Source organism: Prinia subflava, chromosome 4 (assembly GCF_021018805.1).
Source record: "Prinia subflava isolate CZ2003 ecotype Zambia chromosome 4, Cam_Psub_1.2, whole genome shotgun sequence".
NCBI classification, from domain to species: domain Eukaryota; kingdom Metazoa; phylum Chordata; class Aves; order Passeriformes; family Cisticolidae; genus Prinia; species Prinia subflava.
The window spans coordinates 37,922,253-38,030,920 of NC_086250.1; the positions used below are offsets into that span (position 1 = coordinate 37,922,253).

At 38.3% G+C, this 108,668-nt stretch overlaps 3 protein-coding genes and 1 long non-coding RNA gene across 7 annotated transcripts; 1 reads left to right on the forward strand and 3 right to left on the reverse strand.

Moving 5' to 3' along the window:
• Positions 1-9,018: 9,018 nt before the first annotated feature.
• Positions 9,019-44,292, reverse strand: TBC1D15 (TBC1 domain family member 15). Its single transcript, XM_063396449.1, has 17 exons — positions 44,182-44,292; positions 33,286-33,384; positions 32,970-33,044; positions 32,090-32,228; positions 30,067-30,277; positions 25,943-26,042; positions 24,730-24,927; positions 23,134-23,262; positions 21,713-21,816; positions 21,358-21,452; positions 19,969-20,085; positions 17,102-17,202; positions 16,323-16,422; positions 15,874-15,971; positions 11,799-11,915; positions 11,062-11,148; positions 9,019-10,388 (listed from the first exon to the last, which is right to left on the reverse strand). The coding sequence occupies exons 1-17, from the start codon at positions 44,203-44,205 to the stop codon at positions 10,182-10,184; spliced, it is 2,001 nt and encodes a 666-aa protein (XP_063252519.1). The 5' UTR covers positions 44,206-44,292; the 3' UTR covers positions 9,019-10,181.
• Positions 44,293-55,898: 11,606 nt separating this feature from the next.
• On the reverse strand, positions 55,899-68,797 carry RAB21 (RAB21, member RAS oncogene family). The gene is made up of 7 exons (XM_063396451.1): positions 68,403-68,797; positions 61,796-61,855; positions 61,500-61,607; positions 59,822-59,885; positions 58,984-59,038; positions 58,478-58,566; positions 55,899-57,571 (listed from the first exon to the last, which is right to left on the reverse strand). Exons 1-7 carry the CDS (start codon positions 68,547-68,549, stop codon positions 57,432-57,434), a joined length of 663 nt encoding a protein of 220 aa, XP_063252521.1. The 5' UTR covers positions 68,550-68,797; the 3' UTR covers positions 55,899-57,431.
• Positions 68,798-69,054: 257 nt separating this feature from the next.
• On the forward strand, positions 69,055-70,780 carry LOC134549360 (uncharacterized). The gene is made up of 3 exons (XR_010080077.1): positions 69,055-69,094; positions 69,554-69,711; positions 69,957-70,780. It is a non-coding gene; the product is annotated as an uncharacterized LOC134549360 (long non-coding RNA).
• Positions 70,781-80,126: 9,346 nt separating this feature from the next.
• Positions 80,127-101,648, reverse strand: TMEM19 (transmembrane protein 19). Of its 4 annotated transcripts, XM_063396453.1 has the most exons (9): positions 101,432-101,648; positions 95,510-95,799; positions 94,130-94,171; positions 90,874-91,024; positions 88,124-88,237; positions 86,565-86,702; positions 86,003-86,257; positions 84,744-84,953; positions 80,127-81,988 (listed from the first exon to the last, which is right to left on the reverse strand). In XM_063396453.1, exons 2-9 carry the CDS (start codon positions 95,531-95,533, stop codon positions 81,825-81,827), a joined length of 1,098 nt encoding a protein of 365 aa, XP_063252523.1. In that variant the 5' UTR covers positions 95,534-95,799; positions 101,432-101,648; the 3' UTR covers positions 80,127-81,824. The 4 variants fall into 4 exon arrangements, with proteins under 4 accessions (XP_063252523.1, XP_063252525.1, XP_063252522.1 ...); XM_063396455.1 differs by lacking the exon at positions 95,510-95,799 and having other exon boundaries at positions 101,432-101,647; XM_063396452.1 differs by lacking the exons at positions 94,130-94,171; positions 95,510-95,799; positions 101,432-101,648 and adding an exon at positions 91,275-91,898.
• Between the last annotated feature and the right edge of the window lie 7,020 nt (positions 101,649-108,668).

Here is a 108,668-nt window from a genome sequence, read left to right on the forward strand (position 1 = left end):
GACTTCCCCCCTTCACAGCCTCAAAGCCTTCACCCCTGAAAGACTCCTCACCTTGTAACTATCATTTACATATCAGCATCACCGGGAAAATCGTCTTGCTCTTCTACAAGAACAATACAGAAGCACAGCAGAAGATTTGAGGCTTTTTCTCGTGCTGAATATCATGGAATTATATTTTATCACATTGAAGAAAAATAAGCAAAAGCTTCCTGTCTAAACTGGCTGCTGTCAGTCAAATGCTCCTTTTCTTGAAATGTGTGGTCATGCATGATATTCAGGTTGAGGACAGGTTCACAGCTGCCTCAGAACACACGAGAGGCGAGAAGCAAACTCTTTTAGACTCACTTTTCCAGAGTTTCCCAGAAGTAACATGTAATAAAGATCCTTTCTTCTTGTTGGCAACAAGTTTGTAATATTTCATTTCTCTACCTGCTCATTTAATGCAAATCAATAATTTTTGTTATGCTAGCCCACAAAGTTTTACTTCATTTTCCCAGTCAGAGAAAAACATGTCTACACGTATTATTAGCTCAGTCTCATATCCTAAGCTATGAAGAGATGTCCTCTGCCCTGTTTTTCTCATTACTTTTGATGATAGGAAAGCAAACTGGCATCTTTGGACTTTGATATTCCTATCTATGGTGCATGAGATACATAGACATGGTTCCTGCAGTTGAACAATTAATGAGTGAGGTTGCTTAGCACTTTCTGAATGCTTCAGTGACAAAACTAAGCACCAACTGAGCTGCCTTTCCACCTACAGGCATGACAGAGCATCATTTTATCTGCTGTGAGCTCCTGGATCTGCAGCTGGACATCACACAAATCAATGACCCTACTGCTCCAGAGCCTTGTTGTTGTTGCACCTCTGTGCAGTGACCAGAGCACAGCAAAGGTTTTGTCTCTCGTAACCTCCTCAGCATGACTCCTGAATGCAATAACGAAGGTGCATTGTGTCAGGAGGTGTTAATAACAGGTAGGAGGACTCAAGTGCTTCAGCTGTTTTAACCATGCTGTCTGCCCATGTGTCCCACAGAGAGATTGCATCTCCCCAGAAAGAAAGTTCTTCTTTTGCAACTTGTATTTTTGTAGGTGGACTTTGCCATACAGCACCAGATCAAAATACATTCATGGATTGAAAATGTTTATTTCTTCTTCTAGCTGCTGTAAAACAGAGCAGGTATATGGCTCTGGAAATATTTCTGAACTACAAATTTTGTTGAGAGTTGAATTTATTTTTCTGTAGTTCACAGTGCTGTATATTTTGACCAAGTAAATTCTTAAAGTCACTGACCAAAAAATTAGAAGTTCATCAAAGCAGCTATTCAAAAGTATCTAATCTAGAGCATGTCAAGGTGTCACTCAGCAATGATATTTCATCTTGTGTAGTAGAGTTCATGTTGACAGTAAGAAACGGATAAACTTACTCTTGAGGTAACTAGAAGTTACCTCATGGCCTATAATCAGACTTCAGAAACTGCAAGGTCCTCTTTACACACACTTTTTTTCTCTCTCATGAGACAGCAGAGTCACTGTTGCCTGAAATCCTCAGCTGTGTCCTTTTAAAGCTTAAAAATTTGCAGAATTCGCAAGTGAAAATTTAAATCTAAAGCAAATCTGTGAGATGTTTTCAATATTTGAGTCATTTTACCCCCACTAGAGATATCAACTGCCAGTTTCAGCATATTTTCCTTAAAAATATTCGTAACACTCACTGTAGCTTGATTTAACTGGAGATTGAAATTTACAGGGCAGAGCAGATAATATAGACCAAGAGACTATCTGAATTTACCCCTGGCTCTCCCAGATCACCAAGTCTTTGTCTGGAGGCACACAACAGCAGGAAGGAGAACTCTGAAGTCATCATGTGACGGAACAGAGAAGCAAAATGAAGCTATGAAAAGGCATCACAACAGCATAAAGAAAGATGGCCTCCACAAGGATCTAAAATGTAAACACCACCATTATTCAAGTCAAGTCAAAAAGGCAGGGCAGAGAGCAGATGTGCTAATTATTCATGTAAGAGATGTTGACATGAGCAAAAAATAGAAGTTACCTTTTTAAACCACAATTTTGTTGGTAAAACAATGACTTTGTAAAACAATTGACAAGTGGACTAACCAAAGCAGCTTTTTCAACAAGGAAAGAAAGATGTACAATGTGTTCCTGTTTACCAGAGATACACACACAAACTCCTAAGTCCAATTCTCTGAACAATGTACATCTGCTGAAAAATCTATGATGACAGTGTACACTTAATTTTTAAGTCATGAAGATATGGAAAGCATGCCTTTTCAAGCAACCAGCAAAACCGTCCCAAGCGCTTGTAACACTAAGGAGATTTTAACCAACTAAAAACCACTGGGGAAGGATATCTACCAAAAGATAGACTGGCTAGGAAGATCTGGGAACACAGATGATATTATGAACATAAAGTGGATTCACAATCTTCAGCAAAAGAAAGGTTCTGAGAAAAAAGCAGAAACTGACAATTTCAGAAAACAAAACAAAACCAAAAATAAAACAAAAACAAAAACAAAAAAACAAAAAAAACCAAAACAAACAAAAAAAAAAGGGATTTCAATAATTCACTTACTACAAGAGCCAAGAAGAGGGAACCCAGAGCAGAAAGACAGTTCTTTCTCTGCTCCAGGGAAAACATAGTTTAATCAGGAGACTAGTTCTTTACAGAGGAAGTGTGGTCCCTTACCACACTTTTACTAGTAATAGCATAAGTCATTAGTTCCTCATGACCTTCAGTTAAAAAAAGGGGCTTGCAGGAGATGCAAACTAGGACCAAGCTACCAAATACAGGCTGAATAGCACATAGATGAAGACTGTGGTACATACAAGATTCGAAGTCATTAATATAGGACATCAAAAGCAACTTCTTAAAAAATTACTACAGCAGCAGCTAGAAGAAGTGAACACAAGGAAAGGACAAAACAAAACAAACCTTAAAATTAGCTAGGTATTTAATGCACATTTTTACATCAGTCTTTGTTAAAGAATCAGCTGTGACCAGATGTCTATCATAACTAATACCAAGGGCAGAGAGATAAGCTCTTTGCTTTTAACAAGATGAAACAATGTTGGAGAATACTCATGATAAGTCTGATCAAAGCAATTGAGAGCACAGAAACAACTCACAGAGGAGGCTCATTAAACCTCTGCCATTTTATAACTGTTTTAAGAACTATGCGGAAGGACAAGTGACAAAAGACTGGGAAAATGCCAAAATTATGTCAATCTCCAAGAAGATAATGGGGAGGAAGAAGGGCTGAAAAATTACAGACCAGTCTAATTTCATTTGTTTGAGAAAACAGAAGTACCAAAATTATTTGTCAAGATCCAAAAGATAACAGATGATTAAACAGTCAAGACAGATTTGCTGAGAACAAATTGAGTCAAGCAAATTTCATTTCCTCTTATGATAGTCCTGTGGACCAAGGCAAAACAATGCACGTCATTCATCTTGATGGTAGTGCAGCATTTAGCATAGTCTCTCATAACACTCTGACAAAAGAGATAAGGAAAACAGGTACAGATGAAAGTAACATCATACAAAGGGGTGGATTCAGTTAAATGGAGGGGTGCAGAGAACAGGAGAGCCTCGAGTACCTACCCTCACACTTGTACTATTTAGTAGAAGCCTTACACGAGCCCCTAGAGCCCAGCTGTAAATTCCCAGACTGTACCTACCTCAGAAATGCTGTAATGATTACAAAATTTAAACAGAGGCAGAGAGGACTGCTTACAGATAATGAGCTGCACAATCACCAGGGAAGGAAGACCTCATGTGAGAGAAGTCAGAAGTTACAGAAAATCTCTAGCTGCATGCGATCACTCCATCTGCCCTGGAAATCCACAAACACCCAAAACTTGTTTGCATAGTACAGTGCAGGATCTCCAAAGGTATCCTCCAAATGGATTAGACAGGCATCTAGCACAAGACATGCCTTCCAACAGGAGATACTGTAGCTAATCAATTATTGACAAGTTTTTAAAAGTGTCTTCCAATATTGCATATGTGGAATTTTAACAAACTTGTTTTATGCCTATATACAGGTATTCACCACATGATGAAAAAGCATGTGGTATGATTGATGTGGCTAAAATAATTTAGGTCTGAAATTTATCAGCTCCTTTATGTTGTTCACCATATGCTGCACAAGTTAATCATAAGCATAACTGGTGTAGCAGCCCAGGGCAGAGTACAGAGAACTGGGATTGCCAGTTTGGTCACAGTAGTTGAACTGTTTGTTGCTTGAGGAATTATCAAGTCCCTGGACCCAAAATTTTGTAATTCAAAGACTTGCTTGTCCTGCATCACTTAAACAAGCAGTAAAACCAGAAGAGTGTGTGGAAGCTCTCCAAGACCAGTGCCCAAAGGTGGCATGTACTGATGAAACCTAAAGGTCATCTGGACCAATTCATACACCAAGAGAACATTGGAAAATATCTGGTGTTGCATCTCATTGAGTTTTGGCAAGCAGAACAGAACATCTGCACACCGGTTGTATGTAATACAATCATTTTTTGCACCAGATTTAGATGGTTGCTTTAAAAGTGTCCTCTTCAATATAGCAAGGATTTTTTCCTAACATGATCTCATTCGTCATCAAGAATCATCACACCAAAGGGGTCAGGCTGGGATGGCGTTCACTTTGCTCATAGCAGCCTGTATGGTGATGTGTTTGGGTTTGTGCCTGGGTCCGTGGCAGTAACACAGCAGGGTTTCAGCTGCTGCTGAACACTGCACAGCCCTGAGGTTCTCTGGCTGCTTCCCAGGGGTGGGCACGAGCCTGAGAGCAGTCACAGCCAGGACAGCTCACCCAAACTGACCAAAGGCACACTCCCACCATGTGCCAGTGTGCTCTGTAGTAAAAGCTCAGGGAAAGGAGGAGGCAGCAGGTCATGGCGTTTCATTGATGATCATGGCATTTACCTTTCCAAGGAACCTGTTGTGAGATCTTGCTTTTGAGGAGGTGCAAGGACACCTGCCTGCTGATGGGCAGTAATGCATGAAATCCTATTTGTGCTTTCCTTGTGGGAGCAGCACTTGCTTTTCCTGTTAAACTGTCACTGCCCCAGTCCACGAGCCTTCCTGCCTTCTGTTTTCTCCCCATCCCATGGAAGAGGGGAGTAGGCAAGGGGCTGGGTGGGTGCGTGGCTGCTGTCACCCCAAGAGGATACGAGTGACCACCTTTTGCTGAGCTGCTGTAGCCTGGGCAGCAGTTTCAGCTCTGCACACCGGGCTCTGCAGTGGTTGGTTAATAACAAGATACCCCTGTAGAAACAGTCTAAGAGCTAATGTTAAGGTAGGGTGTGAGACCTGTATAATCAAAATATGTACTACCATTGAATTCTTTCAAAAGAAAACACATCTAGAAGAAAGGAATAGAAGAATGAAATGAATAGAATTCATCTAGTTGAGTTACATAGAAAGTTTGAAATATATATTTGATTCAACTGTGAAATTCATTTTGGATGAGGTAAAAATTGACATCCTGAAATGTATCTTTTGTTTGTAATTCATCAGAAAAATTCAATTTGTGCCAAAGATATTGTGATTTAGTGTGAAAAAATAGCACATAATCTCTAAAAAATGTTTAAGAACAAAATCCTCACTTGAATGAAAAATTAGATTCAAGCTTAGTTTATACAAGGCCTGCACGGCAATAATATCACTTAATCAAACAGCATATTTTGAAGTACCACTAAATGTAAATCACAACTTATCTTTTAACACCATAAAAAACCCTCCCAAAACCATTTGAAAGCCTCTTCAAATGAAATATAGTATCGCATATATATGAAATCTGTCTGTTAAATGTTCAATTAAGTATCTGTGTCTCATCACCTTATCAATACTCCTACACAAAACTCACGGTCACACCAACTACCGAGCTAGACATAATTGCATGGACAGAACCAAGGGTTAGGATTTCTGGCTTTAAATTCAGCCACCATGGAGCAGCTCATGGAATTTTTCTTCTAAGAACATGCACTGACTTCTCTCGCCATGGTTCCTTCACACAGAGATGGCACCAGCCACAGACCAAATACTCAGAAAAAACACGCAACAGATTTGAAAAATGTATTTTAAGATATTTAGCCAACCACAGGCAAAACTTCTACCAGTCACTCTTCTGCAGCTCACAGACTAAAGTTCCGTTTTAAGTTATATCAATGCAATTACTAAAATCGAGTTGGAGGAACTGTTAACACGAGCAAATTATTAATCCTATACTCAGCCCACTTAATTGCTTTTCTCCAATCCTATTTGTAACATGAATCAATTCACAGATGCACTTTTAAAATGTTGCTAACCTCCTCAGCATTGTCATATCTGTTGTCCAACCAGGAACGGGTTGTCCAACAGTTTGAGGAAAACTTCCTCAGCTTCCACCTACAGAAATTCAACCCCATACTTGGTAAGGCTTCATTTGCATCACAGTAGTATGCACAGATCATGCTAGTGACACCAAATCTGGTTAATAATCCAAATTCTGAATGCTAAATTATTTACAATAAAATCTTTTTTTCAAGTCAGGCAACTGTCTTGTAACAGAGAATTATTTAGACAAATGAGGAACAACTGCCTCACATAGTTTGAACTATCTCAAAAAGTTGAAGCTAGAAGAACACTTTTACAGATCTCTGAAAAGTTTCATCAATGCAATTTTAATTTGGTGCTCAAAAATTTATTTGAAAGTAATAAGGAAACCAGTTTCTCGCTGTTTGGCTGACTGCGGCCAATGAATTTTATCAAGTACTGTGTAAGGAAAAACTAAAGAGAATAATTAATGAGGCACCATCAGCATTTTAAAACCATCCAGTAGAAAAACTTAAAGGTTTTATGAAAAATCTTGTTAGCAACAAAACTGGGCTCTATTGAACATTAACATCTTACTTTGAATTAAACTACAGATCAAAACAAAAACATTGCTAATACAATGTTTCTGAAAACAATCAGGATCCGTTGTAACATATATATAGCCTTAAATTCTTTACAAAGGTTACCTGCAACACCAAAACAAAACCTTCAAACCAAGACAGGTTTGAAGGCCACTGGCTATGACATTCACTGGGTGCAAACACAGTCACTGTAGCTGAACAGGACAGGCACTACTCAATATAACTGAAGCTTTAAGTGATGACTGTGGGTAACTTAGAATCATCTTTTTATAGTTTTTAACTTCCCAGTATCAAAACCATTTCATAAACATTCACATTAGTCCAAATTTCCAAGAAAATTCCACCACCATTTTGTAAGCTATTTCCATTTCTCTCTTTTGTAAGCTATCATCTTGCCCACAAACAAAAGAAAATAACTTCAAGAATGTAATTTCAAAACAAATAAAATTGTCCAAACAGGCAAAATGAGAAAAAAAAGTCATTGAAAGAACTACATCAATGTCATTTTTACCTTGGAACACATAATACTAGAAAACTGCTATGAGTGAAAAATACGATGTTTTAAACTTCATCTACAGAAGATAATTATCTTCAAGTGTCAAGCATTAAAACCAAAACAGGTTTGGAGGAATTAAAGTATTGCCTCTTCTATGGCCTGACAACTGTGAGCACCACTGTGTTCTTGTTTTGTTCACATTTATTAATTCTAAGCAATCTAAGTCATTCAAATACAAAAGAAATTTTAACATCCTGAACAGTTAACCCAAAGCATTTCATGGCATTTTAGCCATCGTGATCGTGAGTAAGGCTTCTCACAGTGTTTCTGTAGTGTCCACTGAGACTAAATCCATTGCTATTAGGAATAGTTTGGTGGAGGATGAGGTTCCTCCTGCAACTCTTTACAAGGCAGCCTGTCAGCAGGAAGGAAACTACCGATAATGAATGCTGCAAGGGGCCTTTTTCATCTTACTGTTAGGAAGCTGAGCAAGCTTACCTACCCCGAGCCCTCCACAGCAGCTGCTCACTGTTAGCTCACAAGCAACCTTCTCATCCTTGACATCCAAGTGCTGAATACAAAGGGAAAAGATGAACAATTACACCCAAAAAGGGAAGGCACACTTTACTTTAAGGACTGGTAGACTTTCTTAGCAGCCATAGCTGTAATTCTAAGAAATTACAGAACTCCACTTAAATATGCCTTTCCCAAACATTTGAATATTTATGTTCAGTCAGTTATGGAATTCTTCAAGATCCTAGTATCTTCAATAGTTTTTTGTGGCTGCACATCCTGACTAACTAAGAACCATGCACAGTTAACTGACAGCTTGGCTACTGCATTTCTGTTGTAGACATTTCCCTCCTCCTTCCATAGTTTCACTGAACGTAATTTTTGATGAAAAATACTTTGCAAGTACACTTCAAAGCGAACTAGGTGCTCAAAAAATACTGAAACTAACTTGCTTAACATCTTTGAAGCTAAGTGTTGAATATCTAAGTTCTAATGCCTTTCTGTATTCTGTCACATTAAATTAACTGCCAAGAAGTACAATGCTCACCAGGGAAAAAAGGCATGATGCTTCACAGTAATTTCCTGGGCAGGAAATGAAAGGCTACAGATAACGCTGAGCTGTGAATCCTTGACTTTCACGGTATAGGACTCAAGTTCTTATTAACTGATGAGAGATAGCACATTGACAATATTAAAACCAAAATCTGTACTGATTCAGCTGTCCAGTGTTTGCACATAACTGGTGACAGAAGTTGAATCGACTTCCAAATTATTGCAACAACTTGATTTATCTATGAAAGCCTTTTGTATTACTTGTATTTGCTTAAGATGGCACAAATAATATTTGTAAAAATAAACTGCTCCACAAGAAAAGAAAACTCTGCCATATCCCACACTTCAACTACCTAGAGAGGAAAGATGTGTTCCACTCTGTAGTAACAAGCAGAAACTCCCCCAACCCTTCATTATCCACAAAATATGTCATATCCATGGACTAACTACTAGCTCTCCCTTCTGTCTCATGTTCTTACATTAACAATCAGACAACTAGATTTTTCTCTAAATATTATTTAATTAAAAACACTAAATCAGCTTTGACTTTTATTTTATATATGTACAATAGTTACCAAATAATGAATACACTTAATCAGTTATGTTAAGTTTCACATAACATCAAAGGACATCAGCATGGCATGGAATAAACTCACTGCCTTTTGCAGATACAAAAAATGCATTAATGTTAATTGTGATCACTGTTTTGGTGTGTGGTTTGTTGGTTGGCTTTTTTATAACCTGCTTATTAATTCTCCAAATAACGTTGCCATAAAAACAGTGTATTTAATTGATCAGTTAATATTTTAGCAAATATGAACATTAGTAAAGTCTGCAAGATATCAACTGCAAAATTACATCAAGTGTAGGACTGAATGTATTCACATGAAAGCTACCTTCAGTTAGAAAAGTTTTGAAAAAGAGCCCAGGTTGGAGCTGTGCATTAATTTGGTCAAACTGATTCACATGAATGAACAGTCAAGTTTATTCAGATATTGAAAATACCACTATCCTTTTTAGTATTCACAAACATTTGTGTATATAGTGTGTGTACGTGTGTAAATATATATATATGTATATATAAAGTGAAGATATGTTAATGTAAAAATATACTGTTCATCCACTCCCAATTACACAAAAATCAGTATTTGGACATTAAACTGTGCAAGTATGAATGTCCATTTCAAATCTACATTCAACCAGCAACAAATACTTAGAAGTATTTTTTTGTAAACATTTGAGATAGGGAAAATCCATTTACAAAAGAATCCTCCTTTAGCACATCAGCATCACTTCAGCTTGAAAATTTTGTACAGCAGCTTTAGCTGACATATTGTGAATCTGCTCAAATCAAATCAAATCAAATCACACTGTCTTACATCAATATGTGTGAAAGCTCAGCAAATGCAGAAATTTCATTCATTCTTAATCACCATCCATTTCCAGTTTACCAGCAAAAAGAAAATGCACTTGGCTACAAAAATATTAAGGAATGTTATTGAAAACAAAAGGCTATTTTGGTAGAAGAAACTACAAAAATAGTTGAGTCATGTTGTAAAGCTTTAATGCAAAAGCATTACAGTACAGATTTTCTTTACAACCTTAAAGCTTAATCAACACCAAATTTAAATATCCATCTCTCAAGTGCTTGAACCAGACATGCTCAGCAGAAGTCTTTCTCCATGGTGACCAAGGGTAATTACGCAGGAGTCAGGCTCTGTGTCTCAGCCGCCTGTTGAGAGCCGTCCCTCGTCCCATTGGCAGCGACTACAGGAGTGGAGATACTCTGGTATAATGATGCTGGACAACTCAACTCGGCTGCACTTTCATCCTCTCCAGTGTCTGAATCCGGTGTTACTGAACTGTTCTCTAACCCCAGGATCTCACTGACTGTTTGAGGCAGTTCCTAGAAAGGAGGCGGCAGAGGAAATATTAAAAATCACTGTAATTAAATGCCAAAAGTTAACTAAGTCCCCTCTGTCCATCCTGCATTTCCAGTACTCATTCATCTGAGCAATCATTCATCTGAACTTAATTGTACTGAAAGTGTCTCTCTCAGCAATACGTACATTACATTTACCATTTTCTGTAGCTGCTTTTCAAAAAGACAGCAAAGGGAACACACACAGGAATCAATTCCTGATTAATAGTATAATCTTCATTACAAAAATAAAAGTCTAATCAATTATTACAATTACACTTCATGTTATTAAAATTATTTTTATTGATTGACCCACAAGTTTTTGCCTAATAAGTCCGGCATGCTTTCAATGCAATGCACCTTTCAACTAGTTCTTCTTGAGTACACCAAACATCAAATTTCTGGGAGTGAGGTTACCTAGAGAGAGTCAAGAAATCACAACCAAAAAGCACAATTCAGCTTTCCCCAGTGAACAGTATTACTCTATAAAATCACTCTTGCTTACAGATTTCTTGAACATAGGCACTACATAGCTACACAACACGCTTCACTGTACCCAGACATTCAGTTATTTCACAAGCCATACAAGAATACCTACAGCTAACTACATACTTTTACTATCTATAAACATTCACAGTAGATAGATAGGTATCTTTACCTTGCAATTCAGCATCTGCATAGAAATTGCTTCTGCTTTGCAGAGTATATATTCCACATCGATTTTCATAGACAGTTCATTGATGTGCTAAAAATAGATTCACAAGGCATAGTGAGATAAATGATAACTGTTTTACCCAAAATACACTAATATTGTACTGCACTGCTAATAATACACTAATACTGCACTGCACGCTAATACTGTACCTTACTAGACTGCCCCTTAAGCTATGAAATGCTAGTCTGTAAGCTTTGAGGCTACTCAAAGATACAGTACAGAACAGCTGCCTTTCACCAGCACCCAAGGTCTGCAACAGGAATCCATAGTACCCCTAAACGTCACAAACTGTCTACCTTCTACATACTTCCCCCAGCAGCTCACATTTTCAGAGGTGATAAATCAGATCATAGAAGATAAAGCAAAAGTTAGTATTAAATATAATAAGCATTCATCTGAGAGGAGGATCATTTTCAATCTATTAATGATCTTATCACTAAACACAGACATCCAAGACCATTTTGAAAGCCTGCAGGATAGACCTTCTGTTGACATTTAACCCTTCAGAAGATGGTATGCACCTTTCCCTTCCCCAACATAAACCACAATCATATTGCATTAACTCCAAAAAGTTAACTAATATTTTAATTTAATACCCAAAAGACAGCCCCATACTAGCCACTAGGAAGATGACTCTGTTGCAGCCAAAACCAGCACAATAATGCGTAAGAATTTGGTACCTTTAGTATTTCATTAAAGCCATAGTGCTTGTCCATTATTTGCTGTTTTTCAGATTCTAGGATAGCACAACAAAGGAGAAGATGAAAATTCTGACAAGGCAATTCCGTCCACATGACCTGTTAAAATATAAAAACCCCACATTTGAAATATTTATACTTTTCCTCTGAAAAGTAGTTCTTAGAAAATAAATCCTCCAGCCAAATCACTTAACTAACAATAAGCTGTTTTTGAAAGCAACTAAGTATTTGTAAAATTATTTGGAATTTTACTTTTGGCCCTTTAGAGACAACTGCAAGTCTGAGTCACCAAATGCTTATCTAGTTCTTAAGACAGTGTCCACTATAATGCTGCTTGAGCTTGTGGTCTTGTCAGTGTGGGCTCTGCCTCAGCTTATGTGAAACAGAAGTAACTGAAGCTAACAAAGCTGCTTGTGAAACTGAAAGCTACTTGTGTGGCTTAGAGTATCTGCATTAAGTGTGGATTGGCAGAAGTGTGTCATGCCCAGCAACAGCTAAAAAGGTTCTAGTGTTTATAAATAAAATGCTATAGTCGTTCCCAATCCCACCACTATGAGAACCCAAAGTCGTGTACATGCAGGTACTGGCAGTGGGTGGGTATTCCTTTCTGACTGAAGACACACTGGCTTTTGGTCCCATGGAGGACACAATTAATTATTCTTGAGCTCACAGGGACAGAAAAGTGCAACCTCACTACTAATACCCTATTTTAGTACATTCAGAAAAACCTTTTTAAAAAAAAGTATTTGAAAAGAACATGTGTGGTGGGCAGAAAGCTGGAGAACAATTCTGCCAACAAAACTGGAAAGAAGCTGAAGTCTGCTTGCATGAATTGCCCTGATAGATAAAGGGATTTAAGACAACGGATTTACTCTTTAAAAAGGCAGGTAAGAAATGAGACTGCTGAAAATTAGTTACTTCGTTAGCAAAAAACTTACAGCTGAGCAAGAGCTTATATTTGAACTTTCATCACTAATACATGTAACCTGTGAAAAGAATTGTATAAATCCCAAAGATATCTAAACCAAGCTCAACCAAAATAAGGTGCAATTAATCTTGAATGTTTCAATTAAGATCCAGTTCAGAAATTAAATTTTGCATCTTTTTCAGACAACCAATATTCTGTTAAAGTATTCTCTCACTCCAGGGGAAAGACTAGTATGCAAGTAGGCTGATAAAAACATAACAACTGACTGAAAATGCCTATAATCTACCAAACACCGTCTGTCTGCACACTACTGTGTTCTTCTACTCCTAATTCATAGGAGGACATATTGACAGTTGTGCATTGATTTGGTTCAACATCAAGTTGCTGAAAAAAAATCCATTGCTACCATTTTTGATAAACCTTTCGCAGTCTGGAGTAGAGCACGAACTTAAGGTTACGTATGTAGATGTGTAACAGCAGCATCACAACATGCTGGAAAGATGGAAGAAAGAACAGCCTTTAAATTATAAGTATGAAAGTAACAATATAAAAATAAGGAGCAATAACTTTTTTCCTTCCAGTATAGCTACACAATAAGGACTCATTTGTTCTAGCGCCACCTCAGCAGCCATGAATATTGTAACCAATATATGTAAAGCAACTGATTCCCAAGTCATTCTGGCTTTTTGTTATGCAAGTGATACTAGAATAACACTGGAGCTAGATGTGACTTAGTTGTAATTTTGTTACATAATTTGTCTTCTGGGTTTCTTCTAAGCGGTCCACTGTGCAAACAGAAGATTAAGAACTGGCTGGAATTACCAGGTGATATTTCCTGTCTCTCCAGTGTCAAGCAGGGACTGAACAACTCTCAATTTTGGGACAGCTAAGAAATGCATCAGTACGTTATCTGGACTGTGTTTGAGAGGCACTGCTAAAATGAGCTATAAGTAAACCCTTCTGCAGCCAGAGTAGTTTAACCCACACACAAAAGTTATTGCATGTAACATCCCAAATAACTACACTCACGTAACGTGTCTCAGTTTATCTACACAAGGTGGAATGTCACCTCTCTATCGCATGCAACTCTGTCACAGAGCAATGAAACAACCACTTACATTTTCTACCACAATATGATTATGGCTCTTGCTCAGCAAGTGCAAAGGCTGGGAGTTAGCCTTTACCCCAGATGATGAGAATTGGTATCTCCCAAGATGAATGGAGATGGGAGAAACCAGACTGGGGAAGAATCTTTCTCATTCCTTTTTTTGTGATAAAACGCTGGAAGTCATAAAGTCAGTGAGAACAGGGAAAAAGCATCTGATGTTAACTTAGTGGTTCATACAAGTCAGAGAACAGAAACAGAGAACCACAAGAATCTCAAAATTAACACATTAGACAGAAAATGCCCTAGAAGTCCTAGAACCTGGAACAGATATCTCAGATGGTACCTCTCCTTCATGCCATTCTAAACTCTGCAAGGGAGTATGTCACAGCGTAATATAGCCTTCAAATGGATTCCCTCAATTCATGTGCTACTGCAAACCTTGTCAGCCAAATGGCCATGCACAAGAGAAAAACAGCCCACTGTAAGTTGGACTGATCAAGGTGACACTGACCTTCGCATATAAACATCAACATAATACCTTAATTACTTGGTTTTGGAAGGGAAAAGATACTCCCTTTCCCATTCCATATCTCCTAGCAAAGAAATTGAATACTTGTAGTAAACATACATTATGATGTGCTATAAGAAACCTATAAGACTATCGTATATCAATAGGTTTCCATCGTCTCCCTAAGAGAGGAAAAAAAATACTTGAGAGAGAAATACAGTGTGTTTCTTTTCTGTACGTACACATACATATGCATTAAAGCAGAGGTGATAAAAACATGCTAGCCTGGGACTATAAACTATAAATAAAAATACTGTTGTCATCAACTTAAAAAGAAAAATTAGTCTTTAAAAAAATATTGAGAAGACAACATAATATGTGGGGGAAGAGATGAATGCATCTCCCCTCCCAAATCATTATCATTTATACCTCGGAATAAGAGAATTCTTCTGGTTTTGTACATATTGGTTTCCTTATTTATGACTGTTATCCATAAACGTTTTTGTCCTGTGGTTGAAATACCACCTCAATACTCTATGATAGTAAATTCCACCAACTGATGGAAAAAAAGCTAAAAAAGATTTACTTTACACAGTTTTAAATACTGGTCCTCCTTTTTATGTGACTCCTTTTTTATTAGTGGAAAAAGTAAATAAAAGTATCAACGTTATTTTTCATCACACCAGAAACAACATTATTTTTCATTATAGTACAAACTTTATGCATCTCAGCCCTGTTCTTTCATTACCCTTCTGTTCCCCAACACATATGATGTTATGTCCTAGAAAATACTCCCTCTGTTCATCTGAACACTTATTCTCTTCTTCTGAGTTTTCGGTGAATATTGTGCCCCTGTTAAATGCATCTTAGACAATAAGACTGTACTGTTGACACACTTTTCAATTTTATTGGACAAAAGATTAAAGACAAAAATATTAGTTCATCTTAATTATTCCATCTGATCCCAAGATCACCTAAATCAAAAGAAAGATCTCAACCCAGAATTATCAGAACTTCAACATTTTGATGTTTTACATCATGTTATTTGGCATCACAAGGCCTTAACATCAAGATTAACGATCTTCTGACATCATCCTCCTCATGGTTTTGGCTAACACAAATTACACTGGCAATGGTTCATTCAACTTAATCTATAAAGAATCACCAATACAAGGAATTAATCAAACAAATGCTCTTTTATCATGAGCTGTTTTCCATTAACAGTTAACTTACTATTTTCACTCAAGAGTCTCAGTTGAAGGCTACTGTCTGAATCTTTTTGCAAAAGCCAATTTATCCAAATCAGCTCTAGTAAGCATTTTTTCATTAATTCCACAAATTGTTCTTTAGGCTAAAAAGACATAGAAATGCTCACTTGTCCTCAGATCACTGCACTAAATCCTTTTTTTTTTTTTTAATATATCGGCATCTTAAACACTTTCCAAAATGATCCATGCTTTTTGTTCTAAAGTCCAAAACCTGCACAAGTTTGTGTGATGAAATATTTCCTTACCTCCCAGAGTCGAAGAATATCTTGAAAACTAAATTCCCTTTTAAATCTGATAAGAAGCCACCGGAAGCAAAAATAAAGGTAGCCTGAGTCTTGAGATTCTAGGAATAAGAGTATGACATTTCAGAAGCATCAAATTAGGTTCAGACAACAGGTGAAAAAAAACCAACCAAACAAAAATCCCACACTTTACAGGTACATGCTCACATCACTAATTTTTAAGATGGCAGGCTCTTTTTAGAATCAAAGATATTTGCCATAGTATAGCTATTTTTAAAATTAGTAACAGGATGACCCTATATTTCCAATAAGCATGGAGCAATTATTGAAATATTTTAGGCATTATACAGTTACAAGTCCTGTATTCATATAGTACTGGAATTATATTTTGAGTGGTAAGGAGCAGAATACAGGGAGCTGTTTCAGTTACTGTGTATGAATAATACACCTACCTAAATAACTGCAAAATCCACTGTCTAGTAAACGAAGCAAATGACTCAGCTGAATTAGTTGTGTCTTCATACCCTGCATCTGTTCTTCAAAATTCTGATGCTGTATGGAATAAAACATTAGCACTGTAATTTTTATTAACTCAATTTTGAGATTTGCGGCTATTTTAAAGTAAGTTTTGTTATTGCAACAGTGGTCCTCACCCTTTAGGTATTTAACATATGGATATTTAACTGTACTTCTATCTAATGAAATGTCTGCCTTTTACTGAGAAGTTTAGCTAAAGCACTGAACTGTATTTCTTTGTTAACATTTTTGCATGTAACAAATGATGGTTTAAATCTGCCTAAGCTCTGTACTTCCAAGCAGCATAACTGCACTCAAACAAAAACCCCAAATTTTCTTTTACTTTCGTATCAGTCACACACTCTTCTGCCACATGCACAAGTCAAAAAAGCTTCAGTTTGTGGAAAGTCTAAACTGCATTTAACAAAAGCCAAAAGGCAGGTTTACAATGAAACCATTATCCTGAAGAAAATCCTGCTTAAGGACTCCTGATAAACACACTAGTTTGGAATTCTTAAAGAGCCAAATATGCCTGTATTGCACAGCAATATTATTGCAAACCCACCACAACCTCAATCAACAAAAGCATATTGATTCCAAACATGACTGCTTTAAAAGAATTTTTTAAAAAACAGTGAAATTTATGAAGTAAAATTAACCCCAAATATTATCTGTAGCTTATCTGTTTATGTGAGCTGAAAAAGCCTCATTTTACCATTTGATCCATGTATGATACAAAGCACCAAAAGGCATCTACTTCGTTCTCCATAACATACAAGACAGGTGACAGCAAGTCGCTCATCCCCTGCACATAACCTTGATGGAGAAAAAGCAGAGGAGGGAAAAAAGCAAAAAGAAATTTAAACTCAGCAGTTAAACAGTAATTTTTCAAGTGTGATGACTGAGTGAAACAAATGTTAGCACATACAGATACTATAATTCTCCAATTCAACTACCAGTAAAGACAAATTTATATTAATATGCCCCAACATCCAGCAGATCTGATTAAGATTTATCAGCCATTTCTGCCAATCTAAAGAGAATATAAAGCAAATTCACTGCTCGAGTGGCTGTTAAAATATGTATAAATTGAGTTTGTACACAATAGATTTTTAGTAGAAATGTTTCTAAATAGAACTCAGGGGCATATATTGATATTTTTAAGATTAAGTCTATACCTTGCACCATCACAAATACAAACTTGTATATAGTCTCCTTTCTATTTGTACTTGGTTACTTTCTTCTAGACATTTAAAACTTTCGAATATCTTCCCACTCCCCCATCCATCCCCAATGAAGACTTTTTTCTCAAATTCATTTAAAGAGATGCTGAGTTGCAATTCCAGAAAATCACAGTGCAACAGTTCTTATGAAGAAAACTTTGCATTTAGCACTTGTATTCCCATCAATGAATATGCTTTAAAGATTCCTTTATTTAATGAAGTATGGGACTGTTCTGCTTGAACAGTACTTTTTTTAAAACCAAGCAGACAACAACAAAGAATTCAACCTATCAAAGTGAGAACGGGAATTAATAGTAAAGTATTGCTTGCAAGAAGCACAAAAGCAACATATATCTAGATCTGATTCAAAGAAGTTATTTTAGTTTGTGTGCCTAGAACTGGTGCATAAAGTTTGTACCACCTAAAAAGTACTCAGATACTTTCAAGAAAAGCTTCATTTAACTGGAGAAGGAAATGCCCACTAAAGCATATAACTTTTACTAACAGCTATAAAATTTTAGTATTATAGAAAGTTTTTCAGATTTTTAGTTTTTTAATGCTTCTTCCAGCTTTCTTGTTTTCAATTAACAGTTAAGTAGAGCATAATGATTTTTACAGCTATTTTTTTTCCCTTCTTCCCAACTCTTCCAATTACCACTGATGCTAGTGCTTATCTATTACGCATTTGTTGCTGACCTCTCTAAATAAGAGAACACAATAAATGTGTGTATCTATCATCAGTGATTGGTTCAACATAACATTTCTAAGTTGGCTGACTTTATTTCTTAATGATGTAATTGTAACTATGTAACTGAAAACAGGATTAGAGTCAGTAACTGAAAATATGGAGCAGCTGTGAGAATAATAAAATTAAGCAACAGTAAACAGCTAAATAATTAAAAGGTCAAAAGAAAAAAAAAGTTTTGTTCCCCACATATTTAATACTATAGCTAACTAAAATAAATGCAGAGAAAATTCTGTCCAAGACAGTTTAAAAGTCTAGTTAATAATAAACCAAATTTCCTTAATGCAGACTTAAGGAAATAATTCAGAAAAGTATTCTATTAACAGCTGTTCTGTCTCCTCCCCTATCCAGCAGTTTGTGGCATTTTTCAGACCCCTCTAAAGCTGCTGTCAAAAGATTAAGAGCAGCACTGCACCAATGTGTAGAAGCTTTGGGCAGTTACAATGTCAAATTTACTGTATTTCCATTATTCCTGCTTGTTTATAAAACAAAAGACTTTTCCACTGTGCACATTTAAACCATCCCAACAATGCTTGACATGGAGCAGGTGGTGAATCTGCTTTACTTTCACCTATAATGTCACTGTGCACTAATGAATGCTGAAATGTGGAAAGAGGTGAAACAGAGCTACATGTTTAAACCATCAGTTTTAATTTTCTCTTTTTTCAAGCCAAACATCAAGATTCTCTTTCACAGAGAACAAAAGCTGGCAAGAACTACAGCTCTGCAGCATGATAACTAACACTTAAAGATTTATTCTTACTTCTTGTTCTCAAAATCTGGCACGAAGTGGGCTTTTAGAATCCAAAAACTTTTCTGATACAGAATACCCAAAAAGCTCCTAAGTATACAACAACCAAATGTCATGCCAGGGGTGGAGGGGGAACTACAGCTACAAGTTCCTTTCCCTCCCTCTCAAGACAATCAACAAGAAGCCAAGGCTTAGCCATCACATTAACACTGAGATTAAAGAAAGATGTTACATGCTCTTGCCTTTGCAGCAGATGCATGCACTAAAATGTAATTTTTGACAGATTGCTAAGTGCACTTCTCAAGAATCAGCTTTTAAAGTATTCACAAGAACACCATGTTTACAAACAGCTGGTTCAGCATGCTGAGCTTTAATTACAGCAGTGGCAGCTGGCTTATCATTTTTATTGATATTATCAGTCTTAAAAATATATATAACACTCAAGTTCCAAAGGCCCAAGCTAATTTAAAACTCTGATAAGCAAGCCTGCTTCAATTCTATTTTAAAAATTAACACAAATAAACCTAAACCACAAAAACTTAACAAAAACCACACAAAACCCCCCAAAACAACAAAAGAACCCCACAATAGTAGATCTGTGGTGAAGACAATCTACCACCTAATTCCCAATCCCACCACAAATGATGAGCTCAGATGCCTAAGACAGGCATCAAATTGAAGCGAGGAAGAAAAACTGAACAAAGTTATCTACATCATTAAATACTACAGAATATTAAATCTTTTTAAAAACACAAAAAGCATTGTAATCATTGTAAGTTCAATTCTATTAATAGGGCTTAGAATAAGCAAAGCTGCGTATCAGAAGCCAAGAAGGCTTTTACATTCAGAGCAACACAACTTACCTAAGTCAAAATCATACATGCAATAGGTCATCAAAATGTCATGAAGTAAAATCAGTCCTGGATTATCTTCACCTTCATAGAACTTATTTGTTCGATCTGTCCTGTTAACATCCTTTTCTAGGAAAAAAGTCCAGAATTAAAAACACTTTCAAAACCAGGCCTACAAAGCCAGTATCAAATTAATTCAGAATGTCAAAGATGATGATTTATTCCTCAAACACTGTTGCAAAACTTTGAAGTGTTAGAGACAACTGCAAAACTGAATGTCATTTCAAAATAAAGAGTATTTTAAAATAAAGAAAATCCCTCCTATCTGCAATGAAGGGATTTGCGCACAAACATATTTTAAAGCTTTCTCCCTTTTCTTTGATAATGCATTTTACGGAAAAAATCCTAATTATAATTCAGCAAAAATGTTTTACACTTAAAGGATTAAAAGCAATTTTATGTGAGTTAACTCTACAATGCCATTTATGAATACCAGTGCAGTACAGCATAAGCCATAGCTGGAAAGTTCCCACACGATCAGGTCAAAGACACTGTCAAAGTTCCTAACAGCATTTTATAAATGCTGTGTAACAAGCTCCTGTAACTCACAGCAGATGAAACTGCCTCTTTCATCAGGCAGTTTTGATCCCTGAAACATACATTATATAACATACAAGCACACAGTATGCTCTTAATAAGGTGAAATTCAAGACCAATATATTTTGAAATTTTGCAAAATTTTGAATGCAGTTTGATAAAGGGAGTATTCTGTAGTTTTGGATCTATTTTACTACATAACCCTAATATTGTCACATACATTTCAAATGCTTAAAAATTAAAATAATTGTCTCTACAGAAACAAACACATGATCTTTTTTAAATTCAGAATAATACTTTTTTCTGTTATCATTCTCTAAAAATGTAGTTTATTCATCTACCAAGACTAGATAACTTTGACCCTTTCAGCTTCCTTGTTGAATAACTGCCTGAAATAAGTTTAGTCTTTCTCTCAGAATAACAAAGAAATCTTGGCCTGTCTCCTGAAAATATATTTAGTAATCCTAAACATTGGTGCCCAAATCTCACTACCAAAGAGAACTGACGATACAAATTGCTAATACTCAGCAAATTTGATGAAATTTTTAGAAGTAGGCGTAAAACCCCAGAAATCAGAATGCACATACACAAATCCCTATAAGAAATTATAAAATATGAACAGATACTCTAGTTGAGAAAGTGTTACTATTAAGTATAAAACCAAGTTTAGACATCTCTGAAAAGAGCAATGTTTTGTTTTTAGTGCCTCCTCTTGCAGGCTCTTCGAAAGGGTACTTTTTTCACTTTCATATTAACTTTTAAAAGTGTGTGTGCAATTCAGTATGTTTCTAAATGTGAATTTACCTATAAGACTGCGGTAATCTCTTAATCTTGAATTTCGCTTCTCCTGTTCCTCACTGACAGATTTCCACTGCAGTTTCATCCTGAAATATTCATCCCTGAAGAAGAAAGACAATTTTGACACCAAACATTCTTTTTTAAAATTTAAGCATTCATTCCATCTATTCTTTGCAATACATAAAATAACAACAACCTGTTTATGTAATGTCTTTGGTATAAAAAAATTTAAGAAAATGTCACATGTTCTTGCATTCACCAATTTTAGCAGCTATGTTTCAAAAGGCTTTCTACATCACTATGTCTTAAAAAATATGTAACTTTAAAATTTATTTTGTAAGAAAAAAGTCACCGTACTCACGTTTTCCTTTTTTGCAGATTTGCTCTCTCTTCTTTAGTGCTATTCCAAGGAAAATACCCCAAAAGAAATTTCCACACCTCTTTTCTTAAAGTATGGCAGAGACCCTAGGGAAAAATAGATATGAAGTATCAAAAACGTGTAGAAGCACTGGATTCACACTTAGGTAAAAAAAGGAACTTCAAAAATCATTTTCTTCCTGTATTTTTGCTTCACTGCTAAAAATAAAAACATTACAGGCATCACAGACTTTAGGAAGCAAAAAAAAGTACCTTTAAAATGTATGTATATAAATATAATGCTGCTTCTGGTTACAATTGCCAAACTTCTGGTCTTGCCACAAAGTGATCTTGAGGACTAGTCTTCTATTTATTTGGGTTTTTTTAAAAATATATTCATCTCACAAGACATGGCCCACCTTCAGTGAACCTTTCAGTCAAAAATACTAGTGTGTCTACTCAAGAAGCCTTCTTGTCAGAAGTCCTTCCAAGTAATGCTCAACATGACTAGGTAACAAAAATGTATGGAGCTGAATCATATCCTGCTCTCATCAAGAGAGCTTCTTGCAGCTCCTACAGTACAGTTGTAAGAATAAGGAACTTCTGCTATCCCCACTTTGGGGATCTTGAGTCATAAATAAAAGAGAGCACTCGCTCTCCTGGCAAGGGGCAGAGATGACAGGAAAGCGGGCTACAGGAAGAAAAGTTTTATAGTAATTCTTATGATTGTGGAAGGGTCCTTAATTGGGCACATCAGGCACATGAATATTGGGGAACATTCTCTGCTTGCAAATATGCATCAGTAGACACACGAGTGCCTTAAGGCAGCTGAATTGCCACCAAAATACAGAAATACTGAAGTAACATTAGGTAAAAAAGCTACAGGATGCAATTAAGTTTTCAAAATTTCCATCACTGAGACTAAATTCACATTCATATTGCAAAACCTCTCAGTTCATTTAAAAATATCAGCAAAAGTGTTTAGTACTGCTCTGAAGAGGGTCAAATTCCCCCCAAACTGCTGGGCAAAACCTGAAGTTTTTGCTGGAGAAGGGTAAGAAAAAACCTTTTAAGAGAAAAGAATAAACCGAATATCCTAATACTGAAACATTGGTCTTTTCCTGAAAGCCACTTTCATTCATTTTATCACTTAAGCTTCTGTATTTTCAACTTATTTCCTTTAGCCAGCCACAACAAGATCTCTCCCCTTGCAGAGCACTTTATATAGCTGTGAGACTGCTGAGGTATTTGACTGGCATGAAACCATGCTTTATGAAGTCTCCCAATAATGACTGTCTGAGTCATGCTCAAAGTTCTGCATGAAACATTACAAGTGTAATGAAAGCAGCATAGCCACGGTTTGGGAATGAAAGTAAAAGAGAAAATCAAGACATAGGTCTTGCTGGATTAAGAAAAACTGGTTACCCCTTTGAATATCAATCGCTTTATGTAGTCAACATCTAAAATTCTTCCTTCAGAGTCCATATTCTTAGCCCATTCTTCAGCTGACACTGGCTCTCTTCTACTAACTTCAGGCTGTTTCCCTAGGTCGATCTGAAACACACACAAAGGTTACATGACTCCCAGTGAAGCACTTCAGCAGCTGTAAACAACTGCACAAATGGTACAAAGCTTGCCAGTTTCTTGTATTCACTGCAATTACATTTCCACATGCACATACCTCAGTTAGCCACTCTAAGGATCTACGGCTACACCCACATGAGCAAGTCATGTTGGCCAACACAAACAGATCTTCAGAGTAAGACACTTGGTGCTGAGGACCTGGCTATACATGTTAATATCTTAAATTTTGGAGTATGTATGTGTGTTTTAAATAACCTTCCAACTCCACAAATGCCTCTGAGCTAGGTTCCTATAAACTAATGCAACACAGCAACTAAAGACAATCAGGAGCTTCACTTCAAAAACACATTCCTGATACATGAGCGCATCTTACGAGAGAACTGAAAACCACCTTGGGTTTGGAGATGCTACCCCTACACAGACTGCACAACGTGACTGGAAAGATCCGTTTTAGTACACAGCCTCTTAAAAAACCCAAGGATGTATGTACTTTCAGAATTTATAACACCCATCAAAAGTTTCAATTTATGCTTAGTCTCTCAGTTCCCAAATTGCATGTCTAAATACAGGAGAATTCAGCAGAAAGTAAAGTCTTACTTCCTAAAAATATTTTTATGATAGCAACCCACAAATCCGTGTTTTAACTCTTTAGAAATCCAAGGCATTTGTCAGATTAAGACATATAGGTCAATGTTATTTTCTATATATAGCATTTGATACACTTTTTCTCACTGATAAATTAACTAAGTGCTAGGCAGCAACTTCTTAGAATTACATAGTTCATGCAGCTACTGCTAAGATATTAACACTAGCTTGAACTCAAAAAAATCTCTCACATAAAACAGTTTAATGTTTTAAAAATATGTAAGCTGCTTAAATAATAATCACAAGCATTTAAAAATAAACCTTTTCCACATATCTGTAAAAGACTCCAACAGGCATCCACAGTGATTCATGATCCCATTATAAGTTCATTCTAGCTTTGGTTCAAATCATACATAAATCTGTAATTTATACACTCTAGACATTAATCATCCAGTTAAGTATTTTGTTTTAATCTTAAAGAAATTGAAATGTTAGAAGTGATTAGCCAATAAAGTTGGTTATTAGCCTGCATTCTCCAATTGTACTTAATGTAGCTCTAATTGACCTCAGAGGAAACACTGAACATAAATTCGGTCACCTTTTAAGGTAGCATCTCTACTGCAACCATAGTCACCATTTCATTTATTACAAACTTCCTTTCAAAGAAAACTCGCATTTGCATGCATAAAAATGACATATTCAAATGTAACTATGATCTTAACTCTTGAGAATAAATGGTAATATGTCACAATTGAATAAATAATATAACTCATCATGCTTCAAGTCCTACCATTCCTCTAAAGGAGTGCATAAAACAATCAATGCATCTGTAGCATTCATTTACAGACTCACTCGTGTAATGACTTCAAATCCTGGTTCTTCCTGCTGATTTATCTTCAGCCCTGGAATGGTATCGTTGAGAAAGTCTGCCATTTCTGATGGTGGTCGCCTCTGATTTGACGCATCACTTGAACGTAAACTACCAACAATATAGTTTGTGACTTTGGAAAATTTTCCCATTGTTACTATGTATGGATCTTTTTTCCATTTCTGTTATAACAAGGAAAACAAGCAAAACACAAACATTTGTACTCTTGCACTCAAAGCAAAGCATCAGGAAAAGTACTGTACATCTCAAAATTATTTCAGTTTCATGTATTGGCAGTAACACAGATCAATCATTACATGATTAAAAACATATCTTAAGTATGAAGATAATATTGCTAACTGATGTGAAAAGTTGGATAGCAGTGTTCTCAGTACGCCTGACCTACCCATGGAAGTGGATCAGTGCCATTGTTTGTACCAGGGATTCCTGGTGCAAAACATGTACCTTACACCCAGCTTCCCTACCCTCACAGAGAACACAGCCTGAACCATCATGTACTCTGCTAGGGATTTCACACTAATCTTGATTTGACAACTAAATCCAGAAACTAATGTAATTAATTAATGAAGATTTTCTTTAATTAAACACATCAGTAGCTCAACCCTCTGGCCTCATTTAAGTCACTCAAGTTTTGCTGCTGACTTTCACAAGTTCATAAGCCCCATCAAATGATAAGCAGCTGTAGTATTAAAAAAATCCATATTTTTTGCCAATACTGACCCTCTATGCTGCTGTATTTGCATTATCCTTTCAAAAGTCTCAGAAAATATCAACGAAAGGAATACCTAGTCAAGGAAAACTTAGAAAATTACAATTAACATGTTTTGGTAACTCTTAAAACTTTTCCTTTCCCCCTAAGACTTTCTGTACCCAAATGTATGAATCACAGAGAACGTGAGCTTGAACAGGTTTGAAGTAATACCACAGGAAAGTTAAGAAGTTATTACATCATAGAAAACAATTTACAATTAAGTGTACTTTCTATAGTAAGCATTTGGTTTAGGATACAGTCAATGTTTCTACAATGGCATTATTCTTGGCAATAATTAACGTCGTAAATGGCATTATTGCTTCTGCAATGTCATTAAATGATTACTTAGCAAATAGTCCTGTGTCATGGTAGGGTGCATTTTTAATACGTGCCTTCAGAATAAAAAACTCAAAGGTAATACATACTTGTAATAAGCCATATGATGATTCATCAAAGAGATTTTCAAAAGACTGAGACAGTGACTTCTGAGTTTTCACAAGAAGAACTCGTTCATCGTCTGGAGATCTGCAATAAAATTTAAAAAAGGTGTCTGGGTGTGACTGCTTTTTTTTCCTGTAAAGTTTTCAGAACATTTACTGGTTTTTTGAGGTCACATTTCAGGCTTTGTGCAAAAAATAAAAGATTTGATGCAAGATCATTCTTAGTCCTTGGCACAAGTTAACCAACTAATGCTACATAAAACAGGACCTTCATTTTTCAAAAGGTTGTAATTTCCATATTAATTCTGAATTTTACCATTTCATTCCCCGAAAAAAGAAGCTTCAGAAAATTTTTTGAGAAATTATTCTGTAAGACAACTCCATTTACATGTAGGTGACAAAATTATCCTCAAGTAGTTTTCTGTTTTTGACAATGGACAAAAAAATGTGGCACAGGAAATGCAGTGAGGCAGAGCCAGCCTCAACACAATATATGTTGAAGCTCCCTTAACATAATAGAGGAAGTGAAAAGACCCTATGTCACTCATGCAGTTAAGGAATCCTTTCTGCCCATTAGTAAATCTTACATTATGGCACCCTGTAAAACATTACATTAAGGAATACAAACTGCTTTTCAATACATAAAAGCACATCAACAAATTTCTAACCAATAGTACTACAACAGATCCTGTCAGAATAATTCTAAAATTCCTATTGATAGGAGCTTAAAAGACACAAGAGCCATTGTACTGTGAAACAGAATTATCTCAGTACAGCCCTGCCAATATATTTCTGTAGACTCCAAAAGCTTAACGAACACACACCCAATTTGGCTTAACTCACTGTTATTTTTACACTCCGGCTCAATACATTTGCTACTCATCAGGGTTCCATAGGCAGATGAAAATAGTGACAACAGAGGCAGTGAATCCATGCTGCTCCTAGTAATGAATCTGCTCTTTTGCTCTCACACCTACTCCCCCTGCAACATCCCATTTTGTCCCCTTCTTCAGCACAGGCACCCCATTACTTCCTTAAGCAGCTGCTGAATCACCAATTTAGTGCTTAGTAGGTGACAGAAGAGAGAACAGCTCGGAACAGCTCAGGCTGACATTCAAGCCTCGGAGTCTGCAAGGCAGGAGAAAGTCAAGCACTTTGCCATCTGACCCTAATCCACTGCACAGACTTACATTTATAAAATACCTCTCTATTGCTCTCACTAAGTTTAAATCCACTATTTCTAGCCTTTGAAGGAAAAATTACTTTTCTTTTTATTAGCACCTGCATCATCTACCATGTTATTGAAGTCAAAGATAAGAACTTTAATAAGCCTTATCTCTTTCCCATTCCAACAGGACAGGACACTGTAAACACTGACGGATATGAAATGCAACAAGAGATCTTCTTTTCAGACAGCCAGACATCACAGTCATAGTTCTGAGGCAGCAACAGTTAATGAAGCTCAGCTAGCTTTTTCTAAAGAGCAGCACAGGGGCAAAGGCTGAGTCATGTATTATGTTTTCCTGAACTAAAAGAATTCAAACTTTGTACCATATCTCCCTTTTAATTACACACACTTTCTGGACAGTCAGGCGGGCATCAGCACCTAAAGGTAATGTTCAAACATTTGTGAGCTATGCACTTCCTTAAACTTCCTCATAGTCCTGCAACTTAGAAACTGTCATCTGTGCACATGGTATTTTCTCAATATTAGACTGGTGCAATCAAACTAGAAGTCACATAACCCTTAGGGCAACAACATACAACTATTTTGTATGAGTTTAGCTGCTTCATGATGATTTCAGCAGTGACGTGATATTTTGTAAAGAGTGGTGTTGGAGAAGGATAGAATCTTTTGAGGTAATAGGAATATAAGAAAATACCTATAACATAAATATGATATATAGATAAGCTACAATTTCTGCCTTAATATCACTATCACATGTTTTATAAAATACAAGTTGGGATAATGAGTAATTACACTGACAAATATTTGCTTGTTGCATCCAAACTGCTGAGTAAACTCCTTTTCCTAAATGAGGTTGTGAGTTGAGATACGTTATGTACTAAAGAATGAATAACCATTAGGAAACAACAGAAACATACAGATTGACTCTGTCATTTCCATAACTTGGATGGTCTACTGGTTCTTTTCTCTTTCCTTAGAGAAAAATAATTGTCCTAATTCATGACTAAACAACAGAAGTGAATTTGGTGACAGAAGAGACCTTAACTGAATAAGAAAACTAAAACTGGAAGTTCCTGCTCAGCTCAATGTTTAAGGTCATCCAAACTGAATTTCTGTAGCTGTCCTTGCTTTTTGCTTTAAAGTTCCTGAAGCAGCTGCTCTTGCATTCATTAATGCTTACAACTGCTCAAGGTGGCAATACCAAGCAGCACAACACATCCTTCAAGCTTGAACATCACCTCGAGTTTTGCTGCCTTATCCTAGAAATTAGTTAGGAAATTTCAAATATGTTGCTGCAGTTCACAGGCAACAGATGACAGAGATCTGATACAAAGCTTTCTCTGACTCACCAATAACACAAATTTTTATCCAGTGTTTGCTACATCAGTTGCTCCCAAAACTTGCCCCACCTTTCCAGCATCTAGTCAGAAGGTATCCACAAATAAGTAAACACAGCAGCATGCTCAAAAATGGAACAGTTTCCTTGAAGAAAAAGGAAGAGAGGGAGAAAGGAGGACAGCAGGACAACAATGTTTCCCTATGCCTGCAGAGGCTGGGAAATTACTGCACTAAATGAAAAGGTGTTTAAGGAAGGGAACCTAGAGCAAAAAACCCTCCGGATTTAAGATGAAGTTGTCATTCAGGATTGTCTAATCTACAGTTGTACAGAGACTATTCCTATTTACAAGTTCATCTTGTCCCCCTATTAGCCTCTCCTTTGGTCTTCCCAACTTTTCCCCTTACAAAGCTCACATCCAATGCTACAGCCAGTATCATTCCACCAACTGGATACACTGACCATGCTGAAAACTTCTGATTATCACAAATCCCAACACTGTATCTTGAAACTGTCAAAGCCTTTCACAAATCAGTTCAATAAATATACACCACTCACATCCTACTGACTTGTTCTCCAGCCAGATTTTCCTCAGTATTATTCAGCATCAGCCTGCCCTACTTGTTGAAGACATCTCTGACCTCAGTGATCAACCAATATAAGAAGAGCCCTTTGTAAGGATTCCTGCAGCCATTTCACTATCCACCTTCAAATCTGTCATCAGACTACTATGTTCCAAGTGACAATAGCAAAACACTTTTGAAAACAGATTACATGTTACACTGGTATTACAGCTGTTACAGGCATACACATCACATTGCATTTATTTCTTCATATTCTATCTAACCTTATTTATCTGTTGGCTTCCTAAATTATACTTATGGCTACCTGGTGAGAGCAGAAAATTCGACGTTATTCTGCACTTATGCCATGCTGATAAAAAGGCTTTTATCCCAGTATAAAACTTGGAGGTAACACAACATAACTATCCCAAAGTATTTAACAGAATGATAGGGTCTTAACTGTATTTATACTCAGAAAATTGATTTGTGCAGTAAAGATCAAGAGTGAAACACTGACCAGGCAAGAAATTACAGGAGAACAGAACTGTGGGGGAAAACATTTATATATCAATTGATTTAGTTGACAGTACTGTAAGTTACCTTGCACTCATGTAAATACTCATTCATATTTTGCACAAAGGAGACAATCTCAAATTTTAACACAAATTATCCCATTTTATAGAAGTAGCTCATGAAGGATTTAACTTTCACACTGCATGTTCACAAGAAGCTTCTGCATCCACTAGAGGGGGCAACAGAGGCATTCAGAGCTAGTAACACTTCAGATTCTAAAATACTTTGTAAATCAATCCAACAATTTTTAAACTTCAGCTTAGATTCCCAATGCATGTGCGAAACCACAGTTCCACTCACCTTGAAAATTATTTCTACTAATAAAAAACGGAAGGGAATAACAATCAGGAAGTATTAATCTGAAATGCATGATGCAATTTAAGTAAACCAATACTCTGTATTTCCAGAACTAACCAATAATCTGTATTTTACTTTGTCTGATACTTACTCATTCAGTGCAACGTGCTTTTCAAGACATTTAATCAAAGGTTTGCTATCTCCACGATGAAAGTGAAGAGCTGGAAGCTTCACATCATCCTTCAGACAGAACACCAAATAAGACCATCCCATGCCTTCTTTGTTTTGTTTGATTGATTTCAGATCTGTTAAACTGAACAGGAACGACCACTTGCTTTCTCCGTTTGCATGAGTTGTAGCATCTTAAAAACAAAATTAGCACATGATTTCAGTTTGACTTTCAGTGTTAGTAATTACATTATAGCTGTCACTGTTCCTAAAAAACAACTTCAAAATATAAATACCAGCACTGGTTCTAATAATAAAATGTGCACTGTAACTGCTATTTTGGGATTTCTCTTTGAGCCTCCTTGTCTTCTACAGACTTATAAAACAATCAACAAGTCCATCAGGCTACTCCCCTAAACTGTACCTACAGTTTACAGGAAAAGGTTTTTCACCCAGAGGATGGCTGGGCACTGGAACAGGCTCCCAGGGAAGTGGTCATGGCATTAAGCTTAACAAGAGTTCAAGACGCATTTGGGCAACACTCTCAGGTATGTTGTGTGATTCTTGGGGTTGTCCTGTGCAGGGCCAAGAGCTGGACTTTGATGATCCCTGTGGGTCACTTGCAACCCAAGATACTCTATGATCCTACAACAGAAGGGATCTAGCAGTTAAATGTACATCTGATGTACCAAATTCCAGCAGCAGGCTAAATCTAACCTGCACTTCCACCAGGTAGTGGTACGTCCTCAAACTAAACATGATATGCACTACAATCCTGTAAACTATACACTGCCCACAGTTATTAGCCATATATTGTGTAAGGCTGCTACCAAAGTAAGGGCAAAGGAATTGGAAATGTCCTCCTCACCCCTTCCTCCTCTAATGGGCAAGCTTGTACACATGCTGTGCAAGACTGTACATATTCAAGGAGAAGGGATTAAAGTGTACTTCACCAGAGGACACAAAATTGCCAGCATGCCTAGAAGGAATTTGGGACACCCCATGGCCTGCTCCCATCAAATGACAGCAATTGGAAATAAGCAAGAAGTGGCAAAGAGCATAATCCAAGTCAGTAGTGCTCAGTGACACTCACTGAGGGTGAAGACATGCTTACATGTTCTTCTGACTGGAGATGAAAATTCAATACAAACTAGTGGTGTGATAAACCACATTTACCCAACAGAGATGCTGTATGTGTGTGTGTGTGTGTGTGTGTGTTTGTGTATAAAAGCCAAGGACTGTGCTTTACCCAAAAACATTCATAACCTGACATCCAAACCCTGTATTCATACATGATAGACATGACATTTAAAACTATTACAAAGATGGTAAAATAAGCACAATAGCCCCCAGTTACAGGCTGTGAAATAATATATGGAAAACAAGTATAATTAAAGGAAAAACACTATGTGAGAATCAGAGAAAAAAGATTACTTGAAAATCACTGTTCTTTTGCCACAACTTGTTTTTCAACATCTCTACTGAGACACTATAACAAAAATGGTGTAGCTACAGAATTAATTTGCCCAAGTAAAAAAGACCATATATAAGACTCATGTATGTCATAACTCTACAGTTCCATCGCCCCCTGCTCCTGCAGTATGGAAATGCATTTGAGTAGTTAACCCCTTATTTTTCCATTTTCATTTCTAACATGACACCTAGATTGAATTCCATTTGTTCTAAAGAATGCAAGCCCAGTGCAGATAAAGCTGCTACTACATCTAATGATGAAGCAAGAAGTTTTATTTAATGTTAATTTTCAATACAATTCTCTACCAATTTAAAGAAAAAAATAGAGGCAGATGACAGCTATCCCATTTGTGAGTTTTTTTCCACACTCAGAGATGCACCACTTGCCACAAATGAATCCCAACCTTTCAAGTCCTAATAAATTCCATTTAACTGTATCTAAAAGGCAATTCTTCAGTTACAAATTACCATCATGGAAGAAAACCAAAACACCCTACACACAAAAAAGCCCTCCACATTTTCTTTTTAAGTACCTCCATTTGAATGAGGTTTCTTCTTAAAAGAGACTGTAGTGACCATGTCCCATTCTGCTTCATAGCTACTTGGACGGTCTGCTCCTCGGGAACACTTTTCTTTTGGAGTTTGAGTCCACTCCACAACAGAACTGGAATCCTGAGAAAAAAACCAAAAGCAACTATCAAAAACCACAAGACATGAAAATTGACCTGGTTTCTCAGATTCAACACAAAGAATCAGCATCTTTGTTTTGTAGATTAAAAGAAAACGTATTGAAATCATTAGAAGCGTTAATACAGTTCAACACAGGAAATTTGGACTTATGACTAAGACTATGTGGTTTTACTTAGTAAATTCCAACATCCTAAAATATCCTTGCCTCTCTTGCAGACTCTACGAACACAACAAACTATTAATTTAAGCGTAAAACCTGGATCTTTTTTATTTAGTCACATCCTCTTAATACTGCTTAAATACCACATATCACTGTATCTTGGAACCCCCACAGATTTCTACTTTTATTTTGGATTAGAACAGCACCTCTCACTTTTGTGTCTAACTATGAAGAATGAATCACCAAACTACAGCACAGCAGATGCAGAGGGACTGGTGACTGTGATATATTTACCCTCATTTGGTCTTTATTATTCATAGTTAGACCCCTATTATTTTATTTGTGAACCAAGTAAAAACTAAATACAGTCAACCTACACATGTATTCTAATAACCTGAACTGGGCTGCAGTCTGCAAATAAGATTCCATAGATTATATATAGCTATTAATTACAATAATAAATAAGTTTTGCTTCCAGTTATGAGACCATCTACGCATTACTTAACACAAAATAAAATCTCTAGAGAAACATAATGAAGAACAATGATAAATAACAAACAAACCTTTCCAGCACAGAGGATATTAGAAGTATCCAAAGTCTCGTCCAGTGGTCTCCAGTCTACTACCACTTCATTTTCCTACAATATAAATCACAGAAGATTCAACACCACACAGCAAAGTACCTATTGCCATATACAGTCATGGTGCGATTATGTTAAGACTTACATATACATATAAATTATGACAATGTCAAACACAATGTGATGTTTGTTCATTTACAAAATCCTACACTTAAAAAAGGCATTTAAGATTTGCCAAACTCGTTATGTGCTTTGCCAACAAATACACAAAATTTCTGTAACTGTATTATGCAAATACCTTTTCTATGACACGCAGTATTCCTGCTATTAAGCTGTCCTGGTCATCATTTTTTCCACAGGAGGAGTGAATGAAAACTCCTTCTTGCTCATATACAACCTATAACAAAACGAGTAATGAAATTTAAAAAACCAAGGTTTTAAAATCATTAAAATTGTTTATCCCCCTATCATCATGATTTTGACTTGCCTACAGAAGTTGAAATAAACACCTCTGTCTTGTTAGCGCTTTTGTTACAAAGAGTGCAAGATCCAAGTCCTTCACTTAAAGCAAGAAACAATAAAAAATGGCATTTGTCAAACTGACCCGCTAAGCAACACACTGACTGCTCCTACTTTGTCAGAACAGCACACGAAGATGCATTCAATACCTAGTTCTTTTGAAATCAGCAGGCACGGGTTAAGGGAAAGTCCTTTACAGCTTTTAAAACATTAAAAGGCTTTCTTATATAGTCGTTTTCCCCCCTGCCATTAAGCATGTTGTAATTATAAAACTAATTTAAATTAAAAATGGACCAAATAGCGCAAAAATTTGAACTCCAGAGAAATAAAAAACTACACCCTGAAATTAAATGCCTAATCCCATATTCACGGCCAGTTGCAAAGATTCCATCTGAAAGGTAGAATATGTAACACTTGGATAAGAAAGGCTTGCAGGAGTGCGCAGGGCGCACATAACTTTTGCATTTAAGCATTTGCAAAACTCTTCACAGTATTCTGATCATGCTCTAAAAAAAATAAAAAGAAAATCAGAGAACCCTTGGCTGTCAAAATTTAGCAGGCTTTTCAAAGCTACATATACATACCTTTTAAAGCTCTATAAATACTGTAAATGGGTCCTATTTTACATAGCACTAAGAGTGAAAAGTAGATTTTGTGGAAGTTAGATAAATCAAATAGCAACAGTAATTGTTTCAAAGCCATTTCCATTTTCACACCAAGCTGCGAACACTGCCTTAAGAAACATTTTTTTCATATAAAGCCTAGAAATTTTTGAATAATCGGAGACAGGTATTTCTGTGGTTCTAAAATATCAGGAGCTGTTTTTCTCATTTGTCAGCTTTTAAAAATCATTACACTTGCAGCCAGACCACTAAACTAAAAGGTTAGATGTGTAAGCTTAACTAGCCAGATGAGAAAACATGGCTTAAGGAGAGCATAAAATTCACTTAACTCATCTATTCTGATTTAGTTTTACTTCAATTTCTCTACCTTTTACACAAGCAAGAAATTTCAGGAGTGTCCTGTTTAAACAGAAATATCACTTGGAAAAAAATCTCTAAAGGTCACTTAGCACATCTCCCTCATGAAGGATTATTAACATCATTGCCTTTCCAATACTGAAAGCCTTCTTTCCTGTTCTCTATTACAGTTTTTTTTCTCTTTTCTATCCAAAAAGATCTTCCTTCTATTTCTACCAATTATCTGTTTTCAAATTCAGTCTCTGTTTAAACAACGGAACCTAAACATTTATTTAAATTTTACCTTCTAGCTATTTGGACCTGATCTATCATGAAAACTAGCCAGAAATATGAACCACTTATCAACCACTGGGACAACTGCTTCAGAAAAAGAAAATCTATTTGTATCAGAGTTATACTGGTAGAAGGGCACTTCTGGCAAAAATATTAGTAAGTATCATAAGGTATACCTTCTCAGTTTAGAAGATAGGCCATCTAACATTTTTATTATTTTCTGTCCATCTCAGAAGGACAAACACTCCCTTTCATGGGAAAAAATGTGTTTCCAATGCACAGTTGTCCTGCAATGGAAAAATCCTACACTACTCTCTGTAACAGCTTCAGCTCCCTGTGCCATGCTCCACCAAAACAAGTGATAAAACCAAAGCATGTGCTCAGAACTTCAGAGGGTGTTTGTAAACAGAGGATTTGTCACAAAGCACCTTATTCCCCCCTCCCATACTGTTATTTAAGAGAAAATCTTCTCCAAGTTTGAAAGGCCAGAATGCCAAGCTGCTGAAATTTTTCTTTTCCAATCACAAGCATGATCTAGTTATTTACTTTTTCTAACTGTTAACTAAACTGTAACTAATTTGAAGAAAGAGATAACACTGATCATACAAAATAATATCTGGACGTTTTTCCACAGTTAATCCCTCTGCATAACATTTTGGAAGTTACCATCTTGAATTCTTCAAAATACTGAGCCACTCTATTCAGCAGTACTTTGTAAGATGACTCCATAAATGAATTTGAACAAATTGAGTTTGGAAATGTAATTCTATAGTGGTAGCACCTGAAAATTAGCTACACTGGATGGCTATTTCACAGTGTTCTTAGCAACCTGAAAATTCAAAAATGCTATTAGGTATTCTTATAGTACCTTACAGTAAAATGTAGCTTGTTACAGATTTTTGTTTTCTGGTACTGCAATACTGGCAAGCTATTCAAAGTCAATTCAAAGATGAAAAGTAATGTTAAATTACATGTACAAGTAATTATTACTAAGGAAAGTATCAAACTGAAAGACAGTATACCAATAGTTAGATTTGAATAATACCCCATCCATCAGTAAACAACTGCTACTACACTTAGCAGTAGCTCAATCTCACACACTGTGTGGCCTACAAGGGGTTTTGCTCAGTGCCTCTGCAGCCCAATGCTCAGGGAAATGCCTGATCAGTCAGCACACTTGGACCTCTCAGGGACTCAAGAAAACAGATTTCACAACTAAGGAACAGCATCACACACTGCCTCTTGCCTAAGCAGTAGGTTACTGCAGAACATGCAAAAAGGCAGCAGATGTTAGAGGATTTGGAGCATCAGTAAAATACCAAGGACCTGTGCCCTCTCATTATTAATGAGCCCCCTCATTAGCTGTTGAAGTAACTATAATCCCTCCAAACCCAACCTAAATCTGCTTCTGTACTACCTGCCAACACCTTCAGCATAGGAAAGCAATCTAAACTCCTTTAACTCTTGATAACCTTTAGCCTCCAGTGAACTAGAAAGGCCTCATTGCCCACTGTGTGAAAGAATTCAAGAATTTTAAAGAATATTATCTGTTCAGTTAGTCCATTATGCTTTTTGTATTACAAGACAGGAAAACACACTACTGGCTCACCTTGGTTTTGTACTGTTTATTATTTTACATATTCATTATGGGCTCCTTTACAAAGGTGAGAAGTAGATCTAATCAAGCTCAACCTTTCATTCTCTTTTCATATGATTAGAGCCATCATTCTTCCCCTAAATCTACACAAAATCAATAAGCCCGTCATGAAAAAAAGACAAGTTAATGTTAATAAGTGCACATCACAGGTCACTAGATAAGTTGACACATCCCTAGGATTTCAATAAAATCCCAAAAGTATCCCTCACTCCAGTCTTACAGCCCTTCCACCCACCCAGCTAATAGCAATTCTGTGTTCTGTGCAGTCTATCCACTGGTCCCTGAAACAGAACCTCAGGGAGGAAAAGCCTTTTGTGTTGTTCAGATGCTCGAGGCCAAAACAGCTGTCCAGCAATGACAGGCCTCACTTCAGATTTAAACAGCGACTGTTCTGTTTTCTTCTGTACCTGTTAGCAAACATCTACTGAAGTGCCCACAGAGATGCCTATGTCACAGGTTTAGATGTTATTATCTACAGGAAAGGCAGACGCTGCTGGTTCCACAACAAAACCACAAATGAAAAAAGAAGAGTGTTTATCAAAAGCACACACCAACGCAAACAAAGCAAATTAAGATGTAATGTGACAGGAGCTGAACATTTTTGAAAATTACTTGATTTCAAATAAATGATAATTATATCTTGTGGCTGTACACTGGAATTACTGAATGATTTTCAGACATTTTACTAGCTTAAAGCTAACTCCATGCAGAACAGATTTATCCATCTGTGGTATCCTTAAGTACCTGGAATACTTCGAATCATAAGCGTTACTTAAGGCAACTTAAAGACTGTAAAAGCATTCAGTTGGCAACTTTTTTCTCTAAGAAAATTTTGGAGACAGTAAGAAAAAAGTTTGTATGATTTAAGTATTACTTTTTAATAATCCTAAAGTTTCAAGTCTGAAATAAGATGTACCTGAGAAGCTAAGTCTTTCCTGCTTGTCAAGAAGTCCGTGCTGGCACCATGCTGCAAGCACAATTCACAATATATTTATTTTCCAGTTCTATTGAAAAAAAACTAGACTCATTGCCTATCTGTTCCAGAATCCCACCAAAAGCCAAAAAATGATGCAAGTTTCCAAATGCTAGTGAGCCACTTTAACCTGTTTCTTTTTTTCCATGGGTGTTAGGGAGGTCAGAGGCAAATTCACAATTCATTCTGATCAGTCATTGAAAGCACTGTACCACACAGAGCAACAGCTATGCCAACTTGTATCCTGACTGAGGGTCTGTAAAAACAGGGAACCACAGCACAAAATTCAGGAAAGCTGCACAAAGCAATAGCTGTCTACCCATCTACTATAAAAAAACAGATGGAAGCACCATGATGTAGGCTCAGTTTACATGTCATGGCATATGCTAGTTAAGGTTCTGGAAAACTCTTCAAGTATTTATAGTCTGTGGCCAGCAAAAAATAGGTTTCTGAAGTCCCACCATTGCCCCAGTAACATTTTCTGAGAAATAAATTGTATCATTCTTAACACTATAAGGACACAGCATGGTCAGTGCATATCTCCATACTCCTATTGTATTGCTTTCAGCGAGCAGCAAACAGGCAGTATTTGTAGTATTTTTATTGTCAAAGACACATACAAGCAGAAGGCCTTTGGGAGGCCACACTACCACCAATAATATATGCCAGAAAACAAGCAAAGCCTTGTGATTTGATGCTTGCCATTTGATGGCAATTTACAACCCTGTGCTACCAGCTAGTGAAAGATGAAAACATTGCACCCTGAGACAATGAAGTACAGACAACAAATAAAAGGAGAGCTAAGATCTGGGGCTACCACAGAACAGGATGGTCCTGCCATCCTCACCCATGTACTTTCCACCCTACCTGTGCTGAGCCCTAAGTACTGGCTGTCACCACGAGTACTGATTGCTCGTATCTTCTAAATCCTGTTCCTGGGTCTGTTCCATACCAACAACCTGCCAAGCACAGAACACTTGAGAGAAAGGAGAAGCACTGCAACAATCCCAGCTTGGCCCATGTTTCAGACACTTCCTACTCTCACCCTGTGTTCTGAGTGTGTTCCACTCTTCTGCCAGAGAGTACAGCTCGAGGCCAGCACTGCTCTGCCAAGACGCCATCCAGCATCTCACAACAGACACAGCCTGAAGCACTCACATAGTGAATCGGCCACTGCTCTGGAGTCAGCAGCTATGGCACTGTGTAAATACTGATATTAACAACTTTCCAACAGCAGTTACTTCATTTTTTGCCTCATGTTAGAGAATCAGGTAAAAGACCTCACCAAGGATTCAACAGCTGAAACAGCAAGCAGGCATGTTCATAAGAAAGTGACCGAGTAAAAAAAGTCTGAATGCTCTGCAAACTTCAAATTAAGGAAAATGCCTCTGTCCACAAACATCAACAACAGATATAGCAGCTGTGCAGCACCTTATTTTCAGATTCTGATGGAAGGGAAACAGAACAAACATACAACACTGTAAGGAAACAGTTACAGGCCAACAAAATTAATTCAATTTAGACAATGGCTGGACTAAGTGACCTTACACCCACAAAAGAAAGCATCTTAGTTTAGAACTAAGTAAGTTAATTAAGTAAAAAGAAATATGACTCAATATAAAAGTCTACATTATACTGCTTGAATTTCCATCTTCTTCTCTGGAATAGCTGATGTTTGCCCAAAGCTTACTCACACATCCACTGCTCAAGTGTCCCTGGGCATATTGAAGTATGACTGCATCAAGAGTCTGTTTCCAACGACTAGGTGCCAGTATATTTGAGTGCTTCACAAAGCATCAAGCTAACATTGGCCAACACGATCTTCTTCTCCACAGAAGATACGCTGCAATACCTGGCATCTGAATTGTAATAAAATACAAATCACAGAATGATTTTCGTCGGAAGGGACGTTAAAGATCATCTGGGTGCAAGTGCCCTGCCATGGGCAGAGAACATTCCACTAGACCAGGTTACTCACAGCACTATCCAGCCTGGTCTTGAACACCTCCAGGGACAGGGAGTGGACAACTTCTCTGGGCAATGTTTCAGTGTCTCACTACATTTAGAGCAAAGAATTTCTTCTTGATGTCCAGTCTAAACCTATGCTCCCCCTTCAGTTGAAGGCTATTGCCCTTCATCCTATCACTACATACCTTGGGAAAAATCCCTCTCCAGCTCTCTCGTAAGCCTCCTCCTCTTTAGGTACTGGAAGGTGCTCTAGAGTGTCTCTGGAGCCTTCTCTTCTCCAGACTGAAAAATCCCATCTCTCTCAGCCTTTCTTCATAGGAGAGGTGCTCCAGCTCTCTTTCCATGTTCATAGCTCTCTTTGCTCCATTAGATCTATGCCTATGGTGGGGACTGCAGATATGGACACCACTACTTCACGTGGTGTCCTATGAAGGCACAGGAGAGGGGGAAAATCACCTCCCTTGATCCGCTGACCACACTGCTTTTGTGGCCAAGACACAGCTGGCTTTCTGAGCTGCAGGTGGACACTAGAGTCACACTGAGCTTTTCACCCACAAACACCCTCAAGTTTTTCTCCCCTGAACTCATCTCAATGCATTCTCCACCCAGCCTGTACTTGTGCTTGGCATTGTCCCACAGACATTGCACTTGGCCTTGCTGAACTTTGTATGCCTTGTTTGCTGAGCCAATGGCTCAACTTTTTTCCCAAGAAAGTAAAATTTCACACCCTACTAGTCTTAAAAACACCCTATTTGTAAGTAGGGGTAGGGTAGAGAGGGGCAGGATCCCACAAATGTTGTTCATGTTGTGACAAATATGTGAAACTTAACTTTCAGAAACTACACATCATAAGAGAAGTTTCCTACTTGACAGCAGTACCTATTTCAAGCTCTGCCTCATGTGCTTTGAAGATTTCTTGAACCATGGGGTATTTTTGCTACTTATGCAACAATAGCAAGATACCAGTGAAAATACAAGTCTACTCAGGGTACTGAGAGCAAAAGCTTCAGGTAGTAATCCACTGGTCCTACTGTAAGCACTTCTGCAAAGAGAAATCCTTAATGAAGAGAAAACAGAAAGAAAATACTGAAATTTCAGAATTATCACTGAACTGCTTTACATTCAAGCATAATAAAACCTTAAGTAAATTCAAGAGAGTCTTCCATTCACAAAGAAAAACTACAAAGTACAATATAATAAAAAAGAATTGATTGTGTCCACAGTAAATTATAAAGGCTGAAAAAGTTATAATAAATATTTTAAATCAAATGCTTAATAAAATAGCACAACAATGCATAGTACAGAAGCTTCTGTGCACTCAAGTTTAAATAGTAGAAGGTGGAGCAAGACACTGCCTATCCCACAGAATAGATATACACCTAAAATAATTCACTGTATCTACGCCAACAAACTACCTGAACGATGCAAAGCTGATTTTAATATACAATATTTAATATCTCTTGGCTAATTCCTAGTTACAAGAACAAAAAATAAAATTAAAAAAACCCCACCCCCGCAAACGCAAATCTCCTCCTCAAACAATACAGCACTAACACCACTACTATTTAGTAATAGCTGCAGTGCTTCTTGAACACTTCTAGTTGCTGAACTGGCCAGACATCTGAGCTTAGAGAGATAAAGCTCAGATGTTTGGCCAGTTAACACTCTGAAACTTTAACTGCAAGAGCAAGCGCACAAGCAAGTGAAAAATAACTTATCTGACAGCCCATGTGTCAATTGGTAACTTGAGAAAGATCTAACAGCCCATGTGCTGAAGATACTCTGAACTCCAAGAACATTAAAAAGTATTACTGTCTTTAGATCAGCTGCAATAATCACCTATATACTGACAGACTGAAATGCTCCCCATACACAACCTTTTAGCTCATTTTCTAACACGATTTTTTGTTATAAGGGTGAATCCAGAGTAGGTTCTCTGGATACTGTAAACAAACTGCCATTTGCTAAGCAACAAAGCAAGAGAAAATGTACCTATGCTTTCATAAAGTATAATATATGTATAATATATAAATACATCTGTTTGCATAAAGTCAAAAGCTCTGAAAACAAAAGACCTTATTACCAAGTTACTTCCAGAAAAAACTGCCAACTCTAAGTAAGGGCAAAAAAATGATGCTCACGCTGTTCTAGGGCAGATGGTCATTAATAAAGAATGAATCACGACTCCAGAATTCAACTACATTAACTTTTTCTGAACCGAGTTAACCATCCACACAGAGAAAAACACTGATAAGAACCTCACGAGAAGTTCCAGCAAGAAAAAAAAATAAGAGGACAAAAGTTCACATAAAGTAGTACATGAGCTAACCAAATTTGTAATTTATGTCCCTTTAATGTATGGAACAGAAACCAGAGACTACATGAAATAGCTGGATTCTGAATCTACTGATCTTAATGATGTCTGGGATATAAAAAGAAAAACAAACAAAACAAAACAAAACCAAATAAACCCTCCCCAAACCCCAAAAACCTGCAATAGTGAAGAGAAGAGAAAGGCAAACAGGGTAAAAATGTAATAGAAACCACAATTTAAACAGTTTGCTTAAACAAGATTTTGTGAAAGCTGAAACAGTGCAGGTTATCCCAGCTGCTTAATACACTGCCACATGTTTTCCATGGGAACCACTTTGTGTCATATTTTGCAGAAAAGAGCATGTACATTAAAATACCTTACTTTCATGAGATAAGATCTGCCATGTGGGACTAAAGCACCCCACAAACTAATGCCTACTGTTCCTTCAGAAAGGAAGGAACCTGAAACACCCCATTACAACACCCAGAAGGAACACTGCAGTTAACTTAGGACATGCACTTCTTGTAAAGACACTCAAGTGCAAAAGGCCTGAAGTGAGAATGCTGAAGTGAGAGTACCAACTACACTGCATTCATTCCACCTGGAGTGAAACTTCATTAGTCTGTGAGCCCTTCCAAAATCCTGCTGCCACTCAAAGGGACAATTTGTGGTCCAATGCTCTCCCAACAGAAAACTAACCCCGACAAAAGTGAGTTGTATGTATTATTTCAGCTTGCTAGATCTAATCACTGACAGATCAAATGAGTACAGTATCCAAGAAAGCAACAAGTGCAACACACAGGTGGGAAAATACAGAGAAGGACGGAACAGCTCCTGAGAACCGTGAAATGTCAAACCAGCCCAGCCACTTGACAAGTTTGAGAAAACACAACTGTCGTTTTTCCTCTGTATTAAAAGAGACATGGCAAAGAATGTTACTGAATTAGAACTTGCTTTAACAAGTTGCACTAGTATTGTGGACGTGGCATAACTGAAACAGTTTTGCAACATCTTAGAGATTTAATCTCAGGCAAACAGGCTTCTCTGAAAGGAACAATGAATACACAGCAAATTTACAAACAACTAATCCACAATCTCATATAAACCATCATAATACAGCTGCTTTCACAAGAAACATCCTGAAGAAGATCCTGATAAAAGCCTAAGTGAAAAACAAAAAACAACCGAAAAATTTAAATATTAAATATTAAAATATTTATCTAAATATTAAAATATTTCCCTTCATCCAATAAATTTCTGGATTGATATTAAAGTGGATAAAATCAGAAGAGGAACTTCTCTGCATATATGAAGACTGGATGTGCACAGCTAGAAACAGCTGGGAGGACAGTATGGCTATCTTTATATTTACACATCCAACAGCAAAAAAGCACATTAAAATAAAATTGCAAAAACCGGAGCTGTACAAAACCTCCGCTCCAACAATTCGGGTTGAAACAGATACGGTAAGGTGGCACAAAGCAAGATCTCCACGTTATTTTCGTGCTCTAGCTAAGTGCACTCCTCAGCACCCTCGGAGAAGCGCGGACGTGGCTCATTACGTGTGTTCTCTTATGCCGAGATCAGCATGAGCTGGAAAAATCATCTTCTGCCCTGTGCTGGAAAAGTGAAACCGCAGACACACGCTCACCGTGGCTACTACCTACAATCGGACACGACACTGAGATTTGAAATACTAAATAAAGGATCCACGTGCTCGAGAACACCGCATTGCAAAGCAACGCTTTCTGAAGACAGTAATGAAATAAAACTATTTCCACAAAAAACCAATACGGACACAACCCGTATCAGTTGGCGGGGGCAGAGGGAAGCAGTGGGTGTCGCCTGTACCTCCCCCTCCTGCGAGCTCAGTCTCTGTCAAGCAATAATGTTGCCGGAAAGCTCGGCAAGAATCCGCGGCATACAAAAATGTTTAAATTACAGAACTACAGGACTGACAAGGCTTTATACCCATGCCAGGGGCAGGTTCCCGCACACTACCAGTGCGCAGGCCGGGGGAAAGGCCACTGCCGTCCCTGAGCAACTCCGGGACACTCGGCCACGTAGCCGAGACGAGCCGCGTTCCTCTGCCTCAGGCCGAGCGCCAGCGCGGCCGCGGCTGCTCGCCCCCGGCGGAGAGCGGCCTCCTGCCGCCCCAGAGCCGGAGCCGGAGCCGAGCTGTCGCGGCGGCACTGCCCGGGCAGCAGGTGCACAGGGTCCGCGGCCCGCCCGCCGCCTGCGGCCGCCTCCGGCGCACAGGGTCCGCGGCCGCTGCCAGCGCCCGGCCCGCCCGAGGCCAGGACGGCCCGAGCCCGGAGGGGCGGCCCCGTGAGGCGACACCCGCCCGGCGGGAAAAAAGCACCCACCCGCCCGGCCATCCAGCGGCCCGACCCCACCTCCCCGCGACTCCCGCCAGCCGGGGCGACCCAGCGCCGGAGACGGGGCGTCCCGCGGGAGGAGAGGCGGGAGAGGCGGGAGAGGCCGGCCCCGCCGCCGCCCACCCCCGTTACCTTGCCGCTCGGCGGCGCCGCCATGTTGCCCACGAGTGTTTATGGTGACGTAGCACTCCTCACGTGCTTCCCCGCCGCGCCACAACAACGGCGTCACAGCCGCGGGCCGCGCACGCGCACTGCCCGCGGGGGCGGAGGGGCCGCGCCCCGGGCCGGGCAGCGGGGGGGGCCGGGCTGCGGCCTTCCGTGGCAAGGGCTGCGCGCCGTGGCCCTGGTCCCGTCGCTCATGTTGAATCCTCGGGGAGGTTGCCGAGTGTCCAGCCGTGGGCCCCGCGGCGGCCGGGGCAGCGGTGACCGCTCCACGACAGCGTGCGAGTACGGCGGCGAGGAGGAGATTGCTCTTTTGTTTGTTTTTCTTTCTCTCTCACCCTTAAAGCTTTTTCAGAGCTCCCTGAGATTGCAATTATAATTTGAGCAGTATTGTATAGTTGATATAAAACACACATTATAGTCTCTCGAGTTATTTTCTTTCTTCTGCTGTTGTCCAGTCATAGAATCATAGAATCGTTTGGGTTGGAATGGACCTTAAAGATCACCTAATTCCAAGCCCCCTGCCATGGCCAGGGACACCTTCCACTCACTGGACCAGACTGCTCAAAGCCCCATCCAACCTGGCCTTGAACACTGCCAGGGGTGGACATCCAGCACTCGGCTGTGCAACCCATCCTGGTCCCTCACCACCCGCTCAGGAAAGAATTTCTCTCGAGTATCTGTTCTAAGCCTATCCCTGGCGTGTTTGAAGCCATTCCCCCATGTCTTATCATTCCATGCCCTTGTAAAAACTCTCTCTCCAGCCCTCTTGCAGACCCCTTTAGGTACTGCAAGGTGCTATAAGATCTCAGTGTTAATATAACAGTACTCACAGGCACTACTGAGCCTCCCCAATACTCATACACCAGATCTTTAATGCTAGTGAAAAATACACCACTTTCAAGATGGTAGTTTTTAACACATAATGCATCACACATAACGGGACAAAGGTAAATCTTCATTACAATCTTATCCATGTTAGCAAATATTCAGGTTTCAGATGTGTACCGATTCATAAAAAGTATGAAAGAATTCTGCAAAGTCAATGGATTTTGATTGGTCTTCTTTATCTGCAAAAGTATATCATGTGGGGTATTACTTTTAAAAAACTGGTTTCGCCTAGTATCGGAAACATAATAAAGACATTGGTTATATTCCAACAATATCATAAAATATTTTGAGCAGTATATCTCCAAATACTGTTTATTTAAAACAGATGAGATGCTTGCAGGGAAATGATTTGCTTCTCTGAAGGAGCAAAGGTAATTTGTTGGGTTTTGGGATGGGTTGGGGGTTTTGATTTCTGTCACAAAGTGGCATTATAATTGCCCTCTGACTTTTCAAATTAAAAACCCATTTAGTTACATTAATACCCATACCGTAACTTACCATGGAAAACCAGATTTGCAATTTTCAAGACAAATACTGATTGCTTCGAAGTTGGAAAAGCCTGATGTGACTCAAACATAGTCAGAACACAAGTTCTTGTAGTAATACCTAGGTCTGGAAAGCTGTATTAGTGTCGCAAAAAATGGGCACCTTAACTTTGGTGGTCCTTTTATTTAAATTCAATAACACAACTTAGTGTCATGGTGGATACAAGGACACATTAAAAATTCATCACCATAAATTAATTGCCTTAAAGGGTACAACTGTTTTAGCCATCTTCCACATCCGCATGTTTCATCTCATTTGGTCTCCCATGCATTCATTTTCATCCTTCCTTTTCCTACCCTTTTCCTTTGTTTCTTACTCCTTGCAATATAACCATGCATTAGCTTCACATCCATTTGTAATCCTGTTCCCTCTGCACCTCTTAATCATCTCTAACCTCCCTGAAATTTGCAATGAACACTGGAGACTTCCTTTGATTAGTTCCATTGCATCCCCTCATTCTGGCCCTTCAGTGGAACTGCTTTGTTAAGGTTTCTTTCCTAGGAGAAGCTCAAAATTGAGATTCACATCTCATCTTTGTTAGCCAAGCCACATTCTACAATGGACTCCTTGAGGTCTGCTCCCTGTACTAGCATGATTGCCAGCTTCTAGTACTCCTGTCTCTTGGACTTGATCATTAGCATACTGAATCAAAGCCTCTGTTTCTTTGTAGGAAATTGTGTCAACAAATACATATTTATCTCATGAGTCATTGCTATATTTCTACTATAGCCATTAATTCTGATCCAAATTAAAATCTCTTTTTGTCATTGCAGGCAGCTAACAGACAAAATGGTTTTACTTTCCTCCAGACTCGCTTGGCACTCCTCTCTCTCTCTTCAATACCAATGGCCATATGTCTCCAGGGCTCACAGCTTGATTGATGCCTTAGTCTTAGAAAACTCTCTGGACCCTGTCATTCATGTTTTACCTAACTCCCTTGCTGACATTTTCTAGTACAAAAGCACTAAATCATAGCTTTTCCTATCTATCCACACAGCTAAATATCTTTTCTTGTAACATTCTTTTTGTTGATAGTAACCAATACCATTTTGATATGTCCAACTTCTGCAGAACTTTTTTGTCATTCATCCAGCCCATATTATTTTAAACCTCTCATCTAACTCCTCTGTTCGTCTGTCCACTCTCGCCCTTCTACAAGGCCCAAGATAAAATGCCATTACTCATTTTGAGCACAATTACTGCTCACTCTCACTGCCAAAGGTCCTGCCTTGATCAAGTCAGCTCAGCGCTAGACTTTGCCTATTATTCATAAAATTTGCACACAAGTTGTGCAAAAGGCTTTTTATTCAAGCTGACCTTTGTAGAGCTGGCAACTAAGTAAAAAATTAAAAGATAAAGCATTCCATTTGTGCTGCTCTCAACGTGCCAGTCACCATTTACCTCAGTGTGAAGAAGGCCGGTATGTTTCAGAGAACTCTCAGTCCCACAGACCAATATACTCCATGAGATATACATGACCATCTTTTAGCTACTTACCCAATCTTCTAGAAATCCATCTTGAGCCTTCTCCCTTGTTCTTTAGCAAATTAGCATCGCATAACAATGTGTGTATTGGTACTCAAGATGAGCAAAATTACTCTTTGTTATCAGGTTGCTCTACCAAAGGACCGCTGAAAGGTCAACGTTGGCAGGAATCTTTAGAGATCGTCTAATCCAACCCTCCTGCCCAGAGCAGATCACAAATGATTGCTCAGGGCTTTATAAAGTTTGAAGTTTGAGAATCTTCAAGAATAACCACAACCTCCTCAGTCAAGCTGTTTCATCAGTGTTTGGTTGCTTTTGGAATGCCAAGGGGTTTTCTCATGCTTAAATGAAATTGCTTGTATTTCACTTTGGGTCATTTTGTCATGTTCTTTCATTGAATACCACTAAAGAGACCAGCTCTGTCTTCTTTACTCCCTCTCATAATCTGTTTTTAGACATTGAAAAGATCCTCTGAGCCTTCTGAACAGTCTCACATCTGTCAGCATCTCTTTGTATGACAGATGGTCCAGTCTCCTAATTGCCTTTGATTGCCCTTCACAGGTCTCACTCCAGGACGTCAGTATCTCCATCTTACCAGGGAATCCAGACTAGACCCAGCATTCCAAGACTCTCTCAGCAGAGCTGAGGAAGTATCATCACCCCTCAGCCTGCTGGCAGTGCTCTTCCTGATGGAGGCCAGGCTGGCTTTATTTTCCGGCTCACGACTGACTTGTTGTGCACTATTTTTGACACTCAGATACCTCTGCCTTCTCCATAAGCCCCTGAAGAAAACAATGGGACAGTCTGCAGCTCTATGCTAAAGTCCAACCTTTCACACACTACACAGATGGGAATCTAAGGAGGAGGGTATCTTTAGCCTGGGGGCTCATTCTTCGTTGGATTTTAATTAACCATCTGCTCTAATACTTCTGTCACATAAAAGGTAGTCACAGCACACCAGCCAGCACTGAGTGTGCAGCCAGAGTGTTCCTGGCTTTCCCGTGGCTTCTGTTGCTGTCACAGCTGCAAGCACAGCTATTACTGCCATGCCCAAAGCTGCAGCAGCTGCTATTGTTGTTCACACAGCTATTTCAGCAGAGTTCCAAGATACTTTCCTGTATTCAGAAGTGTCAGCTGCCCACAAGCTCAATCACATGAAAACCTGGCCCACACAAGACAAGTGCAGATTCTGTCAAGTCCTTCCATCACAGGCTTAATTTGTACAAACAACCCCACAGCAGAGGAACAAAGGAAAACAGTCCCAAAAATATCCTTCCCTTTGATCTTTATTTTTCCTCATAGGAAATGGATGTATTCCAAGTCTTGCATGGACAGATGCAAGCCACAATTTTTCTAGGCTACTCCAGTTTGTCACAGACCACAATGAGATATTAAAGGGGTGTTGTCCTGGATTCTGGGTGCAGCAAGACACTCAGGAGATAACTGCAGACTAGGCTTTTCAAGTTCTCCATATTTTAAGAGGTACCATTTCTCAGCATGAATTGTATTGTAGACAATAAAGGAAATATCTGAGGATTTAGCTGTGAAATGCTCTTATTTTCCCCATGCAAGAGGAAAAGGCTTTAAAAAAAACCTCCCATCCTATTCCACACTTAGGAGGGCAGGAGGGAGATCAGGCCCTGGCTACATCCATACAGGTCAACCAAGAAAGCCTTTGGGGTACAGTCAGCATTTGCATTTTATCACTAGTTTGCTCTTTTAGGTAATTATGGACCATACCATTTGAGGTTTCTCAGACTAATACAGAGACAAGGGTTGGGAACAGCACAGCCACTGCAAGCAGGCAGCATGTAAATATGATTTAAAGGGCAGAAGAGGACTAAAGCACCTGGATTAAAGCAGCACTGTGCCATCTGCTCTCAAGGCCAGAGCTCCTTATGCACGCTGGCCTAATGGATTTGCTAGTAAAAATGCAGCCTCTGGGACCAGTTAGGTTCTTCTCTACTTACCAATTGTTTCTACCTCAAAGTAGAAACTGAGAGATGAAGATATGATAGCCTTTCTAACCTGTTTCTCAAAGAAAACATAAAAAACCCACTAACCTGCACAAGTGGAGCATGCAGATAGAGTACTGTTCCATGCTTAGCTGCCTTCTGCCACAAGGTTAGACAAGAATTGGGACAAACAAAATAAGTATACATTGACCAAAATTAAAAAGAAGGAAATGCCATACCCCAAGAGCATTTATTTGCATTTAGATTGTGAAGGCGTGGAGATGTAACAAGACATGAAGGCATGTATGCTGGATGACGACATTTCTTGAAGCATTTGCACTGTCATTTTGTATATCCTTAAGCATAGCACTGAGTTCATGTTTGTGAACTTTCTTTATCTGTGAAATTTCTTTATCTGTGTATCAATACAGTTCCAGAATATGAATCAACTAAAACATACAGGAGTTGTCACATAAGAAAACATTATGGCCAGTGTAACTGACCATCACTTTACAATAGCTTTTTTCTCTCAGTGGGCCATAAAATTGTGGGGGTTTTAAATACAGAAGAAGCAGAGCAGATACTAACATGAATGCTCTGCATTTGTCATGCAAGGAGAAATTCATGATTGCATCAGCCTCCACAGATGGTAGCTGGAAGCTATCCCGAGTGTGATGACTAAACAGAAACTGATCTGTTGTTTGCCGATTGGCACAGAGTATTGCCAGAGCTAGGAATGCAGCAGGGAAGACAAATAGTTGTAACCTATCACTTCTACATATACATCATAATAGCAACAAACAACATTTCCTGGAAAGAGCATAAAACTAAGAGAACAATTGTTTTAGGGTAAGGGCAGTCAATGTTTACTTCCTGATCCTCATTTGCCACCATAATCGACTTCAGAGATCATTCCATTTCCCACACAAGCTGAAATCCCCAAGTCTCTGAAAAAGAATGGGTGTACATAGTGCTAAGCACTGCAGTATTCACATACTGAAAGGATTCCTTGCAGGCAATTGACTGGAGTAATTTTAAGCCTCAATCCAACTTCAGGATGGGCACATCTTACAGTTGAGGATTGTTTTGCAATTACTCTAAGTCACAAAACAGTGGGAGAGGAGATGGACTTCAGAGGTGTATCAGATACTCTGCTGCCTCTTGCTGTTTGAAATATGCACCCTAGGACTCTGATCACAGGATATTAACTACAAGCAGTACACTTGTTCTTGACCACTTACTATAACCCATTTAGTGAAATGCTGACAGATTTTGGAACGACTAAATCTGTGAAGGAACTACATTAACTCCAAAGAGCTCTGGGTTTTAGTTTCTTGAACAACAACAACAAAAAATTACACTAACAAGAAAATACACCTTTTTAAAGACAGGTTGTGGAGTCTCCCTTACTGGAAATACTAAAGAACTGCCTGGACAATCCCATGTAATGGGCTCTAGGACAAGCCTGCTTGAGCAGGGAGGCTGCACCAGATGATCCACTGTGGTCCCTTCCAACCTGAGATTTCAGTGATTCTGACAAGAATGTAGGATATAGTTGCTGACTTTTCAGAACTGCAAGTGAAAGGGCTAAGAAGAGTCAAAGCAGAAACACACAAATTGCTCTCAACCTGTGTCCTTTTCCTGTTGCTTGCTGTTTTCACTCACAATGTCCACCCAGTTCAAATCCACAGCATCAGCCCACCAGCAGTTTTCACTATGGAAGCATGAACAAGCACTCATGGTAGAGACAGGACAGCAGTAGGTTACAGACACAGTAGTAGTTGGTGGGAAATTCTCACCTTAGCCTTGGTTACATATTTGACTTTGTTTTGCTGCATACAGGCAGCATCCCTGAGGCTACTGTTAAACATAAATGCGCTTCAACAGCAACTTCTCCTTCCTCTGTTCTGAGATACCCAAGACCAGTGTTGAGAATCAAAGCTGTATTTTACTGGGGATTTGCTCACACTACAGTCCTTGGGGTATATGCTAGCATAATTTGCAGCAAGCTCAGTGAGGCTGGTTTGACATCTTAAAGCCATCTTTTGACACATCATGCTCAGGTGGGTTCAGAAATACTGTATGTGTAACATAAAAAAACCTGCAGTCTCAGACACTGCCCCCAGTTTCCACTAACTTTCAGGGCCACTTTATTATAGACTGTCATCAAGTTTCAAATTCTGTAACATTCTGTAAATATAAGAAGCGACAATGTTTTCTTTCTGTATTGATTTTCAGTACATTTTTTCGCCTATTGATCTATTTCCATGCATTTTCACTTTTAATATTAGGCATCGATTAATCAGCAGTCACAACAAAAGAACCCTTGTTCTTATAGTTGATTGACCATTTGGCATTAATTTATCACAGAAATATCTTCCTGTAAATGCACTAGTATATAAAATGTATCAAGATGTATTTAAGAACTACAGCTGCAGAAATGCAGGAAAGTTAACATTCGTGAAGCCTTTGCCAGATATTTCTTAGTATGTTTTTACAAAATTTCTTTTATCCACAAATGCCAGATAGAATATTCCTACATTTCACAGTGTTAAGTTACCTGACATTAAAAATATTGCATTCTTTTCAGCATTGGATTTGCCCTAATGTTTTTTTTTTTCTATTTGAGTGAGACTGATAAGCTTAATGAGCTTATCTGATGAGAAAAATCCAGTAAGACAATCATTAACAATGCCTGTATGATCAAATAGCACTGACAGCACTTAAAGGTTTAGGTATCACATGCTTTTTCTCATATTTTTTTACTAAAACAAGCCTGATTAGGCAGTTTTAAGTTTCCTGTTCTGAAACTACTTGTTCTCTTCCATTGTAAGTCCCAAATGTGTTGACTTATCAGAATGGAGTGATGGTTAACTTGAAGAAGGGCCTGCAATTTAAGTTTCAACAGTTCAAAAACATGAGTTTGGATCTGTCACAGGATATCAACTATTTGCATTCCATGAGGAAGTAGTCCTTGCTCTCAAATCCTCTCAACTGAGATTTCTTATAAGTCACTTTCAATATCCAAGAATCAGAAGTCAGATAAAGAGCTAGCAAGGACTCACCATTAAACTTTCAATATTCTCTCTTCACTGTTTTGGAGATGGGATATGGCCAGTTGTTAGGGTAGACTGCTTAAACCTGCTACTCATTATCCTTCCTTGTCATGCTTTCAAATTAAACATCTTTTGGGTAACCTACAATAAAGCATTAAAATCCCTTGAAGGGATCGGTGAGACCAGATACACTGAAAAAAGTTATTTGTCAGGATGTAAGAGAAGCTCCACTTGAGGAAAAAAATCTTATCAAACTGAGAGGAACTGGGTATTACTGCTGTAGTGCCTGTCACTGTCCAGAAGAGCTGGAAAAGCAAGGAGAGAATGTGCACTTCCTTTCTTGCACAGCATCCAGTTTCCTGTAGCAGTAATTTAGCAACAAGGATCAACGCAGCCAAGAAGCAAGAAAAGAAAGAGAAGCCCTCTTTTCAGTGACCCTGCAGCTGCATCACATCCATGTTACTTGCCTGAGTGCACAAAGCAGTGGAAATAGACTGAAAAAACAGTTGTTTTAATCTTTCAATATCCTGGTATTAAATAAACACAATCTAAGATCTAAACTGGCCAGTGGAATATGAACAAGTATGCTGTTCCTCCCAACAATCAAAGTTTAGTTTATGGCTGTATAACATGGCAATCAATTTAAGGCATTGGCCAAGTTAAGCAAACCTAAATCTTACCAAAAAAATTAAGACTAGAGAGATCAGCTTGAAACACGTTTTCATTTTAGAAGTAGAACAATGTATCATTTTAATCATATTCCAGTAAAAATTCCTCCAAGTCAAACTATTTTCTATTATCTTGGGCAGAATAATACTTTGTCATAATGTTGAATTTTTCATGGGACTCTCAGTTTTTCAAGTGATCTCAAGACAAGAAACATTCCATATTCTCCACCACTCTACTCTCAAAATCATCTCCATCTCATTCTACTCAATACAGTGGCCAATGACAACTCTAAAACACTCAGGAGTAAAGAGTATACACTTATTTGATAGAAAAAGCCTAAATTGATTAGATAGCTACATCACGGAGATGTATAGGCTTGCCTGTAAAGAAGGCAGATCCTGGTGTTGAGCAGAATCTTCCAAGGAGTAGCAGGAGCAAGTGCCCAGCACTATTAAGAGCTGGTGAGATAGCTTGGGGACCTCGTTGAGCTTGCATAGCAAGTAGTGCTAAGGATCTTGGTCATCCATCTGCAACTCCTTGACACAACTGCAGTAAAAGTCACCCTCGTAATGATATACTTCCTGACTTCTCAAGAAAAAAATCCTAGGATTCGATGCAGATGAACAAAGTCAGTGAAACATAATAAATAAATAAGCATATTCTACTAAAAAGTTTTAAGCGGGTTTAGTATTGCGCCTGAAAGCCTGTTCAAAGTTAGTTGCATACTCTTTTATTAAAGCAAAAATGGTATTTCACAGAAGTAAAAACAACACAAGAAGTGGCCTGAAGTCCTGAAAAAGGTATTGCCATTGCTGAGGCTCTCTAGCAACTCAAAGAAAAGGTTAACTCAGCACCTTACCCAGCAGCCTACCTCCAGCACCCTCAGTTTTTCCAACATTCTTTTACCTACTTCTCCTTTTCATTCCACTAAAAGCAGAAAAATGGGATGTGGCTAGTTTCAGCTCTTATTCCCATTATCTACTGTTCGTATCATTTAACTGTTTTCAGCTTATGGAGATTCCTGACCTGCATTCAGTTTCTTTTCTGACAGCATCCAACATTTTTGGAGAACCCCATTTGAGATCTGACCACTTTCCAGAACTTCATACCTTTCTGTAAAGCTTTTTTCATCTGGTTTGGAAACTAAAGTAGAAATTACTAAGTTCTTTAAGAACTGTAGGCAGTTTTCAATGTGGTAGATGCAAAAACACCTGTCCACAATGTGTGAACACTGAAGAAAGGCATGTAATATAATCAAACTAACACTCAGTTACTTGACTGCTTCAAGAGACCATCTCACACAATTCATCTAGATACCCCTATTTTGGAATCATGTGCAAGATCACTGCTAACCAGATGAAGCCATCTCTCCCAGTCTTTGCAGCTAATTACAGTCATCTTCAAATACTACACAAATACTACACAGTCACCTTCAAATACTACACATCTGAATTTGCGTGTCCTTGTCTGAATTGGTCTATCCCATCTTTTATAGTTTCTGAAGTAAAGTCTAAGCATGTCCATAACTCCTAACATAGATACATACTGTTGCATTACAGCGGTTGGACTTTGGCTGGTTGGATTTTATTTCAGCAAGGGATAAAGTTTCTTTGGCAGCTCATGTATTCATAGTAGCAGCATCAAGACCATGAGCAAGCACTTAGAAGTTGATTTAGAAAGGTATTGTACAAAGTAAGACCACTTTATTTTAGTATGTAAGTGAGTAATCTCTGTCAGCTCCGAGGAAGTGTGCTCAGTGTTGATTTACACATGCTACAGTAGGTGTCTAGCAACGTCTGGCTATTTGCTCCACAACAGAGGTACTTTCCAAAGACACACAGCCTTGTTCTCTTTCACTTCTCAAAAGAATGAGAAATAGCTTACTTGTTTACAGCCACAGAAATCAGCAACAAGAAAAACAGTCAGATGTACAAACCAGGCAATCTAGATCAAATACAAGGTTCAAGATTCTTGAAAAGCAAGCCATGCACTAGTAACACCAGGTTACTTGAGTAAGATCCTGCTCAAATACAGAAAAGCTATAGGACAGCTTTTCTGTATGTCAAGTGCAAAGAACATTCTCAGTCTCTTTGACAAAGATGCTTTTTCCTGAACTGTTGTATTTTGTCTGCTAACAATGAACAGCTGAAGTCTTATGTTAATCAGTCTAAACAATTCATGTTTTCACTTCTGTCTAGTCTTCAACCGGCTTCCCTGACTTCGCAAAGCTATCCTTTCATCCAGTTATATAATGATACCCTGCAAATACAGGTTTTAAGTTTCATAAATCAAGTCCGACCAAACCACAGCTTAGACAGGAAGGTTTCCAGTGAGTTTTTTATGTTGTAGCTTAAGTAAGAAAAGTAACTTGAGATTTTTTTAAAAAATATTCCACTAATAGCAACCAAAACCTTTTTAGTATTACAGAATTGTAAGCTTCTTTATCCCCACCAAAGTTTTCAGTAGTAATAGTTTTAATTCTGTAAGAGAATTAAGAGCTAGTATCAACATGCCTTCGTCAGTTCTGCAATTGCCAGAAGTCACATGGGATGCCCCTACCCCACAATACACTAAAAACTCTTCAGCTGCAGGCAGAAAAAAGATATATTCTACACACTACTTCAACTAAGTTTAATTGAAGTGGGGCTGTTTGGGGTTTTATTTGCAGAGATGGAAAAAATTAAATTTGAATCAAAAAATCTGAAACTCCTCTTCTGAGACAATTCCTTTCTTGAACATCCAAGACTTGACAATTTCACTCTTCGTATTTTCACTCTTCGTATTGTAACACTTGTAAGGCGGTCAGATACCAGCATTAGATCAAACCAATCTGGTTTTCAACTTTTCCAGACCTCACTGTTGTTAGATATGTGAAAGTTGATGGTGTTGCTACATGTTGACATATATAATCACAGATCTCAGATTCACACCAAAGCTCTGCACAGCCAAAAATTATCTTCATTAGCATGAACAGATCACCTTTCTCCATCATGCATACAAACATGTCAGAAGAGCACAGCAGTGGTAGTCTATGAAAATCTATCTATACCACAGTTAAGGCAAAAAAGGAGAAAATGCACCAGGATCAGTCTGTATCAAAGCCGTCTATTATTTCAGAGAAAATAAAAATCAGATTGAAGACAGCACACTTCTCTTACACAGACTAATTCATTACCACTACTTTTTTGTGTATCAGAACATACCCACACCATTCAGTGCATTCATATGCAATACTAAATCTACCTTTCAGAAAAAGGAAGGCCAAGGATATTCTACTTTGTCATAGACATCACCTTTACTGTTTTTCCAAGCATGACAACTTAAGTAAAAAAAGTCAGAGCACAAAACATTTTGAAGTTTCAGCTACCACCATTTGTGTTCTTTTGTGATAGTAGTTTACACATTTTTTCTGAAACCCCTCCTCCTGAAATTTAAGTGGGCTTTTTCAAAATGCTTTACAGGAGAATAAGCAAGTTGGGAATAAGTTCAATTCTGCCTAGAATCCCCAAAGTTACAGCTACATCTGGCAAGTTTCACATCTTCAATTTAATCAATCTGAATTAGAAGTTCTAGTTAATGCCAATTAATTGTTCACTCAAGCCCTGCAGGGAAAAAAATATGCTCATGAATAGTTTATAATGCTGTCTTTGGAAAGAAATGTATTAAAACAGCTAACGAGTTTCCCATGCATCTGGTTTACTGGCTACCAGACAGATGAGGGCTAAAGCTGCTTTGACTTTCTGGGGATCTTCTGAGAGGACAAAGTAACTGCAGAGGCAAGGAATGTGCATGCACCAACTGTTTTAGCTGCAAGTCAAACACCTCAGTGTTAAACAGCAGTTTACAGAAACATTCTTTTCCAGCAAGGGGATACTCTAAATACTGCTGCTTCCAGAAATGGATTAGAGAATTGCTGTAGCTACAGATGCACCCAAAACAAAGCTGTTCTCAGGTAAGGGAATAGAATGAGCAATTTAACAGTGCACATGGAAAGTTTGCATCTTTCACTGACTTATTCACTTCACAATCACTGACAAGACTGATGTACATATTTCTGCACCTGCAACTGTAAAAGCAGATAAAATATTTAATATGTAATTTACAATGTATTTTATCAGCTTGGCATAGAGATGAACAGAATATATCAAAGTAGTTGAGTTATAGGCTTGTGGAGGCCCTGCAAAAATATTAATTCAGATATCTGCTAATTTAAAAAAAATCAATTTGCATTTTAGAAGTGATACAATTCCATCTACCACAAAATACAAAGAGCTGCAAAAACGTATACCATTCCAACAACAATGTATATAAGTTATTAAATAATGATCTGATTTAAAAGAATATAAATGAAGCCTTTAAGTAGGTCTTTTCTACATGCATATTATTTCTCATTAAAGAAAAATATGTAAAAAGGCCATTGGTAATTGCTTTGTTAACCACTGTAGAAAATGCCAATTCTCTGGTCACAGACGCCACTAGTTTAGCACTTAAGGTCTCTGCAGTGTTACATGTGATTATTTTTAAATACTGTTAATTCTATTACTCCATTGGTAAAGAATGTGTGACTTGGAATATGGCAGTCTTCATATCAACAGGGCAGTGATGCACAGTTTTATAATTATCCAGAAGAACAGCACCCTCCACTGCTCTGTACTTGTGGTTCATCATCAATAATCTGTACACCTCGCCTTGCTATTCCTGACTGACTGGAGCCATTGCCTCTTGCTCTTTCATCCACTTGAGCAGTTTCAATCATTCCTGTAAAGAAAGAAGTATATTAAATGACATTCCACTACATTTTTACTTTAAGACTCTGCTACCTCAACCTATCTGAACTATATGCACAGAGACAAGAGATCAGCAAGAATAGTTTTCCTATTTGTTATGCAGAACTAAGTACTCGGGTATCACACGGCATAGCTCCAAGAACATATTAGATCTTTTTTCTAGAGCACCCAACACACAGCAGCTCCTGGTAACTAGGGCAGACCGTAGAGAACCTCAAGTGTTCCTGGAGTTAGTAACTTCAAAAGCTAGATTTACCCACCCATATCATTAACACTGTTAAAAAACCCCAAACAAACAAACTCCACCCTCCTGAAAAAATCCCCCCTTAAAAACCCCAACCCACTACCTCTTCAGAAACAGAGATCTTTTCCTTAAATTCTTTAATCACAGAAATACAACTAATAGGTTGATTTGCTTGTGTTGGATTTTCATCCCACATACCATGATCTTTACTGTTTGTTTAGATTTCTGAGTAAAATTTGCATTATTAAAGCTCTGAGTTCATGATTGGTAATTGACATTATTTGAGGAGATTTTTGAAAGAGGTTGAAACAGAGTGTTTGAAGCAAGCAGAGGTGAGACCAGTAACATGAAGTTTGATTTGAGTCACTACTTATGCGTGGTTAGTAGAACAGCAGTCAGTGCTCCAACAAATAACCAAGACATTTTTGGAGTACAGCATGAATTTGCAATATTGTAAGCATCCATACATCAAGCTTCCAGAGCTGTTACAGAACACAAGTGACTTGAAGTAGACTGAAGTCAGTTCTAAGTAGTAATTTACACTAAAACTTTTCTATACGGCCTGACAAGTATTTCTGAAGCCTGAAGCATTTTATGAATGAGCTTCTTACCAACAAACTACAGAATACTTACTTTTGCAAAGGTCAAGAAACAGTTCTTCAATGCCTTTGTTCTGTTTAGCTGACGTATGATAATGTTTTGCTCCAACAGATTCGGCATACCTGTAGAAATGCAGATATGGAGCCTCACTGTAGTAAAGGACTCAATCTTTCTAAGACACTTTACATGAAGGAGTGAGATGATCACAACAGGTTTTAGTCTATCTTCAGAGTTAATTTACACATGCTTATTTAATACAAAGGTACCGCCAGGACTGATGCAACACTAGATGAAATTAAGAAAATTTCATGACTAGAAATGGATTTAAACTGCAAATGTTGACTTTAATCACAAACAACTCTCAAGCTACAGTTTGGCCAGCCAGGACACCCTGTGACTCAGATACTAACAGAACACTCAACAACTGGCAGGCATAAGCCAGCAGTGCCTAGCTGGCTGCTATGTTAACAGCATCACGAGTTTATTACTCCAGCATAATTCCACAATGACTGTTTCTATTAGTAATAAGTGTGACTTACATTTCTGCTTCTTGCACTGAAACATGTCTCTCTTTTTCCAAGTCTATTTTGTTACCTGTTGAAAACATGTTAATATTTTAAGTCTTTGTACTTTAAAATTACCCCAAAAGAAGGCAGACAAGTAATCATGGTACTCCATTTTCTCAAGCTGTCCCAGTAAAGACCAGCTCTTACACATCTCACTTTCAAGGACAGTATGTTTTGAGAATCTTCTTTCACACACGCATTTACAAACAATGAAGTGCTACTTCTGTAGAGAGCTCAGGACAGCTAAATTCCTCCATGTAAATCACCCAATTCAGCCTTTTTGCCCCTTTTTTTTTTGTGATTTATTAGCACCTTCCATGTGCTGTAGAGGTAATTTTTGTAGAATGTCCAGATATCTAACTACATGAAAGTGTTTTAATAATTAGATCAGATCTAAATTAAACCCAGCATTTCTGTTGCATTCTGTTTGCATTGAAATATCCAAGCTTTAAGACTTGCTCCAACCTGCAAGCACTTCGTTATCAAAAAAGACAAGCACCTAGGCTATGCCACCAAGAAAAGCCATGAGTCTGAGTACTTGAAAGAAGGATAATATACTTTTTTTGTTAAACTACCACCTGCAGGTGTGTGTACTATGCACTTGTAATAGTGTATAAGTAAACAGCTTATTTTTTCAATCAAACTCTTATTTTCCTCAATGTGATCTACTGAAACCCTAGCTCCAGTTTAATTTTAAATATCTAACATAAGCTTTACCCCTTTACATGTACAAGCTGTCAAAGCAGCATTTGGGAAGATGCTATTAATCAAAAGAGATACTTCCAATTCAGTCATGTTGGAAAACACTTACCTACTATACATAAACAGATCTCATTTCCCAACATTTTTCTTAATTCCTTAACCCAGTTTTTTACCTGCAAAAAGAACAGAGGTGAGTTTGTTTTCACTATACTATTAACTTAGGCAATGTGGAACCATCCCATTTCCTTCATTAACCATCTAGTCTAAATGTAAAGCAAAAATGTTTAGAGCAACATAGATGGAAAGATATTCTTTAGATAGCTACACATGGCCCTTGTTCAGCAGCTTGTATTTCACAGGTGAAATTAAGAGCAAATGACTTAGATAAAATGGTTCAATTACTCCAGAAATATAACTCACCACACTCAATATAGCAAGTTCACTGCATGGGCCACTTTAGGTCAGACATGAGATTTTTTATCAACAGGCACTTACTGATAGTCCACAAATGGTACTTTAAAGGTAGAAGCACCTGAACTGAGTTTTTCAGGTTAGACTATAACATGTGTATTTCATGAGAGAACAGATGGGACAAGCATGTTGAGTCAGGTGATGGTAAAGTATCTGTTATCAAATCTGTTCTTGTGCTTTGAAAGTTGTATGATAACTGCATTGACTTAGGAACTGCCATTTTAAGGGAATAATTGTGAAGAGAGGCAATCACTTCAAGAATCTAAAAATAAGTTAGGCTACATGATACAGGAGTACTTCTGCAGTAACTTTGTAAATCAGCCTTCCCTCTTTTTTTCTGCACATCTAAATGTTTTGGTATCACTGGGTTTTATTATTATGTAGTGCTCAGCATGGAAAGGTACAAGTTGAAGCAGTATCCACAAGTCATAACCATTCTACAGGTGGTGGCAAGTATTTCACTGCTAGCACAAGTGCTTTACTTGCCCTACACCAGACCATTTAAATTAATTAAGCTGTTGTGGATCTGTACCCTTTACCCTATTTCTGTCACTGCTAACCCAAGCCTTGCCCATACAACCACAATTTCTTACTTCTCACTACACAAAAGTCGAATTGGTTTTGCCAAAAGCTAATCAGAGAGAAACTTGCTTGGAAAAGTGTCACCAGTTTTCCACTGAAACATCCTATAGTGGGAACATAGATTGACACAGGGTAGAAAAAACTCACCTGATCAAACTAATCTACTAATACAGCCATAAAATAACTAGCCATCAAATTACACATTTTGATGAGGCTTTGAAGAACAAATAACTTATCATAGAGAAGGTAATGTCTCCACTATCAGTACTGCAATTTCAGAGTTTTCAGATCTGTAAAAGGCCATGTCACTTAGTATCTTTTAGTAATTTGGTTTAGACAGTGAAGATGTATGGCATACCATGACAACAGTCCAAGTTTATGATTATAGCCTGTCACAGGTAACTCACACAGCTACATCACAGTTTATTCTGTGTTAAAAGGGACCCACAAGGATCATGAAGTGCAATTCTTAAATGAATGGCCCATACAGGGATCCAACCCACAGTTTTGGCCTTATTAGCACTGTGCTCTAAGAAACTGAGCTAATCCTCTGGTGTTCTTTGAATAACCTGATAGCACAGAAGTCAGTCTTCAAAAGAATGCTATCAGCTGTATATGTCCATTACATGATCTACAAATATAATATATATTGCTGAAAAGAGCAGACTTCTGTTTACACCTCACAGATTATCACTCAACCAGTTCACAGTTTAGACACAAAAGCTGCCCAGTACCTTCTGGAAAGAGTCTTCATCTGTTATGTCATATACTAGAATAGCGCCGTTGGAGTCCCTGTAGTAGATAGGCCCCAACGCATGAAATCTTTCTTGACCAGCTGTATCCTGCATTTAAAATGCACTTGTTAGCATTTAAGACAAAATAAACAATACTTCAAGGAAATCCAAATACTTGGGAAGTTTATTTTAATAAAAAGTGCCCAAAACTAGTGATACAGTAAGGCTAAGCAATTTTTTTTCCAGAAAAACATTCTAATGAGCTAAGGAGAAAAAAACCAGAAATGTAAACATACCCATATTGCAAGATTTACTCTTTTTCCACCAATATTTAGCTTCTTTGTAAGAAAAGATGCCTGGAAAGCAAAACAGATTAAAGTTCAGTTTACACACCAAACACATAATTTGACTTCAAATTAATTTATTAATAAAGCATCAGAATCAATAAAACACAAATTTCCAGACTGAAAGACTCTGTAAGCAAGAAGGCTAAGTCAATACTAAGCCAGTTAGTCATTTCACTACAGTTTGCCAGCAGCCTATTCTAAATAAATTTGGGTTAAGCCAATCATTCACTGCATCTTTTTGCTGTTGTTTCAAATGATTTGGAAAGGATGAGTTGTGTGGAAAGAGTCTGAATTCACAACACCGATAAATCTAAGCTGAACTCAAAGCATTTCGCAAGAGTACATGAAGTTTGGGCAGGAACCTGTCTAACAGGATTTTTAATCTGCAGGAATTAGACAAAGTAGTTGACTATTAGTAAGTCATGAGAACCATAAACAATTGTTTTCATTTATTATTAAATATCTTGGAAACATTCGTTTCCTTATCTGTAACTTTTCCATTTTTTTGCTGAAGTAAGCCCACAACCCACCCTCATCTGTTTTTTGGTTCTGTGTTTTCGTTTGAGCTGAGAATAAGCATACAAGCTGCTTTAGAATTCCACTACTTTAACTTCTGGAAATGTTTTACAGAACTAGAGTACACTGCAAGGTTAATCTAATTGCAGTAACTTGAGTAGGTCTGGTTTCCTCCAAACTTGCATGATTCACATTTTCAGACACCACCTCTGTCACCAAGTCTGTAATTTGACAGCTAAAAAGGGAATACAGTTTAATCCAAGTTTAATGGACCAGAAGAGGGTCTGAAGGTGTTGGTGCATTAGGAACCTGCTCCCTCCATTCTAAAGACTAGCAGTAACATGTTGTATCAAACAATTCAGGGCTAACTTTTGTATTCTGCTTTAAATTATAGTCAGTTTTCCTTTCAATTTTACCTCAGTTTGCATTTGGGTTCAAACACGTACTCTTGGTACTTTATGATAAATGCATCACAGATTATTTTAGGCTGGATTAGCAGCTCAAGAGGAGCTCTCAGTACAAGCACTGACCAGTCACAGAACCAAGAGTCACATATGTGCAAAGTGTCCTGGGCCACACTAGCTGCTTGAACCAGCTTGGTGCTTAACTACACAAGCAACCAGAATGCACACAGAAGACCACAACAGTTCAATGTACACCAGCCTAAACTGCTATCAAAGTGCCTTTCTGAAGTGCTGCCTGTATTATAGTTAAAGTCATTCAACATTCAGTTGATAGAGCAGCTCCTACTCTTCAGCTACTTCCCTGGCATCTGTATGACCCAAGATGAGATGATTAAAAAACCTTCTCATCTTTAAATTGTACCTTTCCCCAGACCTTTCCATGAAATCTGATAAAAGTAACAGAGAGAGAGAACAGACCAGAAGAAAACAGACACTTTCGAAGAGCGGATAGCAAAGAACTGATCACTACAACCCTTGTGTTCAACGTAACTACTCCCTCAGTCCACAGTGAAGGGAGGGACTCACTGTAGTGTCAGAAGCCTGGAAAAACTTCCAGACACACATTAAATAGATTTGACCCTCTAGCCAACCTGTAACAAGCAGCTTAACACAAGAGTAGCAAATCTTCAACACCAGAAAACTTTTCATTCTTTTATTAAAAACTCTAGAGAAAGAAGTTGATGGCTTTCAAACATCTGTCCCTGAGGATTAACTCATCAGTAGTCCTCATCATTTCTTGTATTACACCACAGTTTAAAAGCTGAAAGCTTGGAGGCTACTTCAGAAGTTTTAATTCACCAACACTTGAGCCACAGGGAGAGAAGCTATTGTTAGGCACAATGAATCAAGCTTATCTGCCAATATTTTATTGATCTGCAGTACAATAGTACTCAATATTCTCCTGCAAATCTCAAAAGAAAAGTTCTTCTGAGCAATGTTTGCTTTTGCCATAACACCAACAATACAAACCTGCTCAGTTGATGTGAATTCCACACAAGTATTTGAAAATCAGTTTCTGAGCAGAAAAATCTTTCACAGAAAGGGGATTTATATTTAAAACCACGGAGAACTCAATATCCATAAAGTCACATCACTGTAGCTTTAGACATGCACCCAGTTAATAGCACAAATGTATCTCCTATCCAACAGACCAAAAACTTAAGTTGGTTTTTCTACATAGCTAGGTCTTGCTTCAGTATAACCTGTCCTTCAGGTACTACAGCTTTTGACAAGAATACTGTATTTTATCACTCAGATACAGATTTCCTTTTTTTATATACTCCAGCACTAAAAGACTCCTACCTGCAAATAAGACTTTTTAGTACTACAAAAACATCCACAACCATAGGAGACTGTGGCAAGGGTACGTAGCCCTGGGCTATCATACTTGCTCTCTGTATCAAAACTTGGTGAATTTGTAATGATTAAGTTTTAGTCTATCTAAAGTCTTAAGCCCATAATCAAAAAAGGAGAGACAGTATCCTCTATCAGATACCCTGATTACAGCAGATCTGTCTGATAACAAGATTGGAACCTGGTATTTGAAGCAGTCATGGTTAGTAATGAACAGAAAGCTTTGTGAACATGCTGGAGAAAATCATCAATACTATAATACACATTTAATGCTTTGTTCTTCTTTGTTTTGTTCATACACTTGAATACAGTTAGCATGCTCTGCTCATGAATTAGTAGGCATGGGTAAGTTCAGTGCATTTACCATCAATAAAACATATTTTACATCCACAGTGGCAAACATGCCAAAGACAAATCAGCTAGTATTTTTTAACCTTTCAACATACCCATACCCCACCCCAACCATTCTGAGGTTAGTGAAGGAGAAAAACAACCAAGTGAAGAGCAGGACTATGCAGTTATTAGAAATTTGGGAAAACCCAGCACATAAGAAAGAGCCTTAACTTCTGTTTTGAGGCAGTTTAGAGAAAAAGTCGGTTGCCAAGATTTTAAAGTTTGTCAAGTTTCAAAGTCAAAACCTTTGAGTACCTACAGGGCATTAGGTAATTACACATAGAAAAAGCTTTAACATTTTCTCTAATCTCCCAAGAAGTTACTGAATTGACTACTACAAGTCTGAGTTGTGACTCCATTTACAATCAGTAGCTCTTTTCCACATTATTTTAATTACTATGACAGTTCATTTTTGCTAGGACTTTCAAAAACTCATAGGACCATGGTTAATTCAAAGATAAGTAACTTCAAACAACTCTTTGAAGCTTCTAATTTTCATATTTTGACTCTACTGTCTTATGACTGGTTTGAAGAATACTTAGGCACTTGGAAAAGAATAATGCAATTATAAGAGCTAAAATTCCAATCTTTTCATGTGGCTGTAGGAAATATTTTCTTTCTTTTAATTCTTTCTTCTATGAGTTCAGTTTTGTATGCCCACCAGGCCCTGCCAGGAGCTGATAAAGGGGCTTGAGTAGAACACAAGGAAGACACAGCTGGAGGAGAGTCTCCTGAAAGTTCCTGAACAAAGGCAGGTGTGTGGCACCTGCGCTTGAGTGTTTCATGTTCAAGAGAAGCAGGTCAGGCATACAAACAGTGCATACAGCACTGAACTTCATTCCATTGTCTTCCACTCACCCCTAGCTATCTTGATAGCCAGGACAGCTCTTCCAGGTTATGATAAGTCCATCACAGGAATCAGGAACTCTACAATTACAACCACATCAGCAGCTCTCTTGGGTTGGATATTCCACAATTCTCCACATATTTAAGAGAGCAGGATTCAGAAGTTGTATTTATCTTGGGTAATTAACTCAATTAAAAAACCCAGTAGTTTGACAGTAGGTTTATTATTGGACTAATTCCAGCACAGTTCACTTGATATCATATCTTACAATTATTGTATCAAGATGAGGGCATTTACTTAATTATTTCAAACAATGGGAACCAATTCTAACTGCCCTATCAGGTCTGCCAACAGGTTATGAAGTATATTAATTGCATGCAAAACCCCCTACTTTTCCTGCATCAGCTTTTCCACAATGTTCTAACTAGATGCTTTCTTCTGTGAATCAGTAGCTACCTTAACTTCAACATGCAGGTCATCAATATCTTAAGGACATGACTTGATACTAACAGAACCACAGCAGCACATCGCAGAGGAGGCTCCAGTGTGCTCTGGTTAGCACTGAGAGAAGGGGAGCGGGGAGGGAGGAGAAACTGCTCCCTTTTAATCAGAGTCTTCTGTTACTAGAACCAAAGAAACTTACCCATTTGGGTATACAAAGAATAACTTCACAGTAGAATAACATCACTAAACGATGTTTCCAGAAGGTTACAGTCTCACCAATCTTTTTGTTGCACACTGGAATAAAGCACTTTGCAATACTTTCTCTTTTAAAGTTAGAGAATATTGTGGATGGAGAGGCTCTTGTCTGAATATCTAGTGATCTTTTCATACGATTCATCATTGTCACTCCTTTGCTGGACCAGGAGCAAAGTATTTATCTAATTTTGGCTTTATTGGACCAAAAGGAATTTGGTGCAATACTTTGAACTGTTGCCATGAAACAAAGCAACCTTATCAGATTAAGCCTTTTATCTTAAAAAACAAAGGGTGCTTTGCAAACATGTTACTTCATTGCTTAATCAGATACCCTAGTTTCTCTTCATCTTATTTTTAAATTATCTTTTAATTTAATAGTGAAACAACTCACTTCAATTTTTTCTAGAACTGTAAGACATAGAGAAATAAAAACAATAAAGATAATACTTTACAAGTGCACATGATGCTAAGATTCAACAGCAATTGACATTATATTATACAATCAGTAAAATGCATATGTGGCCAAGGAGGCTCAGAACAGAAAAGCAAACAACTTGATAAACAATGCACAGTCGAAAGACAGAGGCAGCAACCACAAACCTGGTTACGGTGGAGAAAAAAATCTCAGTAGGAATTGGGAGCACGTGCTTCCACTCCTCAATACACCTCTCTCAAGACAGTCAAAACCAAAAGCTCTGGAGCCACACTATCTACAGACATTTTCCTATCAGCACTTTGGAGCAGTTTAAAAGTGTGTTTTAAATATCTGACCCAAGCCTGTATTCCAACTCAATTTTTGCTTATAATTTTAGGTTTTCCACTACAGATTTAAAGAACAAACCCCAAAACAACAAACATAAGCTTCATCACACAACAATCTACTTGGACCAACTCTTAAAACAATGGGATATGAGAACTCAGCTGCACATGACCATTTTGATGCACTTTAACTGCTTGTTTGCTCAATGCTACACTTCTGCTGCACCTCCGACACCAAGCTATCAGGCATCTCTGTGGCACACCAAGTGTCAACTACGTCTGTGGCATGGCAGCTACAAGTAGCTTCCTAAATACCTTACCTAGTAAAGCTCCCAATGGATTAACCCGAAAGCGGAATATGAACACAGGATAACGAAGTATAAAAGATCCTTCTTACCTCTTCACAGCAAAAATCGAGCTACATTACCTGTTTACAAAACATTCCCTGTATTGCTCCTAATGCATCGATAATGCTGCTTTGGTTTTAAGGGAAAGTTTCACTATTAATTACTTCTGAGATACATAATTCAAGAAGTTTCCCAAAAATGTAAGGGAATGGCATATAGCTGCCTTAAAACTATTTTCTTTTACTATCACCTACTATTTCTTCTGTACTTCAAGAAAGTCAAAATTAGTTCAAAACTACAGGTGTACCAAGTGGCAGATTTTGTTTCTTTATTTAAATATATATATATATATATATTAAGAGTGGTACACATTAAATCCAGTCTTCTACCTATGGAAGCTGACATCCTGAAAGACTTAACACACCATTCACAATATGAACTTCAAAACATGCTTTCTGAGCCTATGTGCAGCACAAGCAGTTTATTCTGTACCATGGCAAACATGTCATCCATCACCAACTAGCAGGCCATGAAAAAACCCATTACTTTCACACAGGCACCCTGTCACATTTCATTACCAGAACATCGTTCATAATTCTTTATAACAGCAGACTTCTGAGAATCCAGCCAAAACTCAGGGAACTGTCGTGACAAGCAGTTAAACTTTAAGAATCTTTCCCGTTATTAAATCATAAGCCTTAATCTCATAAACCATTTTGTAAAAGCTGTTCTCTTTAAACAGAAACGTTTAGATAGTGCTCGTGTTAGGATTTGAGAACATGAGGAAGAGTGTGATTAACAGAAATGCAGGGTATATGAAACACTTAGTCATCAGTCCACTAACAATAATTACAATAACACCATTACTTTTGCATCATAATTTCCAAGATTCAAATGAGGACATTCACATACGTAACTGGAAAAAAACGGAGCAGTTAGTATGCAGAGTAGAAACGAGGCCTAAACATATTGACAACTTAGATCTGAGGCGTGAAAATAAAGAGCAAACTGGCTTCCAGCAGACGCGGCAAGGGACAGCCACCATTAGCGAGCGCTGACGGCGGCTCCGGCTGCCGCCGGGCCGCGAACAAGGCAGTGCCAGCAGAGCGAGGAGGTGCGCACGGCGAGGGGCGAACAGCGGGACCCCCCACACCACCGCCACCCGCCCCGGCCCGCACCTGCAGCGTGGTGATGTGCTTATCGTTGAACTTGTTCTCGCAGTAGCGCAGCACCAGCGAGGTTTTCCCCACGCAGCCCTCCCCGAGCAGCACCACCTTGAAGGAGAAGCTGCGGCCCCCGGCCGCCGCGCCTGCCCCCGCCGCCATCCGCGCCCCGCCGCCGAGCCGCGCCTCACATCAACGGGCCGCACCGCGGCGCCGCCGCCGCCCACCGGGACGGAGACCCGCGGGGGAGTGCAAGGGGGGCTGGCGGGGATGGAGAGGCACCAGCGAGGCCGCGGAGACCGAGGCCGGAGAGGGACACGGCAGCCGAACCTGCCCCGCGCCCGCAGCTCCGCTGCCCCTAATGGCGGCTTCTTCCTCCTACGTCACGCACCGCCCGGTCACGAGCAGCCCCCACCGCCAATGGGAGGGGAGGACGCGGCGGCGGCGAGAGGCCCCGCCCCCTCCGCGGCCGTCGGGCGGGGCCTGGGGCGGGGCCGGCGCAGCGGGCGGGGCCGGCGCAGCGGGCGGGGCCGGCGCAGCGGGCGGGGCCGGCGCAGCGGGCGGGGCCGGCGCAGCGGGCGGGGCCGGCGCAGCGGGCGGGGCCGGCGCAGCGGGCGGGGCCGGCGCAGCGGGCGGGGCCGGCGCAGCGGGCGGGGCCGGCGCAGCGGGCGGGGCCAGGGCGCGATCCCGCGCGAGCCGTGCAGTCCGTAAGGATTTGTCCCTGAATCCCTGGCTGAGGTTTCCTCCTGCAGCGCACGTACCTACCGAGCCCTTCCCCGGGAAAACAGAAAGCCCCTAATGAGCACCCGCACGGATTTTGTGTGATTTTCGTTCCTGTGAACTAAGCAGCGCTAGTCTCTAAATGTTTGCAAAATAGAAGTCCGTAAAAGAGTACTTTAAAAGCGGGGTGTGGGAGCAGGGGAGGAAAAAGGAACAAGAAAAACGTTCTTCCATCGAGTTCCTTGACTGCACGGGTCCAGCAGAGTTTGGATAACTCTAAGAATTGGATAACTGCCTTGTAAAACTGGCTATCATTCATTAATAAAAACTATGCCCCCAAACTGATCCAAACAACTGCAGCACAACCTCTCTCTAGAGATCATTTAGTGGTAAGAAATAGTGCCTATGAAAGGGCTTCATAATGCAATTCCCTTTTTCTCTGTCAGATAGTCTTTATGCTCTGTTGTATGAGAAAGAATAGAGGAAAGAAAGAACAGAGAATGCATCCATGAGAACAAGGATTGGATTTTCCGAAATAAGAAGCCTTGTCACTGAACAGTATTACATTCACATACAGAATGGATTGTTTTTATTTCCTCCAGACGTAAGTAAAATATACCTTTTTAATAAATAAAGGAAATGGGTCAAGGGAAAAAAAGTCAATGCAGACACAATCTTTAGGCATATCTTTTCTTCAAATAAATTTCCAGTTATACTAGCATGTAAGTGCTTCCAGCAAGTTGCTATAAAAATACTGTCTTGCTGAAAAGTCATCCCGGCTTCTGTCAGACATACATGCCTTCTGCGGACAGGCAATAAAACTGACCGGCATGTTAATTATTCTTTCAGGCTGAATAGGAAGAAGGAGGCAACATGGAGTTTGGATTAAGGTTGCCAGAGACAGTGGAAATCAGCGCTCATGAGTACGAGCTGCTTGCAGGGCCCAGCGGGTTGAGGCTTTCCTGGGTAACTGCTGGCAAATCCATCTGCTGAGACCCATGGCTGGGTGGAGGGCTGTCTTCAAAAACCTTCCTGTTCTTACAGCTTTTTACTGTTTTCAACAAAAACAGTTTCCATGTACATTCTTTATAAATACACAGGATTGTACTGAAGAATGTGCCTGATTTGTACTTTTCAGTTCTTCTTTGCCAGAAATGATCCATATACTAATACATCTGATTTGTTAAAAGGGTACTTTCTGCATGGGTGATTTTTCAACAGTCCTAAATGTTTTGCTCCAGTGAACACTGTAGTGGGAATAGAGGCTATCTCCCAGTGAGAAAGAGAGCTGAAGCTTTGGAAGGGGCTGCACAAGGGACTCTTGGTATGAGGTCCATGTGCTGAATGCACCTGACAGCAGAACTGTGAGCACTGTTTTTCTAACAGAGAGCACACCAAAGCAGGACTCTGACTGAAGCTCAGTTCTGGTTGGCTGTTTCTCAAAGAATTCTTCCATGGTGCAGAATTCAATGATGCATTTCCCACAGATATTAGACTGCTGCAAGTAACTATGGTATTCCATCATTTCTGTTTTCCTCTCTAGTATGGAAGCTGTGATTACTGATTTTGTTGTATGAGAAGTACTGCACTTTCCAAAACTTCAGTCACCTGTATTAAATGAAATTAATCTGGCTGAGAACAGAAAATTCTGTCAGAGCTACCTGAAGTGTCATGTTTCCCTGTAATCTCATACACAGCCTTGTAAAATCTATAGGTTTAACTATCTGTGACTTCTACAAAGTTATTTTATTAGTGCTAATTTAATTTGGGAAGTGTTTGTTTCAGAGAATTTGAAAAGAGAATGGTTCTTTCTCCTTTAATTTATTTTTCTTCCTCTTTTTACACAGCTTCCTAAAACCACTTGTACAGACCTTCTGTGTTATCTGTGTTTCTGATTACATCTGCATGAGAAATGCCTTTCAAGATATATTTTATATTTCATAAAGATACTACCATACTTTGCATGTTATTAAACCAAACCAAATTGTACTACTGTATCCATTGACATGACTTTCAATCATTTCTGGTGTTTTATTTCACAGGTGGTATAATCTCTAAAAGTGAAAACAATGTTCTTTCAGCTTGCATTATTAGATCTCCTTACAAAAATATTAAATGTGTTGATTCCACTGTGAACTTAAGTGTATGCAGTAGCTTTTAGTGGAGATACCATGGTTGATCAAACCTACAACAGCATAAACAGCACCTCCCAAGCTGTGGACAACACACAACTCATTTCCGGGACAATTATGTATTGAATATTATAAGGGTAGAAGTTGACTTGCAGATAATGTCAGTCTTTTTTTTCCCTATTTTTCCTTTGGAGAACATTTCTGAGCATAATTTGATATACTTGCAGAAAAATGTTCTGAATTTATTGAATTTGTTTGGAAAATAATCATATTACAAAATCTCAGCTAAATAATGTACAGTTGTATAAGATCCATGTCCATAAGAGTACAAGATGTCCAAAAAAGCAAGAAATCAGAACAGGGAAAAAAACCCAACCCAACAATAACAACCAAAAACTCACTTAAAATGAAGTTAATAATATTGTCAAAAAGAAAGATTAAGGTTCAGAAGACAAATAATAAATGTGAAGAGCAAAGCATGTGGGGAAGGGAAGGGAAGGGAAGGGAAGGGAAGGGAAGGGAAGGGAAGGGAAGGGAAGGGAAGGGAAGGGAAGGGAAGGGAAGGGAAGGGAAGGGAAGGGAAGGGAAGGGAGGGGAAGGGGAAGGGGAAGGGGAAGGGGAAGGGGAAGGGGAAGGGGAAGGGGAAGGGGAAGGGGAAGGGGAAGGGGAAGGGGAAGGGGAAGGGGAAGGGGAAGGGGAAGGGGAAGGGGAAGGGGAAGGGGAAGGGGAAGGGGAAGGGGAAGGGGAAGGGGAAGGGGAAGGGGAAGGGGAAGGGGAAATAATTTGTAAAGATTGTTAACCTGGAGGGACTTTTCTGAATGTGTTTTACCCACTCATTCGCTGCTGAGAGACTCCATGTCTCCACAGAGATGTACTTGACAGGTTCAGTAATACCCTTAGATACTTTGTGCAGCATGATTTTTTTTTCTGATTTAAAGGAATAAATAAAACATAGATTCTGATTTTGGCCTAAGAAACAAGGCCAGCAAGAAACAATGTTACTTTTTCTCGTAAAGAAAAAGACTATTATTTTCTAAAAGTTCAAGTCTCCATGTTGAAGCAGAATTGTCTGCAAATGTCATTTCCCTCCAGGAAAAGCAGTTCTGAATTCTTTGCTGCTTTGCAGTATGGTTTTCATGCACCCACACTGACGTATGGCAATGCCAAATACCATCCCCCTGCAATTGTGACAGATCCCTTACTGACAAGCAGCATCCTGGGTGCATGCTAAGAAGAGCAAGCATGCTGCTCTACTATTCCCTGACCCCTTGCCATTGGTGTTTCCACTTTCAGGAGCAAAGACAATGTTCCAACTCCAAATGAGAGGCCCTAACCCTCTAAGAGAGAGTAAACCAATGGCTTATAAAGGTAATAGTTTTAAAATGTCAGAGTTACAAAAGACAAAACTTCCCTTCTGTGGAAGTCTGTTTACTAGATGTATGCTGTAACAGTATTAAGCCTGAAAACATTAAAAAAAAAAAAAAAAAGGCACAGAAATGCTCGTTTTAAACACATGTTGGCAGACCAGGGAAATTCCAGAGGAAAGCAGAACTGGTTAAAATTTATAAAGTAAAAATGAGACCCACACAATCATAAACCACCTAGAATAGGTACCAGTCATTGGCTGGTTTTATTAACTTTAAACTTCATTTAAACAGTCATGCCAATGTTTCCAAATGTGGAAGGAGGCAGGTTCAAGAACAAACCCACAGGGCTGTATTCACTTCATGGGATGTATAAAAATGGAACTTTGCAGCAGAATAACTTGCTGCTGTGTGGTACAGCAGGAGATGGGGATGTCAGTGGTCATGCAGGCTCCCTCAGACTCTGCTCAGGGTGAGAGAGGTGCGCAAGCAGATCCCTGGGGAGATCTTGCAATGTGCTGACTGTGGGCCACAGCAGTAAAAGAGTTGTTTTCATTTACTGGCTGATAAGCCAGTAGATTTTCCAAGAGCTTCTATTAAGAAATGGGAACATAGAAAGGAAGCGTGGGTGCCAAAAGGGTTTCTCAGGGACATCCTAAAACCTACCAGTTTCAGTATTACTGAGCTTCAGCTAAGCAGTGAGGATAGAAATGAGCTGCTGTGAGCAAAACAGGCCTGTTTTGAGTAATGGAAAACTTCCTTAATCACCTGTACATCTTCATCCAAATTGTCATCTGTGTAACAGCAACCAGCCTGTCCACAGACCTGCTCTTTGGCAATGGTAAGTGCCTGTTGCACACAGGCTTGCACAGCCTTCTGTACTCACACAGGCCCTGATACACCCATCTCCACCATGGCAGCCACACCTTCAGCTGTGGGGAGGAGCAGAGGATGACACAAAGAAAAGTAATGACACAAAAGAAAGACTAATAATTAAATGAGGCTTTCAAATGTTATGTGTACCAGTCAACAAAATCTAATGGAAAAACAGGTCTCATCAGAGAAACCTAAGAGGACATTACAGTCTATGGCTGTTCAAAGGTAAGGTCATAGCTGTATTAATTTTTTCAGGAGCTTGACTTAGTACCCACATTCTAACAATCGGGAAAAAATTGCTTTTTGATGCAATGAAGGACAAATTCATTGCATAAAGAACTGGATGAGCAGTTCAGAGTAGTTACTGGTGAGACAGTTTTCTTTGAAAACTAATGTTTCCTTTAGGGCCTTTGGGGTTTCCTAAATGGCCAATAAAGTAAATATAAAATCAAAGCTAATCAAACTTGAATTGATATGGCACTGTTGGAGTGATAAACAGTGACAAGAATGTGCAATCCAGCAAAAACTGTATCAAAAGCTGTCCTCTGAAAATGAAAAGTAGAAACATTATAAGGAATACAAAAATGTTACCTCTTAGTCAATGTAACAAATTAGAGAGTCAAAACCTAGTATGTGTCTAAGTACATGAGTGCAGCAAGAGAGCAGAGGTAATTCCTGGATATGAAATAAGGAAGTAATGAAGAAGTTTTTTATCTCAGTGCATGGCACAGATAAAACTTGTACTGGAATTTGGCACACAGTTGAAAAATAGGGCAGAGAGCAGGACTCACTTGGCTCACTTTGGTCAGTTCATCAGTGCTGTAGCAGCAACAGGCACAAGAAAAGAACTAATAGCAGGAATTTAAAGGCAGACACATTCAGATTCAAAATGAAACACAAGTTTTTAAAACCATGACCAATTACCAAGTGAAGCAAATAATTCCTTATTTTTTGACAGCTCTTCATGAGGGGTGTTGGGTAGCCTGGTGACATGAGTTTGGCCAGATACAGATTGCATTTTAGGCAGTCCCCAGGCCCAGTTCACAGGAGACTATCTCTACCAGCTCTCACATCTAATAGTAAAGTAATTTATTATTTCAATATTGTATGCATCATATTCACTGCTGAAAAAAGTCAGAATTATTGATGCCCAAATGAGAACCACATCTCACTAAAATGTAGAACCTTCAACAAAGGTTTCTAAAATTTTGAGGAAAGCTTGTATTCTAAACATACACTTCATGGGAATGAGTGGAGAAATCCCAAGACTACATTGTATGGCTTAAATTGAAGGAATTTATCCTAAAGTAGCCTTTAAAACAAGGAAAAAGACTTAATAAAACTTTTTTTAGCATTATCATTCAACTCTTACCATTGATATAAAATTTATTGCTGCACTCTTAAAATACATAAATTTTGCAGAGACTTTCCTTTGTGAAGGGTTCCTTGATGTGTTTTGCTCAGCAGATACTAATGATGAGCACATAAACAAATCAGCAAACACAATTACATTGTCAATTATCACCCTTACTCAGTCCTGCATTTTAAAATATTGTGTAAAAGACAAGTGACTGGACACCAGGATGATCATGTAAACTCTTAAAGCAAGTGCTTTCCTTTCTGTGACTGAACAAATGGAATTGAATCAGCTAGGTTATTCCTTTCCTTCATAATTTCTTCCCTTAGAAATTTCTGATTAAAGCCAGTGCTTCTTTTAATTACACTAAGTAACCCAGTTTCAAGGAAGCCACATAGACAAAAGCAAAGAAGACTTTATCAAAGTAAAATGCACATTACTTTCAGCAGAATGCTCCCCTAAAACCAACACATTTTTGCTGATTTGACCAATGAAATATTTTCTATTAAAATGCATTTTGCTGTTAGAAGTGGAAAGCTGTAGTGATAGAAATATTGGTCTCATTTTCTGTCTAGAAAAATGCTTAAGTATTATTCCTGCCCCCACGCCTGAAGCAGATGATGCTCCAGGGCATCATGAGGGGCTGGGGGGTTATATCTACCTTTTCAATTCTGCAGGAAGGAAGAAATCTTCTGCACTGTCAAGAGATTCTGAACAGGAATGGTCCCATGGGGTCCCCCATTGCCTGATTAGATTATGATTACATTTTTGAGAAGCATGTTGTAACAAGCAGCAGCAGTGATGCTGGCCAAAGCCTCCACTGCACCCATCCGTGAGTGAGAGCACTACAGCAAGTTGCATTGTACCCCTGAACGGGGCTTTGGAAAGCCCCTGCCAGCATGGGGTTACTTTTCTGCTTTTCAGCATTCCTGTCTGATAAAAAAAATTGGGAAGAAACCAGTTCTAGATACTCTTGATAGAGTAATAAAATAATCCTGGTGTGCATCTGTCTCTGTCATGACCTGATGTGGCCTCACAGAGGACTGATGCTGTGACTCTGGGGAAGGCACTGAGCTGATTTTTTAAGAACTGCCTTCTAACCTAAAGGTAAATTCTGCATTAAACTCTAATATGTATGAGGATACCTTAGCTCTCCTCAGAATCCTTAATGCAAAAGTGGAGCTCAGATTTATGCAACTTTCAGCTCTAGCTGCCAGTTTTTGTGGATTTACATTTCACTCTTCCCCAAACATGGATGGGAAGGGAGACATTACAGGTCTCAGAGGACATCAAATAGTAGTTTGTTACGACTATTTGCACTAGCAAAGAAAAATAATTGCACAAAACAGATCAGTCCTGTGTCATGCCCAGAACAGCAGACACTGACTTCGTATCTGTTGCTATGAAAAGAATCCTTCTTCTGTGGTTCCTCTTACTCACAGTCACGATCAGAGGGGAGCTGCAGACTGCAGTCCAGGAGCTGGGGATGGTAAAACAGAGAAAGAGATAAAGGAAACTGGAATGAAATCCAACCTGCTTTCTTTCTTCAAATAATGGCAGAAAACAAACATGAGGGGATATTTAACAATTGTAATAGACCTTTAAGGATTAGAATTGCAAAGAACTAGGGACAAAAATCCCCAAATGGCATATGTGCAGGAGTTATTTTTGGACTTGCAGACTCCATGACACGGGCACAGACTGATACATATGGATCCATCTTTTTGCTGCTGGGAAAAAAACCCTAAATGTAAAAAACTGTTTTTATTTGAGATAGGAAAGATAAAAGTCAGACAGGTAAGTTTAACATCTAGATTACATTTTTATTTCATGTGAGTTCTGAATGTAAGTGAAACATTTCTTAAACTACTCCAAACCAAACCTATTTCAATGTAAGTGCTGCATTACTCAAATCTGCAGGCAAACAATGGGAGAATATTTTTGTTCATTTAACTTCAAACTCTAAAGAACAATGAATTAGATTACACTTCACTTTTAACTTGTGATAAGGGCTTTGGGCACTTCTTATGGTTTGGTTGATGGTGGATGCTTTTTTTTTCTGGCATAGCTTTGCACAAGCTAAATCCACTACAGAGCTTCTCGAGTAGACACCACCAAGTGCAGTGCCAGGTGCTGACATTCATGTCTCCTTATGGCACCTACCAAAAAAAACAAAGAGTTTCCAGAATTCAGAGGTAACACTCATGCTTCTCATCCCAATGCATCATGATGCAGCTCCTTTCCATTTTTCATTTTAAATTATATTAGGATCAGACACTTAATGGAATGGGATGAGGCACACCTGTTGGGAGCACCACAACCAGGGCATTTTGAGGCAGACTGAAACTGCTTGTGCTTTGGGGGAGGATGTGATCGTAGCAGCTTTTGACAGTGGAATGATTTCAGGACTTAGGAAATCAACAAGTGAAATAAATATCAGGAAAACAAGTAGTAGTGACAAAAAGAGTAGGCTGACAGAAGTCATTGCTTTTCTAGTACTGGGCTAAACTCTGCATAAACCAGCACTGCAAGAGCCCTTTACCAAGAAACATCAGAGCACAGTCGCATGATTTTTTATGATGTCCTTCTATCTTCCCACCTTTGCAGCTAGGGCTGCAGCTACAAAGACCTTACAAAAATAGTTACTGAAGATACTAAAGGGTATTAACAAATGAGCACCAGGAGACTTCTTACTGCTTTCTACTGATGTTTCCTCTAATTGCAGGATGCATTCTGGCTTTTTTAAACCACTGTCATCCTTGGTAATGGTGTGGGTTTGAACCTCCAAGATCAATTTGGACAGTGATCACATTTATGCTTGTTTGAACAAACCCACAAAATAGCAGCCACCAGACAAGAGAGGTGCAAACAAGTTATGCAAGGCTTCCCAGGTGACTCAGCAGGTCCAGTCGGGTAGCTCCCTGCAAACACTCAGTTGTTTCCATACTGGTGGTATTCTCCTTTCCTCAGCATGGGTCAGGCTGGTTCTTCCACATTTCACTTAATCCAGTCTTCACTTCTTGAATCTCACCTGGATTAGCAAACACTTGTCCTTGCTCTAAAACAGCAAATCCCAGAACAGCACAGAGCAAGCAATGCTGCTGGGTAGTCTGCTATAGAAAGATACATTTATTATGAAGATATTTTCAAAATGATAAAGTGTATGACACTTGCTTCATACCATCAGTCAGCCACCAAATGTTTCCTGATCAGAAATCAGAACTTTCCTGTTCATCTGCCTTAGTGTGTTTCAAGGAAAACTCTGACATATAAGAATGAGGTAGAGTGCCCATCACCAAAGGTTTTCAAAATGTGATTGGACAGATTGGTTATTTCTAGATAATCCAACCAAAGATCCCTTTACCACAAAAGGTTGAACCAGATGATCTCTCAAAAGTCTCTTCCAACCTGGGCTGTTCTGTGATTCTATGGTTTAATTAGTGGTTGTAGTGGGAAGATATTCAAATTGACTTTGGGGGAGGAACGTTGTAGAAAAGCTATTGAGTTTTCCTGGCGGAATTTCTTCAGTTGGAATCAAGTTTTACAGACTTGGGGATACTCAAGCACAAGCTGCCATTTACTCAGTAGCTTTGTTGCCACATTTCTGTATTCATCCTCATTTGGTATTGGCATTAATATTTACTGAGGGAGGCTGCAGGCTCGGGAGTGCTGCAGGGATCCACATAGTCTGAGTGAATTCATGTACCTTCTTTGATTTATGCATTACAACAGGCCCATAATTGTATCCCAGAGCTGCACCTCATCCCCCAACAGAAGCAGTATTTAAATTGAAAATTATTATCTAGTTATAGCAATAGCCAGAAGCAGAGACTGTAACATACCTACAAAGCTTTAAGGGAATAAATTTCCTGTAAAACAGGTTAACTCCTGCTTGAAGAAAAGCAATTTAATGGCAATTTAAAATGTTAGATAATGAAATGTAAAGAAAAGGCTGTGTGGGGACCAAAGTACTGCTGGAAGAAATGCAGGGAAAACAAATCCTACTTACAAATCTGTGATACCCTGTCCTAACAGATTGTAATGTGAACAGTGCCCAAGTTTGTTCTGTAAAATACCAAAAGTATTTAATGACATTTCAGCCCCTTATTGCCAGACAAAGTCAGTCTGCAGAATCAGCTTGTCCTCAATACTCAAGAGGCGGTATACCCCCTCTGTTCTTTATACCACTTTATTCTGCTGTCTCAGGAAATTGTGTAATGATGGACCACTCAAATGCAGCATGTGCAGACTCAAGACAATCTGCAGCTCTAACAATAAAATAGAAGTTAAAAAAAAACAGATACTGGTGACTCTGATACCAGTATACTTCAACAATCATGGCACCAAGTCTGGGTGAGACGTGGCTGAAGATTTCTCGTATGCAATTATGTCAAAATTTGACTTAGATGTCTATCACATCTACCAGCCAAGCCAAGCATGAGGACCTGTAACTAATAATTATAACTGCTTCAATTAAAAAGTTTTTGAGTGTATTGTCTTGGTGCTGTGGAAATATTGATACCACTTAATTATGAATGCAAAATCAGTGACAGAAGATATACTAGGGGTACTGATGGTTCTGAAGCTAAAGAATAATTCAAGTGTTTAAAGAATGGAATGAAATGTTAACTGAAGTAAAATATTTTGCAATTTCAAATCTATCAGCTTCCTGGTTTTCTCTTAACTCCCCTTTTTTCTTTTTACTTCCTGCATTTCCTGTTTCTCCATGTAGCACTTGGATGGGTGGTATCTTTGTCTGCTGCTTTGTGAGCCCAGAAAGTGCTCCTAGTGACCCATATCAATATACAGGCAGTTTGTCACATTTTGCAACTTCTCCCCTATATCCCCTGCTCCAGCCTCCACCTTTTCCCAAAGCTTGTCAGTTTACAGCTACTAAGTCGTTAAGTGTAACAATATTTGCCTAAGGTATACTCAATATACCCGAAGCTAACGCTGTCCTTTTCAAAGTTTAAGTGTGCTCAAATGTTTCTGTATACTGGAAAACTATGAGTGGAAATTTCAAAAGCAATTCAAGTGTCATCTCTAAGACATGACAAAAAAAAATATCCAAAATAATGGCCTTTGAAGATGTTAACTACAGGAGTTCAGTCAAATCACATTCGTTCATATGATCACAGATCAAAGCATTTCATGCTGCTCTGAATATTAAATCAGATGTCTTCTCACTGTGGTAAGCTGGTTTTCAAATGAACTCATAAAAAATAGTGAAAAAGCTGACCATATCCATTTCAGTGGCTGAAAGTACACTTCACTTCAGGAAACAAAAGCATAAGAAAACAAGGCATTTAATTGAGAAAAAAAAAGTATCTTACAAAAATTTTATCTTGCTCAATTCTAGAACCCACAACAGTATCAAAAAATCATACAAGATAACTAATACAGTCTTTATTTAGAAGCAGCCTAAGTCCAAACAGTGCATAAAATTCCCAAGTGTTTATTGTTACAGTTTAAGTGCATATGTTACTTCCATAGTTTTGTGCCCTTCCACAGGAACAGACATAGAGCAGCTACAAAATCTGTTCTTTTCAGAAAGCTTTCACTGCTTTGAAATCTCGTCTTTGTTATTGGGTAATACAGTGAAGTAGTTCCAGTAATGAATTCCAGATTTGTATAGATTTCAAAAGAGTAAACTCAGTACGGAAGGTGTTAAAAGTTTTTTAGTATTCCCATAAAAGGCGACAAAATAAAAAAGTCAATTGAATTAAGACAGGCAATATACACAAGACACTTGTAGAAAGAACAGATGTTCAATAGAAAATATTCATATCTCTCTACCAATAAAAGAAAAAGCTTTTCATAAGTTAAAAGTAAGGGCCCACACTTCTGAATATCAACAGTGAGAGGTTATTATGAGGGTATCGCTAAAGTTTAAATACAATCTGTACTGGCTACATTACTTCTGCAGCTTTTGCAAATGAATGATGGAAGACACTCCTAACACAGGAGACTGAGCATCAAAAATGTAATTTCTATTTTTAAATGGTTTATAAGTGTGATTTCCCCCATTTGCTACAAGGATAACATCTGTACTTTCTTTGGCTGAGGCCACCATCTCTAAATTGAAGCCCCAAACAAAATGGAAAACATCTCCACTGTTGAAAAATAACCAAGGAGTATAGTTTGGTTAGAATGCCAAACACTATGGAACACTTCCATGCTTATAGAAAAAAGCATTCTCTTTCTAAAGAGATGAATGTGAATTCACAACTGTCAATCTTTAATTTAAAATTATTTGGTAAGTACCATAGTATTGACAAATCTTCATAAATATCATTATCTTTGAAATTAAGATGTCAAAAAAGCATAGAGAAATTATTATTCTTACTGGAACAGCTAGTGAGTTTCTACTTTAAATTTAGATTTTTGCTTCAAATGTTATGTGTGGATCATCACTTTTAATAAACCTATTCTCAGGGAAGTGGAGATAGTATCAGGCAACAAGGCTGAATTCTCTGTTCCCCGCCCAAATACCTTCAAAAAGACCTTACAAACCATAGATAATGAGAAATACCAGAATTCACTCACTTCACCCATGTCACCATTGCCTATGTAAAGCTGTGGTGTATTTTGTGTCTAGCTTGGACAGTAGCACAAGGCTCCATCACACTGATTGATGTGGATTAGACTTCTATTTCCAGCTTCTTGCCCTTCCAGATGCTGGAAACTGGAGAGAATAGACACCAATACTTCAGCTCCATAAATGGAGGATAAATTAAGGAATTAAGTGCTTCACCTCAGCTGGCAATGACCTACACCCACCTGAGGAGCAGCGAGAGCATTATTGACAAAGCACCTTCCTGAGAGATGCTGATTGCCACATGAAGTTTACAGCCTTAAATTGAGATGGAAAGTCCTTCGGCTCTCTGAATGTTTCAGATCCATCTCTGAAAGAGAGTTCAACTGGAACTCTGAGTCTCTGAGCAAGACTGAACATAAATTAATTGCATGCAGAAAACCTTAAACCATTTCAACCCCTTGGCCAGAAAAACCAAGCCGTGCCTGGAAGCACCAGAGCAATGATTATAGAAGAAAAAAGATTTACGGCGTTGTTGTCTAATATAGGTTTTCCAGATATGTGCTTGGAGTCTTTTGTTTGGTGGTTAACAACCATGCCAATTGTCTGGTCAAAACCTGGAAAAAGATAAAAACTTCATTTTACAAAGCCAACCAAGATGAAGAGAAACTTAGTAACCAAGTATATACACCTTCTAAAATTTATTTTACTGTAACAGTGTTAAATCTCTGAAAGAAGACATCATAGACTAAACTAAATTAACAGTCAGTTTAATTTGGTACCTTCAAAGAATGAGGTATAAATGCAATACTTAGAAGTCACTTGTTTTGAGAAGTTACACTTCTGTCAAATCATCTCTCTTTTTGTAATTTCACAGCAAAGAAAGGAATGAAACAAGCTAAATCAGAAGAGGAAAAAGCATCACTCTAAAGCAAAGGATGCTGTTTTGAACAGAAACCACTTATTGGCAACACGTTTTCCGGCAAGAAGATGTATTTGTTTTAAAAGGAAAATTATGGAAACAACATTATTATTTAATCTGACAGAAAACAAGCTCCTTATGAAGGCTGAATTTATAAATTCTATTTACACAGCAATTTTATACTACCAGCAGCTGGAGTTCTTTCTGTGGTAATTTCTTGCTTTGCCTCTGTATTATCAATACTTTAATATTGTGCTTTATTAGCTATTACTGTACAGACACCATTATCCTGTTTTGTCCAGCTGCCCCATTCTGTATGCTGATAAGAGCACACCAATCTAGAATGCTTCATTTTAACTCACACTGTAGTGAAGTGCAACTGGGTATGTGCACGTGCACACATTCAAGTTTGGAACATTCCAAACTAAATCAGTGTATTTTATATTATTATTTTTTTCTTCTTAGATTTGACTATCTGTCAACAGTCACAACCTGGAAATTTCAAAGAAACCTGCTGCTTTACTAAAAAAAAAAATTCTGCACCTCAAACAAAACTTAAAAAAACCCGAATACAAACCTCCTTGGCAGGTATATAGTTAGTAATACTGTTTTGAAACATACATTTAAACCTGGCCTTAAATAATGCAAAAGAGATACAGAAAAATCAAATTTAAGTCTAATAGTTTAACTCTCAACACTTGCTATGTTTTAGAGAGTAGTACTTTTTTTGAGGAAAAACTGGAAATAAAAGTAGGTAAAGTAACAGTTTTGTTACTTTTAAAAGTTTAGCTCTGTTATTTACAGAATAGGTATAGGCTGATAACATGGGCAAATTTGAATCTTATTCTGCACAGCTATTCAAAGTTTTAATTAATAACTGTACAGGCAGTGGTGAATTTTCTTTCAGAAACACTGGGTATCACAGGATATACCAAATCTAGGAATATTACCAAAAGGTAAAACACTGACAGAAAGGATTAGCAGCATACTGTTTCCAAAAAAAAACCATACAGAATTCTTTATTCCCACTGCCATATGTATTGTTTTTCAAGATGCTGAAGAGACTAGAGCATTCCTTCTGACTTCACACTGAAAAGGGACTGAAAAAATGGGCTGAAGGAGAGACAAAAATGAGCAGCACAGTTTTGCCTGTATCACATCACATCACATATATACCACAGTATGGATGTTCAACATAGTATACATACTCCAGCAAGGCTTATGAATTTGTAAAAGAAATGTGAAACTGGCATACTGGCCCTGCTGCAGCTAAAAAGGCAGGTTGCTGAGCATGGAAAAGATACATGAAATGAAGAAAAAATAGATGCTGATAAATGCAGGAATGCATTAGCTAGGTTTACTCCATTCTCTTAATGTGTCTGCCTCATTAGGAGCTTGAAACATTGTCTGAGTGCATTAGTTTCTTGTTTGGGACAGAAACATCTAAAAATTCATCAAATAGTTAAATACTCCACTGTATTTTGAACTTTTATGGAATTAAAAGGAACAGAGCATAAAAAATGCTGTATAGCCAAACCCAGCGCATCAACGACAGTCTGTAGGTCTCGTGTAATGGCAGACCTAAAGGACTTGTGTCTCTCAGGCAGTTCATCTGCACATTCACACTTTCACTTCCAATTAATAAGTACACCAACAATGAAACTTGGAAACTTAAGTTCTCTCTGTAAACAAGCTGTTAAACACAACAGTGTCAGATGTGATTTCCAAGCAATTTTGAAACATAAGATGTTTCAAAGTTTACAGCTTAGCCTAATGGTTGTCTGTAGTGTTTATTCACAGGCAATGATCCTTTGGGGCAATGAGTAAACACTGAAATAATTTAGAACCAGCCAGTCAACATTTTTTAAAAAAAAATGCATATTGTTTTTTTATTTAAAGTCACAGCTAGTTTGTGATAAGCTTAACTTGTAGGAAACGGTGCTCTGTATTATACAGCTTCTACAGGAAGCAGTGAAAAAAACTGGAAGGTAAACTATTGCTCAGATTTTCTTATTTAGTTCTGAAATTTGTGCCCATTGCTAAGACTTCAGAGTTAGGAATGGACCTTCTGCAGTGACAACTTAATCCAAGTAAATGGATAAAATTAAGCTGACATTTTTTCTTATAAAATGCTGCCATAGTTAGACACATAGAAAAGGAGAGGCCAGCAACTTCTTCTTCCAAGGTAACTTGTTGGATATCTCTGTCTCTTTCAGTCATCAACAAGACAATAAGCTACAATAAACAAATCGAAATGTGGAAAAGGACCAACCATCCTTGCTCCTTTTCCTTACTATGTCCATTACTTTTGCTCCCTTTGTCCTTTATGCCGCTATTTCTGTATTCTTTCCATTTAAAAATCACATCCTCAGCCATTTTTTATGTTTAAGTCCAATTTTAGGTCACATTGGGCAAAAGGGAGGGGGGAAAGAGAAGAAGAAGACTCTTACCACTGTATTGCATCGTAGCCCCCAAATACGAATCAACAACTGATCCCAGCAGGCCAGCTGCTGCACCAAACACAATAATGGGCCATTGCGGAGCGGATATTTCCAGATCAGTCACAAAAATCAGTTGAGTTAGAAAGTAGGCTATACCTACTGTCATGCCTCCAAGCAAACTTGAGATCAGGCCCACTAAAGTAACTGCTCCATTAGTACCTAAACCAAATAAAATGTAGCTGATTTACAAACTAGTTTTAAAAGACTTGTATTGATTGAAATGTTTTACATGAAATCAAAATTGTCCATAGTGATCTTCTCCCCTTACATCCACAAGGCTCTGCTACTGCAGCTTTTTACAATTCCCATTATGCTGTTGAGCAGCTTAACCTGTACCATTACTGCCTGTTACTCCTCCTTTTCTGTCTCTAGGGCTAGTTCTTGAGAAATATTCACCAGCATTAAATTAAATTAAACTAGACAGCACACCTCTCAGTCACCTGGTGTTTGCTCTGCGTGGTGGTGGGCTAATAAAAGATGTGATCAAAAAAAACAGACTTTGAGATGTGAATATTAAAGCCATGGCCTCTTTCAGAAGTAGTATACTAAGACATGTTTCACCAACACATTTAAAAATAAAAGAACCAAATCCATAGACTTGGATAGCTCATTGAATAAAATCTGGAGAATATGAAGAAAAATACTCCCTTGCATTTAACTTCTATCCAACAAGATGTGTACCTCTGATAAATTTGCCAGCAAGACTCAAAAAAGGCATACTGCTTTAAAGCAGCAATGACATCCACCATGGAGACAATGTTTGACAGACAGAAAGTTCACTTTATTCACCCTTGGTAGGTTTTTAAAGGAAATCAGTGATATATTTAACAAGTGAATTTTCTGTAGTGTCTCTGTTGAGTACATATGTATTCTACTGATTGAAATAATGCCTGAAAAATATCAGTTGATAACTTATATTCTTCACCTTAGCAATATAAACTCTTTTACTATTGTCAGAGATTAGAAGTGACAGCATTCAGAATGATTTTAGCTCCATGGCTGCTATGCTCATGCTTCTCATCAACAAGATGCAGAAGAAACACAGTTGACTATATTCCATTTCAGAAAATGCATCCCTGGTAAATTTTGTAATCCCAGATTTCTGATATTTCTTTTTCTATGTCTTTCTTGGAACTTTTCAAGTTTGATGCATAATTCAAAACAGATCAACAATGTATTAAGAACATGTAAAAGAGGCAACACCTTACCTACTGGAACCTGTTCCCAGGTTGTTATCAATCTTGGTTTGCTTTTACTCAGAACACTACCAATCTCTGAAGCCCATGTATCACCAGCAGAGCATGCCAAAGCTCCCAAAAGGGATAAGCACATCCATGATGCTGTGTATTCCTTTGAGAAGTCAATAGGAATTTCACCTGGTCCATTTTCTATCATATATAAGAGAGCCAGCTCAGTAGGAACACCACCATTACAGAATACCTGAACCCAATTCCTCTGTCCACCTGAAGTATAAAAGCTGAATTTTAGTTATTTCAGGCAACAGCATGAGACACGAGCAAAATAACGCGTACATAACGTTAGATTTAAAATGACACACATTCAAAACAGAAACTGTATGGCAATTTATTAAAAACAACAGAAGAAAAAGCAAAGTGGCTGGCTAATATTCACAGGGATAGGGTCGAGGGGAGTCTCAACAGTGTTCCCTATTCTAGATGTTACATCTCATTTGACCCTTTGAAGGGAACAAGAACATGCAGTATTTATTCTACACACGGGATCTGAAAGAATTCAAGTATTTTGGCTTACCTTCTTTGTATTCTGAATCTATTTGCTTCTTTATATTTTTTTTCCACTTAGTAAGTTTTGAAGAAGTAACAAAAAATACAAACAAAGAAGAGAAGAAACTGTAATTTGCAACTGTAAGGATAAATCCAACCACCAGTCCTATGAAGAAAAAAGAAGTATATAAAGTTCCTTCATGTAACAATGGTTGCTTTGCAAAGCAATTAAGTATTTTGAATTTTCTGAATATGATGAGTATCTTCCTGATAAACCTAAGACAAACATGCAATAAGAGATTCTATTGCCAAATTACTAATTTTATTGTAACTGATGATGGATGTGATTTTTAAGATCTTTTGCCACAAATCAGTAATACCATGCAAAAATAAAAGAAAAGCAATTAAACTCCTAGAATCCAAAGAATGTATAATTGAAATTCAAGTACTCTGCCTGAAGAATATTATTACTTTTATAAGGCGCAAATGCGGTTGTGCCTCTATCAGCAAGTTTATCATCAGTTTGGGTATCAAATCCCACATCCAAGGTCTTTAAGATAACCTGTAAAACCTTCCTCCATATCTTAGCAGATGCTACTTCTCTATTCTTTTCTTTCTTTTCTTTTTTAGTTTCTGATTTTTATTCCACCTCTTTATTTCTGTAATTTTTTAGAGTATTTCATCTCCTTGATGCAATTCATTTTTATGTCCCTGTTCAGAGCAGAGGCCTAATTTCACTCCTCATCATGAGATTACAATTCTAAAGGACTGAAAGAAAAATGGGTGCATTTAAGAGCAAGCGCCGGTATAAATTGGCTTGCAGAGCTGTTAAAAGGTCAGAACAGAAAAGCCAAAAAGATTTTTGTCAGTGTAGAAAATGCTTCCCTTAACTCTCACAGACATTAGATTTGCAAAATGGGTGACATGGATTTGAAGGATTTGAGGCTCTGTTTTACTCCACTGAACATCAATTCAGACCATGTCACAAGACAAGGGTGAATCACCTCACCCAGAAACGTTGCATCAAATTTCAATAAACACTATCATACACTACGCTGGGCTTTTTATCATGTGGTCTAGAAAAACATTTCAGAAATAGTCTTGCGTTCTTAGTGAAGTACAATTTTCTTATTTTTGCCAGGCCAAAAAATGCTTAGAACTGCTTCTATTACAGAAAGGAGAACCATAAGAAAGGAGAACTGATTTCCCACCAAGCAGGAAGGCTGCTGACAAGATCAGTTTAGGGTCTTTCTTTACCACTGCCTCTGCCATTTCTTTGTTTCTCTGTGAATCCTTCTGTATGTTAAACCAAACTATGTGATTTAACTGCATACTGTACTGAAGTTCAAAAGAATCTTCTAGGTTTATATAAACATAATAATATTAATTAAATCAATTACAAACAGTAGCCCAGAATTAACTTGACTATTTAAACAGGCATGAAGAAAAAAACCCAGTATGAATTTGAGGTATATATGCTTACACTTATATTTTATTATAATAGAACTAGGTAAAGTCTTAAACTGCAAACAAGCAAAAGGGCCTTTAATTTACTAAATGTTTAGCTTAAGTCTGAGAAAAACATACCTCCTAATGCACCACTGCGATCAAGACTCTTTTTCTTAAAACCCTGTGTAGCAATCATTAGTGGAACCAAGACTGAAAAAAGCCAGCGCCATGGAGAAATGGGTCGTAAAGTACCTGATAAAGCAAATAACAGAGTCACAGATGATTGTAATTGAGCCTTTTTTATGTCTTCGTGTCTGAGAGGTCATTATTTCCTAGTATATACTTAAATTTAAATCCTAATAGAGATTTAACTTTTTATCCTTCAGAAGAAAGATATTTATATGGACAGAAGAACAATATATCTGTAATTATCTGCTCAATTTTTCTACCCAGCTATCAAAAGAAAATATATTTCATGAACTAAAATTAATGACCCAAAAATAGCAAAATGTGAAAAGAAATAAATATGGTGATATTTTCCATTCTAAAAGACATTAATGAACTTCAAAAACTAACATCTGAATTTACTGTGACAAAATTCCACTACCAAAAAAAGACAAGCAAGACAGTCTGCTAGGTGAAAGCAGTGTGACCACTTTATGAAACATCAGCCCTTTCACCTCTTCTGACCCTGATGTAAGGCTCTTTAAAATTACTTTGAGCTGATGACTATCTTAGCAAGATTTGAAGTGACAGTTTTAGTTTGAAAAAGCCACAAATTTCTAAAAGCTAAAGCCAATAGTTAATGTACATTTTGAAATAATAAAAAAAAAATCTTGATAAGTTATTTATTACATCTCCTATGCAAATACAAGACATCACAAATCCTGCATTAAAGTAAGTCTCAATCTTGTAAAAGAAAGATTTCAGACAGGCACAGAGGCTTGTCTTGCCAGAAAGCTAAAGAAGACAGTTTTCAACAAGAACTTTTCTGTCATCAGTACCCCAACCTTTGCACAAACACAGGCTCCCTGGTGCAAAGCAGGACAAACATGTCTGTGAAATCAGAGTAAAACACTCACTGCAACGTAGAGATTCACAAGAAAAAAAATTCTCTTCTGTGTACTGAAAAGCCCCAAAGCCATAGTAAGTGAGCAAGGGGGTCTTGCAGCCCAGGGCTGAGTCAGAAATTCAGAATACAAGCACCAGCTGTGTATGAAGAGCCCTCCAGTGTTGTAGCATGGTATTGCTTATCACAAACCAAGCAGCTCTTAGTGCAAACTTGAGTGTAAGCAGCACTGGAACACAAAGGGGTTCCTTTTGCTTGGTTAACAAACAGAATTTTCATCTCTTCAGGGTCCTTTTTATACTAACCTTTTTGGATTTCCTTGTAGGAGAGGAAAGTATTTGTATTAAATTACTACTAAATGTAAGCAGTTAAGACTCAGATAGGATCTATAATAAAACAATGAATGTGTTCTTCGACACTCTGGCTTCACTAACATCTGGCCCACCGTTTGGTGCTTAAGAATTACTATAAACTGTCTATATGCTTCATTCACCTCCTTGAAAAGCCAAGGTCTTTCCACAGTCTCAGGCAAATGAACAACAGAAGTTTTATGTCTTTCTTGTTCCATAACCATTCATACAAAAAGGAGGATTTGTCCACAGTCTTCTCCTTTCTACCAGGCTCTATCCTGATTCACCTGATCCCAGGCCTCTCCGGGCTATACTGTAAATTCCAAATCACACAAGAGAATAGGGACTAGAATATCCTAATTGTCAGAAAAGCTATACCTTTAGAGAGCAGACATACATAAATGAAATTGCATGTTTAAATCCAACTTGGGTAGCTACAAACGACACAAATAAAAGCAGGTTGTGAAGCCTGCTTCTGCATACCTTCTAAACATCTGGCATCTCACTACAAGCCAAAGTAGAAGTATCCAGACAACACAGATTTAATGCTGTACCAGAACTAACCCATCCAAAAACCTGAAGCACTGAAAAACACTGAGCAGAGACATGCAACTGCCTCTACAAAAGTCACCTTACACTGGTGGGGTATTTATTACAGCTTCTTCTGGATCCAGGGTGACACTAGGCAGTTGAAGGTGTTCATACTGCATCCCTAGGCACTTTCAGCAATACTGCAATGACACTGGAGCCCTCCCTGCATCAAACCGGCTGGGGTCTGAATGATAAGTCTTTACCAGTCTTGGAAACAGGCTTAAACTGATACTGCAGGCTGTACCAGCTGCTTTTGCACACTGCTGTAAGAACGGTCCTAGAGCTGAAAAGAGAGACTACGAAGAGGACTCGTGTCCCTGCAACTACACACAACTAAGTCACACCCAGCCTGAGCAGAACTCTGAGCTGACAGCACAACCCAAGCCAGCCACTCCATGCACACAGCCCTGTCTTCTTACACCATTTCCCGTTTCACTGTTCCTCGACGGAGAAAGTCTTTCTGCACGCCCTGTTCTGCACTTTGAAGATGTTGCTGATTCCTAAAACTATTTTGAATGCTGGCGCATTCCTCCCGTGCTGTCACGTACTTTCCCTGATATAGGAAGATCTCTGTCAGCTCGGTCTTCCTTTCCACGTTTAATTTTTATTTGCTTTCTTTCGGAGAAAGAAATCACAAAGGACACCAACATTTTCAATTGTATGTGATCCCTGGGCGGAGCTGCAAAGCCAGCGGCTGTCAGCATCTTCTGAACCACTATCACCTACTGTGACAAGGTGAGGTTATCAGCTCTACTGACGAAGGAAGGGGCTGTGTGTACACCCCCCTCTCCCCATTTTTGTCTCCTGACCAGAGGGGTCATGGAGAGGGTTCGCCCGTGGCCGTGCCACGCCAGCCTCTCCCCGGCCTTTGGACTCACCGTAGTACGTACTCGCAGTCATGGACACGATCCAGAACACTAGCGAAATACAAATGAGCAAGTTCAGGATGACCATATTCGCCATCATCTTGAGGTATTCTCTGAAGGAATCCTCCGGGTAATATGACATGGGAAGCAAGAAGGACAACACCTGATGGGAAAACACAAGGCGCATGGCATCAGCGACACCGCCACCACTTCCTTCTCCTCCTCCTTCGCCTCCCGCCCGGCCGAAGCCGCGGCCGGGCCCGGCCCGCACCTCCCTCGGGGAGCTGCCGGGATGCACCGAGGCGCTCATGGAGAGGCTGCTGCGGCCGCCCGGCCGGCCCGCCCCGGCTGCGCTGCGCGGCGCTGGGCGGCCGGAGGCGCTCGCACCTCCCGGCCCCGGCCCCGACACCGACCTGCTCCCCGCGGCCGCCCCGCGCATGCTCCGCCGGCCGCCGCGCGGGCCCGCCCGCGCCTGCGCCGCGCCGAGGGCGGGGGCGCCGCGGCCGGGCCGCGCTCAGCGCGGGGCTCGCACCGCCCTGCGGCTGCCGGGGCAGCGTCCCTCCGACACACGCTGCCAGCGGAGATCCGGTTTGCGAAATAAACCTGGAACGACACGCCTGGGAAAGGCATGAAGTCTGTGGATAATTAGTGAGACCAGTGAGTACCTGGATGAGGTTTGAAACTTGTCGGAGCACTTGGAAGTTCATTAACAGCAGAAGAAAGAGACTTGAAACGTTTCCTAAAGTTGACTTGGGATGAAAACATGCCAAACCTGCCTGGTGGCTTTTCTTGGGGCACGTCAGAATGGCTCCCAAAACACTCGGGTTGTAAATAAGCAGATACCAGCTACGGGACGGACTGCACAGCTCCCCTTTCCACACATTAGAGTCTGTGTCAACAACGCACAGAAAGAGGTGAAACTTCACAGCTTTTCAAAAACCCACTGTTTGAGGCAGCAGCCTCCAAATAAAGGAGAAATAAACGAAACTTCAGGCATCCCAGGAGATAATGCTGAATAAGCACTTGTTCAGTGGAATGTAGACCAAAACCTTCAAGTTGTACAGCTGAGTCACCTCATGAACATCAATGACCTCAGGTGCTTTTATCTCATGGACATGTAGCAGCAGCAGAACAGAATGTTTATCTAAGTATTCAGCGAGAGACAGGGTAATACAAAAAAGGACAGTAAAAGATCTTTCATATACAACTACAGAAGTAGTTTTTAAAGCTAGAAAATTAAAGTGAGCAATCTTAATTTAAAAGATGATAATTTCCATACTGAATTTAGGAATATTTCTGGCACCCGTTTATTTTTGAGGCATGCTCCTGTATTTTTCATTCAGCATCTGGAGCAGGTTTCTATCAAGGTGTGAACACAGTCCGCGTGTTCTTTTTCTCTCAGAAAAAGAACATGATTCTTTTCTCTCATAAACTTGGATATATTTTCATGTTGAAAACATTGAAATTATTTGTGAAAAAAATACTCAGTTATGACTCAGAGCTCCTTCTTCAGATGTTATCTAAGCTAAGAAACTTAGTCCCTAAAGATTTACAGATATCTGGTTTTGGCTGAAGAAAGTACAGGCTAAAGTTAATACTTGGGTGCTTACAATGTGTTTTCCAGAGGCTAAAATTAATACGTGGATGCTTACAATATATTTTCTCCAGGCAATTAGAGACAAAATCTGGAACAGGTTACTTAGACAAAGCTTTATCTTATTTTCTGCCATACTTATTGGTAACAAATACTGGCACCCAAACACCCAAAATTTATCTCAAGTAGAGATACCTAAAACAGTAACACTAATGTAGGAGTACTGATTTTTGTAAATCTAGTTTTCCTTCTTACCTCCCAAATTTGCATTAAATATCCACCTGAGGTCTGAATTTGAGATCTAAGAATCAGGGACTCAGTAGCTGGGCTGCCTTGTAAGAATAAGACACTTTTCAAGAATAGCACTGACATGACATTGCTTAGGTTCTTCTCCCAGAATCTAACTAGCTGAGATTTTCAACCAGAACAAGATCAACTGTACTTAAACTGGTGGCTGAACAAGCAGCTGCTTGTTCTGGTATAACCAACTCCCATAAGCTTACTCATTCAAATACATCCTTAACTGTAATAAATTGTTTTATTTAATTTACTGCTTACTTTTTGTTTTCTAAACTGTAACAGACTGAAACTGGAATTTCTGCTGGAGAAAAAAATGCTCCTGTAGGAATCCTAGAGCCCTGGCTGTTACCTGTGGTTCTGTAACACTGTGGGGCTATGGTTAATGGTAACACGTTTGTGTGAAGAGGGGCAGGTTTGTGGAGCTCTAAAGGACTCTTCAGCTTCCTTCATAGGTCCCATACCCATGTGAGGTAGCACTTGACACTAATTTAGGGACATGCCAGACTATTGCACTGGTTTATCTACACACCTTGCATCTTGGCTTAAAGCCAAAGGTGCTGCTGCTGGAGTTTACCTGAGCAAGAACAGCAACAGGGAGCACAGCTCTGCCCCTGGTGTGAGAAAGGTGGTTCTGGTCAGGAAATGTCTAACAAACACTGCATGAAAAATGTTGGCTTTGACTCCTTTTTCAGCCCAGAGTCTTTTGTTAAATGTGGTTTCATACATCCCTCTTCCAGTGTTTCTGATTGACAACAAATTTTCCTGCAGTAGCTTGGTAGACATTACCTGTTACAAGTAGATTAGAAAACAAGAAAGGCATGCAAAATTAGACTTTTCTGCATTTGGAAGAAGTAGCTACAGTTTTGAAAGTAATGTCTGCAACAGTTCTGTAATTGCCCTATATATTGTGTTTAAACTCCTCTTTTCTAGATGCTGCCCTTTTCTTTTTCACTAGGTCCTGTAATAATGATAATAATAATAACTCCAATACCAATTTTAATTAGTAAAAGCTGGGTTTTAAGAAAACTTAAATTGCTGTCTAGATGCTTACAATATTGTGAATACAGAATGAATGTATTTAAAAAGCCATCCTGAATGAGTCAGAAAAGCATTATGTTTATTTAACACATGCAATACATTAATTTCATAATGAGTTTTTACTTATAAACCTCCCCCCATTCCTTATTCACACCTAGTAGTAGTGAGAAGCTTGAGAATTTAAAAAAAATCAAGTAACAGTTGCTTATGACAAATAGACCTGAAAGCTTTTCCCCACACTTTCCCATCCAAATTCATACGTGGAATAAGAAAAGTATTGGAATTATATTTGGGATTATAAACTACCCAATATTTAGAAGAAGAGTTTCTTCTTACCTTGTACCAAATATATAGGATGCAAAGCACAGCCAGTGCAGTCTAGGAGAAAAAAAAGTTTCATTTAATAAGAGGCAGGAATGTGAGATGATTAAAAGCAGTGCAACAGAAAGAAGATAATAACATGTTACTGTACACAACATGCTACTAGCTCTTTTACACTCATTCTTTTCCTAGGAATTTAGTAGATTTGCCATAATACAGCATACCAATTCTAAATTTTTATGACGTTTTTAAAAATAGATTTTTTGCCTTTTTTTGTATCTCTGAGATAGAACTTTCAATTTCTCTTCACTGCTTAAGACATTATTCATATTTATGCTTGATAGAATGCATTATGAATAATATAGCTTGAAAGTTAAATACTAATTTAAACATCTTTTCTTCTCCGTTGACATTTTTTTTCCTCAATAACCAAAAACTGATTGAAGACAAAATACTGTTCAATACATCAATTTATAAATCTGTAAAGATTATTAACATTGTATTAAGTACAGCTGTTCACAAGGGCCTTGAATAATAATCACACTCTTAGAAAAGACAACATAGTAAGCTGTAAAATTTTATGCTGATAGTATATTTAGATAGCTACAGAAAACAAAAGGGGAAAAGTTATACTGCAGGAAGGGAAAAGTAATACTGCAGATAAATATTCATCTTAAGTAGAGCATTGATAATTATTAGTTGCCTGTGAAAATACCGAACAAATTGCAAACAGTAATTTTCATACCGAAGGAGTTGCTCTACAGATGAATTCCTAACATTTTTGAGGCAGTTAAGATGTCAGTGCTTAACACTAGAGCAAAAGTATTCATACCAGCATATGGATTGTGGTCTATAAAGTGGCAAGTGAAGAATAAATATCCAAATCACTTACCAAAAAACAGCAGAACCTAGAATGAAGCTTTAAGTATTAAATTTATTAAATATATGTGGATAGCCTTTCTCTTTATGTTAAATGAATTTATCCAAGGACAATGACACCAATTAAATTTATTCATAGTACCCTAATTGTTCTTTTTTCCAGTCATTTATTACAAATGACCCACCTCTTTACTATGTGTTTATGCGGTGTTTTTCTACTTTATCAAGTAATTCAGGAAAGAACCAACATACTGAAAGTAGCATGTGCTCCAGATTGTGATATCTCTAGTATATTTGCATTTTACAGATGAGGAAGTTAAAGAATTAAACTAGAGTGCAAAAATAAATCAATGAAAAAAAAATAGAATTCAGCAGTGGCTAATTCAGTAATGGAGAAGGGTAACAGTAAGCAAGGCAGGTAAAGATCTAACAGGATCTAAAGATCTGTGCACAAGGAATGACCATCTTCAGTCACAGACTTGCCAACATGGTAAAGGGGCTTTAAAGTAAAGTTACCAGGGGAGAAGAGCTTCCTTTCATCCCAGTCCCATTGGTTTGATGCCAGTGCCCCCGCAAGAGATGCCCAGAACCTGGAGGAGGATCATAGCGATGTCTAAAGATTTTTAGCTTCTTTATATAGCTGTAGATTCGTAGATGTTAGTATGTAGCTGTATAGTTTGTAGCACTTTCTTACACTTTAGAACAGCAGTTACCCTTTCTCACACATCATGTCACATTCTTGAAATGCTGTTTGGTCTTATTTTCAAGGAAAAGGACTTCAAGGACATCTTGTTTTGCACCAGCACCTGGGAGACATAACAAGATACAGGGCTAAGAACCCTTTGGAGGGACTCCAGTGGGGCAGGTCCAAGGGTGGTTCAACAGGGCAACCAGTCTCCCATTGGATGGACTAGCTAGATATACTAATTAGTTAAACTTATAAGAATTGTGAAAATTTGATGTTGCGTGTGCACGTAGGGCTAATCTATGCACCTAAAAGCTTTCATTAAAAGACTGCTCTTTATGTTATCCATTCTAACATTGTTCAGAAAGTTTTTCTTTTCATTTTAGGCAACAATAGGTCAGCAGGAGAGCACCTGAAGAGCAGCACAAAGGAATTCCAGCCACTCCAGCCAGTGAGTTGGCTTCATCGGGGTGGGGGGAGGAGGGTCCAACTTCAATGATTGTATGTGAACACACACAGCATGGGGAGTAAACAACAGGAGTTAGAGATGTGGATATGCCTGCAGGGCCACACTCTAACTGGAACCATGGAGACACGGTGGGTGGCTCCTGTGACTGGTGTTCAAATGGAAGGATGCAGACTCTCAGACATACCAGAAGGATGCATCTCTTAGCGACAGATAAAAGCACCCTCACATTCATAAGCCCTCACCTTCCTGAGGGACTTCAACCATAACAATATCTGTTGGAAGGATAGCAAAGCAGGCCATAAGCAATACAGGAGATTCCTGAAGTGTGTTGATAACTTCCTTCTCCAAGTGACACAGAAGCCAAAAGGAGAGGTTCTTTGCTGGTCCTTTTTCTCACCAACAAGGAGGGACTGCTGCAGCACACGATGCTCAAGGGCATCTTTGGCTGCCAGTGACCACGGAATGGTGGCTTTCAAGATACTTAGGGCAGCAAAGAGGGTGCAGAGCCAGCTCACTCACCTGGACTTCAGGAGAGGAGACTGGTCTCTTCAGGAGTCTGCTTGGTAGAGTACCACTGACTAGCATCAGAGATGCATCTCTGCTGTATGATGTAGGGGATAGTCTGTGCAGAATTATGGCTATGCAGAGAACAGGATTGGCTGGCTTTTAGATTGAGATAACTTTTAAATGATTCAGAATCATTAAGTTACATTTTTATCCTGTGAAAACTCATGTCCTCTGTCGCTGTTTGCTACACTCAAATGACTACACGCTGAGACTTGGAAGTTGTGAGAGAAAGCAGAGCAGAGAAATCTGCCTTTTGTTTATTACATGCTCTTATACACTTTAAGAAAGGTGACCATGGATTGGAGAGTGGAATCCCCACCTCTCAACCACATTGGTCAAAAGGACTGTCAAACAACCTCTCCTGTCTTTGGAGAAGAATGTGAAAATAGTAGTAATATTTACAAAACATTATTTCCTGTTTACATGAAAGAGCATGAGAAAGTGAGAACTTCTACTGTAATATGAACACTCAGAAAACTAGGAAATCTCATGGTGAAAGTCCTCTACATCTGCCACAGCAAGTAGGTGTAACTTGGCATACATAATGATTCAAATCAGCAGTTTATCTTGTTTAGACAGACTGAGAAGCAGTGATGGAACTATGCACATATATATTTTTCCAACAATGGTCATAAATTTTACAGCCTTGTTGGGGTTTAAACCTAGTTGGCAACTAAGAACCCCACAGTCACTCACTTATCTCCTCCCCACCCTAATGGAATGGGGAGGAGAATCAAAAGCAATACTTGCGGGTTGAGATAAGAACAGTTTAATAATTGAAATAAAGAAAAAAAAAAGAAGTATGTGATAATAACGATAATTAAAAGGAAAAACAAATTATGAACAAAGCAATTGCTCACCATCTGCTGACTGATGTCAGACACCATCCCTGAACCCCAGTTAGCCTCCCTCACAGGTAACTCCCTCACTTTATGCAACAAGGCAGGATGGTCTATGGCCTGGAGTATCCCTTTTGCCAGTTCAGGTAAGCTGTCCAAGCTATGCTCCCTCACAGCTGTTTTGTGTTTTCTTGTTCTTGTTTGGATTTTTGTGGGGTTTTTGTTTGGTTGGTTGTTTGGGTTTTGTTTCTGTTATGGTGGGGGTTTTTTGGTTTTTTGTTTGTTTGTGGGTTTTGTTTGTTTCTTTGTTTTGGTGGGGGGTTTTTTGTTTGTTTGTTTGGCTGGGCTTTTTTGGGTTTTGTTTTGTGGGGTTTTTTTGGTTGTGTACCATCTCACTGTCAGAGCACAAGACCAAGAAAGTCCTTGGATAAACACAACTTAGCAACAACCAAAACACCAGGATGTTATCAGCATTATTCTCATACCAAAACCAAAACAGCAATGTACCAGCTACCAAGAAAAAATTAACTCTATCCCAGCCTAGACCAGGACAGATCTTCGGCTCAAGAACTCTGTCACATTTACTTTTATGTTGTTTAGCAGACAATTCTGATAAATACTTGTTGCATATAGGTAAAAAAAACCCTATAAAAGAAAAGCCTTATAAATCATGGCTTAGGCTTGTTACTTTGGCTAAGTGCAGCTGGATTAATAGCTAGCCTGTTAATTCCCATGAAAAAGAATTAGAAGAATAAGAATCAGTTAGCACAACAATCTATCCTTGTAAAAAAGCCATTTGCACCTGTAAAAACAGGAACTCTATCCCATGAGAATCCGCAAAGAAAATACGTAAACACCTGTGGAGAGAGAGTCTTAGCACATACACACACAAGCATCTTCTAACCACTTAATTGAGTGGCAAGAAAGTTACTAACCAATTAAACACGATGTCTTTGAAAACTGTATAAAAATGGGATGTAACATTAAAGATTGGCTTTTCCTGCATGAAGAAACAAGAATCCCCTCTGTTTATACTGCAACAAATACTGCTAAAGATTTAAGATTGCTAACTTCCATTGTGGTTAAAATAATTTGTAAGAGATACTGGGAGGTGAGGGCATCAACCAAAGCTCCATCTAGGTATGGAATAAAATCTTAATAAAAAAATGTTGCCTTCAGGTTGTTAGTGACCAGGCCTGGATTCTTACAAGCTTGCCAAGCATTTTTAAATTTTTATTTTGTTAGAAAAAATTTGGTTTTGTTAATCTTGTTAATCAAGATTGAATTTAACGAGCTCAAAAAGAGATGTCTGACTGCAGACATGAAATATATCAATGAGTTGGAAATCACTGGGCATATAGAAGACCAATGCTTACTAGTCTTGACTTGCCAGAACCAAGCAGAACAAGGATGGAAATTTGATTTACTATTTTTATCTGACTATTCCAATCAGCAGTCTAATGGATTTTCTAGGGGATGTCTGTATGACAAGAGTTTTGTTTGCATTCTGTACTGAGTTTAGAAGCTTTCCAACAACAACAACAACAAAACCAAAACAACAAACACAAACCCACAAAAACCTCTAACAAAAACCAAGCAAACAAAACCCAAAAAATCATTTACAAGTGGTATGTTTTGATATTAGCTCAGCAGCACTTAGCAAAAGGAAAAAAATATTGTATTCCTAAACATTTCTTCCTAATAAAGAAATGACGTGAACAGGCTATCAAGTCCAACTATTTGTTTCATGTTTCCTTGCAGAGGTTCAAAACACAGACCACACTGTGAGTCACTGGAAGCTGAAGAGCAATGGAAACGTGTGGCTCATTTCAAAAATAATCTCCTTAATGGGGTGGTAAATCATGCTTTCTTTGAACAATGGCTCAAATACCAAAATACTGTATCTATATAAATAGTTTTTGAGACTTTTCAAGCAGTTGCTCATAATGTCTTTATCTGCATCTGAAATAAAAGGGCTGTTAGAAGGGTAAACTCTGCCAGTGTAATCAGTGGGTCATAGTGTATGACTTTGTATCTTCCCCACTGCCTTTTGCCAACATTGTTTTCAGTTGCTCTAAGCTATAGTGACTCCAGTTCTCTGCCGTTTCCATGTGAAGAGAATGGGATGCTTTTGTAACAAAACAGACTTCATGCATTCTGATGTGAACCCTTTGTGGCTGTGCTATGCTGCAATGCCATGCAAGTCAGGGAAGATGTGGTGATAGATACAATGTGAGGATTGACCCAAAAACTCAAGGGAGATGATATCAACACCATCAAATGGATTAATGAAACCATGTGATGAATACTGATGGTCTCCTGGTAGTTCTGATAGGAGAAATACAGTAACCATCTCTTCACTTCATCTACTATTGAACATAGTCCTCATTTATGTCTGTTTCAGTTAATTAAGATTGGAGATACAGTAGAGGTTACTGCATATGTACTTAATTCAGTTCTGACTAGGGAAGTATAGAAAAATAGTTGTCACACCTCTTTTCTGCAGTTATATTTCTTGGTTTACATTTATAATCCATTATATCCATTCTACTAAAGCATGTAAAATGCCTCTTAAATCACCTTCAGCTTTATTTCATCTTTTTATGTTACTAAAAGCATGGAATAGTTGAAAGTATAAAAATTAATATGAATATTAGAACCAAATAAAGGCACTATTAGTGTTACATTATGGCTGGGTGTTATATGCACAAGCATCAGCTATGAAGACAGCTTAAATACTGAGATTATTTAGTTTCTCTGAATTAGCAACAAGTACTTTACGTTTCTATAACATTTAATCATAAGAAGTTAAAAAACTTCACAAATGGGCAAATTTTAAGGAAGAGAAGTAATATTGCTCAATGCCTTGTTCCAGATCACATGAAAAACTTAACAACAGCAACATAAAACCCGATGATCTGCCATTTTTTAATATATAGTGAAACATTTTATTAAACATTTTATTAAAATTTGTAAAAGTCACCTTGAGCCCTGAGCAGAGTCTCTGGATCCTGTAATAAGATAAATTATAAAATCATTCTTCAACTGTTACCCATATAACTACCAAAGAAGTTATAAGGAAAGTTCATAAAGGAAATATCCAGCTGTGGGCTGATTGCAAATTCAAATCCACAGCACAGTGGGACTTTCCACATTTAATACAATGTAGAAATCTTGTATTGATTTAGTCTTGTGCCACAGAAGACCCTACCATTTAGTAGAAACCTATTAAAATTTACTATGGACAGCAGTGGTGCCTTATGTTTTTGCAGAGAATTATTTTTCTTACATATACTGCAGCAATTATTATTAAGTTTATAATATAAATTTAAACTCACAATTCTTAGATTTACTGTAGATTGTAAATTTGTATTTGTAAGGTTGTATCTGAAAAATTATATATTGTGTCTTACCTGGGTAAATGTTCAGTTTTTTGTTGAACAAGATAAATATCTCTCAGAGAGATAAATGCCAAGTGCACTACAGATTTAGCTGTATTTTGCAGATAGACAAAAGCAGCAAGTACTCTGTGATCAATAAACTGAATTTTGGGAAATCTACTTTTTAGTAAAGAATGAATTTTGTATCATTGAATACTTATTAAATCAAAAATTATGTCATGCAAATACAATATTTTGACTTTGGCAGTACAGAATTTTGGTCCTGGTTTTCACAGGACAAATACCCACACATCCAACTTCAAACACTGCTATGGAACTGAAGAACTTTTCCATTTAGAAACTGGATAATTAAGTATGAAATGTGAAAATATCCTGGAAAACTAAAACTACAGGATAAGGAATAAGGAAGGAAAGTTTTACCAAAAAGAAGCGGCTATAACAACACATGTTCAAAAGTTAAGCAGAAATATCCCTTACCTTTTTATCTTCAGTCCAGATTCAGCAGAACTGGTGCAGAAAAAGTATTTCAAAAGTTAGATGAGTTTAAGTGCTATGAGAAAGAATTGCAGATTCCCAATGTCTTCAGCAACTGAAGTTTCTCATCAGAAAGACTATTGCATTATTTGCCGTGACAATTTATTCCCATTCTTTCAGTCAACAGCAGTAAAATGATGCCACAGAAATCATTCTGTCCCAAACCAGATTAAAAATGGAGAAATCAAGACGTTAACAAACAGGGTGGAGCCCAACCCACTCTTCTCATGCCAAAACAGCATCAATTAAAGATTTATTTTCTTGTTCTCCTGACTTCAGAGATCCACCCAGTGTCAGAAATTGGTACTGAAGTCCCAGAACATCCTGTCACTGTACACAACACTCTAAGGTAGCATAAGGTTTTAATTTATGAAAAAAAAAGTTTTGACAAGCTGTAGGGGGACAGAAGCACCTCCCTCATCTGTGAAAGGAATCTGCATTTATGCCTTATTTTTGTTTTTCTCATAACAAACAGAAAACTTAGTGCTTTGCTTTTCAAGATATGAAATTCTTCAGTTTTTTGATGTCTACGGCATCACAATAACAACAGGAGGTTATCTTCCAGCTGCCAAGTCCTGCAAATCATTTATTTTTTCTTGATGGCATTGACATTTGTAATATGGATGCAGAAATGAGAATGACTAGGATTCAAACAAAATCTTCTCAGAAGAAATCTCCATAAATAAATACGAAGTGAACATTTTTAACATCCATTATTATTTTAGTAGAATGGCTCATGACTTTTTAAAAATATATTTTGCAGCCTTTTGTCTTGAGACTTTACCAACCTGCTTTTATGTTAATTATTTGAGACTTGCACCTGTAAATATATCCAACTGTCTGGAATTCATCTTATATGTTTAATTTCTCCTATGTAAGACACAGATTTAGGTGTAAGCCTTAGGCATGCTGGACCTGGTTTTTTTTTTTCCTTCCCCTAAAAATTCAAACCCAAAAGAACATTTGTCAAAGGCTGTGAAAACAAGAAACTCAAGAACTCTGCCAGAGTTGGAAGTGTCAAACAGAGAGATTCTGAATTTGTGTTTTTGTTTTTTTTTTTTGGTTTTTGTTTTTTTTTTTGGTTTTTTTTTTTTTTTTTCTTTTTTCTTTTTTTTTTTTTTTTCCCTGAAAAATTATTTTAAATAATCAGCCCACTAGTAGCTGCTGGCTGACATAAGGTACTGAAACATTTGCAGAAATGGCTCATAGCATGATGTTCAAGAATTATTGTAGGACATTTGCATATATACAGTCAATGAGCCTATGGATGTCACTGTCCTCCTCCTAATTAACACAAGGAGATTCCTGCAATGTATTTCCCCTCTAAAGTCACTTTCCATGAGGGGAACTGAAACAACCATTAAATAAGCTTTTCTTTCTGCATTAACTTAGAGGGAAGACTTTGATTATATATTTATACTGCTAAATGAAGAAGATAAATAGCAGCTGGGTGCAGCTGAAACACTGACCTCTCAGTAAGTGACTGCTTATCTGTAAAGCTACTCTCCAGATGTATTTGGACTGCTCTGAGCAGCTGATTCCAGGAAATCCTTAGAGAGTGGGCTGCTCCTAAGCAGCAGCTGGTGTTGAGGGATTGAATCTAAGGCCACTTATTTGGCAGAACAGGCAAAGTCAAACAGCAAACCTCTGCGCCTTTGTGACTACCATCACCTTCAACTTGTTTCCTTGCCAAGGTAAGGTTCCTGATCTTTCTTGAAAATAGTGTAAAGAAAAGTTGTTTGGAGATGGACAAAACATTTAAAATTCTTTAATTTTCCTACATAGTCATAGTTCAGATTACATTTAAAAATAACAGTGCTGCATGAAAAGCTGAGAAATTGTCCTGACACTGAGGGTCATGTCACACATCTTTACATATCAGTTTAATTCTCTGGGCCTGCAGTCCCAACACTTCACAGCTACCAACTGAGAAGTAATATGCATGCTCCTTTTTGGTAATATCACTTTTATAATCATTCATTTTTTAAAGTCTGGCTCCCTTGTTGGAATGTTTAATAGTATAAATAATCAGGCAACCTGGTGGCACAGTCTGATGGGATGTCTTTTTCAGCTGGTATTAAAAGACATTGAATGGAAAAAACCTAAATAAAACCTAAACAAAAGAAATCATAGAAGGTCATTACAGCTGTTTTTTTTTTTATTGGAACAAAACCTCACCTCAATACTCTGGTTCTAGGCTATCCCCTAACCGTTGCTGTTCCCCACTTCCCCACCCTGTTGCAGCCCCCGTTTAAAAGGGAAAACTGCATATTTCCAACTAGCACAGACACATTTTCCAACAAAAACTCCTGTCAACAGCCATGACTCTTGCAGTTATGTCCTTAACCCTGTAGCATTACATCGTGGCCCTGCCTGTGGAGATTGCCATGACTGCTCCGCTGGTATAGAACAACCAATCTGGAAAACCGTGAAGGCACAAATTCCGTGTCCAAAGTCACAGATGGGAACTGATTGATCCAACAGAGATATGCATGAAGCTCCAACCCCCACCCATCACCTGGGATTAGTTGCAGTTGAGAACACTTGTTATTTGAAAGCCAATGCAACATGCCATATGGGACAGAGTAATTCTCAAAGCTGCAGGACATGATAGGATATTGCTTCTATATGTTTCTAGAGTGTTTTTAACAAAAAGAAAAGTATTATATCTTCCATACATAGAGGATGATGTTACAGTATAATTTCATGCTTCTCATCAGAAAAAATAGGCTTAGGAAATTAATGTGAAGTTTATTTCTTCACTTCTTTCTCCTTTCAGCATTCTGTGTGGAACTTGTGGCAGTGTGTTAATTTAATCGGTTAGGCTTTCTATACTTTTGTACTTGTTGGGTTCCCTGTACCCCACTGCTCGATTGTTCCTTTGTTTAACTCACATGACTCCGGCACCTGTCATGCGACACACGGTTAGCTGCCTGTCATTTCTCCTGCCTTTGTAAATCCCTCCTATTTTTCCCCTGATTAGTCCAAGTGATGTTCTATTACACCTGTATCCCCTGGCAACCTGCCCCGGTTGGCTGGCAGTGGCTGGCCACCCCCTGTCCCCCCTCCGAATCCTTCGGACAAAAACCCCCGCACCCCTCTCCCCCCGAACAGTTTCGGGCTGAGGAGGTGTTTGCAATAAACCCTCTGTTCGTCTGAAATTGTTTCCTCCTTTCTTTCCACTGCCTGTCGAATCTCCATCGCTCGCATAAGCCTCTGCCAGGCAAAGAACCCACGGGAGTCAGTACTGCTTGCGTTGCTCGCAGACTGACCCCCCTACGACACCTGTTGCTGTGTCTGGGCCAGCGGCGACAGAGCCCGTTGGCTCTCTGTGAGAACACCGACGGAGAACTAAATCCATTGCAGTATTTACCTGTCAAATAGAAAAGTTACAATTGCTGATATTATTTTAAATCATGCTAATTTGAGTTTTTAGTTTCAGACTTTATGTTTTGAGGAATATCTGAAGTATTTAAAAACCACTGAGGAAAATAAAGTATTCAAATAGTGGAAAGTGCCACAATTAATCCACTATATATGCACTTATACTACTATATATGCATATTTATCCAGGCATAAAAAATTACCACAGACACTTGATCTGTTAAATATCTCTAACTTGGCTGTAGCATCTGCATTCTATAAATAACACTATAAATAACTATAATCAACCCTGAATACAATTTGCAGAATTATGAAGCACAAACATGCCATCAAATAGGAAAAAAAAAAAAGGCATTACACACTACAGTCCTTGGGTTTAACCATGGGCTAGGTGTTCAATACAAGTAGAAACTCAAGAGAAAATGCCTACAATCTTCTTTGCTCTAAAGAGGGCATGAGTTCTATGGTTCAGTTTCTGATCTTGCTTACTTCTCCTCAACATGTTGCTCACTTCTAGGAGTCCTTTCTCAAAGGCTTGTATAGGGTCTCAAGTACCAATGCAGGGTCCTCTGTTGAAAACCTCTGAGGATACAGGAAAGGGTGCTGAGGTTCCTGAGAGGAAATTGCCATTCTTTTAAGCAACATCTAAGAGGAGGGAGTTAACTGCTACTTGAGTGTGTTCCATCTGAAGTTATCTGCAGTGATTATTTTATGTTCCTAAAATAAAATCTCTTGCAAAAGAAAAAAGCTTCTTGTATGCAAGAGTTCTCTTCAGGAAAGACAGAATTCTTAGAATCAGCTCTTCCATCAGACTATTAATAACTGAGGTGAAAACCTAAAATCACATTTTGACATATTCCAGATTTTAAAAAAGTCTTCTTTAGTAACTGATAGGTACTGAATAATTGCACAGTCATTAAAAGGAGATTTTTCTCATCACTAAGTGCACGTCTGAGAACATAACAATTTGACTGACTTGTATTTTAGCATTAACTCACAATAAATACCAAAATAAAGATTACAGACTACATTTTTATTTAAAAAGCTTTTATAAATAGTCTTCTGTAAAGTATCTAATTTTTATCTCCTATCTCATATAAACATCTCATAGTTTTACCTCATCCAAGGGAAGATTCCTTTTGGTATTTAATATAATTTGCTCAGATATATCTCTTGGTGAAATATTAGTTGATATTAAGCACGTCATGAGGCAAATATTTAATTCTATCATTATGCAGCTCTGCCTGCTATTTGAATATGATTCTTTGTTCTTTTTTTCAAACTTATGGTCTCCTCTTTTACTTCTTTTTACTTTCATATATATTTTGATGGCATTGTGTTCAAGACACTATGTTCAGACTATGCTCAGTAAGAACTTACCTACACTTAGTGTTTATTTTGAAGCTCGATGTTCTTGCTTGGATAGAAATCTTTTTTGGAAGATTTCACACAGCTTTCTGTTAAGAAAAAAAAAGAAAAAAAAAGAAAAAAAAAGAAAAAAAAAAGAAAAAAAAAAAAAAGAAGAAGAAGGAAAAAATCCAGAAGAAAATGAGTTAAGAAACAGAACAACAAAATTACGTGAAATTGTGCAGCAGTGTCGAATTATGGACAAACTGGACATTTGGTCACCTGGCATGACAGAATGCAGCAAAACCCACAAAACTGCAGAAGGAATGCAAAGAATACATTTAGCTTTGTTACCTCACCAATCAGGGGATCCAACCTGAACCTATGATAGCAATTGACCCTTTCAAAGCAGGAAGAGCAAAAATAATTTTAGCCTAAGCTAAATATTATAGTGCCAAAAAATAATGAATGCCTTTTATATTCTGAAATCTGGCCAAGGCCTTGTAACTCAGACTGTGCTTCTGTAAAAACAAAATCCAGTTTGCTTTGTATCATTGAATTTAATTTACATGGTAAACATGTTACTAATTTCTTGCCTCAAACTTTGAAACAAGTCAAATTGTGCTCCTATACTAAAACATATGGTCTTCTGTATTTTAAATTATTCTATTTGTCCTTTCCTGAAAAAATATTCACTATTTATTATAATTTTTTTCCAGCAGCAATATAATCTGTTTCAAAGGCATGAAGTCAAATGCAGCTAAAATAATTTTTTTTCTCTTAAGTTCACACATTACAATGAAACTTCACAAAAAATTCTTTATCTATTACTCATGTCATAAGCAAGGAACTTCCTTCATGTTTGCTATTTGAATAGCAGCTCCTTTGCAGTTTTTAAATGTTTATGGCCTTTGTTCAAATGTGTAGGTAGCAATCAGAAAACCACATTCTTTTTACACACGCCTTTTTATTACCTTTACAGAAAAGAATTTAACACTATAATTTTCTCTATTTATCAACTGTAGTGAATCTACTTCTTTCTGAAAATTTAAAATTACTTGCATGATAACCCTAGATGATAGCAAAAAGCTAGGAATATCAGATGACTGAAATGAAAGAAGGGACATATGATACTGTAGGATATACAAAACCCCTGGAAGATTCTCAGGATATTCTTTTACAGATGGTTAAGTACAGATGGTTAAGTTTTCTCCTAGAAATTTGTAATACAGATCATATAGCATTTTTTAATAAATTCAGCCCACTTGTTGGATGAACAGTACATACAATAACAATCAATAGAGATGGAATACCCACATCAGGGTAATTTGCCATAAAAGAGCTGATGTTTTGCCAATATCTTACATTCCTATAAACATTTTCCTTTCCTGTCTAAAAGATATTGATCCTGATTTCCTACTGTGTGTGGAAACACTTAGAAATAAAGGTAACTGCACAAAGGCAGCTGAAATCAGATATATGCAAAGCTCTAGGATGCCCAAGTAAGGACGTGTGCTGGGAGAGAAATTCCTGCAACTTATATGTAGTGATACTCAAACTGCTTTGTGACTGCAGTGGATTAGATTTCAGACACACACATAGGCACCCAGCAATGTTTAAGAAACCTGCTTGACCTCCAGCTGTTACTTGAGGAAGTTTTCAGTATGCCCTATGTCATATTTGCATGTTTTTAGTACTGTGGGATATGTAAAATAATGTAAGCCTGATTCCTAGAGATCCCAACAATTTGAATAGAAGAAGTACTGACACAAATATCTAATGTAGAATGATGTATATGTGGGGTGGGGAGGAGTGAAAAAGCGAACCTTTAACTTGTTTCCCTGTAAACATCTTCAAAGAATGCACACTGTTTTAAACATAAAAAAAATAGTTAAATTTAGGATATGATATACACCTTCCATTACTCTGCCCTGTTTTGTATGAAGTCACTACAATGGTATCCATTTTGAGTCATATAATTTGTCCCATTAAATCAAAAAAAGAGGGTGAAAAGTGTTTTGAGCAAAGTAAGCTTGTTTGGCACAACATTTTGGACTTTACTAAGCATATGCATTATCCACTCTATTATTGTTGGATTTAAATGAAGTTTAGAGAGGAAGGCAAGGGAAAATAAATAGCAACATGATACTGAGTTTTGTTTTGGTGCTTCTGATTTCATAGCACGTTACTCACTAAAAAAATACCCAGCAAAACATCTTAATAATTCACTCTCAGAAAAAGCATAAAGATGCAGCCATCTTTCTCCAAGTTTGAAAATCATGGCAAATCTGCAAAGACATTTAGCATGCATGATTGAAAAGAATCTCTCCCATTTCTCAGTTTTAAAAGTCAGGGTTTGAGAGTTTTACAGGAGACACCAATCTGACTTAGAAAGGCTTTATTTAAAATGGGTTTTTTCTGCACAAGCAAATCATCACCGGTCTCCAGC

Excerpts from the sequence above, each read along its gene's own strand:
- TBC1D15 (XM_063396449.1), bottom strand. The coding sequence starts at position 44,205 with ATGGCGGCGCCGCCGAGCGGCAAG. Across the intron at positions 23,263-24,729 it reads GATTTGAAGTCATTACACGA|ATCGACCTAGGGAAACAGCC; the intron begins GTGAGTCTGTAA and ends TGTGTGTTTCAG. Across the intron at positions 21,817-23,133 it reads AGCGATTGATATTCAAAGGG|GGTCTCTGCCATACTTTAAG; the intron begins GTAACCAGTTTT and ends ATTTTTCCCTAG.
- RAB21 (XM_063396451.1), bottom strand. The coding sequence starts at position 68,549 with ATGGCGGCGGGGGCAGGCGCGGCGGCCGGGGGCCGCAGCTTCTCCTTC. Across the intron at positions 61,856-68,402 it reads AGCACATCACCACGCTGCAG|GCATCTTTTCTTACAAAGAA; the intron begins GTGCGGGCCGGG and ends TTTGCTTTCCAG. Across the intron at positions 59,886-61,499 it reads ATGAAGACTCTTTCCAGAAG|GTAAAAAACTGGGTTAAGGA; the intron begins GTACTGGGCAGC and ends TTCTTTTTGCAG.
- TMEM19 (XM_063396452.1), bottom strand. The coding sequence starts at position 91,568 with ATGAACTTCCAAGTGCTCCGACAAGTTTCAAACCTCATCCAGGTACTC. Across the intron at positions 88,238-90,873 it reads GACTGCGAGTACGTACTACG|GTACTTTACGACCCATTTCT; the intron begins GTGAGTCCAAAG and ends TTGCTTTATCAG. Across the intron at positions 81,989-84,743 it reads GGCTACGATGCAATACAGTG|GTTTTGACCAGACAATTGGC; the intron begins GTAAGAGTCTTC and ends ATCTTTTTCCAG.